At 37.6% G+C, this 144,179-nt stretch overlaps 1 protein-coding gene and 1 non-coding gene across 8 annotated transcripts; one reads left to right on the top strand and one right to left on the bottom strand.

Annotated features, from left to right (window-relative positions):
* Positions 1 to 11,232: 11,232 nt before the first annotated feature.
* Positions 11,233 to 11,335, bottom strand: LOC117203230 (U6 spliceosomal RNA). Its single transcript, XR_004485921.1, has one exon. It is a non-coding gene; the product is annotated as a U6 spliceosomal RNA (small nuclear RNA).
* A 35,349-nt stretch (positions 11,336 to 46,684) lies between these two features.
* On the top strand, positions 46,685 to 135,025 carry CHL1 (cell adhesion molecule L1 like). 7 transcript variants are annotated; one of them, XM_004274765.3, is made up of 26 exons: positions 46,685 to 46,825; positions 52,651 to 52,756; positions 55,675 to 55,862; positions 66,826 to 66,948; positions 68,011 to 68,181; positions 69,135 to 69,182; positions 70,979 to 71,099; positions 75,635 to 75,819; positions 82,672 to 82,803; positions 90,470 to 90,610; positions 90,929 to 91,040; positions 92,423 to 92,589; positions 100,660 to 100,825; positions 106,930 to 107,054; positions 110,700 to 110,801; positions 110,979 to 111,176; positions 112,674 to 112,744; positions 117,506 to 117,728; positions 118,965 to 119,080; positions 119,216 to 119,420; positions 119,660 to 119,782; positions 122,612 to 122,791; positions 126,124 to 126,285; positions 126,926 to 127,057; positions 128,706 to 128,778; positions 131,360 to 135,025. In XM_004274765.3, exons 1-26 carry the CDS (start codon positions 46,735 to 46,737, stop codon positions 131,574 to 131,576), a joined length of 3,678 nt encoding a protein of 1,225 aa, XP_004274813.1. In that variant the 5' UTR covers positions 46,685 to 46,734; the 3' UTR covers positions 131,577 to 135,025. The 7 variants fall into 7 exon arrangements, with proteins under 7 accessions (XP_004274813.1, XP_033293068.1, XP_049571513.1 ...); XM_033437177.2 differs by having other exon boundaries at positions 82,639 to 82,803; XM_049715556.1 differs by lacking the exon at positions 131,360 to 135,025 and adding an exon at positions 130,146 to 130,877 and having other exon boundaries at positions 82,639 to 82,803.
* Positions 135,026 to 144,179: the final 9,154 nt, after the last annotated feature.

Raw genomic sequence — 144,179 nt, 5'->3', positions numbered from 1 at the left:
GGCCACTGTTAAATATGATAGCCAAGGGAGGCCTCTCTGAAGGGGTAACATTGGATCAGAGTAGTAGCTGTGTGAGTATCTGGGAAGGAGCCATTCAAGTGAGGTGAACAGCAGTGGCAAAGATTTTAGGAAAGAAAGGTTGGCACATACTCTAGGAACAGTGAGGAGGTCATAGTAAATCAAGCACTTCATGGAAGTTCTGTGCATTTTTCAGTCTTTTTGGTGTTGCTGAGTGTACAATAGCTAGAATTTGCCTAGTGGCTTTTTCACGACCGAAAAGAGTTTGCCCCTCCTGTGACCACATTCAGAGTTCCTCCTCCAAGAACCTGAATCAATATGTTTTAGTTTGGCTGCTTTTTCCCCACAAGTATTTAAGCTCTTTAATTTCTTTGAGATAATTATGACTCCGAAACTTCATCACTTTCTCCTCAGGCTCCCTCATCTCCTTTAATCTCATTCAGGAGCTGGGTCCTCTCTGTACCTTCATTGTTCGGCCATTAAGCCTCATCGATACTGGTAGGAGCTAAATTCAGCATATTCACATTATTCCCTGTCGCTTCCCTCTCCCGTTGTTTTCTGTGGATGGGTGAAATTGCGTATGTTAGGAAATTATCAGATCCATGAGTTTGATGTTAGGTTTATGTTTTCTATTATAATAACATCTTTCAAAAATTTAGCTAAGTATGGATGCATCTTGATTTTAAATTATAATCTGTCTATATTTAAACTCGAGGTGGCAGGTGGCAGGATGATAATATGCATGGACGTGTCTCCTAACTGTTCTTATATACTCTTGCCCATATGGTAGTTCCTCATACTCTACATAGAGATTCTTTCTGAAATACAAAGTTAATCATACTGTCCTTCTGCTTGACATTACTTGGCGTGCCTTAAAATTAATTTCTATTATCTTGGGTAAAGACAAGCTCTTTACATGGTTTACAAAGCTTCAGTAATACAAAGCTAAGTAACTTGCAGGCTCAACTGTGAACACATCCCCCCTCTCTTCACATACTCCCATCCACTGACCTTTACCTTCCTCATTTTCTCCAGGCCCGCCCGACCATAGAGCCTTTGCACATGCTCATGTATCTGTGCCCACTACCCTCTCTTGCCTCTTTGCCCAGCTAGCTCCTGGACATCCTACCTTAGCTCAAGTCACTTGTCACTTCAGAGTCATCTTTGCTGGGTAGATGGATCTCCTCCCTCTAAAATAGCACCTCTTCCATCTCCTTCTTTGTACTTACCATATTTTCAGTTTTATATTTATTTGTGTGATTATTCAGTTAATGTCTATTTACCCCATAGGAGTGTAAGCTCCGTGGTAATTGGAACAATATATTTGCTTACCATTGTGTCTCAGGGCTTAGCCCTTGGATGGACACATGGTAGGTACTTAATATTTGTGGTGCAAAGAACCCAAAATGAGTACGAATGAATGTATGAATGAAAATAAATGAATGTCCACACCAGCTCTGCCCAATAGAACTTTCTTCAGTGATAGAAGTGTTCTGTATCTGCCTGGTCCGATGTGGTAACCTGAAGTCACATGTGGTTGTTGAGCTCTTGAAGTGTGACTGACTGAGAAATTACATTGTTAATTCTGTTTCATTTTAATTAAAATTAAATTTAAAATTAAAATTAATTAATGTAAATGTAAATAGTATACGTGGCTAATGGCTACCATTTTGGAAAGAGCAAGTCTGGACAGAGTACTGTCTCACATGGAATTTCTGATCCCTGTGAAGCCTTGTGCACACACGCATACATTTTGGGTACTATTCGTATACATCACTATTCCAATATAAATGAGTTTGCCTAGGTTAAACCATGCTCAAATTAACATTCAAAACTATTAAGCCAACTCAAGCTGTCTTTAGATAAGCAGAATAAATATACCCACTATTCAAATGAGTTAAATGAGGAAAGAACTGATTTTCAAGTTCACCAACCCACAAGCTTCTAAACCCAGATACTGGAATAGAACTTTCTGTTGAAATCATTGTTTGGTTTATTTATTTTTTTAACCCGAGTGTGAGATAGGCTGACACACATGCTACCAATAGCTCCCTTTCACTGGAAACAGCACATTATTTGGTTTTAGATTCCCCTACTGTGGTTTTCAAATTTTAAATAGGATATTTTTGGCCATTTTCAGGAGTATCTAAGCCATCTGTAACTGAAAAAAATTTTTCCTCCAGTTGGGGAAGTACAGGTATATTTTGCCTCAGTCAATGCCCAATTTTTCTGTGTTTCTTTCATTTATATGAGGATTTACCCAATTGCTAATGTGCAAGAAATACTGATATTTAATTTCTTAGGTTTTCTGTATAAAGCGCTGTGATCCTTGTAGCATCTTCATGTGTCTTTCTAGTGGACCATGTAACAGCCTCAGCATTTTATGAGAAAGAAGTACCTCCCTTTTCTGACTAAGCAACTTAGATAGTATATCCTGTCAACACAGGCTCCAGGCTGGTCTCGCTCACCACTGTATCTTCAGTGCCTAACATGGCACTGTGCACACAGTAGGTGCTGGTTGGGATTATTCTACCCATTTGCTAATAATGAAACTACCCCTTAGATTGGGGGAGGGCAGGCAGGATCAGTGATGGCCCAAGTTTACTTAGCTGTTGGCTCGTAGGGCTGGGCCAGGCTCTTGCTCACTGCATGACTCATTATGTAGTATCATACTAATATCCTAAGAATGTACTTTGCTATCTTAAAATAATTTGGTTTCTAAAATATTTATTTATTTTTGGCTGCATTGGGTCTTGGTTGCTGTGTGCGGGCTTCTTCTAGTTGCAGCGAGTGGGGGCTATTCTTCGCTGCAGAGCACGGGCTTGTCATTGCAGTGGCTTTCCTTGTTGTGGAGCATGGGCTCTAGGCACGTGGGCTTCAGTAGTTGTGGCACGCGGGCTCAGTAGTTGTGGCCTATGGACTCTAGAGCGCAGGCTCAGTAGTTGTGGCACACGGGCTTAGTTGCTCCGCGGCATGTGGGATCTTCCCGGACCAGGGCTCGAACCCGTGTCCCTTGCATTGGCAGGCGGATTCTTAACCACTGCACCACCAGGGAAGCCCTAATTTGTTTTTTAAACTTAATCTTCATTGGTCAGATTTCCATTGTCCGATTAAAAATATAAATCTATCATTGCAGAACAAAAGCAAATATCCTACTTGCTTTCCAGTTATTTGTGAGTGCTTGTAACTTCCACAATATTACATTCTTATTTCTGTTTATGTGTATTGATGGCAAGAGTGGGTCCAGGTTTGCTTCATGTCTATGATAAAAAACGTATGTTATGAATTGTTTTAATTGCCATGTATAATGACACGATTTTGTCAATTAGTGTAGTGAAATATTCAGTATTTTGCTGCAGAAAAAGCCAACAGATGGTTTGCATGGTGTCATGGACAGGGAACAGTGGACGCCTAGAGACCAGGTGTGTTGCCTTTTTTCCAGTAGTCTAATTGTTTATGTATTCATAAGACTGTTGAATGGGGAATTGAATAAACTTACTGTTTTATCATGAGAAATCTTTATTTCCTGAAATTGAAAAAAGGCCATTACTACTATTCAAAAGGATAGTTCTTAGTCTGAAAAGAACACTTGTGTAAAGATAAACTTACATAAAAGGATGCATGTGTAAAATTTAAACATTATTAGCAATGATGTAGAGATACTATTAATTGAATATATATATATGTGCCAAGCAATTTTCTAATTTTCTATAAAATGCTAAGCATTTTATACTTAATCTCATTTCACCTTTAAAGCACTATTACTCCCTTTTTATAGTTGAAAAAACTGTGAATTTGAAAGGTTAAGAAAGTAATTCAAGTTCTAAAACCTAGTAATCAGAGGAGTTAGAGTTGAAGACCTACTGGACTTCAAGGTTCAAATAAGTCACCTATTTATACCATTCTTTTAAAAATAAATTTTATGTTATAAAAGTAATCATGACAATGAATATATATTTTCCTCACCAAAATAAAATGTGAAAGGTAAAGATCATGTCTGTTTAATTCACTACTCTATTTAATGCATATAATATATATGTATAATGTATATACATTGTAGTTACTCAATAAAATATGTTGAATGAATCATCTTGTTCTGAAGGCTGGAGTCGTTAAAACATTAAGGCTGTTAGAGTCTTGCTTTGGAGACTTTGCGGGGGCGATGGTGGGCTGGGGATGCAGAAGAATTTAACCTGCTTGAAAGAAAGTTGGTGTTTTATCACGCTGGTGGTGTAGTTACAACTAACGGAATTCAGTGACTCCATTCTCTTAGTCCATGAAATTTAAATGACGATAACAAAAAGAACTTAAGTCCCAGGGAAAACGTCATGACTGGAAAGGTTGTTGAGCCCTGATCTGGAAAGGACTTTCATGGCATCATAACGTGGAGGTTAAGAGCCTGGATTCTGGTTCCATTGTAGAGTAGTCCACATATTAGCTGTAGATGTGTTTAAAATGGCTTGTCTTCTCTGCTTCCGTGTTATCTCATCTGAACGTTAGAGATAATTATAGTACGTACCTCAGAGGATTGTTTTATTACGATTCAGTGAATTACTTATAAAGTTCTTAGAACAGTGCGTGGCACATAGTATGTGTTATATAGTGTTGGTTACATATATAGTCATTCCAGGAAATCATTTATAATATGCTGAATGCTTACGGGTCTTAAAATGTGTTAAACAACTGCTTGGAAATTGAAGGATATTATTTGATAATTAAGGTATTCCCAGTCCTAGAATTAAATGGTAAGGTCCACATACTAGGATCATAAAGTCATTCTGAGGAAAGTTTGTATTTAAAAAAGTAAAATAAAGAACTAGGCATTAGTAACTAGTGCCCAGACTGTGAAACTAGAGTTTAATAGTCTCTCTTTGTATACACACATAACATTAATACACTTAATTTGCCTGTTGACAGAAGAACATAGCATTCAATCTCATGTAATTTCTCGCTCCCTACCACATTCATATTCCTATGTAACTTTTATGCTTTCAGGACCAAAAATTGCTTGCATTTCAAACTACAATCACTGTGCTTATGATTTGTTTCTCTTAAAACGTACTATGAAAATTGTGCAAAAGTCTTGTTTTTATACTAGGAATTCAAAGAAAATAAATACCTGGTTTAGGTGGCTATATTTCTAGATGCTAAATTTGCTTATTTTTCCTACTCTGTATTTGCCCATTTCCACCTATTACCTTTGACGTGACATTTGGAAATGGTGTAGGAAAGGGAATTAACTCAGAAGTCAGTAAAGTAAGCCTGCGACACATGCATTTATTATATAATGCAAGTGTTTTGCTTTGCTCTTTTAACATCTTTATTTTCTATAATGAGATTTTACATTTGCGCATGTAACACAATTGTGAAAGTTCCAGTTTGGGAATTTGTGTGTGTGTGCGCGCACGTGCGCGCATTCGTGTGCACGCTTGTGTGTGTGTTGGGAGGAAGCGTGGTTGCTTCAATACTTCCTCAACTCATGACTGAAACTCTTGTTCTAATTCAGGGAAGAAACAAAGAGCTCTTCAAAATCATCATACTGAATACTTTATTCGTCTTCTCTGTGGAAGGTGGTCCAGGAAGCAAAGTAAAATTAGGAGACTGTCCAAAACAGAGTTACTTAGCTTAACTTAATGTATTGATATTTGCCCACTGCCTTCCATGATTTTAACCTTTCTAGACATCTCTCTGGGGATGTTTTTTTCTTAGGTCTCACCAGAGACTCCACTGAAATCGTTTACTAGATGCCGAAGTTCCCCCCCCACCCCCGCCCACAATCCCCACTGTGCTTAACTGGCTACTGACCTGGGAGCTGTCATGTTTGGAAAATACCATGATGCCACGAGTTAATTTCATACCCGTCTCTTTGCATGAGATCCCAGGGGGCCTTTCTGTGTGTCACAGTACTGCAAGACATTCTCTAGTTGCTTTCAAAGCGATGACCCATGGTCAAGAGATCTTGTCGCAACATATGGCAGCACCTGTCACCAGGTTTCGTGATTGGCATAAAATTAACCTGTTTTCCCCTTTGATTTGCTGCTTTTTTTTTTTTTTTTTTTTACAGTATCTATAAAAAGGCGGGGTAGAAATTGTATTTGAAAGCAGTTTTCTGTCACTTCAAGAAGCATAATGGTAGATTTGGGATATTGGACCTAAGGAAGAGACTGTTTCCTTGCAGAGGTACACACAGAGTTGCTCAATAAAAGCGGTATTTTATGATGTTATGAATAGCAGTCTGCAAATCTCAGACAGAAAGTAATGTTTTAGTATCTGAACTCTATCAAGGATAGGAACAAAGCAAGAAATGGCATTATTTTGAGTCTTGTTGTGGAAGAAAAAAACAGGAAGCTTGGATTTGCCCTTGGCTTTTAAATGGTTTCAATCAAGTTGGGATTGCTCTGATTTCTCTGTATTTCTCATGCCCAGATCTTAGTATTTTTATGGGGACATGAATAAAATGCACCTATAGAATAACAACATTCAGAATTATGACAGGTATCTGAGAAAAATAGATTAATGATGTTTAGCCTTTAGGTACTTGGGAATTTTTCAGTTACTTTTAAGGATAAGGACAGACAAGAAAATAGCCAACCACTTACTTGGCTTTCCACTTTAGTGAAAACATTTTGGTCTAACAATTTCCTAGTGAAGGAGATACGTGGTTCCTTTTATCGCTGTACTATTTTTTTAATCTTATACATCTTTTTACATACCTTTAGCTTCTTAAAAGGTTTACTGTAATTAAGGGGGAGCTATTTTCTATAGCTGGTCTCTTCTCAATTAAGTTAAATACTTCTTAGATTCTGTGAGTTTTAATATTCAAATACAATAAATAACAAAGATGAATTTGTCATCTTTTTCCTTTTTTTCTCTCTCCAGTCTGGACTGGTTGCTCTAAGTTCTGGAGTGATCAATTTTTCCTGGCATTTCTTAAATGATTTTTATTATTCAGTGAATTCCCTTCAAAAGTATAAACGTTAGTCCTTGTATGGTTTTGGAAATTGATGGCTGCTGTTCTCAAAGGATGGTAGATGGGGATGATTGAAGGAGTAGAGCAAAGAGCTGAGTTAAAACAATAGAGAAAGAGGAAGATAGTACTAGAGACAAAGGGAGAAGAGGGCAGCAGTTGTGAAACAACCTGAAGTAGGGACTGGGGATTTAAACGCTGCTTAGACTTGATTAATAGATCCTGTAAAAATGAAATGCTGAGCCAAGGGAAAAAAATTGCACTTGCGAAGTCCCTTGAAAATGTGTTAATGCCTTTTTTTTTCCTACTGGGTTTTTTTTTCCTACTGAGTATAAAACCACTGCATAAAAATATAGTCCTTTATTTCACATTGCCCAGTGTTTTTTCTAAACTGCTGACTATGCTTATGTTGGGATAAAATCAGATTTCCACTAGACAAAAAAAGAGAGAAATAAATAAAAAAGAGGTCTATACTGGTGCTCTATGGGTCTATGGAATATCTTTGCTAAGTCTATTTTAAAATAGATTTTAAAATGTTATTGATAGACTAAGACTTAATTTCAGCAACAGTGATGACAATTTGTACTAAAAAGAATGGGAGATTTTGCAGGGTTTTTTCAAGAGACTGTTGTGTTGACATGGATGGTATATAAACCTTTTTCTAACAAAATTTGTCAAGAAAATTGAAACTCAATCTTCTTGAAAAAAGAAAATAATTTTCTTCTTAAAAGAAGAAAATAATCTGTGGCAAATCATTTTATCATTAATGTCAAACTGAAGGACCTACAAAATAAGTTAGATAAGAATTAAAATGCTGAAATATTTTCATTACTGGTAAAGCTGGTTCAGAACTCCTTCTGGTATATTTACTACATGTGAACAGGATCTGAGAAAGAGAGCCTGAATCTGTCTAAAGGCAAGCATTCAAGAATGGCACAAGAGGCGAGAGTTGGGGTGATGGAAACTGTCACCTCGACTATAATCAACTAAATGACTTCTTATGAGGGATCAGTGAAGGGTAAAGAGTTGAACTACAAGAACTTTGGTGTGTTGGTTAGCTGGGTAGTTTAATACATATTCTTCTCTCATGGGTTATAGATGGCAATCTTTTTCCTCCCTGGTTTTAGGAGTTAACTAATAGTAAGTGCCCGTCCTCCCTGTCACTCATACACACCCACATACAAACGTGTGCACACACATACGGATGTATATACACACATACACACACAATATGTAAAACTCTTGGCTAGAGAATTTTCCAATTAAGAATATCACATTCTCTAACCTAGTGGTTCTCATCTGGAGTGATTTTGCCCCTCAGGGAGTATCTGACAATGTCTGGAGAGATTGTTGATTGTCACAACTTGGGAAAGGAAAGGGTGCTACTGGTCTCTCATGGGTAGAGGTCAGTGATGCTCCTACACGTTCTACAATGTGCAGGATATCTTTCCAAAGCAAAGAATTATCTAGTCCAAAATTTCAGTAGTGTTCAGGTTGTAAAACCTTAACCGTTTTGAGTAACTTAGTCTCCTTAGCAATTGTTCAGTGCTTCAGATATTCCTTTTTAGACTTCTACTCCCCAAGAAATTGCCAAAGAGCCTGGGAATTTACATGACTCCATGGGTGCATAGAAAGGGGCTCATAGCCCAAGTGATCAGGCCCGTGCTATCTTCTGATTCCCTTCTTGCTCTCACCATCATGCCCTGCGGTTAGCATTTAATGTCTAAGTCACCCAGTCATGACCAGCACCCCAGGCTGTTGTAAATTATGAGGCTGGCAAAATTGTGATTCTGCTGGTTCTTTTGCACTACCAGGGCCCAGAAATCCTCTGGTTTTGATTCTCCACCTCAAGTTTTGTTAAGTGGTGTGTTGGAGGACAGGGGGAACAAAAAGTGCCCACCAAACTGAACATGCATCATGAGACTGAAAAATGAGGCAGGGTAATTTACTCACAGGGTGGGATTGGGCAGACACAGATCTGGAAGCATTTGCAGCTGCATTCCACACTGCCAGTGGGCCATTGGGATAATGTTATAGTTAACCTAGGGTATAGGGATAGGTGCTTGGAAACAGGACGTGAATTCGTAAGTCAAGATTTATGAATGGCTAACTATCAGTAGTTTTGTGGCTGGGGGGAATAGTCAGTACAAGTTGTCATCATAGTTTGGGGACTAACGGGACTAACAGAGCATAGAGGCCATCTGGTCCTAATGATTATTAAATGATACCTATTAACTACAAAGCCCTTTGTAACAGAAGTGATTTACTGCCCAGTACAGTCCTGGGTAGGGTCAGAGGAAGCACAGGAGAAAATGTAAGAGCGCAAGATGACTTCAGTTGTGCTAACAGCCATATGTGGTGCTAGGCCCCTCTGAATCTTAGCCATATCATCTGTCCAACTCATCACTGGAGCCTGCAATGGTTAATTTTATGTATCAAATTGGCTAAGCCACAGTTCCCAGATATTTGGTCACACATTATTCTAGGTGTTTCTGTGAAGGTATTTTTTTGGATGCGATTAACATTTAAATTGGTGAACATTAAGTAAAGCAGATTGACCTCTGTGATGTGGGTGGGCCTCATGCAATCAGTTGACCGCTTTTATAGAACAGAGTCTGACCTTGCCTGATGGCAAGAAGGAAGTCTGCCAGCAGACGGCCTGGGGGCTCAAACTGCAACTCATTCCAGAGTCTCCAGCCTCTTAGCTTACTCTGCACAAATGGGATTTAAGAAGCCCCACTATTGTGTCAGCCAGTTTCTCAAAATAAATCTCTGTATATCTGTATCTACGTCTATATGCATATATACATATCCTGTTGGTTCTGTTTCTCTGGAGAACTCATACTAATACAGGTTTACTCTATCCTGGTATAGTGTCTCTGTGGTTTTCTATTCAGCTCTTCCTGTGTCCTCCCACAAAAGCCCATGGAAACTTCTGGATCTTCAATTTCCTTGTTGATCTTCTGCCTAGTTATTTTATCCATTATTGAAAGTGAAGTATTGAAATTTCCAACTATTGTTGAATTGTCTATTTCTCCCTTCATTTCTGTCCATTTTTAATCTTGTGTATTTGGACTCTATTTTAAGGTACACTTAGTTTATAATTGTTATATCTTCTGACGGGTTGACTTACTAGCATTATAAAGAATGTCCCTCTTTGTCTTTAGTAACAATGTTTTTCTTAAAGTTTGTTTTGTCTAATGGTAGCATAGCCACCCAAGATCTGTTTCGGTTACTTTTTCTTCCTTTTACTTTCAGCCTATAAACATTTTTGAATCAGAAGTTTTTCACTTCTGAACAGCATCTGGCTGGAAAATTTTCTTTAAGCTCTGCTTTCAAATTAGAGTGTTGAATCCATTTACATTTAATGTAATTATTAATACAGTAGAATTGACATCTAGCATTTTGCTATCTTTTCTGTCAATTTTTTTGTTTTTCTACTCCTCCCTTAGTACCTTCTTTCGTGTTAAATAATTGCTAGTGTATCATTTTACTTCCCTTGTTGCTTCTTTTTCTGTATTTAAAATTTTATTTTCTTAATGGTTGCCCTGAGGATTACAATTAGTCTGACCTAAAACAATGTATCAGATTAATACTAAATAGTAGTATACAGAACTTTTGCCCCAGTATATTCCTGTTATCTCCTCTCTGCTTTGTGCTGTTACTGTCATACAAATCACATCTTTATACAATGTAAACTCATCAATACAGTTTTATAATTATTGCTTCATGTCATTATCTTTTAATCAGGAGGAAAAAAGAGCTATAAAAAATACATATAGGGCTTCCCTGGTGGCGCAGTGGTTGAGAGTCCGCCTGCCGATGCAGGGGACACGGGTTCGTGCCCCGGTCTGGGAAGATCCCACCTGCCGCGGAGCGGCTGGGCCCGTGAGCCATGGCCACAGAGCCTACGCGTCCAGAGCCTGTGCTCCGCAATGGGAGAGGCCACAACAGTGAGAGGCCTGTGTACCGCAAAAAAAAAAAAAAAAAATACATATACAGTGTCATATATTTTCCTTTACTGGTGCTTTTTATTCCCCTGTGTAAATTCAACTTAACATCTAGTGCCCTTTCATTTCAGCTTGAAGGAGTCACATTAATATTTCTTGTGGGACAGATATGGTAGCATCAAATTAAGTTTTTGTTGACCTGGGAATGTCTTAATTTCTCCTTAATTTTGAAGAATTGTCTTGAGGGACTTAGAATTTTTGGTTGATCATTAGCACTTTGAATATGTCATCCCACTGATAAATGTGGAAGACCTCGTAAGTTTACATGTCATCCTTAAAAAGGGGCCATGGTAATCTTCTCTGTATCATTTCAGTTTTGCTATATGAGCTTCCAAAGCATACACTATGGGTCCCTCCATACTATAGTGGAAATGAGGAAGACTTGGAGGAAGCTACCTCTACTCCCTATCTTTTTATAAATCCTGCCTTTGCTACTCATAACCTGATTTATGGGCCATGCTATGTAAAATGTAGGACCTCCAAGGAAATAAAATTTTTCTTTTCTATCCAGTGATCTAAGTATAATCCCCACTATTGGAGCATCTGTTTTTGAAAAGCCTCTGCTCAAAGTCTTTGCCTAGATTCCAGTTTGCTACCGAATCATATGCAGAAGCATTCCATCTACATAGTTAATACATTTCTCACTTGTCACAGTGATGCTCGTTTTTGGGAAAGAGACACATGCCTTTCATTTGAAGAAGACATTATATTTACTTCATGGGGCACCTAACTAAAAACTGGTTATCGGTTCTCACTTACGGCCAATCTGTTCACAAATATCATTAGCAATAATGCCAGAATGACCATACAGTCTCTCCCCAAACTCATGTGCATTTTTTATGCAGTCCAATATTTTATTGTTAAAAAGAACATGTTCTATGGAGATACAATAAGATGAAAGCAAGACTATAAATGTCCTGCAATTAGCAATCACTAATATGGTTTATTTTAGTCCAACACGCAGTGTTGTGACTGCTGTAGTTTGGTTTATATATGCATATATCTATCTATGAAGTACCCATGCATCCAGCCATATATCCCTCTATCTTTCCATCTAGCAAGTCAACTATCTATTAGTCAATCTGTTTGTAATCCATCTACAACATGTCTTTTTTTCTTCACAGAAATTCAATTTGATACTAGCATATGGTAGTTGCCTAATAAACATGTGTTAAGTTAAATTCTTGTGAGGAATAGAGAATAGTATAAAGCATTAGTACTCTTAAAGTTTGGGGCTGGGTACTTCTGTTTTGTAGGGTGCTACCTTACACAGTGTTGAACGCTTAGCATCAGCATCCCTGGCCTCCCAGTAGATGCCAGTATTACCCTGCCAGTTGTGATAAGGAAAAACATCTTCAGATGTTGTGAAATGTCCTTCCCCTCTGCACTCAGTTGAGAACCACTGGTATAAAAGGCATGTTTTCTTCTTTCATCATAATATTACAAGTTCTTAAAAATCAGTATTAAATGATGCCTAAAGATGGGGTATTTATCGGATGAATGTATTTCCATATGTGTTTCTCAGGTTTCCATTCTCACACATTGATTCATCCACTCACATATCATTCAACAAGCATTTATTGTATACTTTTTTTTTTTTTTTTTGGTACGCGGGCCTCTCACTGTTGTGGCCTCTCCCGTTGCGGAGCACAGGCTCCGGACGCGCAGGCTCAGCGGCCGTGGCTCACGGGCCCAGCCGCTCCGCGGCATGTGGGATCTTCCCGGACCGGGGCACGAACCTGTGTCTCCTGCATCGGCAGGCGGACTCTCAACCACTGCACCACCAGGGAAGCCCTATTGTATACTTCTTATGTGGCAAGTACTTTGCTAGGTAGTGGGAATGATTTGTGAAATATAAATCTCTGTTCTTATGCTGTTTACTGGCCTTGGTTAGAACCAGGGGGGGGAAAAAAAGAACAAACGCCTAAACAAAAGTTATCGCTGATAAGTATTCTGTTAATAATAAAGCAGGAGGTTGTGAGGGGATGACGGGTACCATTAGATAAGTGAACTAAGAAGGACTGTCTGAGGTGACATTTAATGTGAGCCCTGAGTAGTACGAGGACAGCAAAGCAAGGATGTGAATGAATTATTCAGTCATGTTGACGTATGTCTTATTCACACAAGGTTTATGTTAGGAGTGTAAAGAGGTGATCGTTTGCTGGCATATTGACTTATGTGTACATGTGAACAACACTGGAATATTTGTATGGAAATTTTTAGAAACTGTTCCAAACGAATTGAAGTCTGGCTCATTTTTAAATGACGGTGTATAATCCTACCAATGTAAAGATATGCACTCTCATAACAATGCCATGAATACTGGACCATTAAAAACACATGTGAGATATGCAGACTTTAAAACATCCTGTGACCAGAGCTGGACATTATTCAGAGAACATGACAAATATGATTTCTACCTTCCTGACATTGTATATCACTGGGGAGATGGGGGTGACCAGAGAAAATTGCTGAAAGAAAATCCTGGGGCTTCCCTGGTGGCGCAGTGGTTGAGAGTCCGCCTGCCGATGCAGGGGACGCGGGTTCGTGCCCCGGTCCGGGAAGATCCCACATGCCGCGGAGCGGCTGGGCCCGTGAGTCATGGTCGCTGAGCCTGCGCGTCCGGAGCCTGTGCTCCGCAGCGGGAGAGGCCACGGCAGTGAGAGGCCTGTGTACCGCAAAAAAAAAAAAAAAGAAAATAAAAGAAAATCCTGGCCTGATAGATTTAAAAGAAAGCAGGGAAATGATGTTTATCTTGAGAATGACTTTTCTCTCTGACTTCGTTAGACCCCAAATCATTAATCAGACATTCCTAATTTTTCTTTAAATTCGAATTGGACTGAAATACCCATTTTAAGGTAGGCATAACTGAATAAGGTGGCTGTATTTTAGATAATTATATATAGTTGTGGTAATGGAAAACTATGAACTTATGAGTATGTGGATTCATTTATAATTCCATTAGTGTAGATAATGAAATTAAGTATAAAATATCACAGAATCTATTATGTCACTCTTTGACCAATCACAATAAGATAGTCTGAACACTGGTTGTATTTCCTGTTTGAAGAGAAATCCTAGATAAATCTTTTGGGGTGTGCTCGCCTTTTGCAAGCTGGTTTATCTATTGGAAGTAAAAGGCTGTTAGCAAGCATGATTGAAATATTAATTAGAATGATGACTTCACTATCACATCTTCATCTTTTATGCTACACACTGGATCAAGTCAAAACTGGATCAAGCTGCCATTCAGGCATCTTGATGAAATGTGGAATTCTACAAAACAAAAATACAGACTACAAGGTAAGATAGTTCTTATCTGAGGAAGGTATCGTTACAGCTGTTTGATTCGGGCATTTCAGTGAAATCTGAAGTCCCTCCCACTGTTCTCCCTACAAGTGTCACTGGCATGTAAAAGTTGTGTCGCCACAGAAGCCAAAGTCTATTTTTATACTGCAATTAAGTAATTGAGTGCAAAATTCAGTACAGTCAGTGGGAACATGATTGGATGAATAAAGAAAGCCAGAGAAGATAATCATTTCAATTCTTTCCTTAATTTTGCTTTCTAGCATAGTAGTTAAAAATCACAGTCTGACAGGTCCAACTGTGCTTTGGAGTACAAACCCGACTCCTCCACAGCTGTGTACCTGCCGACAAATTATTTAGACTCTATCTTAGTTTACTCAACTGCAAAACAGAGTTTATAACACTTGCCTTCTTGACTTGTGAGGATTAAATGAAGTACTGTACATAGCATGCATATAACATAGCCAAGGTTTGATAAATAATAGCTTTATTATGAGCAGTCTATATCCTCTGGAAGTGACTTAACAACGGAAACTGTGGGATTTTTCTTTTCTTGGTTTTGTGGTCTTTACTGATTATGAACCTATGTGACTCTGCATTGGTGCTTGAGGTAGAAAGAAAAATGGTTGCAGTGAGAGGGGGCAGTGTTTCCAGACTTGTGATGAAACTTTATATAGTTTTGCTCATTATGTGTCTCTCTGGCAGTTTTTTTTTCTCCTCCCCATTTTCATAATTGAATATAATTATAATAATGAGCAACGTGTGAACAAAATTCACAATGAACGTAGTTCATAAATTTCATTACCCCCATTTTCACAATTCTGGTTCCAACATAAATATCCCAAGGGAGACCTCCTTTAAGCCCCCTAAGAGGTCCTTGCCTACCCTATTCTCAGTTACGTCACCCAGTTTGTCTCTTGCATGGCGCTTACCATGACCATTATATTCATTTGTATTTCTCTTTGCCATCATTAAAATATAAATTCTACTAAGTCAGTGATGAAGTCTGTCTTGTCTTTCACTGTGTCTCTGGATGCTAGCTCTGTGCCTGGCACTTACAGACACTCAATATGTATTAGATGCTGGAGATCTTTCCTTTTCTGTTCAAACCGTAATTGCCACTTGGTAGGCTTATATCTTGGGTTGTTTTCTCACCGTCTCTTGTATAAACTTGAACTGAGACATTAAAGACATGCGGCTTTGTAGTTATTTGTTGCTATAAAACTGTGCTTTGGGGAAGATGAGGGAGACATCTCTTTGTAATCTTAGAATCTATCCTAAAGTTTCTTCTGTAGAGGTTATAAATGCCACTCTCTGCTCTGATATAATTAATCCTTCAGGTTATATATTCAATACATGGAACTAACTGGATTTCTAAGAAACTGTTTAATTTACTTACAGCATCCTTTTTATTGTGATGTGCCTACTAAAAGAATTATTTTTGTTCTTGAAGAACATACGTATTATTTTACTGGTAACCTTTAGCTTCATTTTACTTTGATTCTGATTGAATTATCTCCTCCTCAGAATACAGGACAGAACAAAGCTAAATTAATGTGACTAAGTGAATATACTTGGTACAATTAGTATGTTTTCCACCAGAAAGTTCATCACTACTTTAAGATTTAACCTTCATTTTCCATTAGAGGGTGTTGGTTAATCTAGTACCATCTCTCCCTAACTTAAATCATATTAAATTCTTGCAAATTTTAGGTGCCAAGCATACCCAATTTACATACACACATACACAATTTATATACAAACATACACAATTTATATACACACGTTATCAGTTTACAATATAGCCATAAGGTAATTAGCAATTGGTTACTGTTTGCTGCTAATGAGGTCAAGGTTACATATCTACTGTTCCTCTGAGTCTATTTTTTGGTCCAGTTCCATTGCCACAGATTTTACCCTGACCCCTGGGCTGCTATTTCACAAATGCTGTTTGTCACCAGAGGGGGCCATGTAGGAGGATGTGATCAGTTCCCTGCCAACCCCCCGCCTCTACTGGTTAAGGCTCTCAGCATTTTCCTGACAAATGTGTGTGTGTGTGTGTGTGTGTGTGTGTGCACGCGTGCGCGCGTGTGTGTGCACACGCGTTGGGGGGGTTCCATCTTTGCATTCTCTGAGTGTCAGGCTGTGTTCACAGGGGTGGACCTTAAACTTGTTTTAAAATCAACAGGACCATGAACACCATCTTTATATGGAGAAGACAGGTTATTAAAAAGAGCTGGGGATAAGCTTTATTGTGAAACTGAGAAGCATTTTAGAATACCTACCTATCAGAATACCTATTCCATTCTTTTGAATACCTTTAATCAATAGCTCTTCCATTGGAACACAGATTAAATGACACTGAAGTGCAATGTAGGGGAAATGTGTGAACTGAAAACCTAGAATTCAAGCAAAAAATATATATATATATTTACATATGTGTATATACATATAAGCATCATTTATTTTGCTTTAATTTCACGATCTTAAAAAATATTTTTTCATTTAAAAGGGAGTTGTGGAACAAATGTTTATGTAATTACTTTGGCAATTAAAAATTCACTGCTGCAAAGTTCATTTCTTTTTACCTTAAACACATAGAAACTTGATACAATTAATATTGTGAAGGAAATTATGGACAATAAGTTACTTAATCCTTGGATTTTTGGTTTAATCTTTTATTATGGATTAAGATTTTTCTCAAACTAATTCAAAAATATGAGAGATGCTATAAAATATAATTAAAAACAATAACATTTACAGCTGATTCTCATTATTTAGGGTAGTTATATTCTATAAAGTTGCCACAAATACTGATGGAATACCGAGAACCATTGTTCCTAAGGGGAAACACAGGGTTAGGTTTCTTAGAGCTTTTGATCACAACATTTTCTATAACCGATCAATACATAGCCTTGTTGTATGTATGTTTCTGTTTTAAGATGCTTCATTATATATATTGTTTATCCATTAACATTGATCTCAGGGCCAATAGCACTGTAACTCATTCCTGAATGAAACTTACCTAATACATGTGTTTTTGCTGCAAACTCGTCACAGCCTTTTTGAACTTAGGAACGGTAAACAGCACTTGAGCACCACACTTTTAAATAGTGAGCCATTTTATATAGTGAAATCAACAACAAAAAGCATTAAAACGAGGGAATTCCCTGGTGCTCCAGTGGTTAGCACTCCGGGTCTTCACTGTCAAGGGCATGGGTTCTGTCCCTGGTCAGGGAACTAAGATCCTGCAAGCAAGCTGCGTGGTGTGGCCAAAAAAGAAAAAAGGCCTAAAAACAAGAAAAACTAAATAGACCGTGAGAAGGACACTTCTTTACAGTATGAGAACTGCAACAAAAAGGCAGAGCTACCTCCTTGTTCAAGGCAGCTGGAAACACTTGTATCAGGCCACTCAAAAATTTTTGATGCTTTGTACGTATTTGTGAATGACCACAAAAGTACTGTATTGATTTGGGGGCTACAGATAAATTTTAGTAGCTAGGTTAATTTGCAAATATAGAATCTGCGAATAATGAGGGCCACCTGCATATGCTTCTTAGGTTAGAAAAGAGAAAACTAGCTCCCCTTAGTCACTTAATGAGCCCATGGAAGACTTTGGTTTAGTGTTGCCTTCCATCTCTTCGTTCCTGATTTGCTTAATTGAGGGGCAGATTCTAATTAACCATCCCTGACTAATACAATTTAGGAAGGAGCCATGTCTTCACCCCTTTCTCCTTCCCAACCCGTGGCCTTATTCTGGGAGCATAGCAGGCATTCAATTAATGCTTAAAGGACTGCATGAACCCCTTCCCTCATTGTAAGAGGAACTTTGTGGAACTGATGTTAACATCAAATGCCAATAAGGTGAGTGTAACTGTAACCACATGCAAAAATGTTAGCTATGGTGACAATTGTAACGATTTTTAATAACATGGTAATTAGCATCTTGGTGAATTTATAAGTGATATACAGTTTAACACATTATTATAGGACATTTTTGCTATAAAGTAGGGATTGCCTGTTTAATATGTATGTTTAATATAATAATTAGTGGCTCCCTTAATGCAAGGGCAGGAGGAAAGATTGGTTAACAAAAGGTTAATTTTGCAGTTCATAAGGAGGAAGGACTTTCAAACCTATTGTCCTCTGAAAACATAAATGCAAATTTATAATAGTATCATACATATCAGCCTAACTGTTTCACTATTTTTATAAATAAATTCTACCTGCATCTTTTTATTATTGAGGTTCCTTGCAAAACATGTTGAATAAATATATAATTTTCTTCATGTTGAATTTGGTTTTATTTTTTATTTTTCTTCCTCAGAGGGAATTAAATATTCCAGCAGTGGAAAGATGGCCTAATCACTCTGGCCATCCCCTTGACTTTCTTATAACAGTGTTTAAGGGCACTGATAAAAACTTACAACATAAGTAATTGGTTTACTTAAGCAGTCAAGTATGAAATTTTTTGGAATATTGATATTTTCAATTAACCATTCTTCAAATTAGAGACTTTTTTTTTTTTTGGTGGTACGCGGGCCTCTCACTGTTGTGGCCTCTCCCGTTGCGGAGCACAGGCTCTGGACGCGCAGGCTCAGGGGCCATGGCTCACAGGCCCAGCTGCTCCGTGGCATGTGGGATCTTTCCGGACCGGGGCACGAACCCGTGTCCCCTGCATCGGCAGGTGGACTCTCAACCACTGCGCCACCAGGAAGCCCCAAATTAGAGACTTTTAAAGGACACCTTTTGATTCTTTTTTGAAATGATGACTGGCTGCCTTAGAAGTGTTAGACCTATGCCTTTTCAAAATGATTGTCAGCAAACATAATGAGCCTTGGATCAGTCCAGTAGCTTAGGTAACATATGTTTGCGGAAGGATTCTTAACATCCTGCTGACTGTGCTTGTCCTGTAGAGCCTCACAGCAGGGAAATTCTCTTGCAGTTCAGCTTATGAAACCTTTGCATGTTTGGAAATACTCCTGAGGCAGGATTTATACTTACCTTTGAATCCACGTTCTTATTTTGATAGCAGTGTTAAACAGGAGAAAGAAAGGCTCACAATGATTCATGTTGCATTTTTCATAAATGTTAAAACTATTATTTGTGTGTCACTCTTTATTGCATTTTCTGCTGTGTACAAGCTCTGGAAATGATAAAGGTGTTTCTTACGAATTCACAATCCAGCAATGCTGACTCCATATGTTAAGTCCTATAAACTTATCTAAATGACACACGCACCATTTTCATCAAAGATGCTTTAAGTCAGGACTGTAAAAGCTTGTGTTGTTACTGCAAACAGGGAAAATGTTGCTTGAATGAGTCCTAATCTTTTAGGCACTGACTTTGTGATATGTGCACATATCTAATGACAAAATTTTGCTTGCCTCTACCGTATACTTATTTATTGCTATTTTACTTACGGAAATAAAGAGTCATCTTTTTAAGTCATTCATTCAGTACATCCTTTTAAAGTAATTCTTTTCTAAGTATAAAATTTTTATATTAGAAACGTTGTCTACAGCACTAGAGTAGAAATTAATACAGCCAACATAATTAGTAAGTTTGATTCACCATGCCCCAGGAGATAAATATTGTTGGGAGGAACATTGATATTCTTGCATAAATAAAGTACCAATGCTTTTTAATGATTTTTATCAACCTGACTTATGGTTTATGGGAAGACCCAATAAATGTTTATTGATTGTTTGGATGTAAGTATATAGATACAGCATAATGCTTTAGGTTAGTTTATAAGACATTATCTTTCCTTTAAATAATGAACTGTTGATGCATTATTAAAATTTAGAAATGCTGAGGTAGAAATGTAAATGGAAACTTTTTAGCTGGAAAAGAAATAGATTGAATATCTAAACTAGCTGGATCTTTCCCAGTTTTCCTGGAAGAAAAAGCAAATGTAAAATAAACAGAAGCCAATAATATGGAATATTTGTTGAGAAATCAAAAGTCAGGCAGGATATGTTCTAATGTTTGAGATACTGGCTATTCCTCTTCATCTTTCACCTCTGTGCTCCTCTCAAAGTTTCCAAATGATTATTCTCAGCCCCTCTAACTTGAAGATATCATTGAATTCATGTTTGTGTGTTACATTGTGCTTTGTAACATGGATACGAGGAAAGGCTGTACGAGATTTTTAACAATAAATGTTAGAATCAGGAGGTTATTTTTGAGTCCACTGACCTAAGTAGAAAAAGAGGGAATTCCTTGGTGGTCCAGTGGACTCTGTGCTTCCAGTGCAGGGGGCACAGGTTTGATCCCTGGCCTGGGAACTAAGATCCTGCAAGCCATGCAGTACGGCCAAAAAACTAAAATTAATAATAAAAAAGAAATTATCAGAACTCACATTACCCATGTAATATTATTTAGCTACATATGCTTAGAAAAGCAAAGTAGGATTGTAGTTTGTGAGCGTTACTCTAAAAATAATGACCAAAACCAAATTATACCAAGATTCTTCATGATATATTAGGCATCTAAGAGAAACCCGTCCATTTTCTTTCTTTTTTTTCACGTTACTATTGTTACTGTATTTTGAAAGGTAGCCATTCATTAAATCCTTAAAAATAATTCTTATTTTAAAAAATTTTCAATTTATTGAAACTTTAAAGAAAACCCAGTTGACCCATTTCTCTATATTCTCCATATTTATATCTATGAGCTTGTTGTTTTTAAGATTCCACATATAAGAGAGATCATACAGTCATTATCTTTCTGTCTGAATTATTTTATTTAGGATTATGCTGTTGAGGTCCATCTATGTCGTCATGGAAGGCAAGATTTCATTCTTTTTTGTGGCTGAATAATACTCCATTGTGTGTATATACACACTTCTTTATCCATTCATCCATTGATAGACGTTTAGGTTGTTTCCATATCTTGGCTATTGTAAATAATGCTGCAGTGAACATGGGGAGGGTGCAGATTTTTTTTTCTGAATATGAAATTAATATATTAATAACAGTACACCAAGTAGGAACTAATAATTAAATCAACATAGTTAATAAATTCAATTCACCACATCGCAGGACAGAACACATTTTGACCTTTAGAAGTGAAGCTGACCAGAATTCACCTTTCAAACTACTCACCGTGACAATGCATGACAATATATGTCTAAATGGTAGGGAGTCAATGTCATTGATTTATTCTTTTTTATTTATTTAATAGACATTTATGGGATACTTACTCTGTGCCAGACACTGTAATGCTGTTCTAAGATATTTTAGATCGCTTATTGTAATCCTACTTACTAAAATGATAATTTATAGATAGATGAAATTTTGACTCTTTTTTTTTTTCCTTCCTTCCTTTTTAACTTCACAATTCAACTGAGTAAATTTTAAAGATCTAATTGGCTTTAATGAAAGACTCATGAATCAGGCAGCATCCCATCTAGTGAGTAGAGAGGAGCTCCATGCTACAGAAAGGGAAAGGATTTTAAAGGCGAGACAAGGAAGTCATAAACAAAAAAGATGATTTCAGGCTCAGGCAACCTACCTATAGGGGAAGCAGTCTGTGTGGCAGATTTTGTCACCTTCCTTTGGGGGTTGGAGATGGTCCTATGACAGATTACCTCACTGATGCTAACCAGAAAGTTCTTGATTGACGAGTTAGGACTACATTTTTGGGGGAGGTCTCACCTTCAGTTAGGTTAGGTATTAAGCTCTAGTTAGGTAGCGTGGCCTAGCATAAGTGACTCCATGTTGGGCCTGTGTTTGTTTGTTTTTAACACTTTCTTTTTTGGGTGTTATAGCCATAAATATGATTCCACCAAGTCATTTCTGTTTGTAAGCACACTTTTCCTTCTAATCCGCATCCCAACAGTTTGGAGATCCCAAGGGTTTAGAGAGAGAGCTGGATTTCACATTTCTTGAGAGGGCCCATAAGAGTGATAAGGAGCTAAAGGTCCATACAGAATCACCGTCCTTCCATGAATGGTTATCATTTCAAAGAAGCTAGGGAAGAAGTCAAAGAGCACACAGTGTTTGATTGCAAGAGTTATTAGTGCCCCAGAGCCACAAAAGGAACAGCTGCTTGAACATTACTTGCCTTTTGACTAATGGGCAAAAGCACTGCATGGGACTTACATGTGTAAGTCTTAAAACAAAAATAATACCACCAACAAAAAGTATATTAAAAAGTAGCATTAAATCATGAGAAGAGAGGGGTCATGGATGCAGAATTATCACGTTTTGTTCTTTGAAAGTGTGTGAGGGGGGAAATGATTTTTCCCTCTAGTTTCTTGGCTGAGAACCCCCTGTAATAAAAAAAAAAAAAAAAAGAGAGAGAAAAATCAACATGTGGGAAAAGAAACAGAAGTTTAATAATGTATATATCTCCTGTATATATAGAAGATATGCAGGAAAACTGAGTAACTCTCCAAAATGGCCCAAGTGATAACCTTAAACCGTCTTCAGCAAAGATAAAAGGAAGATATTTAGAGGTAGGAGAGGAAGCCAGTTAAGTGAGTTTATGAGGAAAAAGCACAGTGAACAAGGGTAAGTTTATCGTGTCCATTTAAGTCATTGCTTTCTCCATGAATAGGAGTTTCTAGAGTTTTACAGTCATTCTTCTCTTCCTGGTACAGAGAGGGAGACACCCTAGAAATGAGAAGATTACCTTCATAAATGGAAATAGTGTAACTATCTCTCACAGAAGAGTAACTTCTACTCAGTTTTTAGAACTTATCCTGTGTTTGCTGTTTCTTAAAATAATCAGCCTAAAATGATCCGTATGCCAAAGAGGCATATTTGGGCCTGGTAAGTTCTGTTCCCCTTAAAAAGGAAGGCTTTTTTCTGTTCTGAATCATCCATCTCTACCAGAGTCCTTAAAAACATAAAGGAAAATGTTAGCCCTATTCTAAGAGAATGAAAAAATCAGTTCTCTACCTCTAGGTAATGCAGTTGAATTTGGAAGTATTATCAAGTGAAACGCAATTTGCTAAGCACATGAAAAGGGCCCATGAAGCAAAGCAATGACGGTGGCTTTTCTTTTGCACTTCCTTTACTATTTGCTCTTTACCGAATGGCAGACTGCTTGTCTAGTGAAGAGGTATGCTCTGTTCCCTTGTTCCAGGCTTAGGTGACCATAAGTAGATTTGTACAATCATCTGCCAACTCTTAACTCTCCCTCATTTGGTTTGAGTTTAGAAGATGGACCCATAGCACGCCTCCTACCTGGGGGAGGATGGGAGTTGGAATCACTGCACAAGTCTCTCTAAAGAAACACTCGTCTAATTTTCATCAGCTCACCATCTTTTTACGTCTTTGATGTGGTGAGGAGGTTAGGACCCTTCTTGGTGAATGCTATGATTTATCCATCATATTCTTTGGAAGGTATTTCTTGAGTGTCTTGGTGTCTCAGCTGAAATTTCTATTTTAGCAGCCCCTTATACACTGAATTCCTTACTTGATAAATGTTTTGGTTTTTCTCCAAACTGAAAACTACACCTGCCTGTCATCGAGTTCAGATCTGTACTCCAATATATAGATTTTTATATTTTTACAGATACATTGCAAGTGATGAAAACTGAGCTCACATTAGTTAATGTCAAATATGGAATTTATTATTTCATTTAAGAAAACTGTGTGAAAATATGGATGGATCTGGCCTTACAGATACTGATACAAGGACTCAGATGCTTTCACCTCTCATATCTGTCTCTCCTTCTATCTGTGTGTACGTTTCACTTTCTCTTTAAATTGACTTATCCATGAATTTAGAACCATGGTCACTGGCAGTTTTTGATCCATGCTTTCATAAATTCATGACCACAGGGGAAAAGAGGCTTTGGGAATTCTCAGGGTATCGTTTTCATTACTCACACTTGGGCCACACATTCATATATCACAGTGACCTGGAGAAGTCAGGGGCTGTGGATGCCCCACCTTAGACCATGAGGCCACACCTGGGACAGAATGCGTGGGAAGTTATTTAAAAAAAAAAGGTAGGATTATAGACACATAATAGCTGTTCATCATATCATGACAAAAGCACTGTAAGGGGGGAAATATAGACTTAAATCAGAGCAGAATAGTTAAAGCAACGTACATATGATTTTTTTTTAGGTTTGTTGAAATATATACGCATATAATGACAGCACTTAAAGTGCATAGTGAAGTCGGGGGGACAGGGTGAACGATAGCAAGTGTGGAGAGGAGAATATGTGCATTGGGAAGAACAGAAAGAGGTGTTGGAATTCTGAAGTTAGTGAGAGGGGCATAGATGGGAGAGGTACCAAGCAAAAGGATTAGAACAGAGACATGGTTAGAGGATGGGGCGATAAATATGAGGGCGAGAGCCAAAGATAATGAGAGAAAAGGACCAGAGATTAACACAGGGAAGACAAGAGATCAAAAAAGTGTCCTTTGTTGTAAGAAAATTAAAGTGATATTATTGTTATCTTCATCATCATCTTTGCATTTGCTCTTCGTTGGCAAGTAGAACATTTTGGCATTATTAGGAGGCATATTATACTTCGGGGATTGTGGGTGACATTGATTTCATACTTACAAAATGCCTTTCAATATGGTGTGAACAAGTGTAATAATAACAATTCTTAAGTAGAGCTATTTTTAATCAATGGGAGATAGAACATCATATATTTTAAAATCCTACAATACTTCAGACACTGAAGAGAGAACAAAACTGTATCCAGTCGTGCCTGAATGCTGTGCATTATAGCAGTACCCCTTCTGATAGAATGCTTGAAATATCATTTGGCTGTTACTTCTCCCTGGGTTTGCTTTGTATCCCATGGAGATGATCTGACCTTAAGCTTTTGTTAGCTTCAAAGAGAGCTCCATTCTTGCCTCATCTCTGTGGGACTGAAGAAACAGACCCTCGGTTAACAACAGGAGACCAAATTGATTTTAATATTGTGATTTCTTTACTCTGATGCAGAAAATGTCTCGGCCATCTCAGTGGGCTAGTGATTATAGAGCTGAATTAGACTTCAAAATACAAACTAACTCTGTAGGTCTGTTATAGCTCTAAGGTCCAGAGGTAGCATGTATTAGGTGGCCCACTTGATAATCATCTGTGATTATGTTAATGGACTCCTAAGTGGACTTGTTACTTCCATCGGAGGGTATACAACCGAACTTCTGCACTGTTTTCAGTGGTTATGAGTCCCAGGAAGAAACAGTGTATCAGCCTGTGAATGTTGGTTGGATATATCCAATGAGATCTCCCTCAGAATTTCCGCCCGGTATGCTAAATAGGCATAAAAATGTGTTCTTCTAGGAAATATCTATTGGAGGTTGAGATAATATAGTGGGTTGAATTGTTAAAAACAGAATCCTGTGAATCACAGATCTGACCCAAATATATCTTGACTAATAATTTTTTTTAACATTTGTATATATTTACTTCTTGAAAGAGAAAACAGCAGCTTTATTGAGATATAATTCACATACCATGCAATTTACTCTTTGAAGTGTACAATTACGTGGTTTTTAATACGTTTGCAGAGTTGTGCAACTATCAACACTAATTGCAGAACATTTTCAGCTCCACAAAAAGAAACTTTGTACTTGTTAGCATCACTCCCTATCCCCCTCCCCATTCCCCACCCCGGGCAACCATTAATCTACTTCCTGTCTCTGTGGATTAAAATATTCTGGACATATCATATAAGTGGAATTGTACAGTAACCACACAATATATGGACTTTTGTGTTCCACTGTTTTCAATTAGCATGACTTTTTCAAGACTTATCCACATTGTAGCATGTTTCAGGACTTCTTTCTTTTGACTAGTAATTTTAAGGGTACAGGTAAGGTGAAGCCCTGTGTAAAACTGGGCCCCTTGCATGCTCTCATGCAGCAAGAAAGGACGTGGGAACTTCACTGGAGGTTGGGGGCTTCTTCCTGCTTCTTGTGCCTTGTGATTACCTGAGGGAGAAGTACCTGACTTCCGGTGAAATTCCCACGTCCTTTCTTGCTGCCTCAGAGCATGCATGCTGCCCAGTTTCACACAGGAGGTCTCTAAGTGATGTGTGTCATTCTCATTACTTGTACAAAGGAGTATTTTGATCATAAAAATCTCCATTTTATGTTCAGATAATAACACCACTTTTTTCAATAGACTATGCCCCACTAACCTTAACATCCCGGGTCGTTTACCATAGGCAGTGTTAGACAGTCAACATTTCACAGATAAGGACTCTCTCACTAGTCAGTGCCATTGACTTATTTGCAAGGAAGTCTGTCATTATCTCCATTAGCTGGAGATTGGACTGGGCCACCTCATTTATTTCTGAGAGGTGTTCTCTTGGTAAAGGGAGGTATTGAATGGCGGACCTGCTGTTTAACCATATTCTTCCTAAATTTTTTCCTCAGTGATGTGGTTACAGAGATGAATGAAACAGCCCCTGCTCTCAAATATTTTTACAATCTAATGAGGGGAACACAAAACTAACATCACAGATAAGGAATCTAAAACCCCAAACATGGTATGTGGCACAGAACAAGTCTTTCAACAGATAGCGATTTTTTTAAAGTAGTATGAACAGTGCAATGGTGAAGTGCTATAACATGGTTAAATACTGTGAGAAGGATAAGGTTTTTAGTGGATAATGCAATTGGTACATGTTTCAAGTTTACTCATTCTGCTGACATTTATTGAATAATTTCCCATGTGCCAGACACTATAGGAGGATAGATGAGACAGAATTCCTGCTTCCCATGAGCTTTCGGTCTTGGAGGGAACATAGCCAGGTAAATAAATAACACATTGTGGCATTACACTAAGTGAAGTAAGTCAAAGACAAATACTGTTCTTACTTGATTGTGTATATTCTCACTTATCTTTAGAACCTAAAGAAGTTGAACTCACAGAAATGGAGAGTAGAAGGGGGGCTGAGGTGTGGGTGCTATGGGGAGATGTTGGTCAAAGGGTACAAACTTACAGTTGAAAGGTGAATAAGCTCTGGGGATCTAATGTAAAACAGGGTGATTATAATTAGCAATACTGTATTATATACATGCAAGTTAAGAGACTAGATCTTAAATGTTAACACCCCACAAAAAATGGGTAATTATGTGAGGTGATGGAAGTGTTTTTAAAAAAAACACATTATGATAAGGGTGCTTTGAAAAATTTATCAGTTATCTTTCAGAAGAGCAGCACAGTTGATCTCCAGAAATGCAGAATCAAGGTACAAGTTAAATCTTGAGAGATGAATCAGCACTTGCTGGGGTAAAGCAGGAAGATAAAATGCTTTCAGCGGGTTGGGGGAGGAGAAGGGGAGTGAGATGGGCAAAGTATAAGGGAACGCAGTGGGCCCAAGGAATTGTAAATATTTACCATTGGTTCCATTTTGGGTGATAAGGAGAGAAAATGGTAAGTAGATTAGGCCAGGTGATAAATAATGTCGATAGGAATAAATTATAATAAAAATTTCCAATATTGCTACCAATTTTTGAGAACTTGCTATGTTCCAGGTAAAATACTAGGTAGAAATGTTGCAGTGCTGAATGCTCATAGCATATTTGGAGGACATAGTATCTTGATTTTATAAATGACAGTCTAGTCCAACAGCTAATTAGAAGTGTGTTGGTGAAAACCCATTCTCTTTCAATGAGTTTACACATGGTGAGAGAATGGGTTTATATGTTACGCTCCCATAGGCTTGGAGGTTGCACATTGTACTAACCTGATTGGGAAGCAGTGAAACTACATCAGCAATGATGGGTGGCTTCAGGACGACAATTAGTCCCCATCTATAGTTTGCATCTGTGTGCCTCTGCGAACAGCCATGGTAACACAGAAACCTACAAATAGTGAGCTTGCTTGGAAATACGACATTTAAAAAAAAGTCCACTTCCCTTTGCCTTCCATCCAGGTCGCAGCACCTGGTCCCACTTTAACACAAAATGCTTAAGCTCATCTACCTAGAAGATTTCAGTAGGGGAATGACAGGATCACTACTGGGTTTCAGAAAAACAAACTGGTCAAGAATTTGAAGGGAAAAAGTGGGAAACTTAGAGAACATGGAATTAGAGAAAATTGTTAGAAGCCTGCCATAACGGACAGCAATAAGGTAGTAAGAGTAAGAGTTGCCTCTCTAGAGAGGCAACCATAGATCAACTGACAGAAACGAAAACTAATAAGATTTGTTTAGGACACTGAGGGGACTCAAGCTTTTAACTCTGATCGTGGCAGGCTTGGTGGGGGGTGACGGTGCTGAGATATAAACTGCCATGAGAGGAAAATAAATGCACCTCTGGATTTGCTGAGTTTGAGGAATCTAAAGGTTGAGGTTTGGGTCTTTCAGGTGGAGATAGATTATAGGCAGGCAGGAATTTGATCTGAAGCAGAGTCCCTGGGGGAGAAGACATGGATTTCAGTGACGTGGTTCAGTTGTCTTCGCGGGAGTGAAGGGGAAAGCACATTCAATGAGAAAGACTGAATGATTCTTGCTCTCGTGAGTTTATAGTCTAGTGAGAGATAAATATCATCAGATATCATGCTGGTGAATGTGTACTTACAAATTTGTATACATGTTCTGATGGGAAAAGTCTTGCTTCTAGGGGGGGAAAAACCCCAGTGTAACTGAAGCCTGTGATAGTGAAAGGTCTTCTAAGTAAGTAAAGGCGGGTTGGGAAATGAAAGATAAAGAGTTGTCTCTGCAAAAGGTGATGGAAGTGAAGAGTGATCCAGACTGAGGTAGAGGCTTGTGGCAAGAGATAGTTTGGAGTGTTTGGGAAGTTAGGAGCTAAAGAGAGAGCAGTGAGGGATGTGTGCAGGATCTAGACCATTCTGAACCTGTGGAACTGTTGCAGGAAGGCGGGGGACCCCTTCCAGGGCCCAAGAGTGTGCTCTTGTCTAACACTCAGAATGAATAGTCGAAAGAGACACACGTGCTGACAAAACAAAAGACTTTATTGGGAAGCGGCTCCCCGGCGGAGAGCAGCAGGGTAAGGCAAGCCAGGAGAATTGCTCTGTCACGTGGCTTGCAGTCTCAGGTTTTACGGTAATGGGATTAGTTTCCTGGTTGTCTCTCGCCAGTCATCTTGCTTGGCCCGTATTTGTTCTGTCTCAGCGTCCTTCTTGGTGGTGTGTGCATCTCTCAGCCAAGACGGATTCCAGCGAGAGGGTTTCTGGGAGGTGGCAGGATATGTTGTCTCCTGTATCCTCCTTTTGGCCCCTCCTGAACTCTCCCGCTTAGTTTTCGGTGGCAGCACCTTGTTCCTCATTGGGACCTCTTGTTGCAAGACAACTCATGCAATTTGTTACCATCGTGCCTGGCCAAGGCAGGTGGTTTCCGCCAACCGTTTCCTGAGAGAACAAGGTAAGACTTTTATATGTCTCCTAAGAGTGAGATACCAAATTAGGTTTTCCTATCTAAACAATTGTTAACCTTCATCTTCTTTACCTGGATAATACAGCCCAGGTAGGGAGTGCTGTGGAACCAGAGCAAAATAGAAGGAAATCATCATCTCCCCAGAGGGTCTGCATTAGGAGAGGGGGGAGTCTCATGAAGCTTTCGCCACAGCTTTTTCTGCGTGCACGAACAGGCATGGCCGGCTTAGTCCACAGACCACGTTTTTGTGTCACCTAGTGCTTCAGATGGCAAATGACACATGTCTGGAGAAACTAGATTGTTCCAGCTATACATCGCCCCCCCAAAAAATAAGGAGAATGCAAAAGAACACTTTTTGCTGCTTCAGAGAATTGATTGCCAGCCTCTAGTGGCAACTGTAACCCAAGAAATAAGCAAAAGTGACTTGTCAGAGTCAGCAGTTATCTTCTGAGTACCATTATCCTCTGTTGAATGATTCAATACATAATGGAGGTGATTTCTGGTTGCTCAGAGAATGGATTTCTTTGCAATTGCCTAGCTCTTTGCAGAGACTCAGCATTGTCTAGTTAAAAGTGTAAGGAGCAAAATGCAGAAATCATGCTGTGAAAATCACTTGTAAAAAGATACATCATTGCCATACAGTAGTTACCCTTGTTGTGTGATTACTATATGGAAATTGCCTCCTTGCCTGGGATCTTCTTGCACAGAGAAGTCCCGCTTCGGGTGGTTGGATGGCAGCTTTATCAATTACTCTCTGATAAATTACACGGTAGTTATACCTGATCATGGATAAATGTTACTTCCTTTTTGACTCTTTTAGATCTGTTGAATTCAGGTTGTGTGACAAACCACAACATTAATGAAAGAAGCATACTTCTAGCATATCATTTATTAAGGTTAATGGTATGTTAGTAGCAAAGGATGATAGTTTGAGATCTCTCATTCAAGGGAAAGATCTCTAACAAGGAAGATATTATCATGGCTAAAAGTCACTTTTAGTTCACATCAAGTTTCATCAAAACATTTAGGAGACACCTTCTTTGTCACTGTCATCTGAGAGTGACTCAGGATATTCCAATCGTTGACTGAAAAAAAATGCACAATGTAAGAGTTGTGAGTTAAATTTTATTGGGGGCAAAATGAGGACCATAGCCCAGGAGACAGCATTTCAGATATCTCTGAGAAACTGCTTCAAAGAGGAGGGGAGATCAGTGCATACGTGATTTTGGTGAAGAGGGGATACATGCAGTCAAGCACACATTTTTGCAGAAGGTTATTGCTAGTCACGAGGAGCAGATGTCGACGTTTATGATTTTAGTACCTTTCTAGATAAGAGAGGATGAAGAATTGGGCTCATAAAATCGTCTACCGAAAATATCTAACTATCCAAAGTCCTGTTCTGCCAGTTTTTCCCAGAGCACCGAATGCCTCGTTCCTGATCTCCACCCTGCAGTCACAAGGAAGCTTGTGATTTAATCCTTGTAGAGGCAGATGGCAAGTGCCAATTTTTAGTTGGCACAATGCATATAGTATTGTCTTTGGAGTCACAAAATGTAATACTAAAGAAAATTTTCTATAGTAGACAGAATGTTCTTTGTACTTAGAAATATCCAACGAATGAATTAATGTTGGGAATGTTGATGAACTTAAAAACTTTCATAATACTGGCAGCAACGTATGTCCTCATTATAATTTATAGCTGGAGAAGTTTAAAATGTTGGCTTTTCCTTCAGTCATTCTTTTTCTAAACTGAAATGAGAAGAAATGACTTTCCCAGGAAGAGCCCCATGGTCTTCAGTTGTTTAGTTCTATAAATATCACTCTATAATTTTGTTGACTTAAAGAAAGACACACAACATAAGGGTTGTGGATTTAAGTTTTATTCAGGGACCTTACTGGTGACTGTAACCTGGGAGGCAGCCACTCACTTAGCTGTGAGAAAGCTGCTCTGAAGCAGTAGAAGAGAAGTCTGTCTGTCTGTCTGTCTGTCTGTCTGTCTCTCTCTCTCTATCTATATATCTATATATATACACGTGTGTATATATACATACACACATGTATATGTATGTATGTATGTATTTTTTTGGCTAGGAAATAAATGCAGTCAAGAATACATCTTGGTAAATGACTACTGCTAATCACAAAGAACAGATATCTCAAGTTAATGATTTTAGTGCCTTTCTATTTATGGGGAGATGCAAGAATCTGGGGTCATTAAAATTCTTCCTGAGAGATGCATCTAACTATCTAAGGGCCTGTATATCCAAAGCACAGAGGGCCCCACCCTGTTTTTCATCCTGAATTTCTTTCAGGTGACACAGTGTGTGGGCAAAGACAGTGGGTTATGACTTAACCCTTGTGGAACTGAGTGGTAGACCAACATTCTTTTGTTCTTCTTTGTTCACAGCTTGCCTTTTTCACTTAACAGAATATCCTAGATATATGATAGCATTTATGTAACAACAGATAAATTATATCCTTATAGTATATATGTTCCCATAGAAAAATGTCTGGAAGTGGTCATACCTTAATTGTTGGCTGGGTGGGGTGGAGGGAGAAGGGAGGTATGTAATCTTTTAATCTAATTATTATGATTAAATATTAATCTAATTGTTATTTTAATATTATATATTAATATGTTATTTTCTGTTAGAATTTCACAGGGTTATGTTTTTGTTATAAAATAGGTAAACAACAAAAAATGTAAAATGGTATGTGATAATACCAAGTACAATTTTAAAAGTATTATTAGTGTTAGAATCAAAAGGCATAAGATTGTTTCATATTGTTAACATATGTATTAAGAAAGCTGTATAACTCTACCACAGAAAGTTGTATCTAACTGGTTACTGCACAAATAAAACAAGGTAATCAGTTCAGAACAACATATAAGGTGATATTGCTTTCTTGTTCTTATTCATGGAAAGTGAGTCCAAGATATAAAGGGTTTAGAGATCTAGGTCATGGGCCCAGGATTCTGCATTAATTCTTCTCATAAAAGTACAAAGAATGATGAATGAACTTTGTTAGCTCTAATGCCATCATTGCTTTGTGACCACCTAGAGGGGTGGGATAAGGAGGGTGGGAGGGAGACGCAAGAGGGAAGAGATATGGGGATATATGTATATGTATAGCTGATTCACTTTGTGATAAAGCAGAAACTATCACACCATTGGAAAGCAATTATACTCCAATAAAGATGTTAAAAAATTAAAATAAAATAAAATAGCTAACTTTTGGGTGAAGGAAACAAAAGAGTAATGATGAGCCAAAGGAAATTATAACCTATTTATAAATTTCTCTTAAGTACTTAGAAATCATCCTTTGAATTTTATGACTTGAATTGAATAGGATTGCTTTTTAGGACTTGTTTGGGCACAAGCTTAAAATTTCTAGCATAACTAGGCATTCACACATCTATCAGACTATTTGCAAAAAAAATACACCTTTTTATAAATATAAATAAAGAAATCCCATTTTGACAACCCATAGACTGTGATAATGCATAAATATTATTTCTTTAATATGCCCCAGATCTCATTAATCATAGTTGATTTGCTTCACTATATTCCACCTAAAAGTTTTGAATTGACAAGAGGGATATTTTTATGAACTACAAATTTAGAGAGAAAATAAGTCGAAAGTTTTAGTATTACTATATGGCCGTTAGCATTTTTAACCAATAAATTGCCTCAGATGCTTTTGCCTCAGAAAATGGGAAAAGAAATGGGACAAAACAGAAAAAATGAAAAAATTAACAAGTGCTTGTGAGATAGTATAGACAGAAAATCAGAAGGAAGATACCCCAAATCATGGACCTGTTACCTTCATCATCCAGCCTTGTCCTCCCTGAAAGACCTAGTAGTGACCTGTTCCTGTGCTTAATAGTCACTAGAAGTTGTTAACAGTGATGACCCTCCCAGTCACTATAAGATTCTTAAGTGCCTTTCGAAGATTAGAGAAAAATAAGACCACACTCAAGTACCAATTGTTGGAATTTATTCCTTAAAGAGTTTGAAATAGAATAAGGTTAAGGGCAATGGTGTATAACTTCTTCAGACTTATAAGTATCTTTGTTGAAAGTGCCTCCTTATAGAAAGTTTACAGCATATAATAATTTCTTGATGTTAGCATCTTGACCTAATCCAATTCATTTTTTTCATCATTAGTTTTTTTTTCTAGATACTGATAGTTTCCAGGACTTAGAGGAAGAAGAGGGTTTTTGTCCTTTCTCGTAACCTGGCTATCGGGTGCTATGGGGCAAGGACTGTCTTAGGCTGAAGTTTCCCAGGAGAATAAATACTGGGTTGGCCAAAAAGTTTGTTACAGAAAAACCCAAATGAACTTTTTGGCCAACCCAATATTTATTAACCATCAAAGAAATACACGTGCTCATACCTATGTGTGCTCACACACGTGCACACTACACTCACTTATACCCTCTGCTCTCTCAGCTCAGTGCAGTCCTGGCCATTAAACCTTTGAGGCATTGTGATAGAACTCTGCAAGAAAGCTTCTGTAGAGGCAGCTGAGTTGCTGTTCTAGCTGCTGGATTCAGCTACCCTTCAAGTTGGAGAGTGAGGAAAACACTCTGAATGCAGGAATGAGTAGGATCCTTAGCCTGGAGTGCAGTGAAATTGTCTGTAGTAGGGCTTGCTTGATTTTTGTATCCCATTTATGCAACGGCGCTTGTTGTCGGGACAAACGTTTCTAGCAAGGCCACCTGTATCTTGAACACCACTTGTTTTACTATAGAACATTCTTCTAACATCTTTCCTGGTGATTAACAAGCCATCTGATATTTTAGAAAACAAAGACAGCTGAAGTACTTGTAGTAGCCAATTCTGCTACATTTGATTAGAAATTAAGAGTTATGATTAAAACCTTTCAAATATTATCTAAACTCACTATGGGATAGATTAAAATTACATCCTATCTATGCAGCTCTAACATAGTTTATGTTGAAGTATTCTATAGTAAATTTTAGAAAGTAAAATATTTCACTTCTGTTGGCAATGGTCAGAACCACTAAAAGCTATGAATATAGTTGGCCTCAAGTTGACACTGATAAAATTGATATTCATTGGAAGTTCTATTTCTGCTAGCTGTTATTATTGGAACAAGCCTAGCAATGTTTAGATCAATGTTTTACATACACAAATCCATATTTACTGTAATAAGTAATTCAGAAAATTTAATTTCTGAGTTGTCTTTGGGTAAACAAGAAAAAAGTGTAGAGTTTTATCAACATTGTACATGTTTATGCAGAATATATTTTGTGAACATGTGTATGAAATTCATTTATTCAGAAAGGTTTATTGAGTGTCTCCTACATTTTATTTTTTGAAGTTATTTATTTATATTTTATTTTTGGCTGCATTGGGTCTTCGTTGTTGCATGCGGGCTTTCTCTAGTTGCTGCAAGCAGGGGCTATTCTTCCTTGCAGTGCGCGGGCTTCTTATTGCAGTGGCTTCTCTTGTTGCAGAGCACAGGCTCTAGGTGCACGGGCTTCAGTAGTTGTGGCACGTGGGGTTAGTAGTTGTGGCTCACGGGCTCTAGAGCACAGGCTCAGTAGTTGTGGTGCGTGGGCTTAGTTGCTCCGCGGCATGTGGGATCTTCCTGGACCAGGACTCGAACCCGTGTCCCCTGCATTGGCAGGCGGATTCTTAACCACTGCACCATCTGGGGAGTCCCTCTCCTACATTTTAGACATGCAAAATAAGGGCAGATAGCATCTGGTGCCTGCCTCGAGGAATGTACAATCTCTTACAAATCCGTGCACGAAGCAGGTGCAAAAACAACTTGAGAACCGTTTTTTAGTTTTATAAGTAGACTGTGCACATGAAAAGCATTTGACTAATACAGAAAAGTGAAAAACCATATTAAAACCATCCAAAACTTAGGGATATTTTTTAATCAGTTTTCTTTTTTAAAAATTGTAATAATTTGTTGTAATCAAATATTATATCTATATAATTTATCCTTTTAAAAAATTATAAAATTCTTGCTTATGGTTGGTTTTTAGCATTGATTTCCAGACTCAATGAAACCTATTTTCACATATGTTTATGTCATTGGTCTTAAATGATAAGGAAGAGAGTTTTTAACTTACCTGGGGGTAGACCATTTCCTTTTTGAAAATGTCTTTATTGATACCGAGCAAAGTTGAAATATATAAGGAGTAAATAAAGAGGCAATAAATAGAGGGGATAGTAGTTAATGAAAGGAGAAAAGTAGGGGAGGATAAAAATTTTAAAAATTGAGCTTTGATCTAATTGACAGCTGGATATCAATAGTTTATTTGTTAAAAGCTCTTAGCAATCTTCCGGAATTTTAGGTATTGTGAAGTGGGGCTAGAAGTGAGATAGAAAAAGGAAATGGAGTTGTAAGGATGCTTTCTTTAATTTATGAACTTATATCCTGAGTTGATCTTTGATTATAGTTCAGAAATCTGTTGTAATTTCTTTATGTATTTCGATTCTCTTATTTTAGAAAAGTGATTTTTGTTTTTAGATGAGACTATAATCCACAAATGTTTTCACTCAAATTAGAAGTGATGGACTCTTCTTGGTTGAGATAATTTTAGAGTGATATAAAGTTGTAGATTATCTAGTTGGAGATAATTTTTTCTCTGAAGGAAATGCTCTATTAGTGTATTTTAGCCAATTTTTCTAGGCGATATTATTCAAGACCTGATGGAATTATTCAGTAACAAACTTTCCATAGTAGCTTTCCAAATATTTCTTACTTATTTTGATGTGTTTTCTTCTAGTTTTATTCTGATAGTCAGTAAATGTCTTGAAATCTTGAAGATTATTTCTAAATGGCTGTAGATGTAATAGTTAAGAATAATGGTTCTAGAAACATAATCCACTGGTTTTAACTTCAACTCAACATTTTAGTTGTAAGACTTGGGCATTCTGTATTTCAGTTTCTTTATATATAAAATAAGATGTCATTGTAATATCTACATCATGCAGATATGAGAATTAAACGTAAAAGGAATTATGACATAAAAACTGCTCAGTAAAGTTTAAAGGCTGATAGCTATTATTGATCTCATCATTAACAGTTATTCTGATGATGACTCATGAAGCAGTTTCTTCCATGTGTGGATTTTGATGAAAATTTCACAAACACACACACAAATACACAAACAGATTTTCATAGTCAAATAAGTTTGTGAAACCCTGAATTTAGCAAAATAAGGTTCTCAGCCTTTATATGCTAATATGCACTGAAAATTTTCACAGGTGCATATAATAGAGCATATAGCATATCCCTAATTTACTGAGCACACAACCTTCTTTTCACCAAGCACACTAAACACAAGTATAGCTTGGGGTGGAGGGGGAGCTTTTCAGCTAAGGCAGTTGTTCATTGGGCAGGACTTCATGGAACAATGCAGGTCATTTAGGATCCATGGTTCCTGCACAGAAAATGCTAACAGCACTCCCCAGTCATTGTGACAACCAAAACTGCCCCCCTCTACGCACACACACATAATCCAGGTGCCACCCACATTTGGATCCAGTAGGCTAGAGGAACACAAACTGGTTTTGCTTTCTTGTGAACTGGCCATCTGGAATCCTCTAGGAAGGAAGCTAATGTAATGCCTTGTGTCCCTAGAACTCCTTAAAAAGTTTGAAAAGTGGTTACATGAATTTATACATACGTAAAAATTCACTGAGCTGTACACCTGAGTTCTGTGTCTTTTAGTACATCTGTATTATTCCTCAGTTTTTAAAAAACTGACTATGTGATCATCACTGATACATGAGTTTTGTGAGAAATGACTCAGAACATGACTTACATGTGGAAGCGTAATTTCTCCGTCCCTATAGTCAAGTGACCTTGAAATACGGTGGTATTGTTTTTCTCCATGTTGAAAGAATTTGAATTAGATATCACTTCAGAATACTGCCTGGTAAGAATTGTGGATCTGTAGGTAACTAAAGGGGAAAACAAAAAAATATTATAGTCAGTTATATTCCTGTCAGAGCTCAAGCACAGTATTTTGCTATTTAATTAAACAATTGGTATTATTAATGGTGTTAGTTTATTCAACATAATTATTAATGCTGACATTTTTCCAATAACATCAATTTGCTTATAATAAAAATCTACATTTCTCTGATCTTCTGTAGGGAGGATGAATTACCACTCGAAGCAATTCTTTTGTCTTGTCACTTCAGTGACATGAAACAGAATTTGAATGGATCTGGCCATAATGTACAATATTTCCTTTGTTTTCAGAGCGAAATGCCATTAGCAGTTATTTCAGGATTAACATGTTTCTGCCACTTGTAAATTGATTTATGGTATTAGCCAAGCATGTCAGTGAAAAAAAAGCCTTTTCATTTTCTTTGTGTTTATCCTTTCCCAGTTTCAAGGTGTTGAGTGATTCAGATCACACTTTAGTCTTACCAAAGTACGCTGGACTTCCTCCCCATAAGACCTAATTCTTGAATCAGGGGAATAGTTTGCCATAGCTTGACAAGCACGTAAAAAGGAGTTTCATAAAGGGACACTTGAGGTCACAGGGAAGTGAGGGTGACATCCACCCCATCATGAAAACGTCAGATAGCCTTATATAAGACGCTTGCTGTTGCAGCTCACTGATTCTGAAGCCCTTATTGTGTGAAAAGAAAATAAAAGTTAAATAATTCTGTGTTGTGGCACTGTCCCAGACTATTACACAAATCCAATGAGTTATTTTTAAAACCACAATTTGGACACCAGTGTCCTAATACATCCCTTCCTGCTGACTATAATAAAGGTTGCTGATCTATTTCAAGCTTCCCGAGTAGAAAAATGTTTAATGATTTAGTGTGCCGAAGTTAATTCTGATCTCTAGAAATCACAGTGGCTACAACAACTCAATGCTGTGTCTTAGTGAAAAGGAATGTCAGCACAGCACTTTTTGGGACCGTTTACCTTCTATGCCTTCTTTAGAAATGGCACGTGGACTGCCGCTGACACGGCTGCTTTGTGTAACTGCTGCAGCAGAAATGAGGCTTTTAGAAACAGTGATCATAAGAGCTGGGGTTTTTTCCCTTTGGAATTGCTTTATAATAGTCTCTGTTTAGAAATTTGACCTGCACATGTTTGTGAATAATTATTGACAGAAAATGCCAAGAATGTGAAAAATACCACCAAGATAAATTTTACTATCCTGAACTAGCTGGCTTCCTAAGCTGCTTTTGATTCATTCACCTCACTGGTCAGATTGTATTCCTTTTAAAATGAGGTAGACATGTCTTTATTTTGAAATTCAAGTATATGAATTTGTGTTACATTATTTCCTTCAAGTAAAAAGAAAAGTGTTTATAATTCAACAGGACCTTGGAGAACAATAGTATCAAATGTTTTGAGTAAACATGACACCATTACTGTTAAGTGTAAAAAAAACAAGTGGTTATTAGGGAACGATTATTATTCAGAATATATTAACGATAGCCTGAGACCTTTCATTTTAAAATACTTGTGTTTCTCTTTGATTTAGAAAGGTAGCATATAATAGTCCAAGGTGACGATGTAATCTTCACTTCTTTTATTCCTTTTTGCCTTTCTTATACTTCATTAATGGAATTTAAAACAGACTCCAACAGAAACAATGCGAAGTCAGTGAGGTAAGACTGAAAGCATGAAAGAAATATCAAAAGACATCAAATATATACTAACAGCTACCCAGATTAAAATAATTACTATATATATTGGGCTTATATTTTCTTTTGTTGGACATTCCAAACCCATAAAACAATAAGGAACAGACATTGTGTTACATTATTTATTTGTTGTGCAGGATGTGTGGAACAGATACACTTATGTTAAAGGGACCCAAATTCTTCTGAATCTAGTTCAAACAAAAGAGGTCTGGTTAGCATGGTAGCCTTAAAGGAATCTTTCTGCCTATGATTTTGTTTTTGTTAAAGAAGTATGCCAGTGGAAGTTCTCATGACTTTGTTTTGCCTAAAATAATCTCCTTATTGCTGTTGGAATATTTTAGGCTAATCTCTGATATCCACAAACTGAATAAACATTTAAAAATATCTCTATTATGGAAATATTAAAATATACCCCCAAATAGAATAGTGTAAGGAACTTCCATGTATATCTATTGCATAGCTTCAACAATTATCAATATTGTGTCAATTTTTTTTATTCTATGTGCACTATATCAGTTAGCTCTTTCTGCATTGCAAACCATGCTAAAACAGATTGATTTCATACAAGAACCATTTATTATTGTTCCTAGGTCTGTCTGTTTGGGTGTGTGGAGGAGGAAATAATATATTTTTCCTTCTACTCTCTTGGCTGGGTCTCTGTAACAAAAGACAGATGAACAGAAAACATGCAACTTTATGTCATGTAAGTTTTATGTGATATGGGAGCCCTCATAAGGAAGTGAAGGAAGACCTGAAGAGGTGGTTACACCTGAGTATTTTTCATGCTAGGTTTGGGAAAGAACGAAAAGTCGTGGGGAAATACGGTAGAACAAAAGGGATCTGAGCTAAGTATAGTAAACTGCAAGAAAGTTGGCAAGGTCTGTTTATTTAGATTCTTGACAGCATCCCTCCATCTTTGGAGATAAGGATGCTTCTTTTCCTCTCTGTATAGGGAGAGCAACTCTTACATGAGGGTTTTATGAATTTGCTTCAGGGGAAGGTCAAAGAGTCTTCCCATTCCTAAAATTCCTTCAGCTTAAAATATTCAGTATGCCAAAGTATCACGTTTTGGGGTAGTGTGTCCTGAAACCTGTCAAGCAGTTCTGCTGATCTTAGCCAGTCTGGGCTGATAGTGGTCAGGCTGGCTCTTGCATATGTGGCCAACTGATGTATCTGGGGCTGGTTCGTCTAGGATGGCTGTCCTTTTACACTGGTGGCTGGTTGGCTGTTGGCCAGGATTTCAGAGGGTGATGGGTGATGTCGTGCATCTTTCAGCAGGCTAGTGCAGTCTACACTGAGCAGTTCCAAAAGAGAGAATAAAAACACGCAATGCCCTAGCTCAGAGCTCACTCGATTGGTCAAAGGCTGGCCAGATTTAAGAAGTCAGGAAGTACCTGTAAAGTCATCTTGCAATGCATGTGGATGCAGGAGAATTGAAGACTTTTTGTTTTCAATCTATCACAGTCAAAAAAAAAAAAATTATAACAGTTCCCCCACACTTTTAAAAAGTCTTTTTTTAGAGTGTTTTAAATCAATTAATATCATTTCACCATTGAATACTTCAGTGAAAAGTGTTTTATTTTTTGGTCATTACAGTTTTATTAAATAGAAGCCATACAAGTTATCTATACTCTTTGAATCAGAATATTATTACTAGAGGCTATATCCCGAGTACCACTAACAACAAAGTGACCATCGCTATCACTAGTAGTAAATTTCATTTTTTCTCCTATCACGTATGCTAAACATTTATTGCCTCACTTAACACTCATAAGTGTGTTTACAGGGCAGCAACTCATATTCATTTATAGAGGTGAATGAAAAAGGTTAAGTGAACTGCCCAAGGCCACATAATTAGTGAGCAGTCGCTTTGAGGTCATGATAAACTGACTCCGTTTTCCATGTTCTTATTTACTACATACCACGCTCTTCTGTGGCTGGTCAGCAGGCCACAGTCTCTTGACATTTACTTGTGGAGGCCAGGTGGAATGAAAAGGCTAAGCCAACTCTCTTCCATTTCTTAAAGCAGAAAATGAATTTAAGGGAGTCAGTTGTTTCTAGATTTACCAGAGTGGAGCTATTTTAAGAACATGAGAAGGATCTATGAGGTCACTTTCTAATGTTGTTGATGTGTGTATGTTAGAGGCTGTTGTTTTGGAGAAACGAAGAGCTTCATTTCCTTATTGCTGTATTGGAAGTGTCTCATGTGGTATGCATGCCTGTCCATGTTTCAGTTGCTGTCTCGAAACCAATGTGTTCTTAATCATTGTGACTCTAGTCATCCTGGAGAAGCTGAAGCAATCAGGAAGAGTCAGATGTTAATGACAAGAAGACATCTATGTCCGTTTGAGTGAGATGTCAGGGATGATTTTCTTCTTTCCGAGGATGAGCTAGCATAGTAAGAAGATGTAACCCAATTGGTCCAGATTCATGAAAATTCATTGATTCTTTTTTGGATCTGAGTTAATGTCATTCAGACATCCGTTTTATGTGACTGTGCCTCAAAAATAGTTTAGTACATTTTTTTCTTGTCTAAGTGTCAGCTCCATCCTGAGTTCCAATAGTAGCTTTTATCTTGAGGTCTGGTGTGAGGCATTAAATTCATATTCTTGGATGAAAGACAAGTGAGAACATAATTTTATTGCTACCATAATTTTATTGCTATCTTACTGTTGTAAAACATAATTACTAAATAGTATGTCCTTTATGCATTCTGACAATGAGATTATGACTGACTTTTCCTTTTCAATAGGAAAGCTATTTGGGGCTGTCATCATCATCACATAATGGAGTCTTGCTTGTAGGGGGTCACATTTTAACTTCCAATGACTTTTCTATAACAGCCTCTTAACATAGAAGTCTCAGGTAAATTGAAGCTACTCCCTGCAGGAGATAAAGTCAGATATCAAACTAACCATTATCCATATTCTGGAAACTGCTGGTGTCATCAGTGTTTGTTATGGCGCTTAATTTATAGGCTTATTTTAAGCCAAGGCTTCAATGTGACATACTTTTATGGGAGAGAATTTCTTGCATCAAGACCATGTAGTTAAAAATCATTAAAATTACGAAAGTCATATCATCACTATTGAACAATTCATATCTATAAGCTATTTAATATGGCAATTAGAGACTGTTGAGCTCACTAGCCCAAATCAGTAGGTTAATTGAAATTAAGCCTGTTCTCACATATTTGATTGTCTGGTATTTTCTCTATTTCTGGGTAGGATGATATATTAATCTGGACATATGGTCTCCTAATAGCATTTGAAAGCCTTATTCCTTACGGATAGAGGACAGCTCATTAAACAAATACATGAAATGCCCTTAAATCAGCATTGAATATTAAGGGAACAGAGTATTAAATAATAGATAGCAGGTAAAGAGTGATATATAACTATAAACAATGAATTTAGATTACTATTACCAGAGTGTTTCAGAAGAGAGAAGGAAAGGGAAAATTCAAAGCCCACAGCATTAATATTTCCTTCTGACTTTTCATCTTAGAAATAGCTAAATGGTTCAGTATCCCCCAAGTTTATACAAATACGCAGAACTGAGTTTTTGTCCTTAGGCAATGTTCTGCTTTTTATAATGAAAGCAATTTTTTTTCACATTTTGTTTTGTTGACTGGAATAATTCTTTCACCAGGAAAATAGGTGTCATTTAACATAATGACACATTTGAAAATACTTTTAATTACCAATGTAAGTTATTTGTTATTTTAGGAATTATTCTGAACCACACAAGGGTAGGTTTTTTGGGTTTTTTTTTTTTTGCGGTACGCGGGCCTCTCACTGTTGTGGCCTCTCCCGTTGCGGAGCACAGACTCCGGACGCGCACGCTCAGCGGCCATGGCTCACGGGCCCAGCCGCTCCGCGGCATGAGGTATCTTCCCGGACCGGGACACAAACCCGTGTCCCCTGCATCGGCAGGCGGACTATCAACCACTGTGCCACCAGGGAAGCCCAAGGGTAGGTTTTTGTTTTTGTTTTTTCCAATTCCCATTTTACAAATGGGTCAATTGATGTCAGACAAAGTAGAGTAATGACATTACTCTAATTTAAGAACAAACATTCACAACGTTTTGTGGGGTGGATGGCAGTATTTTCCTTAGTGCTCAATGTAACTTTTCTTAAAATATAAATGAGATTATTGTCTCTTCAGACTCTCAAAATTTTCAAACAGCTAAACAGCAGCATTAGTTACTATTGTAAATTTTACCTACTTGCATAAGTATATGAGAAGTACCGGTCCATAATATCTTGAGGTACAACTTGAGGTGAAATAAAAAACTCAAAATATTTGGAGTTAAATTTAATGTCTTATCTGACTGTATGGAATTAATTTTTCTACTAGTTGTAAGTGAATAAATTATTTTTATGGAAAAATTTATGTACCTGAAAAAACTAATTATCACATTTTGAAGCCAATTCATTTTTATGAATACACTATATTATTTGCAAATTTCCTCTCCCATTTAGTACGTTGTCTTTTCATTTTGTCAGTGGTTTCCTTTGCTGTGCAAAAGTTTGCAAGTTTACTTAGGTCCCATTTGTTTAATTTTGCTTTTATCTCCTTTGCTAAAGGAGACAGGTGCAAAAGAATATTGCTACAATTTTTGTCAAAAATTGTTCTGCCTGTGTTTTCCTTTAAGAATTGTATAGTGTCTGGTCTTACATTTAAGTCTTTAATCCATTTTGAGGGTTTGTTTTTTTTTCTTGTATATGGTGTTAGAGAATGTTCTAATTTCATTCTTTTACATGTAGCTGTCCAGTTTTCCCAGTACCACTTATTGAAGAGACTGTCTTTTCTCCATTGTATATTCTTGCCTCCTTTGTTGTAGATTACTTGACCATAAGGATGTGGGTTTATTTCTGGGCTTTCTATCCTATTTCAATGATCTATGTATCTGTTTTTGTTCGAGTACCATACTGTTTTGATTACTGTGGCTTTGTAGTATACTCTGAAGTCAGGGAGTGTGATTCCTCCAGCTCTGTTCTTCTTTCTCAAGATCGTTTCAGCTATTCGAGGTCTTTTGTGTTTCCATACAAATTTTAAAATCATTTGTTCTAGTTCTGTGAAAAGTGCCCTTGGCATTTTGAGAGGGATTGCATTGAATCTGTAGATTGCCTTATGTACTATGGTCATTTTAACAGTATTAATTCTCCCAATTCAAGAACACAGTATATCTTTCCATCTGCTTGTATCATCTTCAGTTTCTTTCATCAGTGTCTTAGGTTTCTGAGTAAGGTCTTTTACCTCCTCAGCTGGGTTTATTCCTAGGTATTTTATTCTTTTCAATGCTATGGTAAATGGGGTTGTTTCCTTAATTTCTCATTTTGTTACTTCATTGTTAATGTATAGAAATGTGACAGATTTCTTATATTAATTTTGTATCCTGCAACTCTACTGAATTCAGTGCTGAGCTCTCAGTTTTTGGTGGTGTCTTTAGGATTTCCTATGTATATTATCATGTCATCTGCAAACAGAGACAGTTTTACTTCTTCTTTTCCAATTTGGATTTCTTTTATTTCTTTTTCTTCTCTTATGGCTGTGGCTACAGCTTCTAAAACTATGTTTAATAAAAGTGGTGAGGGTGGATATCCTTGTCTTGTACATGATCTTAGAGGAAATGCTTTCAGCTTTTTACCACTGAGTATGATTTTAGCTTTGGGATGGTCATATATGGCCTTTATTATGTTGAGGTATGTTCCCTCTATGCCCAGTTTCTGGAGAGTTTTACATCCAACACATATAAACAGCTCATACAACTCAACATTAAAAAAAACCCAAACAACCCAATTAAAAAATGGGCAGAACAACTGAATAGATACTTTTCCAAAGAGGAACTGCAGATGTTCAGCAGGCACATGAAAAGATGCTCAACATAGTTAATCGTCAGGGAAATGCAAATCAAAACCACAATGGGATATCACCTCACACCTGTCAGGATGGCTATCACCAAAAAGAGCACAAATAAGAGAGGATGTGGAGAAAAGGGAACGCTCATATACTGTTAGTGGGAATGTAAATTGCTGCAGCCACTGTGGAAAACAGTGTGAAGGTTTCTCAAAAAACTAAAAATAGAACTACCATAGGACCCAGCTTTCCACTCCTGGGTATACATCCAAAAAAACCCCAAAAGACACAATGCACCCCAACTTTCATTGCAGCATCATTTACAATTGCCAGGGTATGGAAGCAACCTAAGTATCCATCAACAGATGAATGGATAAAGAAGATGTGGTATTGTATATACAATGGAATATTTCTCAGCCATAAAAAAAAAATGACATTATGCCATTTGCAGTAGTATGGATGGACTAGTACGGCATTATGCTAAGTGAAATAAGTCAGACAGAGAATGACAAATACTGTATGATATCACTGATATGTGGAATCTAAAACATATAACAAACTAGTGCATAAAGCAAAAAAGAAGCAAATGCACAGATACAGAGGACGAAGTAATGGTTATCACTGGGGCAAGGGTAATCCTAGGGATAGGGGAATAAAAGGGTTATTAAGGGATTACATGAAATCGTGTGTGAAACTTTTAAAAATTGTAAATTACTCTAGAGCTTAAAGAATCTTTGATTTGATTGAAAAACAATACATTATAAACAACGTTTGGATGTCTATTATCATAATGTTTCAGAAGAAAAGGAAAATCATAAGAGAAAGTAAGGGAAAATTGATATTTTAATCCTTACTCTATTTATGTCAACATTGGAATGAATAGACATTCTGCCGAAGTGGAAAGTAACTGATGCTCTTATCTTCTGCTTGAATAAAGCCTAGATTTGGAAATTTTAGTTGACATGGCCAGTCCTTATCCATTTGTTTTTCCTTTATCCCTTCCCTGTATATTGCTATTCACCATCTGTTAGTGTGATAATTTTGAACATGAAAAGGTATTTTGCCAGGAAAATTAAAAGTTAAATTTGTGATACTTAATGAATGACTTAGATGGGGTTGAATGCTTGATATAAAGAATTGATTGAAAGAGTCACCTTTTGAATGAAATGACCTAAATGAGGTTATTCTCATAGCCACCGACATTCATTAGAGTATACTAGAGTACCTTCCAAGTACAAATTCCTCTGACCAAAAAAATACGATTTATTGGTTTACCATATAGCATTTATCAACTGTCTTTTATTTTAAATACAAAGAGGAAAAACTAAGATTTGTGTGGAGTTATTTGAGAACACTTTCATAAGGAGGAAATTATTACCAACAGAAAAATGTATTCAATTGCTGTTATGTTGACCTTTTACAGTACATGAACTTAGAATCCCTACAGTACATGAATTTGTTAGTCTTTTGTTTGTTTGTTTCCAGGTTAACCACGTTCTTCTCAGCTTTCAACCAAAAGTAAGAAGAGACATTAGGATTTTCATTCTTTCTGGGTTGCTTCCTTCCTGAAGAACAATGGGGATGCTGTTAAGTGGAAGAGGATTAATCACATCTCTAATTTTCTTCTTGTTAAAATTCTCAACAGCTGTTGATATACCACTTTCAGGTAAAGTGACAACATTCAATACCTACTTATAAAAGTCAATATTTGCATTTTGATTTTTAAGTAGAATAATTATATGTTAAGGATGTGATTTTTCTACCATATTTCTACAGATTTTACAGCAATCTATCATCAGAATTCATGTTCTCCTTTTAAATTTTTCAGAAGACTTACATTTGGCCGCTTGCTATAATTAATTATTTTGCAGCTTTTAGCCTCTTAGACAAACTTGGCACATAACAAGAAATATAACCTATAGATCAGGTGCTATTTCACCGCGTAAGACAATCTGCAATATTAGCAACAGCTATTACTTTTATGTATCAGATTAGTTTATTTTAGGGAGAAGTGTGACTCCAGAAGTTACTGGCATTCAACTAATCAGGACAAAAAAGGAACTGATTAAACTTTGTATTGTTTTCAAAATGATTATATATTTAAGAGTGGTACACTATTGATACTATGTATAAAATAGATTACTAGGGCTTCCCTGGTGGCGCAGTGGTTGAGAGTCCACCTGCCGATGCAGGGGACACGGGTTCGTGCCCCGGTCCGGGAAGATCCCACATGCCGCAGAGAGGCTAGGCCCGTGAGCCATGGCCGCTGAGCCTGCGCGTCCGGAGCCTGTGCTCCGCAATGGGAGAGGCCACAGCAGTGAGAGGCCCGCGTACCGCAAAAAAAAAAAAAAAAAAAAAAGATAACTAGTGAGAACCTACTATATAGCACAGGGAACTCTACTCAGTGCTCTGAGGTGACCTAAATGGGAAGGAAATCCAAAAAAGAGGGGATATTTGTATACGTATAGCTGATTCACTTTGCTGTACAGTAGAAACTAACACAACATTGTAAAGCAACTATACTCCAATAAAAATTTTTTTTAATTATATATTTAAGAATGAAAACAATTAGAACAATATTAAAAAGCCGTTTTCATAGTACACAACTAAAAGTGTAAAATGATACCACCTCTGCAAATTTAGAGCATTCTCTAGGGTGAATTCATATCAAAATGTTAGTTGTGATATATCTTAACATATATTGGTAAAATGGATGTAACTCTATCATAAATCAGTTTCAACAAGTTATAGTAATTAGTTCAGAAAACAGTACACGTGCAAACACAATTTATGTAATAGTGTATCAACTAATGTACAGGTTTGGGGAATTTTTCGTTTATAAGCACATAGGATTTTAAAAAAGACCATTGAGAGATTACTTAGGTATTTTTATCCATACAGTTGAAGAATTAATCCCTATTATTTCTTCCATACCTAATTAGGGGAGCTATAATGTAAGAGATAAGAATGTTTATTAGAACCTTAGCATTGGAAATGATCTGTGTAGATCATCTAAATTTCAAAGGACTAGTCTTGACCTCAGAAAGTTGAATAACTATTGGAGAGGTGCTAACGCAACTGAAACTTTTCTTCAGAAGTACTTGAACAGTCTGAGTGTGACTAGAAAAGGAAATAATTCTCTGAGTATATAATATGTTCTAAAACCATTTTCTAAGGGCTGCTTTAAATACTTGATGTAGCAGTTTCACATGACACACTTTGGGTGGCCCTGCATTTGTATTTCATCCCCAAGGTAAGAATCTTTTCTCTACTGCCCTCAAGTCTCTGTGTCAATATTCACCCTTTTAAGGAATTTCACTTACACGTTCTCAGATTTAAACTTTTGCTTTAGTCAAGGTGAAATCTGTTAGCCTACACACCACATATATTGGCCTATTTGTACAAACACTGGTCAAGAGCCTGAAATAATTCATCTTAAGTACATTCTTTGGGTTTTGAGTATGCAGTGCCAAATTAAGAGCACAGTTCTTGGCAATCCTTGTGGAAAAAGGGGTTAATAATTTTACATTTTCTTCCCAGTAGCACCAAAGATGCACTGGGATTCCTGATTCAGATTCTTGACCATAGAATATACATTCTGACCATAGCATGTACATTTTCCCTCCATCTTTTCTCATTTAGTTCACCAGTGGTGATTGGAAATTTTGTATTAGTACATAAGACACATTTTTATTCTGGTTGTCTCAGTTACTTATGCCTTTTCACACTCTAATGTCGTTAGACAACAATTGTTATAAAATATTAATGACATGTTTTCAGAACATCTGAATACTACCCATTTATTTCAGTACTCTAGAGCTCTCACTAGCAAATGCAAGTAAGGCAGGTATTCAATTTGAATGTCAATGAGTCTGGTGTCTCTGTAATTGGCCTAATTATGGAGGAAAGGATTTATAATGTAGAATACATATTCTTATAAACACCCAAAGGTTATTAGCTCCACTCCCTGAATAATTAGTTATGGCTGAGACTTTACAACCTTAGCAAATTTAAGAAAGAATAATGTTCTAATAAACAAGTTGTTCACAAGTTATTAGCTGATATCTTAGGGACTGTTGCTATTGTGCATCATCCCTCACCATTTATAACTGTAATAACATTTAAATAGTATGTGAATTTGCAGTAAGTTCAAGATCTGCTCTACTGAGAAAGAGTGGTAATCAGAAACAAGGTAAATGTCAATGAAGATATGAATGTTTTTTGCATGTTTTTAAAATGTTTCTGAATATGAAGCCTGCACTTGCATTGTCACTTAACTAGTAAAATTTTACTAGGCAAAAGTAAAGTTTAAAATGGGAAATGGCTGTTGAGTTATTATTCTAGGCTGGCTGTCAGTGCTCAAAATGTGATTCATGGACCCCTCAGGGTCACGGAGATTTGTTCAGGCAGTCCATGCAATCACATGTTTCATAATAATACTAAAGTGTCATTTTTCCTTTTCCATCCTGTTGACATTTGCACTGATGTCACAAAAGCAGTGGTGCTAAAACTGCAGTTGCCCAGCACACATCAAGGCATTGACACCGAACTCATGGGTTTCCTCAGGACCGTATACTCACACCAAAACAACAAAACATCTAAAAAACATAAAGCAAAGTTTTGCTTAAGATTGTCCTTGTTGAAACAGTTAAACATTATTGATTTTTAAAAATCTTCATCCTTGAGTACATTCGTCTTAATATTCTGTGGGATGAACTGTGAAATATACATAAAATAATTCTGCTGTGTAACAAAGTACTATGACAGTCTCTGTTCCTTGATTGTGTCATTATTTGAGTGTGAAGCCAAATACCATTTTTACTTCAAAGTACAACTGACAGACAAACTTTGATTACTTTCATGGATATTTTCCCCAAAACGAACCAAGTGAGCCTGTCACTTCAAGAGAAACAACTGATAATATATGTTGTCAATGATCAAATTTGGCTGTTGAAGGGAAAATGAGAATTGTGGAAAACTTGTATCCTACACTGTGAGATTGACAGCTTCCCCACATTTAAGGCTTTTCTTAGATCAGTGATGATATTAACAAATGTGAATTTTTTAAATTGTATAGTGATGTGTGTCAGTATTTGGAAGATCTGCATAACTCAGTGAACCAATATTTTTTCCCAGATGAATATTGTATGATGTTACAAAATCATGCACGAATTAAAAAGCACCCATGGATAAAACACTTTAATGACAGAATATGAAAATTTATCCATATGGTTTCAGATTCCATATTGCAGTAAACCTTTAAGAAACTGCCACTTGGTGAGTTTTGGTGTACTATCCAAAAACAATGCCCACAATAATCAGAAAGGACTATAAAATATGTCACCCTTTTTCAAGTACATATCTGTATAAGGTTGAATTTTCCTCATTTATTTCAACAAAAAACTTACAGCAACATGTGGAATACAGAAGTAGATATGAGAATCCAGCTGCCATCTATTAAAATATTAAAGATTTGCAATAATGTAAAACAAGGCCACTTTTCTCATTATACTTAGTATTTTTGATAAAATATTTATTTTAACAAATGATAGTATTAAATGAATTAGTAAATATTTAGAAGATTTCTCAGTTTTCATTTCTAACATGGTAAATATTATTAAATGTACGTTTACAAAAGCACTTTGGGATTTCCTATAATTTTTAAGAATGTCAAGGCATTCAGTGACCAAAAAATCTATTTACCTGGCTTGAATCTCTAATTTTACAAATGAGAAAACAGAGTGGTTCAGGGCCTGGCTCAATGTCACAGGGTTTAGGGCCTATTTGTAACTCCACTGTGGAATATTACCCATGTGAATCACACTCAGGGCCTTTCTGCAAATTGCTTTTCTCAAAGTATGTTTGCCAGAATCAGATTCCTGCTACTGAACCATTTATATTTCCTTGTGAATTCAATCCTGTCCCCTGACAGAGGTTGTTAGAACTGTACTAAAATTATAATGTCTTAATTTGAAAACTGTTGAGTGTTCCATGACAGTAGATCTTAACATATATCATGATCTGTGTCCTGTTTTAAAACTTAATCCAAGTTTGTATCTTCAACGTTAATACATTTATTTTATAACCATAATTCTCGGCAATGCCATCCAGCTGCTTGAATTGGTGAGAGACAAAGTCACCCCATACTTTGTAAATTTGTCTGGAAGGTACTTAACTTGTCAAACACTAAAAATGTTTATCACAATGAGGGAATATTTGAATATGTGGAATCCTTTTAAAAGAAACCATCATTTATTAGCTATTATTTTTATCCTAATGATTATTAGTGTTAAATTCTATAAGGGGGAAAAGTACCCTCAAGCTTCCAAGTAGGAAAAAGATATTAAAAAATGTGTGTAAATGGGAAGTTACAAATAAACAAGCTCAGGGAAAAATATAACAAAAGCAATAAATGGAAATAAAAATAGAAGGGTTTTGGGTTTTTTTTGCTAATTATTAATGAACTATCTTATTGTTTTAAAATGCTATTCTTGAGACTTCCCTGGTGGCACAGTGGTTAAGAATCCACCTGCCTATGCAGGGGACACAGGTTTGAGCCCTGGTCCGGGGAGATCCTACATGCCGCGAAGCAACTAAGCCCGTGAGCCACAACTACTGAGCCTGCGCTCTAGAGCCCGCAAACCACAACTGCTGAGCCCACGTGCCACAACTACTGAAGCCTGTGCCCCTAGAGCCTATGCTCCGCAACAAGACAAGCCACCGCAATGAGAAGCCCACGCACCACGACAACGAATAGCCCCTGCTCACCGTAACTAGAGAAAGCCCGCACGCAGCAACGAAGACCCAATGCAGCCAAAAATAAATAAATAAATAAATTTATAAAATGCTATTGTTCGTTGGCGGCAAGGATGTGGGAAACCAATGTACTCATGTTTGTGGTAATTAGCCCCTTGTGAAATATTAACATTTATCCATAGTCATTACCATTTGTGTCCATGCCTGGAAATTTATCATGTCACTAATTCAATAAAGGAAAAATCTGTATGCTTGAGGCTGTCTATTGAATGAAAAAGATCTAATGTCCAATAATAAAATTATTAAATAAATTATCAAATACCAATGGAAGAAATCGTACAGAAGTAGTAAATCAACTATAATGTCTTACAAAACTATAAATAAAAAACAGAATTGTCAATGACCGAACCAAGTAAAACTGTATAAACACATCAACATAGATGAAATGCCAATAATTTAAACAAAGATGTTTTAAAGTTGTTACACTGTTACGTTATTCTGGCACTAAATAAGTTATATGGCAACATGAATTGATGGCAGTGAAGTATATTCCGTACAGCTAAATACATTTTGCAAAGAGGAAGTGAGGTTTGTTCGATAATTTTCATTCTTTTATAATCCTTGTACTTACCAATATAGAAAGTGTGTTTATTTCAAAGTATTTCTGTTGTAGCTAAACTAACTTCACCCAATTATTGGAGAGCATGTTATTTAAATACATATTTTAATATTTAGTTCAACAGGTTCCAACAATCATAAAACAGTCAAAAGTACAAGTTGCCTTTCCTTTTGATGAGTATTTTCAAATTGAATGTGAAGCTAAGGGAAATCCAGAACCAACGTGAGTATTTCCTTCAAACTAAATAATTGTTTAAATGTATACAATCCTTTATGTTAATTTTTACTCTAATCAGTATAAGCTTATTGGACTATAAGTCTACATATGATTGAAAGTAAAGATTTCCAAATGAATGATAGTCATGTCTATAAAAATAAAGTTTGGTTATTTTACATATGTTCTTTTGCCAGTTAAAATTACTTTTATCATAAAATGTCTTATGTTAAATACTTAGCATAGACTTTGGCATTGTGGAAATATTAAACAATTCTTTACCTTATGAGTGAACAAGATAGCTAGAAAACAGAAGATACTTTATTCTGATGAGTGAAAGGTAGCATTTATTAAGCCAAAGTTAATATATTTATAAATGATATTCTATACATAGTTATTATTGCATGTCTTTTAATGTAACCATATTGTATTCAGTGAATAGGTTGTTACTTGATATATTTTAAGTTGTCATAGAAATGTCGACTCATCCTAGATGGCAGCATACAAATGACATGGGATATTACTATCTAGAAACAATTATTACTGTAGGTAATTGTAATCACTGATGAAGTTTTTTCTAAGTACCTCCCAGCTTGGAGAGAAAGAAATGTGCATGTATTGAGATTAAGGAGGGAAAAGATGTGGGGAGAATTCAAGATTTTAAAGTTCTACGAACGTATGGATACCAAGGGGGGAAGGGGGGGGAGGTGGGATGAATTGGGAGATTGGGATTGACATATATCCACTATTGATACTATGTATAAAATAGATAACTTATGAGAACCTACTGTGTAGCACAGGGAACTCTACTCAGTGCTCTATGGTGACCTAAATGAGAAGGAAATCCAAAAAAGAGGGGATATATGTATACGTATAGCTGATTCACTTAGCTGTACAGTAGAAACTAATACAACATTGTAAAGCAACTATACTCCAATAAAAGTTAAAAAAAAAAAAAAGATTTTAAAGTTCTAAATGATTCTGGGAAGCAAACCTACATACCTTTATTGATTTACCTGATCAGGATTATTTAAAATTGTAATGTGAATAACATTTTTATTGCCTGATAATTGGATATTTTAAAAATTATTAGTGAATCATTAACATGTTAAATTGTCGTCATTCACTGGCAAAAAAACAAGATTTTACAAATACGAATTAAGCAGTCAATCATTATTCTTTTTTCAAGGTGTAATTAAATGCCTATACAAAACAGAAAATATTAGAAAACAAGAAAGAAATAATCCCATCACAATAGTAAAAGGAGCTAATCCAGCAATTTCAATAGTAACAGCAATATCAACAAAACGTAATATGAACTGTTTAGCATGTACATTGCAGAGTAGGATAAAAGAAAACTTGAATGAATGGAAAGATATAACATGTCACCAATTGGAAATGCTTAATTTTGAATACGTGGAGTTATCCTAGTCAATGTATTGGAATTTTAAAGAACAGATTCTATGTGTTCTTTTGTAAGTAAAGGCAGTAAAAACATATAGAGAGAAAAGAAGTAAAAGTTGTTGTCAGGAGAGAGGCATGCTCCGAAGAAAAATATGTGTCTCGTGAAATTTTGTTATTCTTTTTGAAAGAATGTTAGATTATGTAAGACTGTGTTGTCCTGAAGCAAATCTAAATTTGCATGGGTAATTCATATATAAAATACTAAATAAAATCTAATTGGGAAGTCATTATATATCTGTTGGATTGATAAAGATTTAAAAAAAGGCTTTTTACAGCCTTGTCCATAGAAGTGACTCTGTTACATATGGGGGTAGGAATTTGTGTATGTTTTTTCTGGAATACAATTCTGCAATGTTTATCAAAAGTGATAAAATATTTCTTATGTTATTGGTTTATCAGTTTCATTTTTAAGGAATTAACCTAATGAAATATTTGGATAAGTACCCCCAAAAATAAATATGTAGGGTTTTTTGTAACAAAATTGTTCATAAAAGGGAAAAATGGAAATGGTTAAGTAAGTTAAATAGTAACTGTAAGATAGGAGATAATGTAATAAAATCTGTCTTTAGTAACATTGTAATAATTGGAAAAACTCACATGGAAAAATTATACATCCATTGTGGTCTCAAATATGTTACAGCTATGTCCAAAAATATTGATCATATATGACCAAATTTAATAGCACTTGCTTGTGTGTTTTTGAATTTTGAGTGAGCTCTTCACACGCACACGAACACACACACACACAGACACATATTGTATATTTATATTTTTTAGTCTCCAAATATTGCAGTCTCTAAAATACTAGTAAAGATTCTGCATTATCTTTCTAATTGGAAAAGTTTTAAAATATAACTTTAAAAAGAACAGAAGAAAACCTATTTTCACCTTTTTTTCCTGTCAGTTGTCACAGCTTTTTCATGGCTTGTTTCTCAGTCAATTCTGGCTGCTGTAATAAAAATATCACAGATTGAGTGGCTTAAACAATAAACATATTTCTTACAGGTCTGGAGGTGAGAATACCAAGATCAAGTCACTGGCAGATATAGTGTGTGGTGATGACCTGCTTCCTGGTCACAGACAGCGGTCTTTCCCCTGTAACCTCACATGATGGAAGGGAGCAAGAAAGCTCTCTGGGGGTCTCTCTTATAAGGATGCCAGTCCCATTTGTGAGGATTCCACCCTCATGACCTAATCACCTCTCCAAGGCCCTGCCTTCAAATACTATTACAATGGGAATTAGGCTTCAACATACGAATTTTAGGGGGACATAAACCTTCAGTCTATAGGAGTTTGTAACATTTCTCAGATTCTTCAGAGACCCTTTTTTGTATTATATTCAATTAAATATGTAAATATATACTTTTTTTACTATAAAATATCTGTTTCCTCATTTCTGTACATTTGTTTATAAGTAAGAAATACGATTTTTCAGGATTACTAGTTTTAGTTTTATCTTACAGATTTTCGTGGAGTAAGGATGACAAGCCTTTTGATCTCTCTGACCCTCGGATAATTGTATCCAACAACTCGGGAACATTCAGGATCCCGAATGAGGGGCACATATCTCACTTTCAAGGGAAATACCGCTGCTTTGCTTCTAATAAACTGGGAATTGCTATGTCAGAAGAAATGGAATTTATAGTTCCAAGTAAGTATTACAGTAGAGATTTCATTTAATGTTTTAATGAAGTTTAGCAGGCGTTATACTGGGCTGCAGTGAAATAACAGAGTATTCCTTTAATCAGCTTATATAGGCCTTATATTTTATTTATAAGGGAAATTGTCTTCCAGATCTTGATACTTAGAAGTGGATGACCTTGAAAACAACATAATTTTGCTGTGTTTCAGTAATAATATATGTAACATGGGAAAACAATAGTATTTGTTTTGCCTCATAGGATAAAGTTAAATATATTAGTTAGATTTGGCTAAATTATACTGCAGTCACAAGTAATCCCGAAGCCCTCCTGTTAACCCAAGGTTATTCCTTGATGATGCAGTTTGCTGTGGGTCAGGCAGCTCTTCAGGGCAGCTGTTCTCCTTGCAGCCACTGAGCGATCCAAGCCTATGGAGATACCTATCATCCTGTGTCAGCACCATGTGAAACTTGTGCCATCTAGGTCAAAGAGTGGAGGACAGAGAACGTTGCTTCCAACAACAAGTTACACAGGCAGCTTCTACTCACAGTTTGTTAGGTGGGGGCAGAGCAAATGGCATGGGCCCACTTAAGTTCAATATTGTGGGTGCCCCGTAGGAGAGGAGAACCAGTGATTAGTATATTGTAGTAATATTTTCCATAAATCATGATCATGGAAAACTGCAAGCTCCTTTACTCTTAAGAATGTTATTTATCAATAACTATCCCAAAGAGTAAGCAACTTCTTCATTATCAGATCTGACCTCTGCAGCATGGGATCTCTGATGACTGACTTCCAAGTTTGGTCATTTATTTTCCCAGATTTTAAGGTATCCAACACTACGTGATTCTAACCAAAGGGTTTACAGAAAAAAATCTTAGGTATGAAACTGTCAAGAGTTGCTATTTGGAAATTTCTTCTTGCAGAGTTCTAGACACTGAAGAGACTCAAAGTCGTAGACCTTCCAGGATATGGACAGTTTATGCTGGAGGAGCAGAATGTACACAAGCCTTGGAAAAACAAATAATGAAAAACGTCTGTGCGTTATCCTCAAAGTTGGGACAGGGAACTGGGTTTAAATTTCTTTAAGTTTTCTGTATTTTTCTAGAGGAGAGAATATAGCTCAAATTTAGACTCTGACAGGTAAAATATGCATCTTAAAATTTATAGAATAATTACATTAAATGCACAGAGCAAATGTGAATGATTATCAAACTATGTGGTGTGAGGAAGAACAAGGCAAGAAAGGAGAGAAAAAGAAAAAACTATAGAAATAAATCTCAATATATCACTCATTAAAGGTGAAAGTAGATAGACTAAATGCTCCAAAATGTTTTAAAAGCTATAAGCTATTTACCATTTAACACATCTAAATCACAAGAAAATAGAACTGTTGAAATTGAAAGGATGGAAAACATGTCCCATCTTTTGAAAACATAAATAGATATCTTGAATAAATATCTTGACTAGGTAAATACTATTCAAAAGAAAAGTAGGTATTGGGTATATTAATATCAGTCAAAATAGACTTTATTTTATAAAGGCTTCCTGGAGATTAATGTACTAGACATATATAATACGAAAATGTTTGAAGCAGGAAAAGGAAATACAAGGGGAAAGAGAAATATCTACCATAGTAATGAGAGATGCTAACATATCTGTTTCATTATTTGGTAGCTCAAGCAGAGGAAACATTAGAAAACCCATAGAAGGTTTAAAGAACCCATTTACGAGCTCTAGCTAATGAACATGTATCGAACATTATACCTAAAGCTGCAGAATGTTTTTCAATATTTGATGGTATATTAGCTAGGAAGTAACTATGACCAAAATACAATGGAGAAATCAGTATTAAAAAGAAAATTAGAAAAAGTCTTATATCTTTCAAAATTAAAACATGTCTAACTCAAAGGCCAAATAAGAAATGGCAAAGGAAAATAGAATGTATTTTGAAGTGATGATAGTAGAAATTATGCTTAACAAAACAGACTTGAGGCAGCTAAAGTATTATGAGGAGAGAGATTTTTTTCATCTTCAAAATACTTTAGAAAAGAAGAAGGGATGGAAATTAATAATCTTAGCTCCTTCATTTTCATCTTAAAATTGTTACCTAATAAGTTATCTTTAGATAACAGGTTAAACTTCAAAAGAGAGCGAAGGGGAACAATAGTATAGAAGCAGAAAATAAATCCAAGAAGGAGGTATTAAAAGTACACATATTTATTGGAAAACATTTTTAAAAGATATAGATGTGGAAAAAATACCATTTTCACTGATCTGAAGACTCAGTAAAGTTAAAAGTTTAATTCTTCATGACTTGATGTATAGAATAATCAAAGTCAAAACTCTCTAGTTTGGTTTTTGTTTGTCTGTTTGTGAAACGTGACCAGTTTGATTTCCAAATGTATTTGAGGAACACTGCAAGGTTTGGTAGAAACTTGGAGAATGTTAGGAGGTTTTGGTTTTATCAGATAACAAGACTCAATGTAAAACTCAATGTAAAATGTACTGAAGCCTATGGTTTTGCACAGCGTTAGACAAATGGGCCAGTGGAACAGCATGGAGGACCCATAAACCAGCCCTCACATATGTGAAAGTAGTGTGAAAGAGCTGGCATGGGCTTTCTTTCTTCCTTTCTTTCCTCCCTTCCCTTCCCTTCCCTCCCCTTCCCTTTCTTTCTTTCTTTCTTTTCTTTTTCTCTTCCTTCCTTCCTTCCTTCCTTCCTTCCTTCCTTCCTTCCTTCCTTCCTTCCTTCCTTCCTTCCTTCCTTCCCTCCTTCCTTCCTTCCCTCCCTCCCTCCTTCCCTCCCTCCCTCCTTCCCTCCCTCCCTCCCTCCCTCCCTCCCCCCCTCCCTCCCTCCCCCTAAATGGTATGGAACAACTGATTATCCACATAGAGACACACTTATTTCAAGTCCTAGGTCACATCATATAAAAAATACATCCCAAGTGGATTAAAGGCTTAACTTTGCAAGGAAAAATAATTTTTTAACTTAGAAAGTGATTCGGACAAAGTGACATTTATGACATCAGGGTAGAGAAAGATTACTTAAACAAGACAAATTAAATCTCCATTAAGGATAATTTGATTACATTTGATTTTTAGATTCCCTTTTCATCAAAAGACTCTAGGAAGAAAGTGAAAGGTAAGCCACAACCCAGAAAAAAAAATCATGGCCAATGAATATAACTAAAGATAATACTAATGTATTTATAAATAATTTTACCATCCTCTAAGAAAAAAACAAAAAATGAAGTGGTAAAAGACATGAACTTGCACCTCAGACTGGTATGACCAATAAAAATATGAAAATGCTTTTAATATCATTAGTAATCAGAAATAGATTTACTGTAACTCAAATAATAAAAGCATTTGATCCCACAAAATTGGGAAATATAACAAAGTCTGAGAGTAACAATTTTAGGTGGGAATGTGCAGCTACCAAAACACGTATCCACCACTGATGAGAATAGTTTACTGCTTGGACTGTGGAGAATATTTGTCACTCCTCCTTAATTAAAGAAGTTCTCACCTATGACCCAGAAATTCCATTTCTTTGTTCACGTGCACATGCCCCTTACCCACGTGCACCAGCAATAGTTGTGGTAGCATTGTTTGTATTTTTTAAATATACTGGAAAAAACTTAAGCTCTTTCGTGATAGAATGAAATAATTGTGGTATATTCATACAAGAATTACTACTCAGCAGTGAAAATTGATGAACCTTAAGAATATGCTAAACAATAAAAGTAAATCTTAGAAAAAAAAGGGTGATTTTATTTAAGGTCGGTCAGTATATGTAAAAATTAATAGCATATTGTTCAGGAGTATCATTTCATGTGGTAAAATTATAATGCAAAGCAAGAAAATGATGAAAACAAAATTTAGGACGGTAGTTACCTCTGATGGAATGGGGAAGGGGTAGGATCTGCACCAAACAGAAAGATAATGGTGATTTTATGTTTTTCTTAGGATGGGTGGTAGGTAGAGTGTTGTATTTCTGTTTTTTTATTCTTTACATTTATTTTATAAATGACCCTTTAATATATATAAAATTAATAAGTATGTAGCATACTGATTTGTCTTAATTAGATATTCTCGATTATTAAGTGTGATATTATAGAATAATAATGGACAGAGCAGTGGCATACAGTGTTGAAAATTGGCCTCTGGAGTTTGGGTTTGAAATGATAGTAGGAAATGTTCATGAATTCTGGGTCAGAAAACTGGTTGAGAATCATAAAATCATATAACTATAACTATACAGCTATACTTACAGTCTATATTATATAACTATACTATAGTCTATAACATAGAACTGTAACTATACAATATATATCTAATTGACTGAAATAAGATGGGAGAGAGGGAGGGAAAGGGAGATGTTAAAAATCTGTTGTAGAAGACAAGGCATGAGGGTGATCCCTAACCTGAATTCTAGTGGTTGCTATGGAAACACAAAGGAAAAAGGCAGTTGCTAGACCTATTGCAGAGAAGGAAATGGCACACTTTAGTATAAGATTCTACAACGAGGATTTAAAAAAAATGTTTTCTCTCATTATCTAAGCAGACCAAGTGAAAACATGAACAATGTAAGGATAATTCTGGCCAGAATCTGCTAGTATTGTAGTTAAGAGATGAAGAGTTGAATCTGAGCTATGTAGTGGGTAATTGCTCCATCTTTTCTGCTGCTACAGAAAAGAGCAAAATAAATTAGGTTTCTTATGCATCATTTCCAGCCCCTCCTGAAATTACTTCATCATCTAACAGCTTTCTGTAATCATTTACATGTTGAATAGGACTGCCACCCCAATTCTTAGGAGTTTATAAATCAGAGACCATTTAAAGCTTCCTACGACCTTTATCAATTGATTCTTCTCTTAAGCTGTAAAGAATTGATTCTTCTTTTATATTAAACTTTGTAATTTGAGGTTTAGAGTTTGTATCTCTCAGTTCTTAAACTTTTCTTTAGACCAACCTTAAAGGCTTGATCCACCTAAGTTTGAACACAAGTACAGTAGCTAAAAATCTGATTATTACTCCCTACAAACAGACCTTTATACACAATGTTTACTTTTCTGCTTTTAACAAAATTGCAGTTGAGTTTGCTGAAAAAAGAAAGAGTAAAAGAAAACCAACCAACCAAACACAACGTGCTATTTTCGAACATGGGGAAAATCATTTAACTAAATGGATTTTCCAAGATATGGCATGGAGAGTTAGTGAATTATTCAACAGATCTTTATTAAGCTCCCTTCATGTGGCAGACACTCTTCTAGTAATTTGAGATATAGCAGTGAACAAAACAAAGCCTGTACCAAGAAACTTAAATCCTGTGGGTGTGGTGAGTGGGTCTGGGGAGAACGTGAGCTGTTTTCTTGCCTTCATTATGACAGACGTCAGTGGAGTTAAAAGGATGCTATAAATAATTGTTTTGGCTGTTCAGTACTATCCATCCTTCAGGGCACAGATCAGCCTTCTCCACTTAGCATTCTCAGTCCGTCTTAGCCTATACTAATTTTCCTTACCTTGGATTCTTCAAATAATTTTTGAAGTATTATTTAACATCATAAATTTTATGTGTTTAGGTACACAATCGGGGATTTTTTTCATAAAAAAATTTTAGTATAACTATCATTAAAAGCCTGTATTAGAACATTTCCATCATCCCCAAAAGATTCCTTGTGCCCATTTGTAGGTGTTCTCTCTCCCCAGCCCCAGGCAATCACCAGTCTGACTCTTGCCTCTATAAATGTTTTTTCTGAACACGTCTTGTAAATGGAATCATACAATATATGATCTTCTGCATCTAGCTTCTTCCACTTAGCCTGTTCTTTGTGATGTGTTCATGTTGTAGGATAAATGAGTAGCGTGTTCATTTTTATGGCTGAATAATATTCCATGATACAGGTATACCACATTTTGTTTATCCATTCACCAGTTGATAGCCATTTGGATTGTTTCTAACTTTTGACTATTACAAGAAGAAACGTTAGCAATAATTAGTAGTGTTAGGAATATCCATGTGTAAATTCGATGGAATTTTAAAAGCATTATTTACTGTTCGGGGGACTGTTTTGAGTGTTACATGATTAATCAGGTTGCTTAGAAGTGAGAAAGGTAGCATCCTGTCTTATTCTTCCTCCTCGACATTGTCTTGATGCTGCATGAATGCATATTATCGGTGATTGACTTATTAGTTCATAGACTAAAGAATAAGAGAATGAATAAAAGTAATAATGCAATATCTACACACTATTAAAGTAATGTAAGAAATGGCAGGCTTAGGGATGAAATCATCTGTATACTGTTTTAATGGAAACCGACTTGAATTTTTAATGTGCTGGGTTTCTACATTTGTACAGCTTCCTCAGATTCCTCAGGTCAATTTCCTTAAGACATATCTTGGCTATTTACTGCTCTGATTTGGGAGGGCTAGCAAAAGCAGGGGTCCAGTAGCATATGTTAACTTCTTCTACTAATATATGCAAACCAACCAAAGAAGATCAATTTGTTCAGTTGAGAGTGCAACTTAGAGTTTTAAAGGTTTAATTAAGGCCCAGGATTTTGCTCTCATCCGTCAGAGTATGTGAATGACTAGAATGAAATGGGCTGAATTGGTTGTCCTTCCTTACTGTGAATTCATAGACTGAAAGGCAATGTTATTTCTCTGTACTTCTAAGTGGGTTAATGGGGTACACCACAGGAAATGGGAATCAATTAAATCTCTTTGCAGACAGAGACTGGTGTTAAGGGTGATACAGCATGTGAGCTCAGTAGCACGCATTCATGATAACGGTGCCAGACTGTAAGCAATTTGCCGAGCACATTCAAGGGAAATGAAATGCACTCAGAAGCTCTCCAGGCCAGTCCTGTAAACAGTGAGAAGTCAAAATAGATAAAGTTCTTTGGCATAGGAAGGGCAGTACAGAATAATTCATTAAACAAGTCATAGGTTCTCCATGAAATATATAGTGTTTCTTCCCTCTGGCCCCCTCCCTAGTTTCTTTAATAAAGTTAATTCCAAATAGTTGCATAAAATTGCAGAAGTTGTTATGATACAGGCTACACGAAAAACCAGAAACAGCAGCAAAGGAAAGCTCTTTGTCTCTTTGCCCATCTCATCTCTGTACAATGTGGCTGGGTGTACCATGCAAAGTGAAAACATTTGAATAAGAGCCAACATATACTGAGTGATTTTTAAGTGCCTGGCACTATGTTAATTGATTTATATGAAATTGTTTATTTAAACTTTGACGCAAATCAATGTATTGGGTGTCATGACAGTTTCCATTTTATGAGTGAGGAAACTGAAGCACATTAAGTAACAGGTTCAGGTCACATAGTAAGTGATGAAGCCAGGATTCAGCCCTAGGCAGCTGGCTCCAGAGCAGTGTATAACGCGATGCTACACAGTGTTGCCTATGCTTTGATCATTCTGTTGACACATCTTCTAGATGAGTTAGAAAGCGTTATACTTCTTTGTTGAACATACCTTGGCAGTGATTATCAGACTCACAGAGAGGTAGAGAATATAGTGAGATTTGATTTTATTCTTTGGGTGCCAGAGAAAGATAATCTGTAGTTTACATAACTTGATGGTGGTTCAGTCACCAGTATCTTTTCATTGAAGTGATTAGTTAGAAAGATTTGTATTTAATTAAATTACTCTGATGCCATTTCATTACAGTTCTTTACCGTTAAGTGTGTTGGAATGGTGGGACTCTACAGATTGCTCTTAAGAAATTTCTAACCTAGTGAGACTTTTGAGGACCCCAGAGAGATGAGTTGGAAGGATTCTAGGATGCCAGAGAAAAGTAAAAGGGGGCACAGAAGGGTAAAGATATTGGTCTGAAGCTACATAGCCATTAGTTTTAGTGTCTGGGCTAGAGTCTAGTTTATCCTGTAGGCTATCCTATAGATAAAAAATACTTTTTTCAGAAGTCTTCTGTATTTCAAGTACAGAGATGTTATTTTTTTCAGTATATTAAGTTGAAAGAATTAAGATGATGAGTTTCAAAACCAATTGTCAGCACCTCAAGTTGTAGAGCCCCTAGAGATTTTGTATTTGCAGGTTTGCCATGCGTTGATAGCTCCGATAAGAAGACTAGCATGCAGCTACTTTGTCTCTAGGAAAGGTTTTTCATGCTAGATGGGTTTTCAGGAAATTGTACCCTTGGAGTTGTTACTAGAAATCTGTCTGCTACACTGAATAATAAATGTGGAAAGTTACTGGAGAACAGTAAAGAGATGAGTGCTATGATTTGCTTGATTTTCTGATGCAGGTAGACTGATAGGGACAAAATGTTTATAGCTTCATCTAGACTTGATTATTATGGGATTTCCAAACATTTTTAAAGCCCTACTTAGGTAGATGCTGATGTCAAAGTTGGTTCTGATCCCTTTGCAAAGAGACCATTCCATGGTCAAGTCCAGTCTTACTGAAACACAAATTATTTTGTTTTTGGTGATGATGGAGCACTTATTTGAAATGTTTTGGTAAGCTAAAGCAGGGTAGTTGGCTCACGCAAAAGAAAAACAATTGTTTACAATTCATTTTTTAAAGTATTGCATCTGTCCAGACTCAACAATGCTAATGTTTATACCAGAGAAACACAATTAGCAAAAGTCATTGGTTGGAGTTATTTTTAAATAGACTCATTTCTTTATTTGAATTAACTTCATGCCTGCTGTTAAGTTGGAGTAATTAAATTTCACATTTATCTGTGGATGTTAACATGTTCACTTTTTAGCTTTGCATCAGGCTCGCTAAATAGTTTCAGAGTCAAAGAGTAAGACATAAGAAAACCTGACAAATTTATGTCCTTTACAGTGTTTATTCTTAGACCTTAAATTATTAAATATATAAATATTCTTCCTTGTTTCCAGGTATTAATTTCATCTTTGGTTAAAGCTGTTCCAAAGATTTATGGTGTGTGTGTGATAAAGGTTTTGTAGACTTCTAAATTTTATTTTATTTTATTATTGATGCCTTGGAAGCCAGTTGAATAACGTAGTTACATTTTTGTAATTAGAATTTTATAATGTAGATTTAATTAATGCAAGATGATAGTGCTTCACTGGTGATACTCTCTGTTTGAATTATTAAATTTTTACTGAAGAGGAGGCTTTCCAGTTAGGGCTTTGTGCAACTTCATTAGCTACTTTACAATAGATACCACCCAGAAAACTGTATATTCATATTTGGCACTGTAAAGTTTGCTGGTTATAGAACAGGATTACGTGCTCCTTCCAGTTCCTAATCTATGTTTCCCTTCCTCTTTTGCTGCTCGTATCTGTATATAAACAGATTCAGTAACTGCCATGCAACACAGCTAACTTCAATACCAGCAAACACCGGGCTTCAGTTATAGCAAGGTTCAGTAAAAGGTGATTTGAATTTGGAGCTTAGGGTACATACTAGTTTTGTAAGTTACTCTACTTTACTTGCATAAGGTATACTTTCTGCAAAATGACTTGCATAACATTTGTCCGTCAAAGCTAAGTCTTTACCAAATAGGTGGTATTGATACTTTATCTACAAGGTAAAGGTAGGGAACGTACTCAGCATTCTTTCCCATTTTTTGATGGAAATTTCATGCTACCTAGAGCAAAAGGATGATTCCAATATAGTTACCATCTCAAATGTATTTCCAGACTCACCAGGAGAAATCTGTTACAATGAGTTGACCATGAGGGAATCCACTGAGGACTGTCACATGACTGATGCCTGCCTTTTGAACTGGCAAAGGCAGTGTAATAACCACACTGCCCCCTGCAGTGTTAAGCCTTGAAAGGTCCTTGAATTTAGACAAAAAGCAATTCACTGTAACCAGCTAGTGCATCGATAGGAAATGTCAGCAAATTCCCTCAATCACTAAAGAGTTAGGTTAGGGGGTGAGGCTCAAGGGAACAAATATACAGGAACTGCACGAAGCTTCTCAAGAAGAAATTTTACAATGAATGAGTATATCTTTAGACTCCCAAGAATAATGATAATCTTTTGTGAACCATAATTTAAGAATGAAATACAGAGACGGAAAACCTGCTAATAAATTCCATCAGGTCAGGAAGGTTATAAGTACCTTCTTAAGGTCCTTCTCGTCCATCAGAGTCTGAGTAATTCTATAACACAAATTCCCATAACAAAGTGGAAAGGTACAAATAATGTTGAGGAAGAATATATCTTGAATATTCCTAAAACTATTTTATAAATCACTTCATAAGAACATCAAGCACTGGTGTCAGATTTCAACTTCTACCCAGTTGTGACTTATAGTCCCAATGCATTGATTTTTAGGAAATTGATTCCAGCATGGGAAAGAAACAATATGCTGAAATACTGCAAACTCTCCTTTCCTACATCAATTCCATTTCACTTAATATTTCATTTACTGAGAGTGATTTCAATGTGAATGACTCTGTCTGCCACATATAGTGATCATGTTTGGCTTTTCATTGCATTCATACTGTTTTCCCCACGTGGGCTTTGAATTGTTTATTTAGTTTGATTATGCTCTGAATGGAATATTTGCCAATCACATTCAAGGGCTTTACAATAAAGCAAAAGACAGAAAATAAGTATCTCCCTAAAAATAAGTCACAGGGTTTGGAGAAAAAAGATTCCTTATCTATCAAAACTTAAAACGAGCAACTCCTGTGACTCACAGCTTACATCTCTGCACAGAGAAATAGGCACAAGCATACTGTTGCCTTATTGATGTCAGAGCAAAAACGTTTGTTGTCTACAGTTACAGATGCAGAAATATTTTTAAGGTTGTATAAGGATGCACCACATATTTTTAACAGTATTTTCCTCTGCAGGAGAGATACGAGAACCAAGATTTGGGGTGTTGAATTTATTAAAAATGCTCTAATTTTTAAAAAGAACGCTTTAAGATATTACTTGTAACGTTAAAACATTACTTGTAACATAAATTTTAAATAATGTCTTTAAATGATTTTTTATACCAGATGTTCCAAAATTCCCAAAAGAAAAAATTGACCCTCTTGAAGTGGAGGAGGGTGATCCAATTGTCCTCCCGTGCAACCCTCCCAAAGGCCTCCCACCTTTACACATTTATTGGATGAATATTGGTAAGTAATGTTCTGTTGTATCCATAAGGGGACATTTTAATTTCATGCATCATGTAAACTAACATACTGATAACTAACATAAAGATAAAAAATTAATATATGGTTGTCAATGTGAAATCAAGTAGATTTTAAAAACTATTTCTATCTGTTGTCTTCTCTAAGTTCTAAATACACATGAAAGCACTAGAAAACCACTAAATATGTTTCTTGATTTTGTCATATCTGGAAAGAGTAGAGGATTTATTTTATTAATGTGATAAAGTATGTCTATGAAGGAAATACTTTTGGTATTCCAAACAATTTACTTACCTTTGGGATATTATCCATGTCAAAACTGAGGATGGCTTGTATCTGTGTTGCTAGCTTTAAATTTCTCTTTTAATAATGTTGTACCCACTTCGTACAGTGACACACATAGAAATTAGTATTAACTTTTGTGTTTAATTTGTCAAAAACTTTTACCAATTCTTGAGTTGGAATTCCAGTTTCTTGTAAAGCCTACTTCTGGCATGTGCCTTAGCAGCACTCTGTAAATGTTTTCCCATTGTGTCCCACAGAGAAAAATAATAATCGTACAGCATTTGAAAGAAAGCAAAAGAAGCTACTCTTGGCTGCAGCCCAAGTTGCAGATTCCGTTCATCTTACAACTTTCCAGGCTGCATCCATGGAAGAGAGATTAATATCTCAGACACACTTTTGTGGAAATTTGTTTTAAAGATATATGATCCTAATAAAATAAGAGTAATAATTAGGCCATTATCTGAATTGGACCAGTTTTCAGATAAGCCAGTGCAGACCCATAAAGCACAGGTAGAGTCCTGGATGGTCAGGGGAGGTAGAATGCCCAGACTGATAAGTGCACTCCCAAGGGTTTTGTTATTTTTTGTATTTTACTTCTTACTCACTAATTGCTTTTATAGTAAGACCAGACTTGAGAGGAATAGGAAGAGCCGACATGAAAAATAAAATAAAATTAATATAAAGGAAAGGATAATGAAAAAAGGAGATGAGACATGATAAAGGACAGTTGCCCCTTTTAATGACAAGATATTTCTTTTCCAGAATTAGAACACATCGAACAAGATGAAAGAGTATACATGAGCCAAAAGGGAGATCTGTACTTCGCAAATGTGGAAGAAAAAGACAGTCGGAATGATTACTGTTGCTTTGCTGCATTCCCAAGATTAAGGACTATTGTGCAGAAAATGCCTATGAAACTAACAGTTAACAGTTGTAAGTCCAAATAATTTCTCGTGCCAGCATGAATGGGGGATACAAATGTGTCTATAATTTTATTCTGGTTGAAGCCAGTTAGAGCTGGGTTGATATTTTCCACCAGTGTTTAGTTCAACTCTAGAGATGTCATCTCAATGAAAGAGACATCTGCAGCTGTACATTGACGGTAGCTCTGTCTCCTGCATCCAGAAAATCAAATCTCAATTCACAGTACAAATGTATTTCACTTGACGTCTGGAAGGTCTAGTCATTTCCCCTGGGCGAAATACACGAGGAAATTCCAGGGACTTTCTAAGCAAGTCTCAGGCTCTGGATCTCTGTGATTTTGGATAAACCGGCAGGCTGACAATGTGGAAGAAAAGAACAGAGTCAGAAATAAAAAGAAGCAGTATTACGATTTTTATCACATCAAGCTTTTTTGTCCTTCCCAAATTGGCAAACTTATTTGAATTGCTCCTCTTTCCTAGTTAATTCTGCAGATGCCAGTCTGGGTTCCTACATTTGAAAACAGTCCTTATTAGTGGGAGAAAGAACCATAGATTCAAAGGGCAGAGATAATCTCCAGCAGTTCACTGACTGAGTAATTGGCTCTGGTGGAGTCAAAAGTTGGCATGACCATTCCATTGTCTAATTTGGTTCATAATTTTTTCATCATTGTGTGTAGATTCACTATGCCAGGGCTTCACTATAGCATCCTTTTGGCAACCTCAGTTCTCTTTAATGGAGCTATAATTTGTATCTTTTCCACCTGGATTTCATCTGTAGTAGTTCAAGATTAAGCTCATTATAAATGTTTTTCAACTATATCCCCAAAGGTGCTTTTCTAGTGAAGCATGGTTATATCTCATTTTGTAATTTTTCTAAGAGAAAACTATGGCTTTTCATTCTGTTTTGATATCTGCATCTACCATTATGTTTGTGAGTTTTTTTCTTCCATTTTTTTATTTCAGTAAAGCATGCTAATGACTCGAGTTCATCCACAGAAATTGGTTCCAAGGGTAAGTTGATGACGTGCAGAATGTTGACATTTATTTTCACCTACGGTAGCTCATTGTCATCTTAGAATTTGAATTTTTCCTTTAATACCGTCGTGAGTTTATTAAAATACTAATATTCTTAGTAAGGAAAACTCCTTAGCATAGAGGGTTCTATTTCCTCCCATCCCCATTAAATATATGTAAAAAGGAGTGATATTTATAAATGCATAACTATATAAATACACCTATATACTTATAGATGATATAATTAACATAAGTAAATACACATATATAACACATTTTTAATGGAGTAATTATTATAGGTCTCCCAAAATGTCTCTCCTGGTTGATCAGCAGTTTGGTTCAGAGCTGTTACATGAAGAAAAGGAAAAAGGACTGGTCGAGTGTAACAGACATAGGGAAAGCGTTGGGTGTAAGAAAGTTAGGTGGTTATTTACCGTGCAAGACCTCTTGGAGTACTTAATACACAACTGTCCATTGTGACTCACTGAGAAAGAATATAGGTTGCAGCATTTTCCAAACTCATTTGTCTATGAAAAGGTTTTTATTTTTTTGTGTTTCCCATAGAGCACTTACCACAGTCGTGTTCTATGGAAGATAGCTGAGTAAACCTGAATTATATAGTAGGCTGTTTTTTTGTAAAGAAAAGAATCATTTGTTTGAATGTGACAAATATTCCTTTTAAAATTGGCACCAGCATTGAACCCTCCATGCTTAGATATCTAATATACCGGTAACATCGGCAGGGCTGGATAAGGGCTCCTCTTGGTACACCCTCAGTTTGAAAATGGACTGACGAGGTATATATGGCCAACATCATTTCCTTTGAGGTCAATAAAACAAACATGTATTGTCATATCTTTCCAGCAGTCAGTAAAAATCATTGCACATACTACATGTGCAAAATTATTTTTCAAGAAATAAACACTTGGAAGGAAGCTATAGCAGGCTACACAGAGCTGCCAGTAATTTTCATTCTTCTACTCTGACAACAGCACGTCACCTGTTTACTCTTTGCATATCGCGTCAAATTACATTGATATTGGATGTGAAACATAATTTGTGTGAACACTTGGAAATGAAATCAAAGTTTGCATTGAAAATGGAAGTTTCCTCATTTTCCATTGTATTTGAAAGTATTCTTAGGAAAATAAGAAATGGAACATTTCCTTACCCAGTTACTGAGAATGCTTCTGAGTCTTTCCTACAACAGTGTTTGTCTTTGAGGGCCTGAGACTGCAAGTAGAGTCACCTAAAGAGGTTGATAAATGCCTGATGTGCACCACAGGCTTCCTGAATCAGAATTTCTGGGTGCAGGGCCCAGGAAGCTTGTCAAATATTTAGGCACATTTAAATTCAAGAAAAATACACATGGCCATCAAACATGAACATGTATGATTAAAATGTAGAATATAAAACCATTGACTGTCAATTAACTTAAGGGCTTTCATCAAGAAACTAATTATCTTGAACAGTGTTTGAACTTCTGAATTTGAAGATGTGGATTAAATCATAACCTTCATAAAACTTGATGCAACACTTACTTAATGCATCTGAAGGGCAACCCATGCTTCGTGGTATGAGTGGAATCTATTTAAATTGGAGTATATTAAAATGTGTGAAAAACATGTGAAGTAAATGTGTGAAAATAAATTAAAATGTGTGTGTAAATATACATACACACACATAGGTCCATATGGTTAAATATTTTTTAAGAAAGATTGAGTGCCAAAGGAGTTTACTTTTCTTAGTTTGAAAAAAAAAAAAATCTGAGCCTTTTCTGTTCTGCTTTGTAGCGAATTCAATCAAGCAGAGGAAACCCAGACTACTGTTGCCTTCTCCGGAGAATGGCAGTGAGTCGTCCGTTACCATCCTCAAAGGGGACACCCTACTGCTCGAGTGTTTTGCTGAAGGCCTGTGAGTAACTTGACCCCGTTCCTGATTTTTTCCGTTCTGTTCTGTAAAGAATAAGGTAGCAGTGAAGGGTGTGCCTGCATGCATCTTTAAAAATGATTTCTTTAAAAAAAAAAATTCCTGTTACTACATCCCTGGAGAAAGTAATCTGCACTTCACTCTACAGATTTCAGGCTGTGACTGAGATTGATTTATAATTAGATCTGTCTGTCAGTTGGTGAAAGTGTGAATGGAGGTGTCAGTGACAGCATTCTCCTTGGCCCAGTCAGCAGTGGGATGCCATCCTTAGAGTATGAGGTTGATAGGAGTCCGCCCATCACTATTAGTGCAAGGTTTGTGTCTCTCAGCTGTATTTGTCCTGCCCCTGCTTGTTAATGTCTTTTCAGGTTCCACGGAGCCCTATTTATCTATTATTTCACCCACCTGTCCTTTGCACACAAGCAGGTCCAGATCATGCAATTTAAGAGAGTTTTACATCAGAACTCATGAACCACACTTTTTTCACGACTGAAGAAATAACACTTTTCCAAATCCTCCAAGTAAAGGCTAAGGAGTCTTCGCTTGGTCACCTCTTGAAATTGTGACTTTATTGAGTAACTACCGTAAGTCAACGTAAACAGGGACCATCTTAGTTAATACTTGGTCATACAAGGTCACCTTTTTCCTATCATCATCCTTCTATGCTTACCACCACATACCCATCCCTGCCATTGGGAATACCATGAGAAAATACATTCCACCTTCCTAGCACCCAAGTTTACAAAATCATTTCGTAAACTAAGGGCTTTGCATAGCTGGGCATCTAGTTCATGGACTAGAGTTTGAAGTTCATACTCATTCATAATCCAGTGTATATTCTGAATGGGTGGTTTTAAATTGGATTATGAAGAAAAGGAGCAGATTTTAATGGTTTTACAACCCCTAAGCTTTGTAAATTTCTCTTTCCATCCAGCAGAAATATTCAGGTTGCTTATCTGTCTTAAATTGCCAAAGTGTATGATCGTAAATTAATTAGACGTGCAGGGACATGGCCTCTGTTCGGGAATTTCGTCTCTGTATTATGTGAGGAGATGAAAGACTCAGGTTCAGTTTGAATCATGTTGGTAACTGCCTACTCTTTTGTTCTTATTCATATGCGTTTATAGTGGTAGAAATTAAATTCTTTCAGGGTTCATCACTATTCTTGGTTGACTCTTTGGGCAGGGAGAATATGTCAGTAATCCTTTTTTCCTATTTCTCACAAATGCTATAACTTACCTCTTGAGTGTGCCGGCAACTACATGGATTGTCTTCAATATAATAGAAAGGCTCTCACGTGCTTTTTGGAAAATGCAATGTCATGAAGCAGTATAGAAGAAGAAAGTGAACGTCAATGTGTTGTCTTTGGGAACTTGAGGATGCCTGATGCCTTGTCAGAAGAGTTTCACCTGAAGTGGTTTCTTCTTACTCATCGTGGGTTTGGGTTGGGAATCCTGGCTGATCTGGTTGCCTTTCAGGTGAAGGTGATACATTGTAAAACTTTTAGAGTACCTGAAAAATTTTCTCCTTAGAAGTTTTAAACTGCCGTAACAAATATAATTATAACGAGGACATTGTCCTCTTTATTATGTGTCAGACGGTACGTTTTGCCCTTTACATACATTAGCTCATTTTTTTTAACATCTTTATTGGAGTATAATTGCTTTACATTGTTGTGTTAGTTTCTGCTGTATAACAAAGTGAATCAGCTATACGTATACTTATATCTTATATCCCCTCCCTCTTGCGTCTCCCTCCCACCCTCCCTATCCCACCCCTCTAGGCATTGGCATATGTACATTAGCTCATTTTATCCTCACTGTTTCTCATGACAGTTATTCCCATTTGCAGCTTAGGCAAATGTAGGCCAGAGAGTTGAATTCACCTCTCTACACTTAGTATGAAGTGGAGGCTGGGATTCGATCCTATTTGTCTCCTAAACTCTCTCTAAATTTAACTTCTTTGGCATATTTCAAGCAAATGCACTGTTTTGTTCAGTTAAAGCCAGGGTGAACAAAGGATGGCATTACCCCTGAATCTAAAGAAGTGGGTTATAGTAGATGTTTCAGAAAATGGCTATTAATAATGAAAATATTGATACTATTAAGTAAAATGGGAAGGCTTTCACAGGGAAAGGTTGAAGGGTTCAGATTCTACAGATTCTGTAAGGTGGAAACTGAGAATAGTTAAAATGATGTTGTGAATTTCATTCAGAAAAGAAAAGCATTCCCTCCCCAGAAGTGCAGACAGTGCGTCCCTCAGTGGAAAAGACCATATTCATGGGCCAGTGCACACTCAGTCACACCCTGTGAAAGCTTCAGTAGGATTAAAGGCAAATTCCCTCTGCTGACTGTTGGGCTCAAATTTTCTCTCTTTTCTCTGTTTTGTAAATTCACGAGTTTAAGCTACGTACGATTCTTTTGCAAACAAAGGAAATATAAGAATTAAAGTTGGCTGGGCAAAGACCTGAACAAAAGCTTGAGATGATGACATGGTGTATATTTATGTATAAAAATGGATGAAGCAATATATTTTCCTTCAAAAATTTATTGTTCTAGTGCTGTTAGTAAATGCTTATTAAATTTAAAAAAAAAAAATTAGCAAGGATATCGCTGGATGTTCTTGCAATGGTATAGATGTGTCCTTAGATGAATTATGTCTCATAGTCCTATGATACTTACAGATAATCATTTTATCCTGTTCCTTCAAAGAATAGGTATTAGAGGATCAGACTGGTTTCCAAGGCCTAACCAAAAAAAAAAAAAAGATTTTACAGCAGGTGAGATGCTTGTACTATTAAAGCATGGACTCACGAAAAACTCCTGATTTGGAGCAACTGAGGTCCAGAGCACCCTGTAATTTGGCAGATTGCCATTTTGACAGATGGCGTGCAAAGCAAGCAGTTAGGAGGCGTGGGTTATGCATCCTGTTGGGTGGTGTGCTCGGGAAGCCACCGGCTAACATACTCTCACAACTGCCTGTCTGAGCATCCTTACTGTTTCCTGCAGAAGTGTGCCATGGACTGTAAGCCTGGTAAAATAAAAGGTAGTGGTTCCAGATCTGTAAGGCTGGTAAGTACTTGAGCCTCGAGGGAAGGGGAAGAGACTAGATGTGTGTAAAAGACCTTCATCTTTACCTCTCATATTTTTTGCATAATAACTGAATTAGTTTAACCACCGCCTAACAATACAATTTAAGGTAATTGACACAGACAATATGAATTGTTCAATTATTAACTAGTAACTAAGTTCCCTACAAGCCTATATTCCAAGAATACGTGGTTAGAAAGGAAAAAAAAAAGAGTTGGAAAAGCACAAATAAAATAGAACACATTGATCAAAAGAACAAGTTTAGTCAGGCAAATTCAAGTTCTAATGTGTCATTTATTACCCCAGTGACTTTAAACAAATTAACTTCTTGAACTTGAGAATCCTCACTGGTAAAATGATGATAATAATGACCACATTTAGAACATACTCAATAACTTTCAGGTATTAATGATAAAAAGAAATATAGTGGGAAGGAAAAAAAATCATCAATAAAAGCAACAAAAGTGTCTTCCACTCAGTCATATAGCCCAAGTGAAGAGGAGAAAAAAAAAAAATCCATCAGTTAAAATCAGGCATCAGTGTTTTCCACATCATTTTTAAATCACAAAAGTCTAGAGGGTCCCACTTCTCCCAATTGTCTGGTTTTCATGAGATGGGATTTTTCTGTTTTAAACGCAGCTGGCTTGATTCCTCCTTCTTGTTTTCTACCCAAATAAGGTGGAAAAATGTTACTGTGTTTGTGTGTGACAACTTATCAGTCTGGTTATTGATTTCTTCTTTTATCACGTGTTTGTTTTGATTGGGTGATCTAATCTTTCTAAGCAAGGGAGATTTGGTTCATTCCTCTATTGGTGTATTCCCCATCAGGGTGGAAAGCTACCTGGGTGGCCAGGTCTGTGCTGCAGAGCCCACCTTGCCCTATAATGAGCTATTCCTTGTTCCAGACAGCACGTTGGGCCCCTGCATCTGAGTCTTATTGTCCAATATCAGCTTCATAAGGATTAAAGGGGGTACCACAGTTTCCCGCTGCTCGCTGTTGGGCCTTACTTCATCGTGTTTTTCAAACTCTTCTAGGGAAGAGGGCCGTTATTTCTGGCCCTTTCAAACCACCCACAGGGAGATAGCACACTTGAAAAATACCTTGTAATATTTCTACAGGTCCAGTAATCTGTCATTCATCTAACCGTATCTATTCAGCACTTACATGGAGTTAGCCCTCTCAGTAGAGGAAATAGAGGCTTTCTGAGGAAGCAGCTTAGTGAAGGAGCTTGCAATGAAAGAGACTTGATCCAACCCTGATGTTCACCATGGATGGTGGTGGGCAGGTCTGTGCACTGGGAAGCCTGATGTTTTTCAGTGGAACTCTGAGTGCAGACCTGAAAGCACCACAGTGAGGGATGTGTCCTGTGGATTTCTTTACTTTTTATGTTTCACTTAAAATAAATTTATCATTTATGTATTGTTTCACAGACCAACTCCACAGGTTGATTGGAACAAAATAGGAGGTGATTTACCAAAGGGAAGAGAAACAAAAGAAAATTATGGCAAAACTTTGAAGATAGAGAATGTCTCCTATCGAGACAAAGGAAACTATCGCTGCACAGCCAACAATTTCTTGGGATCAGCCATTCATGATTTTCATGTTATAGTAGAAGGTACGTTTCCCACGTTGATTTATTTTTCTTCTATTTAAAAAAAAAAAGGAATCCATATGTAGTCGACCTCTAATGCATATATGTTAAAACAGGTAAGCTGTTTCAACTTTTAATTCTAGAGAAAGCAATGGAATATATTACACTTCAATTAATCAGGTTTGTCATTTACCCCACAAAACCACATAGAAGGGACAAATGACAAGAAAAGATCTCTGGTTAGGGACTGAACACAGATGACTTCCATTATTTATTTGAATAGTCACTAAACCTAATCTCCTATATCACCATATTATGAGAAGAAAAATTTATTTTAATATACATGTGACACTGCATAATATGAAATCTTAAGTAAGCCTTACCATGGGAGAACGTATGATGATGGGCCTGGAAAAGACCTTGGACTTTCCCAGTCCTGTCATTAACGTCCTGTGTCCTTGAGCAATTTACTTCACCTTTCTGAACCTCCATTTCTTCACCAATGAATTGAGGGAGTCAGACAAATTATTGTCTTAGTTCTTTCTTATTTTGGGGTCCATATCTTGGGTTCAGATGATGTTTAATATGTTACTAATGGGGAAAGAAACATAGACAGTATGGTGTAAGTGTTATTTCTCTGTCAAAAGGTCCAGAAAAACACGTTATATTCAAGTCATCTTTCTGTAAACAAGCCTTTTGAGCAATAGAAGTTGGGCTCTTGTTCGTTGTACTCATAGAAATAAGTAGGTGATGATGTCACCATTTAAAAAGATGGTAAGCCACAATATGTAGACAGCAGGGTTCTGCCTGCTGGGCAGATATAAAGGTTGCCTAGTCATCCTGTGAATTGGATTGATGCAGACTATTTTCTGTGCTTCTGATCACATTGAGGTTTCTGTGTATGGTTTGGTTGACTGTATTGATCAAATTAATGGGATGATGACTGCATTTGTACTTATTTAGTGCTGTGTAGGCTTAACTATTGAAAGGAATGGTCTCCTTCAGGTTTCCATTTAGTGAACTGGTGCTCTAAGGCTTCCATTTTTATTCCAATAAAGTTCACCTCTTAAAGCTTCATTTTGCACAAGGAATGCCTAAGTAAAGGCCCACAGTTAGTGGGAAAAAAAATACTCAGACACAAATTATATTCACGAGTAAATGTTAAGATAACTTGTAATCATGCTGCTGTTTGGAAGAGCAGCGTATTTCCAAGACCTCTCTCAACGTGTGTGATTGGTTAAGTTAGGAAGAATGAAGAACCAAAGATGAGAATATCGTTTCCCTTAGTTCCACACAAGCAAAACCTGTATAGGAGAAAGCCTAGTATTATGGATAAATAGCAACATTTGCCGACAGTGACATATTCCTCTGACATTAAATTATTCACTAAGAAATTCAGAGAGGAAGAGTTTGAGAGATTTTTTTTTTCTCTAATTTTAGTCATCGTTTGATGCCTCTACATAATATGGCTATACCATGCAACAGGGGTGTGTTTCTGTAACTCCTGACCCCGCCCCCGCCCCCGCCCCCGCCAGCTCATACCCAGGAACCAGACAGGTCTCACTGTTAGCTGCTCTTACTCCGAATTGCTGACTATTAGAAATCCTTCCAGATGGCTGGAACATTGCTACGGTAGCTGAATATTTTAACAATCTGGCCATGGTTTTCTTGACTAGAAGACTGAAGCTTTCAAAAGAACTGCAAAGGTTGCAAAAGGAAAAAATAGATCAAGGATGTAAAATTAATTACACAATTTAAAAGGTTGACTATAGGACTCCAAAGGAATATAGGTTTCCCGAACAAATTGTCCTCACTATTCATAAAATAGCTATTAGCACTATTGAGATGTAAATAATGTTTTTATGAGGAACATTTAATCCTTTATCCTTAATGAGAAACTACTAAATGAGCCCTCAGTTGTATGTTTTAGGAGTTTTTCTTCACCCATGCGAGTGAAAAGCAAACTGAGCTCAAGAAGTCTTTTTTCTGTTAAGTGTGAAAGCAGTAAATATATCCTTCATTAATCATATGGACAGATGAGTTCACTTTCATTCAATTTTCTTCTGCCTTGCTGCACCTTCTTCTTTCCCTTTCTTTGTCTCTTGCTTGGAAACTCAAATTAAATAACAAGGATTAGCCATATAGGAAAAGAGCAATGTTATTGTGAACTTTGAAAATCTAGCCCATTCTGAAAACACTCATTGTGCTTAAGTAAAAGCATGTATTTTACTGTATTCTCTATATCTGTGATACTTCTTCTTTATTACTAAACACAATCAAACTCTGTAATTTAGGTTACAACATTCTAAATAGGAAAACAAACTGCACTTTCAAATCCTATAATATGTATAAGCAACAACAGCCGGGATGTCTTGCTGAGGCACATCTATCCTTTCTAGGAATCCATGGTCTAAATATAATATTACACAATCAATGAAAAGAGATCTATTAAAATGGCATCTAAAACTTTCCAAATCCAGAAATCAAAATATGACCACAGTCGCATTTCCACTGATTAAATAAAGTCACGGTACAAAAGTTTACAGCACAAACATTGTTATCATGTAAGGCTTTTGAAACTTAGTAAGTATAATAGGAAAGTATTTATACATAATTATATACCCATAATTTTACTGCATTTTAAAAAGATGTTATGAACTCAAATGCAGTTCAGTCACTGATCTATTTAAGAAAGCCTCATTTTCAAATAAATTTATTTCCAGAAAGCTGCAATGAAACTCAAGTTTGCTGAACCTAATAATTTTTGATTTGTTAGGATATAGATATTTTATAGAAATCTGTTATAAGAAAATAACCTGTGTTGTATGTTTCATAGGTACCAAATTTCCTATTTTATTTTGCTTTCCGTCTAGTGAAAAACATCTCTAATTAGCTTGCTTATCACATTCTACATGTTCAGACATTTGCATCTCAGTTTTGAGCAGTGTGAGAGAAATTTATCATCTTATTTTTTAATTTACAATTATGACTAAATGAGTAAAGTTTCAACATAAGTTGCTTTCATCAGTTACCATAGCTAACATTTTTTTTGTTTTGTTAGTTAGGTTTTTTTTTTTTTGCGTTACGTGGGCCTCTCACTGTTGTGACCTCTCCCATTGCGGAACACAGGCTCCGGACGCGCAGGCTCAGCAGCCATGGCGCACGGGCCCAGCCGCTCGGCGGCATGTGGGATCTTCCCGGACCGGGGCACGAACCCGTGTCCCCTGCCTCGGCAGGCGGACTTTCAACCACTGCGCCACCAGGGAAGCCCTCATCAGTTACCATAGATTTTAGGATAATAGATAAAAGACTGGGGTTCAGTGATGTTGTTTTCTCTCAGAGTTTTCCATTTTAATCATTCTTCTCTCTTGAGCCCTTTTTTCATCCTTTCAAATAGATCTTACCTGTCAGGAATAGGGTTGCATGTTCCAACCTCTGGAAAAATCTGTTCTCTGTCCCTGCATGCCCTTAGCTTCACTTCAGCCACCAGACATTTCCTATCCTGTACCCGTGTCCTCAGGCTCACCATGCGTCCTATTGTCAACAAAGTAGCAACGAGGTAAATATGTTCAATCAAGGTATGAAATCATGAGATTGTGAATGACCAGAAGTCAGTGATTCCCTCCTGTCCAAGGCCCCTTCCTTTTTCTCTATGCCTTTTTCACTGGAGTCTTTGGGGATCAGTCATTTCAGTTCAACTGAAAATTACCCCACGAGCATCTGTTCTCATTGTGCCAGTGTCGGGGAGAAAGAAATTTTCCTCTTTCCTTCTATTTTGTTGTGGCTCATCTAAGAATCAAATTGACATGAGACAGATTAACAGGAGAAAATAAAACAAAGGTGTAATAATATGTATACATGGGAGAGAGCCAGAAAAACTGACTAACTCACCCAAATGGCCCAAGCCTCATCTTAAATACCGTCTTCAGCTAAAGACAAAAGAGGATGTTTGGGACTTCAGAGGGGGACAGGACAGCATCTCCAAGGAAGACTGGAGATGGTAGAGCAAATGTGTGGTACGCAGATGTTTGCTGGGCCACAGAGTGGACTCTAATCTCTAGGCCCTGCAGAGCTCCCCCTACCACAACTGGCCCATGTTCTTGGCAGGTATTTCTGTAGTAGCTGTCTTCCAGAAACAGGCCTTCTATCTAAACTATCTTAGGTGGTTAGCGGGGAGGTCAGAGTCTCTTCCTGAGTCTTTTGGGCCTTGATTATTTTCAGCTCAAAGTAATCTGCATGCCAAAGAAATATTTTGGGGTGGCAGATTTTGTTCCCCTGTACAAAGCAGAGGAGTCATCAGAAAGAGAACAATTCTGCCCTGGTTCTTCAGAGATCACGCATCTGGTGATCTAGTCTAGGTGCTCTCACTACGGATCCCAATTGTGAGATTCTCAGTCTGGGCTGGAATTGAGAGCAGTGGCGTGACAGGCCCAAGAAGAAGATGCTCTGAAGAAGACAGGCTTGAAGTCCCTTTCACATTGCATGGCCAATTCTACCTTTGCTCAGGAACAGATTAATTCTTCAGAAGAAACAGGGATGAGAAGCATAAAAACAAATTTCCAAACATTTATAAACAAAGCTTATGAGAAGGGGTTCAGGTACAGTTTAACGATGATTTCTAGTGGATACGCAAAACCTCTTGAGTCAGTTGATAGCTGTTGCGGAAGTGTGGATTTCGAAGCACAGAGTGAAAGTTGGTAAAGCTATTTAGCCTTGGTTGCTACCTGTGATCCAAATTAGTGAAATAGTAATGAGTTAGAAATAACACCACGTTTACTTCGGAGTCTCGGTGCTGATCATCCAGTAGGTCTGCAGGTCCATGGAATGGCAAGAACAGAAAGTGGGGCTTCTTTTCCTGGTGATCCTGGGCAAGTTAGATGACTTCTCCAAAGCTCAGTACTCCATCTGTAAGGTGAAATGGTTGGATAAGATGGTCATTTAAGGGCTTCCCTGGTGGCGCAGTGGTTGACAGTCCGCCTGCCGATGCAGGGGACACGGGTGCGTGCCCCAGTCCGGGAAGATCCCACATGCCACGGAGCGGCTGGGCCCGTGAGCCATGGCCGCTGAGCCTGCGCGTCCGGAGCCTGTGCTCCGCAACGGGAGAGGCCACAACAGTGAGAGGCCCGCGTACCGAAGGATTAATGAAATTTGTAGGATGAGAATAGAAATGGAAATCTTGATTTTATTATTCATAAAGATTTAGGGAAAGGTCATAATTACATGCTATCCTTTATTATTTTTATTGAAATATTTTTATTGAAATATAATTGACATATTACATCATTTGTTTCAGGTATACAACGTAATGATTTGATATTTGTATGTATTGCAAAATGATCAGCACAATAAGTGTCATTTTCATCCATTACCACATAGTTACAATTTTTTTCTTGTGATGAGAACTTTTAAGATCTAATCTCTTAGCAACTTTCACATAAACAGTACAGTATTATTTATCCGTTATAGTCACCATGCTATATATTATATCCCCATGATCTCCTGTATTTTTACATGTTCTGAAAGCAATAGTCTTAGTTTTCTACTGTGAATAGGAAAAATTTCATGTTTTTTCTCTAACTCAAATGTTTAATTTCACTGTGGTTATATGAAAAGACCAAAAGAAAGTAACACTCACATAAAAAATGCAGACAAACACACAAAAGCTAAAACCCTTCACCTCGGAGGGTCATGTGCAGTTTATAATTTGGACTACTGCATTTTAAACTTAATGACTAAATATTTACAAATTGTAGATTATGAAGACACACATATAACTTGGAATTTAACAAATCCACACCCTGTTGAATAATTACAAAGCCATGTCTCTTGTTCGGACTTAAACTTGCTAGGATATTTGTATATTTTTGTTTTCCCTGGTGAATTTATAGACTTTTTTTCCCCACATAATCCCTCTTTTCCTTAAAAAATTGTTTGAATGACATTTTTCATTTTATACATATATGTATTTTAAAGACTTTCCTTTTTGACTAAAAATGGAAATCCAGAAATGTCTTGGGGGAAAATAAGCAACACTTGATGGGAATTACTACCTACCGGTATTTTTCTCTGAAATCAAATTATCCAAACCATCCATGCTCTAATATGAATCTTTTCTTCACTCCTGACATAGTAATATACTTAAGGTGACAAAACATGACAGTAATGTTTGCACTAAAGAATGTCTCCTTCTATACTGAAACACACCACGTAGAATTATAAGATTGGAGCGTTAGGGCATAGAAAGATACAAGTGTATGATTTAAATCTATCTTTTCCTCCATTGTTTTGAAGGCAAAAAGGTAAATATTGGTTTTAGGATTCCTTCTCCCACCCCCTTGCGAAAAAAAAAAAATTCTAGGAAGTAATGTCTCCCAAATTCTTAAGATAGATAATTACATATGGACAGATAAATGCTATAGAGTCGTTAATTACGAAATATTTTAAATAACGGCTGAACATTTTAATTTCATTAAAAATTTTCAAAATATATTTTTTGAATATCAGCCATTTTAGATGCCTTGCACTCAATAAACTTCACATGTTTACCCCTCCTTCATTTTCTATAATGAGATAGATACTCGTTGTAGCTAAATACAGTGACTGTAGGGAACTACTTTTAGTGTGTTGATTTTACTACACATGCTAAGATTCCAGATTGCAACACACACACGCATAAAAGCACATAACCACACACAAACCTTATTCCAGGCAAAAACAATGCCCATCTTGCCTTAGAGAACATTTATGAAAAACAGCGAGTGTGAAACACTTTGTTGTGTCTGCCATCTGCTGGTGCATACTAGAAATACAGCCCTTAACATTTTTGGACCTTCTATGATATAGAAAATGTTGATGAGCTCTTCAGTTTATCTCCAGAGCCCCCTCGCTGGACAAAGAAACCTCAGAGTGGCGTGTATAGCACTGGGAGCAGTGGTATCCTGTTGTGTGAGTCTGAAGGAGAACCTGAGCCTGCAATCAAGTGGAGAGTCAATGGTTTCCCAATTGAGAGTAAGTGAAAACACCAACTGTGGGGCACTGCTGAAGGCAGTGGTTTGCTGGGACACAGTGTTTAGACACCCTCGTTATGGCTAAAGTGGAGTTGGTAAGTGGCTGGACTGACAAGACAGATCTAACCAGGGAATCCAAAATTGCATCTTTCAAAGCAATTTGATTTATGCTGAGATTTATGGAAAAGCCGTAAATAATATTTGTTGGGCTATTATGTTAATTATATAAAAATAAGGTTTAAAAAATAAGACAACTGAGTGATATAGAGGATGCATCCAAGGAGGAAGGTTCCTCTCCCTGAGAAGAAACAGCTACAGGGACCTGGTGGTTGAGAGCACAGGCTGGAATTTAGGACTTCCCTTGGATCCAGGCAACAGGGACTCCTCACTGGGTTCTGCTCTTTACAAGGACCTGCTATGGCATGCCTATCTCCGTGATTTGAGAAGTCCGCAGGGCCAAAGTGACATGCAAAGCCTGAACCTGGCTCACTGCAGGTTCTCGACCAAGCTTCAGTAACCCAAGACCAGAAAAATCCCCTGCGCAGTCAGCTCTGAGCCCTTCCCAGATGGGCTGGGTGTGGAAAAGAAGGGATGGACCAGAGCTGAATGCCTAATCTCCCTACTCCACTGTGTTGCAGCATAGAGCTCCAAGAAGTCCCAAATCCTCAATTTGAACCTAGAGCCCTGGTCTTTTTTTTTTTTTAAGATTTTTTTGATGTGGACCATTTTTACAGTCTTTATTGAATTTGTTCCAGTATTGCTTCTGTTTTCTGTTTTGGTTTTTTGGCCGCGAGGCATGTGGGATCTTAGCTTCCTGACCAGGGATGTACCTGCATCCCCTGAACTGGAGGGTGAAGTCTTAACCACTTGACCGCCAGGGAAGTCCTGTCCCTGGTCATTTTGAATGTCTTTGTTAAAGTAGGATAATAGAACAGATCTTATTGGTCAATTGATCAGCTTGATTTAGAGCATTTATAATATGGAGACATATGTGTGTTGATTCTATTAGTTCCTTTGCCCTAGACCCACTCGTATCAGGATAGGCATCCTGGTGACGTATAGACCTGGAGTCCCAACTAGGCTGTGCACCTAAGCTTGGGGAGATTCACTAAACAGCTCAAGATCACACAGCTGGGAATCTCCTGAAGCTTAGGTTTTCAACTGCAAAATGGAACTAATGGTAGTTGGTTGTAATTGAAAGAGACCAATGGAGTCTACCAAGTAGGATATTACTTATCTGTAGAACATTGTGAAAGTTTATAAACCCTGGATCCAGAGGGTCTTTGTTTGCATTCCGGCTGTACCATTTACTAGCTGTGTGATTTGGTGTATTACTGACCCTCTTAAAACCTGTTTCCCCATCAGTAAAATGGGGATGAAAATAGCACCAACCATTGGGGATTTTTATGTAGATTAAATGACACACACAGAGAATGTTTAGCACAGTGACTGCCATGCAAACAACACTTCCAAAGTATTGTTTTCACATAGCAAATACTCAGGAAGCCTTAGTGCTCATTGTTATTTTTGAGAAACGCATCTGTTTCATTTTTCTTCGTATGACAATAGGTACAGTGTCAATGACAAGCAGATGCTAACTGAACATATTCGATGATGAGATTGAAAATTAAAATGATAGTTATTTTAAAATATCTATTACTCACATAAGCTTATGACTTAATCTAGAAATTGTCAAATAACAGTATGACCATATCTACTTTCTCAGCAGATAACACAAAATCACTTTCAATTCTGTCTTGTTATAGCTTTCAGAAGAAAGAATGTGCCTACTTATTTAAAATACAAATACTTTGGCAAAACAATGAACAGTTCTGAAAATTTTTTTCTTTTCTTTTTTTGATTGATACATAATGAACATGCATTATATTAGATTCAGGTGTACAACATAATTGTTTGTCATTTGTGTATATTGCAAAAATGATCACCTCGGTAAGTCTAGTTAATGTCTGTCACCTTACAGAGTTACTGAATTTTTCTGCTTGTGATGAGAACTTTTAAGATCTACTGTATTAGCAACTTTCAAATATGCAATACAGTATTAATAACTATTACTGCCAGGCTGTACATTATATCTCCATGACATTCGTTTTATAACTGGAAGTTTATACCTTTTTACCCGCTTCATCCATTTGGCCCATCCTCTGGCAGCCACTAACTGTTCTCTGTATCTATGAGCTTGTTTTGTTTTGTTTTCTATATTTCACATATAAGTGAGATCATACAGTATTTGTCTTTTTCTGTCTGACTTATGTCACTTACAATAATGCTCTCAAGGTTGATCCAGGCTGTTACAAATGACAGGATTTTTTCATTTTTATGGCTGAATAATACTCCATTGTGTGCATATGTGTGTGATATATATATATATATACATATATATATATGTATCTCACATTTTCTACTTTTGTTTGCTTTTGTGAATCTGTCTTGTTTTTATTTATTTATTTTTTAACTTTTCATTGTATATTGGAGTATAACCGATGAACAATGTTGTGATAGTTTCAGGTGCACAGCAAAGGGCCTCAGCCATACATATACAGGTATCCATTCTCCCCCAGACTCCCCTCCCATCCAGGCTGCCGCATAACGTTGAGCAGAGTTCCCTGTGCTCTACAGTGGGTCCTTGTTGGTTATCCATGTTAAATACAGCAGTTATCTCACATTTTCTTTATTCATTCATCTGTTGATGACACTTCAGCCCTCATTATTAGTTTCCTCAATTTGAGACATTTTTCCTCATCTCTTTAGAGAACAGAATAAGAAATGAAAAATAAGACTTCAGGTAAATCAGAAATGAAAACAACTTTTGTTTATAAAGAATGTTAAGGGTGCTAAAACAAAAAATGCAGATTTTCTGGAACATAGAATCATAAAATTTTATATTTGAATAGCACTTGGCTGTTTACGAAGAACTTTCACGTACTGCTTTGTCCCCACATGAGCCTTTTAAAGGGAGTACGATTATTCATATTTAACAGATTGATTATTTCATTCAGTAATATTTATTGAATGCCTTCTTTGTGCCAGGCACTGGCCTTGTTGCTTGGGAGATAGCAGTGAATAAAACGGACAGTCCCTGCTCTCATGAGTCGGACATTCTAGTAGGGAGAGATAAGCAATAGAAGAATAAACACATCAATGTGGTAAAGTGAAAACTAGCTGGGGAAGGGGTGGGTGTAAGAGAAGTCCAGGACCTAGAGCTGCTCTCCGATTTTAGGATAACACTAGTAAGATCCTTGTGGTTATTTACCTTTGAGTAGAGATCTGAAAGAGGAGAGTGATGCAGCTATGCGACTACCTATGAAAGAGCTTTCAGGGTGGAGAGGTCAGTGAGTGTAAAGACCTGAGGTATGTTTGGAGTGTTGAGGAAAAGCAGGGACTGCGGTATGGCTGAAGCCGAGTGAGTGAGGAGGGGGCAGTGCTGGGAGAGATTAGTCCGGAGGTGCAGGGACCACATCATATGTAAAGGGGGAGGTCCAAAAGGGCGCTTGGAATATTATTGTGAGTAAGGTGAGCAGCTCTTGGACGATTCAGAGCAGAAGAGTGACAGGATCTAATTTATTAACAAAGAATGTTTCTGGCCTCTGAATGGAGAAGCAATTGTATGACTCCAATTAGGAGCTGCCTAAAAGATACTGGGCCCTTGGGCTAGATTGGTAGTAGTAACAGGTAGGTTATGGATTTATATACAAAATAGAGCCAACACGTTTGTTGATGGGTGAGCACATCAAGGCTGAAGACAAACTAATGCAAGATAGCACAGCTGAGTAATGGCAGACCTAGAACCAAAGCCACATTTCTGGAACCCATGTTCCGTGTTCTTTCCACAGCTCTCCTTGCTTCCCTGCCAACAGGTCATAACCATTTATAATTGGGATGTTTGATGACAGTGGATCACTAAAGGGTTTGAAATCTCTTTAAGCTTATATTTTTAGCAATTACATATCCTTTATATAGAATATTTGAAAATTAAATCAAAATGATTACTATTATTGATTACAAGCCTAACCTTTTTCAAATACTTTGCATCCAATATTTCTGAGCCTCCTAGTGGGCCCTGCAAAGGAGATATTTTTATTCTTCAGGTTGTAGATGTGGCAAATGAGACTCAGAGATTACATTACTTACTTGATGGAGGACACAACCCAAGTGAATTTAGAGCCATAAATGGAACTGAAATGATTAATTCCGGAGCTGAAGTTTCTCTCCCTATATTGCATGTTTGCCCTTTGAGCTGACCAAAGACAACTTATGTCAGGACTAGTGGTTTTTGTTTGATAAAGAATTTTAGAATTTTTCTAGAATTCTGGAAGCTCCTGGAAGTCTGTATGCCACAATACTCTGCAGTTTCCATACCTATCCCAGAAGGCATCCTGGAGCAATGTTTAATTACTTGTCACCCAAACAGGAGGCCATAGTCTCATTTCTTCTTTTTGTAATGCTATGCAGACTCAGTTTACCATGGGGCAAATGGTATAAGAACTGAACAGCATGATGGGGTTTACTCTGAAATTTGTTAAATTCGAAGTAGGGTGTGAGAGTACAGGATGAGATCAAAGACACAATTCTTTTTAACGTTAAAAAACTTGTAAGAGCTACTCATCTTGATACTTCTTAAGAGATGCATTGTCCTACGGTGTTGTATCAAATTTCTATTGTTGCCATAACAAGTTACCACAAATTCAGTGGCTTAAGACAGTGCACATTTATTGTTTTACAATTCTGTAGGTTGGAAGGCCAATGCAAGTCTCCCTGGGCTTAGATCAAGGTGTCAGCGGTGCTGTGCTTCTTTCTGGAGGCTCTAGGAGAGAAACCCGTGCCTTGTTTTCTCCAGCTCCTAGAGGCTGCCCACATTCCTTGGTTCACGGCTCCCTTCCTCCAACTTCAAAACAGCAACGTTGCGTTTCTCCGACCATCCTTGCGTAGTCACATCTCTCTTTGGCTGGCCATAGCCAGGAAACGTTCTCTGGTTATAAGGAGCCTTATAATTCCTTTGGGCCCCCTTGGATAATCCAGGATAATCATCCAATCTCAAGGTCCTTGACCTTAATCACATCTGCAAAGTCCCTTCTGCCCCATAAGGTAAAATGTTCACACGTTGTAGAGATTAGACTGTGGCCATCTTTCAGGGGCTATTTTTCGGCCATGGGTAAAATGCCACCCAACAAAAATGTTTCAGTCATTCCAAGAGATATTTACTGACTGCCTCCTCTGTGATAGCTGCTCTTTAGGCACTAGGAACATAGTGCACAAGACATAGACAAGGTCTTGCCCCCATGGAGCTCACAGTTAAGTGTAAAGATGTATTTATTTCTCACTCCCAGAGGGAAAAATGATGTATAAGAATTAAAAAAAAAAAAAAAAAGGTTCTGAAGAACCTAGGGGCAGGACATGAATAAAATAGAGAACAGACTTGAGGACACGGTGAGGGGGAAGGGTAAGCTGGGACGAAGTGAGAAAGTGGCATGGACATATATACACTACCTAATGTAAAATAGCTAGCTAGTGGGAAGCAGCTGCATAGCACAGGGAGATCAGCTCGGTGCTTTGTGACCACCTAGAGGGGTGGGATAGGGAAGGTGGGAGGGAGGGAGATGCAAGAGGGGAGGGGATATGGTGATATATGTATACATATAGCTGATTCGCTTTGTTATACAGCAGTAGCTAACACACCATCGTAAAGCAATTATACTCCGATAAAGATGTTAAAAAAATCTTCTATTTTATTATGTAATATTCAATGTTTTCTATGACCTAAAACTTAGCATCGTCACTTTTTCTTTTTTTTTTTTTTTTTGGTTGCATTGGGTCTTCATTGTTGCCCGCGGGCTTTCTCTAGTTGCAGCACGCAGGGGCTACTCTTCATTGCAGTGCGTGGGCTTCTCATTGCGGTGGCTTCTCTTGTTGCATAGCGTGGGCTCTAGGCGTGTGGGCTTCAGTAGTTGTGGCGCACGGGCTTAGTTGGTCTGTGGCATGTGGGATCTTCCTGGGCCAGGGATCAAACTCCTGTCCCCTGCATTGGCAGGTGGATTCTTAACGACTGCACCACCAGGGAAGCCCATAAATGAAAAATTTTAACATTTGTGCCCCTTATTCAACATTCCTAGCTAATATGTTTCTCTTCCCACTTCTTGTTTGTAGTTTCAGAGCAGGCCACGTGCTTTGACACATGGCCAAATGCTGTGGGAATGGGGCTTCCCTGGTGGCGCAGTGGATAAGAATCCGCCTGCCAATGCAGGGGACATGGGTTCGAGCCCTGCTCTGGGAAGATCCGCACATGCTGCGGGGCAACTAAGCCCGTGTGCCACAACTACTGAGCACGTGTGTCACAACTACTGAAACCCGTGCACCTAGAGCCCATGCTCCACGACAAAGAGAAGCCACCACACTGAGAAGCCCTCACACCACAACAAATAAATAAATAAATAAAATTTTTTTTTTAAATGCTGTGGGTTGTGGTATTGACTGAAATACAGTCCCCCCGACCTGCTCACTGGCCATACTGGCGCTGATCTTGCAGGTTCTGAGCAGAGTTAATGAGATAACACATGTGCTGTATCCAACAGAGTTCACTGGCCCTTAATTAAAGCACCATAGGGACTTCCCTAGTGGTGCAGTGGTTAAGAACCCGCCTGCCAATTCAGGGGACAGGGTTCGAGCCCTGGTCCAGAAAGATCCCACAGGCAATGAAGCAACTAAGCCTGTGCGCCACAACTACTGAGCCTGTGCTCTAGAGCCTGTGAACCACAACTACTGAGCCCTTGTGCCACAAATACTGAACCCCGTGCGCCTAGAGCCCGTGCTCTGCAACAGGAGAAACCACCACAATGAGAAGCCTGTGCAGCGCAACAAAGAGTAGCTCCTGCATGCCGCAACTAGAGAAAGCCCGAGTGCAGCAACGACGACCCAACTCAGCCAAGATAAATAAATGAATAAATAAATTTAAAAAAATATAAAGTACCATAAATATTAGATTTTCTCACTTGCAAAAGATATTTCCAGAATTACACATGGATAAGCAGTGGGGTAAGATTTATTGCTGAAAAGGTAGAAAACCTGGTCTGTGCTCTCAAGAAGCGTTTAGTCCTCCTGGGAAAATGAAATATATGAGCTATTTATCTGAAGTGGTTAAATAGCAAAGCAGGGCAATTGAAATGAATGGTGTAGATGGGAAAATTGCCGAAGGGCAGAGAAGTGAAACAGGAAAAACATGTCAAGGGGGAAGATAGCAGTCAATATTGGTGGACTGGGGGGATCCAGCTGTGTTGATCATGTGGTTTACGCTGGGCAGTATCAGGACTTCAATGACAAGAGTAAGTGAGATTCAGTTCATAGTGGGACTTGAGTGCTAAACAGAAAATGTGGAATCTTTGTTGTGGATGTGGGTATGGAGAGGCAGACAGCTAGAGATCAACACATATTTTGGCAAAAAATACTTACTTGAAGGACGATTGAAATTGCAGAAGGGTCTGGAAAGAAAAAATCATGGTTGACGTTAAGAAATTCTAAAGAATTGGCTTCAGTGAACTCTTATTCACCCTAAACTGGTCTTAAAATATAAATACTGTGTGACACGTTTAATGAATAGTGTATAAATATTTTAGGTTCTATTTTTTATCACACTGACAGTCTTTAATCTCTTGTAGGAAATCCATTTTCTGGTGATGTCATCTCGCCCAGGGAAATCAGTTTTACCAATGTGCAACCGAATCACACTGCTGTGTACCAGTGTGAAGCCTCGAACGTCCATGGCACTATCCTTGCCAATGCCAACATCGATGTTGTAGGTAAGCACACTTGGGAGCAGACTGTTTGTCTGCTCTTCTCTACAGGAGAATGTTCACGGTCATACTCACAAGTAGATTGAATTCTTGGCACATAAAACGTTGGGAAAAATCAAAGTACCTTTCACCTTACATTTGAGCATGAGACCTCGTACTAAAAGTTATACTTCCAAAAATGTATTGCATTGGGAGACTTTCCAGTTCAAGAATATGAACTGTGATATTCAACTGTTTTCCCTTATTAATATGGCTGGGGTATAGAAAAAAATTTGCTTGTATTATATGAACATTTAAAACTGCATTTATATTGTTTTCCAATAGATGTCCGTCCATTGATACAAACTGCAGATGAAGAAAATTATGCCACGGTGGTGGGGTACAGTGCTTTCTTACACTGTGAGTTCTTTGCTTCACCCGAGGCAATTGTGTCCTGGTAAGCTGTTACACGGTTTTCTTAAGAGAATGTCAGTTGTAGATTGTGCCTTGTTTCTTCATCCATCACTTGACAAGCTGCACTGTGTCAAGTTATTACATGTAGCGAGCGCCTCTGAGAACTAAGGTAGCAAACTTACTTACCTACCTTTCCTGGCACTGTTGACTAGATTTGTAGCATTCTCTCACATGGGGAAATATGGAGAGCCATTTTTGCTCACAAAGGAAAGCAAAAAATTGAAGTGATTGCTAAGACAATTTTATAGGTAGTTTAGGTCTCCGTTACGGATATATCTAAGGTCATACATTACTGTTGTCGTTTTGGGTGTTATCTAATTGTTAAGTCTGCATTTCATTGCACGTGCCTATGTTTAAAACTTTGTCAACATGTGTTTTGAATTGAATTTCGATATATTAGTTGGTATAGTAACTTCAAACACACCATTGTATGAATCTACCATATTTGTTCCTTCACTAGAAAAACTTGGTTAAACTAGTCTTACATAATTTTCCCCAGGGCTCTGCAGGGCTGAGATTAGAATGAGGAGAGCAAGGCAAGGTCATCCAAGTATAGGGTCAGATTCTATCTTTATTTAAAATTTGGATATTTTGTTCATTGCGGACTCTTTTGCATTATTTTTGATTTTTAGAAATACCTCATTAAAATATTTCTCTTGATTATACTGAGATTTTTGTTTTGGCAACCCTTAAATTTTCTCTCTGAAGCAAGCGCCTCACTTGCCTTACCCTAGTGCCCGCCCTGTAAAATCTCGTGTGAACAGCAGCGAGACTTTGTCCTTTGCATCTTTTCTCTCCGGTAGCCTCTTACTGTGAAACGCATAGGGAGAATCAAGTTGTGGCAGCAAATGCTTAGAAAATGGATGAATGTAGGAGAAAATGACTCTGGGTGATGAGGGTCAATGTTATCCATGTCCACAGGACAGGAAAGACTTCCTGGCTTATAATATTTCTGAGTGACCAACGTTCCTCTAGGACAGAAGGAGGTTCAGAATGTTCATTATCTCGTTCAATTACCAGCTTTCCCATTTAGTACCCTGAAGCAATGACTAACTAGAGGGTTCACCATCAATAAGGCAGAAAGTATTTATTAAACTCTGAGGACAGATGTAAAGTGGTACTGAGCACTGTTGTAAATACAGCAGAAGCATAGAGCTCAGACACAGATTTCCTCCAGTCACAGTCTATTTGGGCAGGTAAGATGTATACCTATCGCCTATTGTGGAAAAATTGTGAACTCTAATGGAACATTTCATAAGGTCTGCTAAGCTCCTGAAGAAGGGATAAGACTGAATGACATCAGCCGCCAGTTTGCCAAAGAGTATAGGATTCTATCAAACCCACATTGATTTATACTTTCTATAGGCAGAAGGTGGAAGAAGCAAAACCCCTTGAAGGCGGACGGTATCATTTCCATGAGAATGGCACGTTACAGATCAGCGAGACCACAGAAGAAGATGCTGGGTCCTACTCTTGTTGGGTAGAAAACGCTAAAGGAAAAACAGCAGTCACAGCCAATTTGGATATTAGAAGTAATTTTATTTTGTTTTTACTTTGCATGAATTGTCACATGGCTTCAGTTTTTCATTTTCCCAAGTGACACAATATGATTTAAGTTCGGGCATCTGTTAAATTTATTTAGACTGTTTCAAAACTCCTAGATTGGGTTCATCTAAACGACCCTCACAAGAATTATGGGATATGTCGATGATGTGTCCATGGCTTTATACAATTGTAAGAGGGAACTAGGTGTTCTTGGTGAGGGATGACCAGCAATATTTGAAAGTCCTCTATTTTGGTGTATTCCTGTAACTCTATTTTATTTCAATAACCAGCTCAATGTAATGTCACCAGTATTCAACTCTTTGAACTAAAAATTTCACAAATAAACTCATAAAGGATCAGTTTCGTAAAGACTCCGGCATGACAAAGTGAGCAGAGTTTTGTCCTCTTTTTGAGTCATAAACAGCTCTGTATATTTTCTCTTGTTCAAGCAGCCTGTTTCATTTGTAATTGTTCCCCATAGTTAAGTATGTGCCAAGATATGTCAGTGTCCCAAAGAGGGGCATCTCAGCACCTAGATTCAGGCTTACTGAAACCCAGATCCACAGGCATCAGCAGTATTTTGATTTTAAAATTGCTCAGAGAACCCTTTTCAGGGAAACACAAAGAATAGAAAGATTCTATAGTAAATGGAGGGAGGGTTTGTGTTTCCTGTGACAGGTTACTGTCATGGCCTGCTACTACCTCTGCTTAGATAACAGGTACGTATTTGTTTAATCATCTGTTTTCACTGCTACCTTAACATTTGTCTCTCTCTCTGCACACACACGCACACCCTTCTTTCCTTCTTTTATTCTTCCATCGTATTTTTTTCTATATCCTAAGTTACCCAACATGCCAGCCCCATGGACTATATTTTTAAGGCACACTAATATTCATTGATGCTTACTTATAGTGGATGTCTCTCTGCATTTTCAAGTGGTATGTGCAATTTTTAAAATGCTCTTATAACATTAATGAAGATGATTCTTTTTATACTTTGTGAAACCAACCTAGATCAAAGATAAGCAACTCCGCCAGGTGAAAGATAAGGAGAGTGAAGTCTGGAATCCAAATGAACCTTCACATTCCTATTGCCCAACACAGTGCTTGGCCCAAAGTGGACCTCAAAACTGCTAGTGGCCAGAGAGAAGGCCACGTTCATAAACTTTTGGTCTGTTCTCATGTCCATTGTATATGTAAGGGTTATATAGGAATCGTATCCATGAGAATTAAGGGCATCCTTTTCACATATGAAAAAGGAATGTCAGGAATGGAATTGAATAAGAGGCTATGCAGCATGAGCTTTGGTGTCTTCCAGCCTTGAGTGCAAATCACAGCTCAGTCCCTTACTAGTTAGAAAATATTAGTGTCCTTACTTAATTTCATTTTAGCCTTAAGTTATCTTCTCGGTAAGGTAGAGATATTAATATTCATAGAATTGTTGTAAAATGTCACAATGAATGTAACTTCTTCACAGAGTCTAGTTAAATGAAATAAGTGCTTATTAAATGGTATCTATTAGTATCAATGGATTCCTTTAAATTTAGAATTAGGATGTTTAGTAATTCACTTGAAATTTATTCAATTTGATAACCTCGTCAGATTTCATGCTTGGAATATCAAAAACTCAATTTTACTAACACCTCAATTTTTTTTTTTTTTTTTTTTTTTTTTTTACCAGTCTTTACTTATTTATTCTCAAAGGAAGTTACACTAATACATGTAAGGTAGATATATATATCTCTATATGTATATATGTACACATATCTATATATAGATATGTATATGTATCTTCCCAAGTGATATTGACTGTATAACATTTGATGTTAATCAACTAACTCTTTAAGAATTAATCAAAACGCTCAATTTCCTCACATATAAAAGCATATCAGTGTTTACTAACCATGAGCTTAAGGCTCAATACTTAATTACATTATAATTAATGAAATAATCTTTTATTATAAAGAAGAAATAGTTTGGTATAGTCTGGGAACATAAAGGCTAATTTTCATATTAAATACTTTATATATATACATACCTTTGTGTGTGTATATAAATATGCACACCATACATATACATGTATATATAATTGTGGTAAGAACATTTAACATGAGAGCTGCTCTCAACACATTTTTTTTTTTTTTTTTTTTTTTTTTTATCATTTAAAGCTTGTGTTTCCTTATTTATTTTCATTTTGGATGATCTGTCCATTGGTGAAAGTGGGGTGTTAAAGTCCCCTACTATGAATGTGTTACTGTCGATTTCCCCTTTTATGGTTGTCAGTATTTGCCTTATGTATTGAGGTGCACCTATGTTGGGTGTATAAATATTTACAATTGTTATATCTTCCTCTTGGATCGATCCCTTGATCATTATGTAGTGTCCTTCTTTGTCTCTTCTAATAGTCTTTGTTTTAAAGTCTATTTTGTCTGATATGAGAATTGCTACTCCAGCTTTCTTTTGGTTTCCATTTGCATGAAATACCTTTTTCCATCCCCTTACTTTCAGTCTGTATGTGTCTCTAGGTCTGAGGTGGGTCTCTTGTAGACAGCAAATATATGGGTCTTGTTTTTGTATCCATTCAGCCAATCTGTGTCTTTTGGTGGGAGCATTTAGTCCATTTACATTTAAGGTAATTATCGATATGTGTGTTCCCATTCCCATTTTCTTAATTGTTTTGGGTTTGTTATTGTAGGTCTTTTCCTTCTTTTGTGTTTCTTGCCTAGAGAAGTTCCTTTAGCAGTTGTTGTAGAGCTGGTTTGGTGGTGCTGAACTCTCTCAGCTTTTGCTTGTCTGTAAAGGTTTTAATTTCTCCATCAAATCTGAATGAGATCCTTGCTGGGTAGAGTAATCTTGGTTGCAGGTTTTTCTCCTTCAACACTTTCAATATGTCCTGCCACTCCCTTCTGGCTTGCAGAGTTTCTGCTGAAAGATCAGCTGTTAACCTTATGGGGATTCCTTTGTGTGTTATTTGTTGTTTTTCCCTTGCTGCTTTTAATATGTTTTCTTTGTATTTAATTTTTGACAGTTTGATTAATATGTGTCTTGGCGTATTTCTCCTTGGATTTATCCTGTATGGGACTCTCTGTGCTTCCTGGACTTGATTAACTATTTCCTTTCCCATATTAGGGAAGTTTTCAACTATAATCTCTTCAAATATTTTCTCAGTCCCTTTCTTTTTCTCTTCTTCTTCTGGAACCCCTATAATTCGAATGTTGGTACGTTTAATGTTGTCCCAGAGGTCTCTGAGACTGTCCTCAGTTCTTTTCATTCTTTTTTCTTTATTCTGCTCTGCAGTAGTTATTTCCACTATTTTATCTTCCAGGTCACTTATCCGTTCTTCTGCCTCAGTTATTCTGCTATTGATCCCATCTAGAGTACTTTTAATTTCATTTATTGTGTTGTTCATCGTTGCTTGTTTCATCTTTGGTTCTTCTAGGTCCTTGTTAACTGATTCTTGCATTTTGTCCATTCTATTGTCCATTCTATCTCCAAGATTTCGGATCAACTTTACTATCATTATTCTGAATTCTTTTTCAGGTAGACTGCCTATTTCCTCTTCATTTGTTAGGTCTGATGGGTTTTTATCTCGCTCCTTCATCTGCGGTGTGTTTTTCTGTCTTTTCATTTTGCTTATCTTACTGTGTTTGGGGTCTCCTTTTTTGCAGGCTGAAGGTTCGTAGTTCCTGTTGTTTTTTGTGTCTGTCCCCAGTGGCTAAGGTTGGTTCAGTGGGTTGTGTAGGCTTCCTGGTGGAGGGTACTAGTGCCTGTGTTCTGGTGGATGAGGCTAGATCTTGTCTTTCTGGTGGGCAGGTCCACGTCTGGTGGTGTGTTTTGGGGTGTCTGTAGACTTATTATGATTTTGGGCAGCCTCTCTGCTAATGGGTGGGGTTGTGTTCCTGTCTTGCTAGTTGTTTGGCATAGGGTGTCCAGCACTGTAGCTTGCTGGTCGTTGAGTGAAGCTGGGTGCTGGCGTTGAGATGGAGATCTCTCGGAGATTTTTGCTGTTTGATATTATGTGCAGCTGGGAGGTCTCTTGTGGACCAGTGTCCTGAAGTTGGCTCTCCCACCTCAGAGGCACAGCACTGACTCCTGGCTGCAGCACCAAGCGCCTTTCATCCACAGGGCTCCTTAATTTGGGATGATTCGTTGTCTATTCAGGTATTCCACAGATGCAGGGTATATCAAGTTGATTGTGGAGCTTTAATCCGCTGCTTCTGAGGCTGCTGGGAGAGATTTCCCTTTCTCTTCTTTGTTCTCACAGTTCCCAGGGGCTCAGCTTTGGATTTAGCCCCGCCTGTGCGTGTAGGTCGCCGGAGGGCGTCTGTTCTTTGCTCAGACAGGACGGGGTTAAAGGAGCCGCTGATTCGGAGGCTCTGGCTCACTCAGGCCCGGGGGTAGGGAGGGGCACGGAGTGTGGGGTGGGCCTGCGGCGGCAGAGGCCGGCGAGACGTTGCAGCCCGAGGCGCGCCCGTGCGTTACCCCGGGGGAGCCGTCCCCGGATCCCGGGACCCCGGCAGCGGCGGGCTGCACAGGCTCCCCGGAGGGGCGCGCGGCCAGTGACCCGTGTTCGCACACAGGCCTCCCGGTGGCGGCAGCAGCGGCCCCAGCGTCCCATGTCTGTCTCTGGGCTCCGCACTTTTAGCCGCGGCTCGCGCCCGTCCCTGGAGCTCCCCCAAGCAGCGCTCCCAATCCCCTCTCCTCGTGCACCAGGAAACAAAGAGGGACATAAAAGTCTCCCGCCTCCTCGGCAGTTCCAGACCTCCCCCCGGACCCTCTCCCGGCCAGCCGCGGCGCACCAACGCCCCGCAGGCTGTGTCCACGCCGCCAACCTCAGTCCTCTCCCGGCGCTCCGACAAAAGCCGGAGCCTCAGCTCCCAGTCCCGCCCCCCCCGGCGGGCGAGCAGACAAGCCTCTCGGCTGGCGAGTTCCGGTCGGCCCGAACTTCTGCGCTGGAATCTGTCCGCTTTGCCCTCCGCACCCCTGTTGCTGTGGTCTCCTCCGCGGCTCCCAAGCTCCCCCACTCCGCCTCCCGAAGTCTCCACCCGCGAAGGGGCTTCCTAGTGTGTGGACACTTTTCCTCCTTCACAGCTCTCTCCCGCTGGTGCAGGACCCGTCCCTGTCCTTTTGTCTCTGTTTAGTTTTTTCTTTTGCCCTACCCAGGTACGTGGGGGGTTTCTTGCCTTTTGGGAGGTCTGAGGTCTTCTGCCAGCGTTCAGTAGATGCTCTGTAGGAGTTGTTCCACGCGTAGATGTATTTCTGGTGTATCTGTGGGGAGGAACGTGATCTCCGCGTCTTACTCTTCCGCCATCTTCCCGGAAGTCTAACACCTCAATTTTTAATCAGTTTCTTGACTAACATATAGATAGCAAATATTAGAACATGATTGTGGAGTTGGAGGTCAGCTCATGAGATTTAGCTTCTGAGAGGATTACCAAGTGCCACATTGGGGTAAAGTATATCTGCCTTTAATATGGTCCTTAAGAGTAAGGATTATATGTTTTGAAACAATTATAAAGAAACAGACATTTTCCAAGACAGCCACGGTACCAACGTTTGAGCTTTATATTGTTTTGTTTTGTTTTCTAACCTCTTTATTGGAGTATAATTGCTTTACAATGTTGTGTTAGTTTCTGCTGTATAACAAAGTGAATCAGCTACATGTATACATATATCCCCATATCCCTTCCCTCTTGCATCTCCCTCCCATCCCTCTAGGTGGTCACAAAGCACCAAGCTCATCTCCCTGTGCTTTGCACCTGCTTCCCACTAGCTATCTATTTTACATTTGGTAGTGTATATATGGCAGTGCTAGTCTCTCACTTTGTCCCAGATTACCCTTCCCCCTCCCCGTGTCCTCAGGTCCCTTCTCTACGTCTGCATCTTTATTCCTGTCCTGCCCCTACGTTCATGAGATCCATTTTTTTTCTTTCAATTCTGTATATATGGGTTAGCATACAGTATTTGTCTTTCTCTTTCTGACTTACTTCACTCTGTATGACCATCCCTAGGTCCGTCCACCCCACTACAAATAACTCAATTTTGTTTCTTTTTATGGCTAAGTAATATTCCATTGTATATATGTGCCACATCTTCTTTATCCATTCATCTGTCGATGGACACATAGGTTGCTTCCATGTCTTGACTATTGTAAATAGAGCTGCAATGAAGATTGTGGTACATGAATCTTATTGAATTATGGTTTCTGCAGTGTATATGCCTAGTAGTGAGATTGCTGGGTCGTATGGTAGTTCTATTTTTAGCTTTTTGAGTAACCTCCATACTGTCCTACATAGTGGCTGTATCAATTTAGATTCCCACCAACAGTGCAAGAGGGTTCCCTTTTCTCCACACCCTCTCCAGCATTTACTGTTTGTAGATTCTTTGATGATGGCCATTCTGAGTGGTGTGAGGTGATACCTCATTGTAGTTTTGATTTGCATTTCCCTAATGATTAGTGATGTTGAGCATCCTTTCATGTGTTTGTTGACAATCTGTATATCTTCTTTGGAGAACTGTCTATTTAGGTCTTCTGCCCATTTTTGGATTGGGTTGTTTGGTTTTTTGATATTGAGCTGCATGAGCTGCTTGTATATTTTGGAGATTAATCCTTTGTATGTTGCTTCATTGGCAAATATTTTCTCCCATTCTGAGGGTTCTCTTTTCGTCTTGTTTATGGTTTTCTTTGCTGTGCAAGAGCTTTTAAATTTCATTAGGTCCCATTTGTTTATTTTTGTTTTTATTTCCATTTCTCTCGGAGGTGGGTCATAACGGATTTTGCTGTGATTTATGTCATGGAGTGTTCTGCCTATGTTTTCCTCTAAGAGTTTCATAGTGTCTGGCCTTACATTTAGGTCTTTAATACATTTTGAGTTTATTTTGTGTTTGGTGTTGGGAAGTGTTCTAGTTTCATTCTTTTACATGTAGCTGTCCAGTTTTCCCAGCACCATTTATTGAAGAGGCTGTCTTTTCTCCGTTGTATATTCTTGCCTCCTTTGTCAAAAATAAGGTGACCATGTGTGCGTAGGTTTATCTCTGGGCTTTCTATCCTGTTGCATTGATCTATATTTCTGTTTTTGTGCTAGTACCATATGGTCTTGATTACTGTAGCTTTGTAGTATAGTTTGAAGTTGGAGAGCTTGATTCCTCCAGCTCCATTTTTCTTTCTCAAGATTGCTTTGGCTATTCGGGGTCTTTTGTGTTTCCATACAAATTGTAAAATTTTTTGTTCTAGTTCTGTGAAAAATGCCATTGGTAGTTTGATAGGGATTGCATTGAATCTGTAGATTGCTTTGGGTAGTATAGTCATTTTCACAATGTTGATTCTTCCAATCCAAGAACGTGGTATATCTCTCCATCTGTTTGTATCGTCTTTAATTTCTTTCATCAATGTCTTATAGTTTTCTGCATACAAGTCTTTTGTCTCCTTAGGTATGTTTATTCCTAGGTATTTTATTTTTATTCCTAGGTATTTTATTCATATTATTGATATTACTAATTTACTTTCCAAATATGACTCACTGTAACTCATTCAACAAATACGTATTGAGTACCTACTGTACGCAGGCTCCCTTCTGGGCTCTGGAGTTACTTGAATGAAACAAAACAAGCAAAGCCTCCACGTTCATGGTGCTTATGTTCGCGTTCCACACTTTCATGTTGTTAGTTCATCTATGCATGGGCTTCACCATTTAACCTCAGATTTGAGTTAATAATAAACAAGGTAATAGAAAATTAATTGATTTCCTCTTTATGGTATTTTGATCACATGTCCAGAAGCACCAGACAATTTATATTATTTTCAATATCCCGAGGCATTTGCTTGCTTAGACTCTTGGGAAATTGCTATTAATATAATACTTCTACCCAGGTGCCCTGGATTGGAAGGAATGAAAATAGTAATGACATATGATGTTAGGAAATAACAGTGTGACAAACATTGCATGAGGATTTGACTATCAGTGTTGACCAATTTGGTTGATTAAATTGCAGGCACTTGAGAGCAAAGTAAGCTGTGTTCTATAGCTCTAACTAGTATCTTTATTTTGTAAAAACAGATGCTACAAAACTTAGAGTTTCTCCTAAGAATCCTCGTGTCCCCAGATCACACACACTTGAATTACATTGTGAGAGCAAATGTGACTCACATTTGAAATACAGTTTAAAATTATCCTGGAGTAAAGATGGAGAAGCCTTTGAAATTAATGGCACAGAGGATGGCAGGTATGTAAACTATTTTTTTTAATCTTTATTGGAGTATAATTGCTTTACAGTGTTGTGTTAGTTTCTGCTGTACAACAAAGTGAATCAGCTAAATGTATACATTTATCCCCATATCCCCTCCCTCTTGAGCCTACCTCCAACCCCCAATCCCCCCCCTCTAGGTCATTACAAAACCTTGAGTTGATCTCCCTGTGCTATGCAGCAGCTTCCCACTAGATACCTATTTTACATTTGGTACTATATATATGTCATTGCTACTCTCTCACTTCGTCCCAGCTTCCCCTTCTCCCCCTGTGTCCTCAAGTCCGTTCTTTATGACTTCATCTTTACTCCTGCCCTACCGCTAAGTTCATCAGTACCATTTTTTTAGACTCCGTATATATGCCTTAGCATACGGTATTTGTTTTTCTCTTTCTGACTTACTTCACTCTGTGTGACAGACTCTAGGTCCATCCACCTCACTTCAAATAACTCAATTTAGTTGCTTTTTACGGCTGAGTAATATTCCATTGTATATATGTGCCACATCTTCTTTATCCATTCATCTGTCGATGGACACGTAGGCTGCTTCCATGTCCTGGCTATTGTATATAGTGCCACAGTGAACATTGTGGTACATGTCTCTTTTTGAATTATGGTTTTCTCAGGGTATATGCCCAGTAGTGGGATTGCTGGGTCATATGGTAGTTCTACTTTTAGTTTTTTAAGGAACCTCCATACTGTTCTCCATAGTGGCTGTATCAGTTTACATTCCCACCAACAGTGCAAGAGGGTTCCCTTTTCTCCACACCCTCTCCAGCATTTATTGTTTGTAGATTCTTTGATGATGGCCATTCTGACCGATGTGAGGTGATACCTCATTGTGGTTTTGATTTGCATTTCTCTAATGATTAGTGATGTTGAGCATCCTTTCATGTGTTTGTTGGAAATTGGTATGTCTTTAAAGAAAATTACAGGCCAGTATCACTGATGAACATAGATGCAAAACTCCTCAACAAAATACTAGCAAACAGAATCCAACAACACATTAAAAGGATCATACACCATGATCAGGTGGGGTTTATCCCAGGAATGCAAGGATTCTTCAATATACACAAAGCAATCAATGTGATACACCATATTAACAAATTGAAGGATAAATACCATATGATAATCTCAATAGATGCAGAAAAATAATTTAACGAAACACAACACCTATTTATGGTAAACTATTATAGTATCTCATAATATTTGCTTGGGATTAAACCTTGCATTTGAAAGAAAAATAGTTGTAAAAGTATACACACTGAATTAAAATATAAAAACTGCTTATGACATTTCGGTCTTTAAGGCAGTATTTAAAAGGTCAAACAGTGTACTTGTTTCACTTCCACACGTTTCTCTCCTCATTTTTGCGACCGATTTTTCATGTAACGTGTACCATCCTGTGAGTGCAGGCAACAGAAACAGCTCCTGTTATTTGAGGAATATTTATTGCATGGGCTTGGGTGCTCACAAAACCGTTGGAAAGAGTGGAGGAGATAGGTCTGTGGGTGCTGCTTACTAAGCTTTTGGGTTCTCGGTGATGTGGCATTGCAGCTGCAATTCACATGTCTGGAAATTGCTGCTGTCTTCACTGCCCCCCCTCACCCCACTGGTTCTCCTGGTGAGTCCAGCACTGCCAGCTCTTATATCTGCCAGAGTCACTGTCAGCTCACAAGGCCCCAGAGGAGCTGGTGCCCATTTCTCTTCTACCTCCCAATCTCATAGGAATTTATCTCATGGGTAGAAGCTAAATCATATCTCAGATCCTTCCCATTGGTAATTATTGACAAGTATATTTTTGAGCCTTCCAGCTTCTTTGTAAAGGATATGTAAAAGTGTAGAAGAGAGAATGTAGAGTAAGTGTGACTAGACGCTGACTAGCACTATATTTAAACACTGTTAAGTGTATCAAAGGAAGAGAAAACAGTCAATATTTCATGAATGTGTGTGCTGTCTTTTGGAAGCAGAGGACATTCCCCTTCCTTTTGCATTGTTGCTGAGTTAGGGGTTAAAACTTGACCATCCTTGTTCCAAATCTCACCCGCCATCTTGTTATTCATCATTCTGAAAAACTAAATCTGAAGATCTTTAGACAGGACTTGCATTCCTTAGGCGAGATGGTGGCAGTGTCATCATTAAGAGCATGGCCACTGGAACCCAGGGGCTTGGGATTGAATCCCAACTTTGTCACTTATTGGGTCTGTGACCTTAGACCAGCTGCCTAACTTTTCTGTGCCTTAGTTTTATATTCTATAACATAGTTTAGTTCAAAAAAATGGTTTAAGGTCACTTCATCATAGGGTTATTAGGAGTTAACACCAAGCACTTAGAATATACTCAGTACTCAGTCCAGTTTAGCTGTGATGATTCATTCTCCTCATTTCTCTGGTAGTCTTGTCTCATTTCTCTTACCTGCTTGGTTTTTTTTGGTATTTGTGGGTGTGTGTGCCGCTTCTATATAAAGGCATTGATTGGTTTCACCCTGGGTACTTAATTTATTCCATCTCATCCCTCCTCTGTATTTTATGTTTGTGGAAAGGCAGCATATGTACTGCAACCAGTTGTAAGTGACACAAAAGGAGAATAATTGTTGCTACCTAACAGGCTACACGTTGCAACAGAGATCTTCAGCCTTTGGTTAGGTGTGAGTTGATTTGTCAACTGCTCAGATCCCCCCCCAGATTCTGTTTTGTCAACCGTGTAGTTATTTGGGGTCTTCCGTATAACCTCTGGGTTACAGCCAAGAAGGGAATCTGACTCATGCCTGGTTGGTAATGTGACGTGCATATTTAGGCCCTGAATCCAGACTCTCCAACCAGCCTCTTTGTGTGACTCAGTTTTATAGCTTCTGCAGGACGCTGGGGCTGAACCCAATTGAGCCTCTGGCTCTCTGAGTCACCTAAGTAATGCAGACATTCTTCTAGTTTTCCTTAAGACAGAAGTGATATTTGGGGTGGGCTGGGCTGGGAAGGACTGTTGCAGGCTGGTCTTGACTAGAGCCAGGAGCAGACATGGAATTGTAGCAGGGAGTTGAGATCACAGGTATCTGCTAAACTTCTGTAGAACCACTAGTAAGCTCCCATTTCTCACCTTCTGCCGGGACACCTTCTCCTTATCACTAGGCTGGGAACCAGAAGCTTTTACCTAGAAAGTGCTTAAATTTCTGACCCAAAGGCACATAGAGGAAAATGAGAAGTAAAATACCTTCTCTCCCCTTTTGTCCCCTGTTAGGTACAGGGGTGTGATAAGTATTGGAAACTGCTACCCTGGACCATTATACGTGCTGGGTGCCTCATGTTATAATAGTTAGTGCCTCCCATACATGCTTTCCCTCTGTTGTGCTCACAGTAAACCTATTAGGAAGGCTGAAATGACCTCAAGGAATTGTCTGTGGATTTCTAACCTGCAGGTGGCTCTAGACAATACAATATTGTTATGAAAAATGAAATGGAGTGTGGATATGCTATCAAACCACTTTTAAAATTTAGACTGTCCTCAACAAATGTAACGGGGACTGTTCATGACCATAGACAGAGTGAACGACCCAGTCCTGAAGGAGGAGGGATGGCAGAGGGATATGGGATGTGTCCACATGTCCATGAATAGGAGGTGAGAGGGAAAAGGTGTCAAAAGCACAAGTGCGAGGGCTTTATCTTGGCATCAAGGAAGGGCTTCTTTTTCCCCTCAGAAATGGCAGCAGATGAATGGGGTAGGACTCAGCGTGGGGGATAAGGATGCAGAGGTTATAAGGCATTAGATTAGGCAGAGATTATAAGGATAGAGAAGGGTCTCTTCCTAAGAAAAGAGGAACTAAGGTAATTTGTTCAAGCAGAAAGGCAGGAGGAATGGGAGTTGGGGGCATTAAGAAATGTGATTAGTTACAAGCTAACAATGAATTAAATCAATTTGATTAATATTATTAGTAACACTCTTTGAGCACATAGTAAGCCAGGCTGTATACACAAATCACTTTATGTGTTTTCCCTCATTTACTTCTCCTGATAAGAAAGAAAATACTGTTATCCCCATTTCTTAAATAAGGTGAATTAGGCTCCAAGTTTTGTGCAAGATTATACAAGTCATAGTTGGTGAAACCGAGCCTCAAACACAGGTCTCCAAAGAAAGCAACATTTTTAATATTGCCTGGAGCGAAATTTGTTACAAGATGGAATGGAGCAAGAAAACACTGGAGGTTAACATGGTTTGGGGACTAGCGATCTGGATATTTCAGATGAAGGGGATGAGAGGTTGTAGAATGAAGGCAAAGGGAGGTAGTTAAGCAGGTAAAAACGGGGAAAGACTGAGAGGAACAGAGATGAAGAAGAAGCCAGGGAACAGGTTCTATGCAGAGTAGAAACCATTTTTAAAATGTATAATGTGCTTAACAAGGATTTCTTCAAGCAGAATACAGTTGACCTATGATAGAAACATAGTGTAAGACAGAAATAAAGAGTGTGGTCTTAGGCACTGAGAATTTGGAGCTGTTTGTTACTTCAGCACAGCAGAGTGTATCCTTGCTAACACAAATAGTTGTCAGATTTTGATGTGAGCCAGAATTACCTAGGTATCATGTTCAAATGCAGTGGCCCTTGTTCTATTCCCAAAAGTTCTGATTTGGAAACTGGACTGAGCCCAACAAAGGAAATTTTTAATAACCTCCCTGGGTACATCATACCTCCCAGATTTCAAGGACCAGGGGGTCATTCTACCTTCATTAAAATGAGGTACATTTGTGAGTTTTAAAAGACAGTGCGTTACAGAAAAGTTGCCCTTAAGTTGCCCTTTCTTTCTGGCGTGAAGCAGTCCCACACCGGGGTACAAATCTTGGCAAGAAGATTGTAGGCTAGATTTCAGCTCCCCTGGGCCCTCGTGGATGTGCAGGGCACAAACAGCCCTCTTGAAGAGGTTATTAAATTGTATTTCTTCATCTAAGAAGGTAAACTTTGCAAACTTGTCAGTGTATGTAATATTCTGATATTTGTACCAAATGGACACATAACTAACATGAACTGAGAAACTATGTCAAAGCTTTATCATTAGAATTATAGTGAGATTCTTGCCTAGCAATACCAAGTAGTATTGATTAGCAAATCATTCAGTGATTGGTGGAGGGGCCGACTTTGTCTATAATCAAAGGGCAGAACCATGTTTGACTTTACTACAGTTTTAATTGGTTTTCTATAACTCGAACTTTTCAGCAGCCTATATGAGTTTTATGTTAAGAAACCAAATTACTTAAGATTTTTCCTCCCTCCCCACAAGGAAGACATTGTTTATTTCAATTAAATAGCTCACTGCTGTGAATATATCTCAGATTTAATGGAACTTTATTTTTTTAAAAAATCCTTGAATAGTTATGCTAACAATACATAAGCATAGGGTAAAGGTGTAATTCATTTTTTAAAAATTCATATAGTAAACTCAATTACAAATTGGCAAAAAGAGAACAAATAATAAAAAGCCAAATGATTTGCAAAAAGAAGCACTAGTCTGCCATCTACTGTTCAGATAAGTCACAGAGTTCACTTTTTATCCCATCTTAAAGTGCATTCAGTGTGGGAGGTGGAAGGATGGAGAAAAGAGAAAGGTGTCAAAAATAGAGATTGCCAGACTTCATCTCAGATATTGTGGTTCTGCAGAACTGGGGTGTGATTCAGGAATCTGCCTTTGTAAGAAGCACCCAAGTTGATCCTATGTAGGTGGTTCCCTAAACATACCTTAAGAATGACTCAAATTTATCTTAGCTATTGTGAGGTATGGTACACTCTTCAGACACACCAGGCAAGACGGTTCCATCACTGACCCATGAATCACAGATGGTTGGATTTGGTAATTTAAAAACCAACCAACCAACCAACCTGATCCCTTTCATGGCTTGTAGACATTTGTGTGTGCTTGAATAATACTTCCAGTTTTCAAGTATGGCATTCTCTAATAAAATTTACGTTATGGGACAAGTTTTTTTTTTTTAATTCTTCCTTAAATTGCTTTCTATGGGGAATATTTAGTTTTGAAAGGATTACTTTTCTATTGTTTCTGTTTGTTTCATCCTCATCATAGACTCACTTTTTTCCTGGTAGGATAATTATTGATGGAGCTAATTTGACTATATCTAATGTCACCGTAGAAGACCAAGGTGTATACTCGTGTTCAGCTCACACTGCTCTAGATAGCACAGCTGCTATGACTCAAGTAACTGTCCTTGGTAAGTGCACTAACGAATAAAGAAATCTTTGTTCAGTTCTTTTCCATTACCGATTAAATTCCACTGTTCTTAGGCAATTAAACCAATGATTATTTAAGCCCGTACACATTTATTGTTAGTTTGAAATTTTCAATTAAAGAGTGACCCTACTTTCGAATGCTTTCGCCTCTTCTGATTCTAAAGAAGTTAATTGACGCTTAACTTCTTTTCTATACTTGGGTAATGTTGCCAGAAGCGGTGGGAGGTAGGTGATGCTATCAGCAGAAAGAAAACTGAAGCATGCTTGAGTTCCCAGGACCCTTGAGCTACACTTTCCTAGTGCACAGAGAAATGTGGCTAAGGAATGGAGACGGGCTAGCATGGAGGGGTCAGGGTAGGGGCCCAGTGGTGATTAAACACTGGCCCTGCCCTAAACCAGTGGCCTAGACCGAGCTCAGCTCCCAGGGTCCCAGGAACAGGGGGAGGGAGGGACTTCAAGGGTTCTTCTGCAAAGAAAGGCCTCTGATTTTTTTAAATAATAATGCTGATTAGAAAACAATGTGCCCAACTCACTGGTGTAATCAATGCAATTACCCCTGCAGTTACCCATGTTGCTAGCTCTTAGACCATCTGTTGGATAGCTCTCCTAGTTTCCCTTCCAGATTCACCGTCCACCAGCTCTCTGAATCTGGAAACCTGACCTGTGTGGACACCAACAAGCCACCTACCCTCAAGCTTTCATTCGGTTCAGCCACCGGGGAGCCCTGGCAGCAGAGGCGGTTGGGGGAGAGTGTGTTTTTTCTGGATAATCCCTCCCTGCAGGCTGGCTGTGTGTGTCCCTCTGCCAAAGTCACTGATTCTCTCAGAGGCTTTGTCCACACAGCTCTCTCTGATGGGATTCCAGTAACTGCCCTGCCCACCCCTCACCCCCCACCCTGGATATCCTGCTCACATCTTTTGAAAGAGTCTTGATTAGAATCTCTTTGAAGTACCCTAACTTGTGTGAACTGTTTACTCTCTGCTGTGCTGGGACCCTGACTGATAAAGACATTTTTACAGTTTTCTCTCATAGTTCTGTTTCAGTGGGCACCATTTAGTTTTCCTTGAGTTTGCTGATAGTTCTTAGAAGAGGTTTGATTTGGCCTAAACACCTTTACCATATGTCTAGATTAATCCTGATTATTAACAGGTATCTGTATCTTTAGCGCTTTGGTGGCTGGGATTCACAGGTAGGTTGCCTACCATGGGTACAGGCTGAGAGGAAAGAATTCAGTCTCTTTTGAGGTAGGCTGGTGAAAAATGAGTAAATAGGCAGGTTCTCTCCTAGTGAAGCAAATGGCCACTATATTTTAAGTGAGATAAATGACCACCATCTTTCAAGCGAAGCAAATGGCCACCATGTTGGGTTTTCAAAAAAAAAAAAAAAAAATGTAGCTCCCAGGTGGTAGGTGGTATGGACTTGGTTCAAAAGAATGAAACCTTTAGGTGATACGTTTCAGCTACCTCAGGGGCAGAAAGGTTCAATCCTTAGTAATCATTCCAGTAGTAATTCTCCAGACAACATAGTTGAACCTAAGGTAAACTGGAGTCTATCCCAGGCATGACAGTTTTAAGTGTAAATGTCAGGATCCATGGCCTTTGCCCCCAAGTATTTTGAGCAATGGCAAGGGGACTGGGGTCCCTACCACTTGGTACATGCCATCTAAATTTTCTTGTGAAATTTAATACATCTGTCTTGTAATGAGGCTGCCATCTTCTAGAACTGTTCAATTTTGATCATTTTAAATAAATAGTGGCTAGGATTACATGTACTATTTACTTATGAGGTAATTACCAAATGTTTTCAGAATGAAAAGAATAAAAAATAATCTATGAGATAGGCTGCATTTTCTTAACCACTTCTTGGCATTTACATTCTAATTTTCAGGCCAGCCTCTGATTTTAAGAAGTATAGCCTCATAACTGACAGTAACAAATGACAAATCCACGTATAATTTCTCAAAGACTCTTTTTCCTGGAAAATAGTCTTTTAAAGTATATGCTTGACCCATTTTAAACAGAAGTTACTTTCAGAAGCCTTGCCAGAAACATCCTTTAAGAGCATCATTCATTTAGGTCTCAATTGCAGTCCATCAATCGTAGCTCCATGGGATTCTCGGAAAGAGCGGATTTTAATGTCAGACACAACAGGCTGCACTGGTTGGTTCAGAAAATGTCAGAAATGAGTGGCCTTAGTAAGTGCTGAAGAGGAGCCTAAGTTCTCCGAGCTCAGAGATCCTCAGGCCTGTTAAGGAAATAAATTCTTATTTAAGGCTCTACAGTGTGGACGCAGTCACTGACCACATTTTTAAAAGAAACACATTCTCCTCTGAATTGAAAACAATTTTTTTGTCAGTATAAACTTCCAACAATTGTCAAATACTCAGCAGGAGCAACGGATGTTGCTTCCCACTTGGAGAAAGAAGAGCCCATAAGAAGGCCCCATTAGATGCTACTTTCATTGTCTCCTCTGAGAAAAGATGAATGTCCTTGAATACATGGGAGAATTGAAACCAAAGTTTGGAAGTTAGGATCATTAGGGATCACTTTTTTTTTACTGTTCCTTTTATTTTTAAAGTACCAGAAATTTCCAAGTACTTTAGCACTTAAAATTTGTCATCGCCTACTCAATTTTCTAGTCTCTGTCACAACATTCAGTGCCATATCTTCCTCTTCCAGTATAAACGCCCTTCCTATTCTTCTGAACTCCAGGCCAACAGAGTATAAAAGTTGCTATAAGATACTGATAACTCACTGTTACAAATTAAAATAAAAATCCAAACCATGTAGAAAAGAAAGCCTGAGTTCATGTTCTCTTATTTTCCTGTAGTCATAGGGCCTAAATTTATTGCTCTAATATGATAATTAGATGCATGGTTGAAGTGATAATATATTTTTCACTTAATTATTTAGTCACAAAACATTTATGTGCAAGGCATTGTGGGTGGTGAAAAAATTAATAAAATATGGTTCCTACTCTGGAAGATCCGTTTAGTCGCATACAGGAGATGAACCAGGCATATAAAGAAGCATATGAGCTGGAAGATACTGGTCTCCTTGATCAAGTTCATGTTTCTCAAAATTCATTGTTCATGATATCTACCAGGACATTTGTTTAGAAATGCAGACTCCTGGGCCCAGCTCTTTCAGTAAGCCAGAGAAATAGGTCCCAGAAATCTTCATCATTAATAACTACTCCTAAAAAAAAAATTCTGATGCCGATGGTCAAAGATGGCCCCTTGAGAACTGGGAATCACCACAGAGTGAGGTAAATACAGTAGGGCAGGAATGTACAGATGTGAAGGAAGCTGCATTTGTTTTTTTTGTTTTTTTTAACATCTTTATTGGAGTATAATTGCTTTACAATGGTGTGTTAGTTTCTGCTTTATAACAAAGCAAATCAGCTATACATATACATATATCCCCATATCTCCTCTCTCTTGCATCTCCCTCCCACCCTTCCTTCCGTTTGAAATAGAACCAGAAGGATTGATGAGATTTGGCAGTTCAGAGTGGAGACAGGGGCCCCGAGGGGAAGGGGGCTTGCAATGTGCCTGAGTGAGGAAGTGGGATCGACAAAGGCAATAATCTGCCTTCTCCTCACCGTCATTTTTCATTATTAATCAGATGTTCCGGATCCGCCAGAAAACCTTCACTTGTCTGAAAGACAGAACAGAAGTGTTCGGCTGACATGGGAGGCTGGAGATGATCACAACAGCAATATTAGCGGTAGGGAAGACTTGGGATAACTGTAGTTTCCAGAGTTAATATTAAAGCCATTAATACCACCAAGGGTGGGTTATCCTTAGAACATCCTTTAAAATGTTTAATATTGTATATACATCTTAGTATAACTTAAACATTCTCAATCCATTCTAATGTGTTTTTCTATGTTCCTACTGCCAGAGTATATTATAGAATTTGAAGGAAACAGAGAGGAACCTGGAAGGTGGGAAGAATTGACTAGAGTCCAAGGAGAGGAAACAACAGTCATGTTATCTTTGGCTCCGTATGTGAGATACCAGTTCAGGGTCATAGCCGTGAATGAAGTAGGGAGAAGCCAGCCTAGCCAGCCATCAGACCATCATGAAACACCCCCAGCAGGTATGTAAGTTCACACCTCAACTTCCTAACAAGTTTTAGTCTGTCGCATCTTTGAACAAATGCGGTGGGGGAGGGAAAGGAGAGCTTGAATAGTTCTGTAAACTTAACAGCACACAATTTAAAGTACATCAGTCTCAAAAGTCGTATGTAAATGTTTGATAGATAGCAGGATATTACAAGGAGGAACATGAACAAGCATTACTCTGAGTAACTTCTGATAGCTAAGTATTGTGTTAAAATCAGGTACCATAAAGTAAGTTCTAAATCGAAGTTCAGTATATAGGGAGAAAGTCAACTTTCTCTCTTTATTTTTCTCCTCATTTCAACTTCCTGAAATAAAACATTTGACATGTTATAGGCAGCTTGTTAAATTTTCATTGCATCTGGTGTCATTAATTTTATCCATTTAGTGTATTTTTGTATCTCAATAGCTAAACGAATATCTAATACCTATCTAAATTCCCAAGATGCTTTTTAAAAAAATTCTCAAGAATGAGCATGCTGTAGTAGTGTATACAGAATTCAAACTATAATATTGTAAGAATGAGACTTACATAATGTTATAAACCAAAAAGATAATGACAGCGCTGACATTTGTATTATTGAATTGGGATTGGTTATCAATGTGGTCATAGCCTGGTTATTTTTCCTCTGGCTGAAATATATATGCTAGGATAGAATTCCCTTTTAGGATTGAGAACAATCAAGGGGAGATAATAACTGAATCAGGTACTTGTATGATTTTAGTATAAGTTCATCTTGGCACTAAACTCCATCCTTAGCCCTTTTTTATAAAATGGATCCATCTGAATATATTTCATGGGCACGTTAACTGCTGTTTCCTATTTGATGCCCCTAAAACTTGGCTGTTGATATTAATACGTGATCTTTAATTTTATTCACTTAGAGGCAAATATTCACAGCAAAATTTCTAACAATAATTCTAATAGAAAAAGTAAAGCAGATTTAAAACTAAAAATGTATATTTAAATAGTGGGTTTAGATTTTTAAAAGCAGGTTTAAAATTTAAAGAGCAGGGTTAAAATGAAGACAGGTAAAGAAAACCTTCCACTCTCCATTGAATAATAACTATATCACTCCATGAACACGATTTTACTCCCTGAAGTAAAATATATATTTCAAAGCTGCCTTATGTGAGGTGACAGATGTGCTAACTAACATTATTGTGGTGATCATTTCACAATATACACATATAAATATTATATATATGTGATATATATACATTCTAAAATCATTGTGTTGTACACCTTAACATAGTGTTAACTTACACAATGTTATGTGCCAATTATATCTCAGTACAGCTGGGGAAAAAAAGAAAACTGCCGTAAGTCTTTTTTCAAACTGGGCCAGATAGAAATAAACAAATATAATCAAAGTTTTTAAAAATCTGTTTTTTGTGGGAGGAGGGATGATATGATGATTTATCTATGGACCATACAGTGGGAAAAAGTAATTTTAATACTTGTAATCTTTCAGCTCCAGACAAGAATCCACAAAACATAAGGGTTCAAGCTTCTCAACCCAAGGAAATGATTATCAAATGGGAGGTGAGAATTCTTTCTGTGTTATTTATTACCTTTGTGTGTTTTTCCTTTTTTTAGGTCCACATGCTAAGTATGATGATAGAATAATATCTTTTAAGAACAAAGGGCTAAGATTTGTATATTTTATAAAAATATTTTATTTGTATATTTTAAAGATCATCACGATTAGAATGTTGTGAAATAGAGTTTAACAGTGGTAGATAATTTAAGAAAGGTTACACAGGTTGATTTCGTTATAATCCATCCCCCAAAGTTTACAATTCCTAATATTTTTATTACCAATATTCTAAATCATCTCCCATTCAAAGAAATACTGAAAGTCTTTCGGTAAATTTTGGTACATAGGCTAATAAAGATTATTCATATCAAAAGGATGACTCGCAAGGAATAGTCACCACTTACTAAGCACTATTAGGCATTTTGCATACTCATTTCAAATTCTGAGAACAGTGTTGTCAAGAGAGCATCATTAATACTCTGTTCTAGATACAGAAACTGAGGTCCAGGCTGATAGATAGACTGGCCCATCACCACACAACTAGAAATTAACAGAGCTAGGATTTCAACATGAATATCTTCGGATTTCAAACCCTACTCATTTTCTCTTTATATACATCTCTGTTAAAAGTTATTAAAATAGACTTTCCTCCTTGAATTTGGCATAAAATCTTATATCTGCTCAGATGACTTTAATTTTTTTGAATGTCATTTCTAAATTTCTTCTGTAACAGTGGAAAGCTGTTTTCCCCTTCTATTTGACATGTTTGATGAACAAGTATTTTAACTTACTTGAAAGTAGATTCCCATCCAAAGATTCTGATTAATAATAGTTTTCCGACATTGAATTCATTGAATTTTACAAACATTTTTGAATGTATGCTGGAATATATTAATTTATTTCCACACCTCATTTCAGATGTGATTTTCTGAATAATTTTAGAATGTACAAAGTTTGATTTCCTTTTTTCTTCATCATATATTGGTCTTATATGACAACATTGCCCATACCTGCAAAATATGTAGTCAATAATTTTATGTCAAAACTAACCCTTTATTCCCATTTCAGTGAAATTAAGTTTTACACATTTGAAACAAAAATTGGTAATATACAGAAGCTAAATATATTCAAGAATATTATTATTTTCTTGAATATGTGGCCATAAATAGCTGCTACCACATTGTCCTGATGATTATTTAATTTAGAATTTGAAATTATGTTAGTATCTTATTCTTTTAGAGTATCACTTCTTCTTTTAAATTCCATGGAAATTTCTGTAAGAGAGATGATATAACTGATTGATTAGATGACAGTAATAGTGTATCATTACCAGGTCAGATCCTCAAAGAAGTATACCATTTTCCACTAACATTAGCTCCTTAATCCTCACCACTCCTCTGGGAGGGCTACAGTAGCTCCATGGTATCAGCATTACATTCTGTCCAGAGAAGCTGGGACTGTCAGTTTAGTGACCTTATCCAGATGCCATGCCCTGAGTCAGTAATGAAAAGGGGGCAGGAATCTGCAGTCCTTCTTACTGATGATCTTATTCATAAATCACTCTTCTCCCTCGCCCCAAAGATATATAAGACTGATTACTAATGCTCTCTTCTTGGAAGAATGGGATTATACCATGCAAGTGTTTACAATTTGTCTTTGAAGAGTAAATGACATGTAATTTAGTAATTAATTGACCAGAGGAAGAAAGTACTCAGATTTGGAACTATGTTGACAATTATATTCATAATATATTCCATGTGTTTCATATCATTTTGAAATGTCAGAGATCTAACAACTATAAGCACAACCAGTGAAGTTTAAGTACATTTACTCATCAGTTACTGTTTTGCATCGATTATCGTGTAAAAAGGAGTTAAATGCCAGATAATTCCCCAAGTTGACAAGCGCACACTGTGAACGTATTACCAGATCCCATCCAAAGACTGACTCACAAAATAATTCCTGTCTACAAGATAATGACCAGAGAGAACCAATTTGTTTTAAAAAAAAAAAAAAAAAACTTTCACAAAAGGGTTCAATAGGAACAGACTAGTTGTCCCTAATTTTTGTTTGTTTTATGTTTTCTTTTTAGCATTAAATATGAATAAAAGTAATGTATTATGAGGTCCTGGGTTTATTTATGGCAATTAAAAAAAAGTCTTTGTTCTCCTGGAATGTATAATCTAGTTGGAGAGACAGACGATAAGCAAATACATGAGAAATAAAACAATACCATTTTGAAAAGTTCAGTGGAGAAAAATAATATACAGACTTTTGTATGTAGCTTGTTAAAGAATATGCATTTACTCATTGAATGGGTGAACCTTATATTACAGTCAAAAATGAATTTCAGTTTATTTTATTTAGCTCATGTTCTATTATATATGAATTATCTTTATAAATGTGTCACATTAAATATTAAGGATACAAAATTTTTTTTAATGTATTAAATTTGAACTTACGGATAGAACTAGTCTTTTTAGTTAGCATTATCTTCTAAGATTCACTTCTCTTATATTAGGTAGGTCATGACTCACTCACATGTTTTAAGTGTTAAAAAATGATAATATCCTATCCCTCAAAACAGAAAAAGAGCTCACTGCACCCTGATTGGTTAAATAATTATACCATGATGAGTTTTGCTTGACTTTTCCCTTTGTTCTTAGATGTAACTGTATTTATGTTAAATTTGAACTTCTATAAAATAGCAAATTTCTAATCTCAAAGACTCCAGAAAACAGATGAACAAAAACAAAACAAACAAACAAAAACCCAATTCACTAATGTTCGGGAAATAGGAACTGCTTCAGTTACCTGATTATATGATCAAAACCAAGTTGTTTCACTCCTAAAGGACCTAGGATTTATTATTTCTACTGCAAGTATAATAAGAAAGTCCACCACCTTTAAAATGAATTTAGGCAGTACAGAAAATCCGTCCAGTTTCTAGATGAGTCATTATAACCTTTGCTTTGTTCATAGATCTCTTTGAAAATACGATAGAAGTATAGTTTTGCTCTAGAAAGTTACACATAGAAAGTTTTCCTAACAGTTTCATGGCTTTTCAGATCCTTTGAAGGGCACTCATGGACCCCATCTAGAGATGCCTAGCCATCAAGTTAAGAACCTCTTTTATAGAGATTCCTTCCTTCCCAGCAGCTTCATGAGCAGAGGGGAGGCTGGTGGTCTTTCCCCACCACTCACCTCCCTGGCTCTGTATTGCTCCTCTGGTCTGTTATCTTTAGTGGGGGCCTATCTGAGAATTTGCTGAGGTTTTGTTGTCCACTGTCTGAAAGCCAAATACAAAGTATTCCTGCAGTTTCTTTGGTGCCTAGGCACCAAGGAGGCTGGCGATGTAGGTAAGATTTTTCTTAAAAGTGTTGCCTCTGGTGGCACAGTTAGTTTTAAGTTTTTCCAGAGAGCTTTATCAAATGTAATTATCTTTCTTGAAGCAAAACATGTGTAAATTGAATCATAGTATTTGTACACATTTATTGTCAGTTGGGACTGAAGGAAATTGTAATTGCAGATTGTAGTATGGAACTAAAAGCTTGTGGCCTGATTTATCTGGGCAATGCTAAAGCCTCCAGTGAATTTATATCTATATGAGAGTAGAAAATATCTTGGGGCAAAACTTGGAAAGCAAAACATAAACAATGACTATGAAAATCTCAGAAAGTTTTTGTTTTGATATTTTTTCCTCCTAGCTAATTTAAGTATTCGCCCTGGAATAAGCATAGACTTGAAATTATTTTGCTGATTTAGTGTATACTTTCAACTTAATTCCATCCAATCCGTCTAACAAGTATTTTAGTAAAGTAGACTGAGTCCAGAAGCATTGTAAATTCTGTAAGAACACTATATATGATATTATTGAATCACTTGCATATACAGACAAAACTACTATTTATATAAGTGACCCTTATAAATCTATGACTAAAATCACATTTTTAATGTATTCTGTGTAACTGATTCACTTAAATGAACATTCCCATTTTTATGATATTAAACAGATGGTTTAAATCACATTGATGTTTTTTGAATTAAAGTACTGTTCGATTAAAAACTGGAGTGGAAATAACCAATTCCTATATGAGAAATTCCTCCATTATATATTTCTATACAGCAAAATAAAGTGGAGGCTGGGAAGCGCTTTCTCGTAAAAGAAATAGAAAGAGAATGGGCAAGGAGCTGGGGAAATATTTTATTGTAGAGAGGAGTACATCTTCTGGGTACTAATGTATAAAAATGCATATTATCCAAAAATATTTACTTGCTGTCTCTCTTCTCTTGGAAGGAAGATGGAGGAGGATGGAGGGAGTCAGGTAGAAAGAGTTCTGACTGAAAAGCCATGGAAAAAATCCCATTTACATCCCTGGAATTCATGGCCATGTCCTTTTTATTTCTGCAACTTCTCTGCGAGTGAAAAAAACACCAAAACAGAATATAGAACCAAGTGTAAACAAAAGCTAAAACCCTCTGTGGAATCTCTTAGTAAATTCTTTCATATGTGAACTGTTAGGCATAATCCAGGCATCTAAATTGTGAGAGTCTCTACTTGGGGAGGTAAGGGAGTAACTTTCAAGGTTAAATTTACAGAATGACAACATTTTTCACAAGTATTTCCAAACCAAAGAGGGGGACTGAAGATCTCCCAAGAAATGATACCTTTATTGCAGCGATTCTTGGGCCACTTAGGGTGGCTTCTGTGTCTCTGACTCAGCATATCTGTGATCACACGGGATGAGTGTGGCCTTCTGTTTTAGCCTCTGAAACCCATGGAGCAGAATGGACCTGGACTGGAGTACAGAGTGACCTGGAAACCACAGGGAGCCCCGGTGGAGTGGGAGGAAGAAACAGTCACAAACCACACCCTGCGGGTGATGACGTCTGCTGTCTATGCTCCATATGATGTCCAGGTCCAAGCCATCAATCACCTGGGCTCTGGCCCTGAGCCTCAGTCAGTGATTCTGTATTCTGGAGAAGACTGTAAGTGGTGCACCTGAAACCCCAAGTACTTAATAATAGTTTCTCTCAAGTATATTACACTCTGTCGATGAATATTTTTGAGCGACTACTGCATGCAAAGTGGATGTACTAGCTGTAGGAGATAAAAAGACATATAACACACGGTTTCTACTCCAGGGTTGACCGCAGGAGAGTTGATCAGTCAGTATAGGGTGGTAAGGAAGAATGTTGAAAGGTTTAATTTTATTCAGTTTCCCAAAAAAGCTATTTCTATCATGAAAATCAAAGACTTGGAATCAGTAGTGCCCACAGTTAAGCAGCATAACTGTCATAAGGTTTCCAATCACATCTACCCTTACTTGTCAAGGACTTCCTAAGAGCTGTCTGCTGTCGCCCCCTGGCCTCAGAGCTGGAGCCTTCCTAACGAAGATGAGGTGCACACCCAGATTTGCATATGGAATCTCACGTGCGCACACACACACACACACACACAGTTTTGAGGTACTGGTGATATGATCTTATTAAATATTTATACCATAATAACAGCTGCAAATAAATTATTGGAAAAAGGAAAGACTGCATTCCAAATCTGTACACGGTAGGAGTTATTCTCATTGTTCTTGAAGTATCCAAAGTAATATTTCGATCCAAGAATAGAAGAAGGTCTAGTTCACCTGCTACCTAAATTCTCACTACACAGGACTTCTCACTGTGAACTAATATATTAGTCTTGGCTGTGGTGGGTTTGGTTTGTTCGCGTGTAGTTAGCTCCCCTGTAGAATGGGGATAATAATACCACTTTATAGGGTGGTTCTAACAATGATGTGAACCAATCCAGTATAGGCCCTCGGCACAGTGTCTGACACACAGAATATGCTCAATTAATGTCAGCTCTTCTTATGAATATTAGATTCATCGAACTCCCAAGTAATTTTAGTTATATTATTAGTTTAGCTCACATGTTTCCAGAGGCAGATGCCCATAGAAAATTTTACTGGCCAGTGTTTCGTTACATTGCCCGCACTGTATCCATCTGGAGGGGGCTTTTCTCAGTGTGGTCCAGGCTCTCCTCTTCTCTAGAAACCTATTTGGACCCTGAAACTCTTCTGTAATGAGAAACTCTTGGTTCCATTTGCAATTGACTTGAGACAAGTGTTTTCCTCAGATTAGAAAACATGAAAGATCACCTTTTGGAAATGATCTTAATGATCGTGCTTGGAGATTACTGAAAGCTAATCCTTCTTATGTGCTTAACAGATCCTGATACAGCTCCAGTGATCCATGGGGTGGATGTGATAAACAGCACATTAGTTAAAGTTACTTGGTCAACAATTCCAAAGGAAAGAGTACATGGACATCTGAAAGGATATCAGGTTTTTATCATAGATTTTCTTCTTCTCACTGTGGAATTAATAGATTTCCTGTAAATAAGAACTGATTCCAGAAGAAGCCAAAAGAGAATGTGTCACCACGGCTGATGTGTTAAAGCGTTCCTATTTTCATTGCAGGTAAATTGGTGGAAAACAAAAAGTCTGTTGGATGGAAGAACATATCGTAAAGAAGTAAACATTATGAGATTTTCAGGACAAAGAAACTATGGAATGGTTCCTTCCCTAGATGCCTTTAGTGAATTTCACTTAACAGTCTTAGCCTATAATTCCAAAGGAGCTGGTCCAGAGAGTGAGCCTTATATATTTCAAACACCAGAAGGAGGTGAGAGAATAACGATGTAGAATAACGATGTACTTAATAAATTTAATATCCAATTTTTAAATACATAACAATTTAAAATAAATAACCAAGTAAATATCCCAATGGCCAAGACATTTCCTCCCTTATTAGTTAATCTGTACTTACGTCATATGAGTTAGCTTCTCAATTTAATAAACTGTAATTTTTTAAAAGAAATTTAGCAATGTATGAGTGTCTGTTGTTGACCTTGTGTTTTCCAGTACCTGAAAAGCCAACTTTTCTCAAGGTCATCAAAGTTGATAAAGACACTGCCACTTTATCCTGGGGACTACCTAAGAAATTAAATGGAAACTTAACTGGCTATCTATTACAGTACCAGATAAGTAAGTACATATTTGAACTGGATTTGCCTAGTAATGTTTCATTTTTCCTGGTTGCGTACTTGGTTTACCATGCTGAGAATCCAATTCATGGTTTGTAAGCTGGCATACTTCCTTTACAGCACAGGGGTTTGTAAACCGGCTGGCAGACCAAATCCAGCCTGCTGCCTGTTTGTATAAAGAACGCTTTATTGCAACACGGCCATGTCCACTCACTTAAATTTGTCTATAGCTGCTTTCTCACTAAAGTGGCAAAGCTGAGTAGTTGCCACAAAGATTGCATAGCCCACAAAGGCTAAAATATTTACAATCTAGTCCTTTTCGGAAAGGTTTGCCAATTCCTGTTTTAGAAGAAAAGCAGTATGTTAATAGGTACAGAAAACATGCATTTAATACGTATATATAAGAGGCTTTGAGCATTAGGAAATACGCAAAGAAAAACTTAATGATGTAGTGGAGATTCAAAGTGCACTAACTTCCACACTACACTGCCTGTTCTGTCTCTGGTGCATGTTTCCAATCTCAACCCTGCATCTATTTGTATTTGAGAATCCTCTATTGGTAGCCCAGTGGTACAGTCATGTAATTTTGAGAGAAACAAGAAGCTGTCTTTGGACCATTACCCTAGGCTCTCCCCCTATGCTGCTGTGCCGTTAGGTTAAAAAAAATCAAACAAACATGTTTAGATGAAATCAGCTCATTTTAATCATAACGCCTCCCATCTTCAATAGTTTTCAAATCTAGGCATCATCGCAAAATGGAAATTAGGGGACTGAGCTCATGGAAAAAATTTAAACTTTGAAGACATGAATTCCTAAACAAAAACACCAGGACTATAGAAACCCAGTCTACACTGCTTGCAAAAGTCAACTTGATCATAGCCCTGAACTGCCATCAGTCAGTTCAAGGCTTGCAGCAATTCAGGTCAGGTACCAGCTTTAGCTTCTGATGGCCTATTCTGTTTTAGGTACCTATGATTAAATGGATACAGCCATAACCCTAATAGAGGCAGCATTTTAGTGTCTTTGAGTGTTTGGTATATAGCAGGATCAGTAAGTACTAAGAATTCTCCCTGCATTTTTTTTTCATTAAAAGAGGAAATCTATGAGGTATGTACCATCACTACTTTATGGACAAGAAGCATATAGAGCTCACTTACAGAGAGTTGTGCAGTAAAATAAGTGTTACACAAGGATTCAGACCCAGCTCAGTCATTCTAGATGCTGAACTGTAAAGCCTACACTATTCCATGAACTGGATTTCAAACATGTAGAAAGCACTGAAGAAATATTTGAAGACTTTCCAAATGTCACTTTGCTTGATAAAGGTATGCCTTATCTTTATCCTCATAATGAAGAAACTCAACATTAAATTCTAACCTTCATGCTGATCTGTATATAATATATAAATTTATTTTTAAAACAAGTTCTTAGTATATATAGAGAAAAGGCTGAAATAGTAACAATTGCAGTGGTTACTGTACTACTTGATATGTGGATTTTTTAATAAAATGATATTATACACTTATTCTGCTATTAATATTAAGTGATTGAAATATTTTTAGGTGGCTTATATATTTTTGTGGCTCTTATATGTTCTAAATAGTTGTCGAGTGTGTATATGAGAGCTCTCTCTGTACTTTCTGTGGTAGTTTTTCAATTGATTGGTGGTATTTTACAGGAATGCTCTCCAATAATCTACAAACGGTGATTATTTTACTTTCTTCTTTCCTGTGTTTGGATTATTAGTTTCTTTTTCATTTCCATTCATATCGTTGCATTATATAGACCAATGGAGGCATTTTTATGTTAAAGTGTAAATGTATTTTTTTATGGTCTCTTGGACTGAGAGTCAAGAGTGTTTATTCTAGTTGTTTTCTTACCACTAATGGCTGCACAGTTTTGGAAATACCATTTCATCTCTTGTATTATTCTTACGGCAATCTTACAGTACTTTGTGCCCTTGCACAACTATCATGATCTTGCTATGTGGCAGATTCTTTGAAAGGCACTATCTAAATCATCTCTTTCCATATATCACTTTACATAGTGCTTAGTATACAGTAGATATTTAAAAATATGTAATTTATCAGTTTCTTGAGTCTACATATGTGAATACTTATTTGGTGCCACGTATTAAACCAGAAACTATAGAAGACTCATGTAGATTATTGTTCAAATTATCACACCAGAGGGAGATTAAAAAATACTTAAGGGTTCAATGAAAATATAATAATGGGGGAAAGTTCATCATTTTAAATAGATGTGGTAAAGCTGGAGTGATTTTCCAGTATGGCATAGTGATTAAGAACATGGGCTCTGGGGCTTCCCTGGTGGCGCAGTGGTTGAGAGTCTGCCTGCCGATGCAGGGGACACGGGTTCGTACCCCGGTCCAGGAAGATCCCACATGCCGCGGAGCGGCTGGGCCTGTGAGCCATGGCCGCTGAGCCTGCGCGTCCGGAGCCTGTGCTCCGCAACGGGAGAGGCCACAACAGTGAGAGGCCTGCGTACCGCAAAAAAAAAAAAAAAAAAAAAAAAGAACATGGGCTCTGGAGTTAAAAGGCTGTAGTTTGGATTCAAATCCCAGTTTGCCAGTTAGTGGCTCTAGGTCTAGGCAAGGTGTTTATTGTTGCTAGACCTTAATTTTCTCATGTATAATACATCATAATAATTACACCTACCTCAGAGAATTAAGTAAGTTGATAGCTCTGAATAATTAAGATAATATCTTGCAGACCACAAGCATACATAGAAGCAAAAATAAGAGACAACATAACTTGAATGGTTAAGGCTGTGAAATTTGAGTCGTTGATATGCCTGTTTATTTCTTTAGTAAATGACACCTATGAGATTGGAGAACTAAATGATATCAACATTACAACTCCATCAAAGCCCAGCTGGCGTCTCTCAAACCTCAATGCAACTACCAAGTACAAATTCTACTTGAGGGCTTGCACTTCAAAGGGCTGTGGAAAACCCATCACTGAGGAAAGCTCCACGTTAGGAGAAGGGAGTAAGTACAGGAGGTTTATGCGTGCTATGTTTTAAACTGCTCTGAAAGGGCTGCATCATGCTCGTCACTGTAAATTAGAAATGATTGTGATCTCAGTCTGTCTGACCTTCTGTTTTCCACTGACGTAGAGAATTTATCTTGTTTCTAAAGTTCACATTGCCTCAATGTATGAACTTCTACACATCAGTAATCAAACTATAGCCTTAGTGTATAGAAGGTCAGGAACTATAATTTTGCTTAATTAAAATAGGGGGATATAAGGTCAAAAAGTTACTCGTAAGATTAGTAGAGGGATAGTTTTCTTGTGGAAATGTTTCCACACGGGAAAATATTTGCCTCTTGCACTGGTAGACATTTTGCAACGCTGATCTGCAACGCTGATCAGCAACGCTGATCAGCAACGCTGATCTAAGACATTTCACCTCCATGTCATGACTCATATATACATTGATTCATTTATCAATTTTAGTTTACTCTCTACTAGTTGATGCCAAGTAACTAGCTTGAAAATGGCTCATAAATCTCTGGTTTCACTTGTACAATTCTCCTAATGCAATTGCACTTTTTTTTTTTTTCCCAACTCAGGCCATTTCCCTTCCCAAATTATTTCTCCAATTATGATTTTAGCGGTATTTTTACTAAGCTTTCTATGTTATCAACAGGGCATCAGGAGAGAAAATAAGAAGGTAGACCAAGAAAGGGAAATGGATTGGAGGAATGGATATACACACTAATAAGTTTAAAAAGAGGGCCTTGTGTAGAGTTCAAGTCCATCAGATTTAGAGGGATATCTGAGGCAGGCAAAAGGAAATGGGAGATGGTAGGAAGGGAAATGGTAGGAAGGGAAATACAGATAAGTCATTTATGTGTTCTGGATGCTTTCCCAATTTTTAGACTATGGAAAAAGAAAATAATGAAGAAAATTGAATTGTCTATCATTTATAAAAGATACATATGGAAATGTATTGAAGTTTGTGAATCAGTATAAAATCAATGGGTTTGTGTGAATGGTTATGCTGTGACCTTTATAGTCAGTTTGTTTCTTCCTCTCATTTTGTTCCTACTGTAGCTAAATAATGAAGAGCTTATGTTTTCCTCAGACTCCCTAAATACTCCAAACTCCCTTTTATGGGGAAAAAATATATATGTATATATTCAAAATGGTTTCTCCCCCAAAACCCACAAGTTATTCCCAAGGATGGATTAGACACCACGTGAAATGAAGAACTCATTTACTTACTCCTAAGAGGTAGATTTAAAGATGGTGATTGAAAACTTTCTAGTAACTAAAAGGTTCTTCTTTCTCAAGAGTTCAAACGGATATCAAGTGTTCAACACAAAGAAAGTAAGTCAGAATAGTGGTAATGTAAACATGCAACTTTTGTATTTTCTAAATCAGAATTTAGGGCATGGAGAGGGTGGTTGTTTTTTAGGACCAAGACCGTAGTATGTGTCAGAAATGCTAATCCCATTCCTGCCAATTTGAAGCATGTAAGAAAAGAAATTCACAAAATTGCCTTACAATAGCTAGGCATTCTAGTATCTATGGAAATATTTGGAGAATTTGGGCTTGGTTGTGTTTATGTTTGACAAACTCTTCAGAGGGTAGAAAATGCTGTTTATGTGGTTTTATAAATGACGCTACATCTTTTCTGCAAATTAAAGATACAACTAATGTGCTTGAGTGTTTTACAGCAGATTTCTTCACTCATATATTGTAATTTGAAAATGTTTCTTACTAGTATGTTTGTGCTCTTTTTCAGGATCCTGCATTTTCAGCTACTGTCCCCTTCCCTAGTTGACACTGATTTTTCTTCTATAGGCCTATCTTGCCATATTTACAGGAAAGAAACTGTAATCTCCTTCTGCCACTCAATTTCAGCATGATCTTTGAGAAAAAGAGAGAAAAAATAATATACATATATATATACTTCTATTGAGGAAATCCATCTTGCTATCACTAAATTCTCTAAAAATGATAACTTCTGTGCAAATTGGAATTATTTCTGTGTATCTTTGTTCTCTTTGCATAGATGGCACATTTTAAGGTCATCTGGCATTAAATCAGAGAATGGGATTTGATACACAAGCATTTTTTTCCCCCATCATTTTCTGGTTGTCACTCTGAGTTTCAGGTGGCTCACATTCCATAATCTAACTGGGGGAAAAATGGAGTTAATCAGAAATATTCTTTTTTGTGTCATTACTGGTTTGAATAAAACCCTTGCTTTGCTCTATTTTTCAAAAGCTTGCTCTACTTAATATAACACTAAATTTCTGTTTTTCAAGGGCAAAATTAATTGTGTTTTGTTTCAATGATGCTCAATCTTGAAGGCTTTCTTCAGCTAATATAACTGGTCTTATTTTTCCCATGGTGCCATTTTTTAACGCTCCTTGTGTTATCAGTAACTATTTAATCAATTTTTACTCTGTGGTGAAAAGTTGTAACTAAATTTTAACGTGTGACACATTCTCACTTAAAACAGTGTAATGACTCCTAATATTCTCAACATGGAATATATTTCATTTTCAAATAACTTGTTAACATTTCTTGGTTTACATTTATTTAATTGAGTTAATTCTTAGCAAAAGTATGGATCAAAAGGAAAAATATTTTAGGTATTTTGTTATAGTATTAGACATTAAATGTATATTTTAATGACACTTGAGTCATATTTTTATCTGCTACTGATATTCTACAATTAATATATTGACATATTCACGTTTCTCTTGAAACGTGTAAATTTCTCACTTTGAAAATCTCAATGCATTTCATTTAAATGTACCTGTAAACCTGTACTTTTATGTAGCTTAAGTTCCTACAATTTTCAAATATTTAATATATGAGCATACTGTGATGCTATTCCACCAATATTTATGAAGGCAACCAAAGCAAAAAGAAGTAATAATACAGAGTTAAGACTTTAATGCCATATGCTTTCACTTATAAGCCAAAATTGCCATATTCCGTCCCTGCTAGATTTGTGAAAGTCCAAATTGCAACGGATGACATTGTATAGTTTTTTGAAGTCCGTGTTTGGTTTTAAACCATTCATATGACCAGGTGGATTTATAGTATCACTTCATTAATAAGTAAGTGCATCGTCTTAAAAGGACATGAATTCAGTTCCTTTCATTTACTCCATATCAGCATATTAAAAAAGAAAATCTTGAAACGTTGCTTTTCTTGATCTTCTGATAATTCAGAAACTGAGGAAAAAAATGCTACAAAGCGCTCTCTTATTCATCTCAAATAACAATACTTTTTTACTTTTCATGTCCTACTTTTCAGTGATGACAATTCGTATGATTTAACTGTGTACGTTTCTTAGGTAAACGTGTCGGGAAGATATCAGAAGGAGTAAATCTTACTCAAAAGATTCACCCAGTAGAGACATTTGAGCCGGGAGCTGAACATATAGTTCGCCTATTGACTAAGAATTGGGTTGATAACAATAGCATTTTTGAAGATGTAATTGAGACAAGAGGGAGAGGTGAGAAATGAGACTCTGTTTGGAGCCATCTTAGACAATACATCTGTGTTCTGTAGATTATTTAATGTTACATACTTCCTATATTAAAGATAAAAATACGAAGTATGTTAGCTATAACAACAGTAGTTTCCATTTGTTTTGGCATAGCATTTTAAAATTGTCAAAACAAAAAATGTTTCATCAAGGTCCGAGTTATCCCTTATTGTTTTTACCAGAGTAGTTGCCTAAAAATGTCTGCTGCTAATTAACGTGTGTTAATAACAGAAACCCAAAAGTAAACCACAACCAAAACCCCAGCATCTCCATAGCAACCTGCATGTAACCGAGGCAGCTTGTGCTTTTGCTTGCTTGCTATTGCTGCTGTATTTAACTGCATCTGTCTCTACTGTCTGTCTTTGGTTTTCATCCACAGAATCAAACGCAATTTGAGAGGGCCCTTTCTAAAAAATGATTAAATGATTTATCAGTATTCTCCCAATGAAATGTCCTTCGAATCACATTCCCTCTAGGGTCGTTCCAAGGAAAAAATAAAATTGATGCTATTTTGTACGTTTAAAAATGGTGTTTAATTTTCCCCAGAAGGACATAATTCCAAAGACCGTTTTTAGCGCTCAACGTGTGACTTCTCTTTGTACAACAGAATATGCTGGTTTATATGATGACATCTCCACGCAAGGCTGGTTTATTGGATTGATGTGTGCGATTGCTCTTCTCACCCTAATGTTGTTGACTGTTTGCTTTGTGAAGAGGAACAAAGGTGGAAAGTACTCAGGTAAAGTTGTTTCTTAATATGACTTTGAATTTTATTAAATTGTCTTTAATTTCTCGGGGGCTGTCTTCAGAGACATCTTTAATTTTTTTAATTACACATTTAAGTCAAATTGATGTTAGAACATTAGGTGTACAGTATACTGAGAGGGGGAAAAATTCCTATATTAACTAACCGAAGGGAATACGTGGGGTCTAGAATATTATCTCTGGTTGGTTGCTTTCTTGTTTCTAGTATATAAAATAGGCTCTAGGGAGACATATAATACTTCCAAGCTTCTATTTTCTATCTGTAAAGTATCACAGATGTTGGTAAGACCTGTTACTAAGTCACACACATATTTTTTAATGTCTAAAGAAGGACCCATTTATAGTACGCCTCTCTACACATTCATGACCCAGAGATGTTTTGCATTAGTCCATTCTAATAGTACTGGCTCTGCTAGTCAACTGTGTTAAACTTAACCAGTGCTGGGAACGCACTTCTTATTACCATGACATATATCGGATACACTGCCTCTTGAATTAATTAATTATTAATATCTGGCTTGGCTTTAATTTCATTCAATTTCCAAATTTCGTTTGTCTTTTTCAGATATACATGTTCTGTTGTTACTATTATTATTTTTGCTTAGCATTCATGATGCTTTTACATAGGGGGAAAGATTTAGATCCCAGTGCTATTCGTTTGTTGATGTTCAGATCTGTGTGAAATTTTTTACTGGCTTACGATTCATCCAGCAAAATATTTTGGGGAGCCCATGATGTATACTGCACAATCAAACAAGAGAATAATTTCTAAATTGTCAAGTTACACAGAATTTATGCCATTATACATGTTTTTTCTTGTTTAGACTGAATTTGTTAGGAATTAGATTTTTAATGAGTCATGAACGCTCTAGGTAATTAACTGGAAACTTTAAAGAGAGAGAGCATTTCCTTTTGAGTGTCCCAACGAACTGTCATTTGTGAAATGTTGCCCTATCCCAATTCTGAAGAAGCTTCTTCAAATCGTGCCCAGAAAAGAAAAACAAGTCAGCATTTCATTTTCAGGACAACTAAGAGACACTCCCAGGTCTCGGCAAGTAGTAGTAAAAGGTGCCACGAAGAAGGGTTTTAGTTTGAGTTTTCCTGGTAAAGTGAAGCAAGAGCCTCCTGGGCCTGTCTCCCACGATGCAGAATAAATCTAATTTATTCTGTGTCATTATAGGCTTGAATATTCTGCTTACTGAGGCAGTTTGGAGTAAGAGAGAGAGAACCACCAAATGATTGACTTTTTCTTAATTCCCCTTCGTTTGTAATGACATAGATCTGCTATCAGCCAATGACATCTTCAAAAAGGTTAGGCTAGTAAAATGTATATACAGTAATTTGGTCTTCATTAAGAGACCATAACCAAGTTAGGGACTCTTCCAGTACAACGTGTTGCCCACATAACACTACATTACGTGTGTGCATATCTGCAGCAGCCTGCAACTCTGATGGCAAATGAAGACAAGCCAGAGAATCCTTCTTCTGTTTTTATTTGAACGCAGAGATAACTCTGATGGGTGATAGGTACAACCACAACAAACCTGACTTTCACTGTCAACAGCACTGTTCAATATGTCTTTAAAAATTACTTGTATTACTCCCCTCCCCCTTTTTTTCAGTAAAAGAAAAGGAAGATCTGCATCCAGACCCAGAAGTTCAGTCAGTGAAAGACGAAACCTTTGGTGAATACAGGTAAACATTACGTTCCATTGAAAAATGTAGCAGAGCACATATTCATCATCAGCTTACAAATAGAAAAAAAGTGTTTCTTCTTAACGATTACAGGACTATATTTTAATACTCCTATAAAGAATAGTTTGTTAGAAAAGAAAACAAAGGGCCTTAAGTGGCCCAATCAAATTTCTCTGTGCTGCGGTGGGGATGTAACCGCTATCTAGGTAGCGTGTGTGCTAGGACACTTTTCTTGAAAGGTGTTATGCAGAGGACACTACTGTTACTTAGATTGAGTAGCTATAGATGGAGTAGCCAAAACAGCTTGTAGTCTCTCCTCGCCGTGGCCATTGTGAACCCAGGTTGTATGGAGTTTACACCCATAAACTTGTATCCTGTGCACCTACGGTGTGTACCTAAAAGGTGATTGAGTCACAGAGCATGTCCTCAAGATGAACCTAGTCTTCAGAGGAAAAAAGTATCAATGCAAATAAATAACTGTAATTAATGAACGAGAATAAGAGAGCGGAAAAGGGAGCAACCATTTCTGCCTAAGAGAAGTTGTGGGAAGGGTCCATTCCAAAGGAGGAAAGGATGAAAAAGACTGCGTTACTCTTAACTACCAGAGCAAACTTATGAAGGTATAAAAGTGTGTCACACGTAGGAGAAATTGCAAGAAATCTGGAATGAGGTAGGTACCTCTTCTTTTCTTACCTGTTCTTTTCTAGGATGCCACTGTTTTCAGTCAGGTCCTCTGTATACTGCAGCCAAAGGAGCTGTTACATTTTCCAGGCGTATATGGCCGTTGGCACACAAGACCAGCGTCCATATCAAATAATGGACTTGCTTGGCTCTGAGTGGCCTCACCCTGGATCATTACTAGAATCAGGGATGTGGAGTATTCTGATTAGCCATCCTGCATTAACTGATGTACATCTGAGCCTCATTCTAGGCTCTACTTTGCACTATACTTATTCTTCTTCCTTCCATCTGAGGTAGTTTCCACGGAGAAGGAGCATTAAAGGCTGAAGGGAGAGAGAGAAAAAGAAAACTTGGAATTATACAAATTTAGGAAATTGTGACTCAAATCCCACAAGGCAGGGATCACTGAGAGCCTATGGCAACTGTTGAAAATACTTTTGAAAGATAGATATTACTGGTTCGATTTTATGATTTTATGAGGAAAAAACGAAGACATGCCTTATTTAAAACCCATTCCCTCATATTTTGCTGCTGCTGTAAAAAGACGGGTACAGTCATCCCCTGCAAGCTTTCACCTGGCATCCTGTTAGTTAATACAGTTTCCATCATCTTTCCCCAAAACTACATGTTTACCTGGAAAATTAGGCAAGGAGACAGTTACATAACGTGAATTCTCGTCTTTCCAGCTTCTGGTAAGAGTTGCTCGCTATTTGTGGCCTGGTCCTTAAGGTAATGCCACATTTTGTCTTTTTGTTTTCTTCGTATTTGCTTTTATAACTGTAGCAGCCCAGTTCGGGAGCCAGTCACTATATGAGTCAGGACAGTCTGGGTCACGCTGCTGTTGAAAACAACGCCATATATTTTTCTTTCTCAAGTTGCGTGTGCAACACAGATGGCTCGAGCCATCTTGGTCACTTGGGAGCACCGGCTGGTGAGCGAGCACTGAGGGGTCAGCACAGCAGAGGAAATGGAACATGGCAAACGGAGTACTGGCTGGAAAGTGACATATGTCACCTCTGCTCACTTTGGCCAAAGCAAGTCCCATGGCAATGCCTAACTCAGAGGGCAGTGAAGTATCATCCTGCCACGCTTCCAGCAGGCTGAGATATGGACCTATTGGATGACCAGCACCAGGGACTACCACATTCAAGTGCTAATAGCACAGCAATTATATTTTTCTCCCAAATTTTCCTTTTTTAGAATTTTATAAAATCTTCTAATTTGGTGTACAGCTTTCTAGTGTGACGGAAGTTGATATTAAAAAAAACCCCATCATCTAGAAATTAAGAAAACTATATCATTTTATAGACCTTGTACTAACTCAGACTTGCTTTTGTTGAATAGAATGCAAAGCATAAATGAATGTAGGATACTTGTAGTATTTCTGTTCTAAAAATGCCAGCTTTTTTTTTTTTTTTCTCATTTAACAAACCTGAGTTTAGAAACTCAAGAAAGTTCTTTGGTTACAAGAAACAGAATTTGATTGATTAACCTAAACAAGAGAGACATTTCTGGAGGGATTTGGAAGAACATGCAGGATCAAAGGTAAAGAAAGAAGACTGAGACTTGAGTTCGAGACGAGGGTTCCAGAAGTTCATGAAAGGGAAGGAAATAACATTTGTTCTCCATGTAATCAACAGATTGGATATCTGCATGTCTCAGTTTTAAAGGGAAGCAGGAGGGTCGTGAGTTTCTCAGTTACTCAGAACGACACAAATTTGGTAATGACGATTTAAACATTTCTTTGTGAAAGGGGTCATTCAGGATTTACCTGTCTCGTCTTCAGTGCTAATATGAATATCCAGAAAATTTAAAAACCTGTTAGCACTTGTGCATGAGTCTTGCTTTACGTGAATACCTCACATTAGATTTTGTCGAATTCTTCTTTTTTATTTGCTAGTGACAGCGATGAAAAACCTCTCAAAGGAAGCCTTCGCTCCCTTAACAGGGATATGCAGGCCACAGAAAGTGCCGACAGCTTAGTCGATTATGGAGAAGGTGACCACGGTCTATTCAGTGAGGATGGGTCATTTATTGGCGCCTATGCTGGATCGAAGGAGAAAGGATCGGTGGAAAGCAATGGAAGTTCTACAGCACCATTTCCACTCCGAGCGTAAACGCAGAGCATAGAAACCCATCAGCGGTGCACACCAACATTCCATATGTATCTGCTTCAAGGGAGCAAGAACTTTTCCTCTAGGAAGAGAAACATTGTGGCAAAAGACTATCCAGAATTCGAACTTCCTGCAGTTGTTTTGAGAACAATAGCACTGCCTTGAAAAAGTAAAATACCTAGCACTACACGCCTGTGTTTTTTTTTTTTTTTCAGGTGCTCAAAATGTAGAACACAAAAGAAATCCTGTATTTAGATTCACCTCACCTGAATCCAAAGTATCCATCCAGTGAACTCCATATTTGCCTGGTTTTACTCTTCACTGTGTTTGCAGAGATGTTGCTACCTTGTGGGTTTTCTGTGTATGCACATGTGTATTCCGTCTCGGAGAACTGTCTTAGTGACTTCGCTTCCTGACAGGTTAAAAGATGGTAAGCAAACTGGTTATTTAAAATGTAAAGAGAATGAATGTCTTACTTAAACAGTTCGTGGAATATATACAGTCTAAATTTATTATTTAAAATTTGAGTAGTAGAAGTCTTAGGTGAACGATCAACTAGTATTTATTGAGCGCCTAACTCTTTGCCCAGAGACGGTCATGCTTAAACAGAATTCTACCTTTTTCAGTTTCAACGTGAATTTGTAATTTCTGTCACTCATCACATCTACAAAAAACATCTTTGTTTTTTGTGTTTTTCTGTTGGACTCAATTCAGCTGCAAAAGAAGCAGTGGTCAGGTTATCTTATGAAAGAACAGGCAGGAGGTGTCCGTGATGCTGTGGTCTAATAATTGGTATCTATTTAATAGCTCCATTTCTAAACTGACTGCCTGTACCTTTTCTCTATGTTTGTATAATGTTATGTTCCATATATTTCATGAATGCATTGTAAATATGATGTTAATATTTACACAATTTAAAATAGAGATTGTTTTATTTTGGAGTGAGAAAAAGAACATTAACAGGCATGTCTGTGCAGCTGGGGGATATAGTAATGCACCATGTTTCATCATTCCAAAGCTCCAACCAATCACATGAGGTTCCCAAACTGAAGACTTTGTACAAAGCATTTGGATTCTGTTCTTATGTGCTTTTTCCCACCATCTCAAAATAAAATATCATCATATAAATATTGAGGGGAATGTTTCAAAGTAAATTTTTGTTGTTGAGTGTGCTCCTACCCCAGCCCCCCAAAAGGAAAACTGTTTACAGTAGAAATTCCTATACATAGGTTTTGCCTGTATCACACTTTAAACATCTTGGGGTGGGGGGATAGTTTTCTATGTTCGCCTTCTGTCCAAGCCAGTACAAAGTCAGGGAATTTATTTCCTGGCACGTGAGCTACTAGTCCTTCTAAAATTATACATGGAAACGGTTTAGAAATACTATGAAGGACAGTGCATGCATGTCTGTCAGTAAAATTCAGTGTGGAGCTTCTCATTTTATGGAAAACATTTTTAACCTTACCTCAACATTCTTCAGTGTATTTCTTAATTATGTTTAAGTGAAATGGACTCACAGATTTTATTTTTTGAACTGTACCCATCGGTGTATATTGTTAAACCCTTGACTTTGATGTATGTAGCCCGCTCTTTCTTGTGCACTAAAATGAGGGAGTGTGTATAATGGTCAATGCAATAATCCACATGGAATATCTAATGATCGTTTTAAACCTTGTCTGTCCTCCAAAAGGGATAGGCGGCAAAAGAAGGTCTTATTTAAAACAATTCTTTGTGGGCTCAGGACTTGACCACACCCCTGAAGTAAGAATTCCCAAAGGGGGAAGGCACTACTGTGGAGCCTCACCCTCACTCTGAGGGTGCACGCACCCACCCATCCGGCCCCTTGAGCTTCATCCCCATCTAATTTTAAGGCACAACTTTTCTCAAGGAAGAATCATCATGTTTTGACTTACCTGGGAGGAATTTCGGGTACTCAGCTATCAATGAGGCCAAGGTTAGGACTTCTGAGTTTAGTCCCACTAGTATTCCACTTGTTCTTCTTTGTCATCAGCTAAACAAGGTTTTAACGGAATCCTGCAGGATGGACATAATCTCAGAAGTGCATTAGGATTAGATTTATTATCAATTTAATTACCTTTAAGTTAGAAGGAAACACAAATCATGAAATGTTTGCTTTTCCTAGATCGTAGAGTTCTCCGTTAACTGCGTGAGTAAGAAGGATGTTCCTGCTCATATTTTCTGAACGGCCAAAACTTAGGGACTTGAAAAATGAGATTGCTTTCACACTGCCTTTTGCTATCACTCTCTATTACCTTTTCTCAATAGCATGTGGTTTCTACCGGGAAGCTTCACAGAAGGAATAGGTCCATGACTAACTTTCTCTAGTCTCCTGGCAATAGGATTTCAATGTAATAGGTTGTATATAATCTCAAGGCCTGTTGGTGGGGATCAGTTCCTAGACAGCTGTCCAAGGGCTGGGAAAATCCAAGTTCTCTTCCTGGTTCCAGCACTGATTTTGTACATAAACCGTAGGCAAGTTGCTTCAAACTCTCTGAAGTGCTAATGATTCTCTGTTACCTTCTCTCCATCACAGGGTGTTCTTTTTTATGAAGAAAGATTTGAACATGATAAAAGCTAAGATGCCTTCTAACTTCATAAACCTATAATCTAATGATATGTCGAAAATCACCCCCCACATACCAACTCAACTTTTTTCCTGTGAACACATAAATATATTTTTATAGAAAACCAAATCTGCAGGAACGCACTCTACTGTTCCATGAGCAGTATGATTTGCACATGCCATCAAAAATTATTAATCCGAAGATAATTAAGCAGGGTCTTTGCTATACAAAAGGGTTTTTCACGAATTTTGCAGGTGTATTTATAAGAAAATGTGAATTTGGGGGATTTATTCTGTTGGTGTAAAGGCATCTGATATTTTAGATGTATCCATGTTTATAAAAGTGTAAAGCACAATGAAATTATGCTGGAATTCTCAAATAATATTTTTCCTACTTTATATTCATGGAAGAGATGAGCTCAAGAGAGAACAAAAATGAAAAATGTTGGTGTGATTTTCTAAGCGTTTAAAGCATAATTGCCAATTGAAACCCTAAAAATGTTTACATGTCATTAAGATATGAGTCTTGTAACAATTTTACATTGATTATAAAGGGATTGGGTTTGTAATCTGTGGTCGTATCTATCCCAGTGTGCCCATAGTGAAATAAGTAGGGTTGAGCCAAAGCTTTCTTTATATCTTAAATTGTTTGATTACAACCCCAAACAGGTAAAAGGTATGTAGAAACTGGTTTCCCTGATTTTCTGTTGGCTTAGGTTAATATTCATAGTAGAACTTGCTTAAAATGTGTTTGTATTGTAGGTGGTGTCTGTATTACACTTATGGATATGTTTGGTTTAAAAAATATTTTCAGTATACAAGAAATTCAACTTTCCAAATAAACATTCGCCTTCATGTACTCTAAAAACGTTTGTATGCTTTTCTACCCAGATACGAACAATCAGAATTTACATATCAACCTTAACTTCAGTTGCCTCTGATCCTGGGATATCTATAAATGAAGTATAAATTAGTAGAGCGTAAATGAGGGATGAATAAAGGATTTTGATCTGAATGACTATATTTACAAATAGACCATCTAACATCATGCACGTCTACAAACAAATATGCCAATAAACTCTCTGTTTATGATAATGTAAAATTAAGATGAATGTATATTCATCTGATTGCTTTTAGAACACTGTAGAAGTTTTGCTTTGCAAGAAAACATCCAATATGCTATACTTTCAAATAAGGATGGGGCACAGCCTGTGGCTCAGCAGACAATCTGTGGACAACTGTGAGTTTAAAAGTGTTTTAATTGTACTAAGCAGTTTACATACAGTATATATTTTTTATTCCCTCACTCCTCTTAGGAATGCTTTAGAAAGGTGAGGTTGAGTTTAAAGCTGACTTATTGATCATGTTTAGAAACTGCTTGGTTTTAAGATAATGTGGTCAGAACATATAATGGGGGAAAACAAGCCAAACTATATCTAGAAAACAGCTCACTGTATGCAACCTAAAAAGCGGTAACATTTACTACATTGCAATTCTCCAGGAAGAAAATAGGACATCCAAACTTACCGGATCCTGAAGTTCTTGCTAGACTCAATTCCAAGTCTGTTTCCCACTCTATTGTCTCCCTGAAGTGTCACATCCATCCAAGGCTTTGATTGTCACATGCAGGCCAGTGACTTCAAGGTATTTTTATCCCAGAATTCTTCTTATATCTGAAGTTTTGATGTCTGCTCTCTGATGACTGGGGGAGAAGTGTTTCAAAAGCGAAGGCCAATTGCCCCCTTCCAAAGCTGTTCAGCTCCCATCCACCTCCCCCCGCCCCCCCACCCCGCAACTGTACAGTTCAGTGATTTCAAGCAACAGCGTCCATCTAAGTACTCAAGTCACAAACCTAGGCATCATCCTTCATACCCAGCTTTCTCCTTTTCCCTACACTCAACCGACACTAAATTCTCTTGAGATTATTGCCTGTGTTTCTCCTGGATCAGCCCCCTGCTCTGCCCTGTGAACACATTAGCTGGACCACTTTCATCCCTATTCTGATCCCCCAAAATGACTTTCCAGTGCCCTTAAGAGAGGGACAAAAATCTTTAATTGTTCTTCAATACCCAGCATGGTCAGACTCCTCCTAAGCTCCCATCATATACCATTCTTCCCTTCCTCCCTCCAATCCTGTTACAGTGATTGTATCAAATGCCTCTTATGCCCTGCTTCAGATACTCTGGGTGCTGTCTGCCTTGTAGCAGCCGCTGCTGGAGTGAGCGGCTCTGCATGGACTACAGCTGACTAAAACCAGGTGGAGGTTAAGGGCGGGGTGGTGGGGTGCTCATGACGAAACTCTGCCGGCAGGCTTTTTCCCTTCCTACTATGGCATGAGATGCCACGGAACCCTGCTCATGGAGGAAGTAACACCCCATGGAGAAAAGGTTTACACAGTAAGACAGGGAAACTGGTGGATAGATTCCAACCTTTTCTCTTTTCCCATGTCCCCTCCCACCTCCCTTTTACAAGATGGTCCCATGGATTACAGCAGTCGTTTGCATTTAACAGTGACCAGTGGAATAGTGCATCCTCTATTAATAGTTTCTCACTTTTTCCCTGCCTCATTCTCCCTTTCCCTTAATGCCTAATACTAATTTATGAGGACTCTACTCCCTAATAAATTAGTAGCCCATATCCTGACTGCTGCAGGCTCTGCTGTTAAGGAATTCAGGCTAACACCCATATTTTATCAGCTCCAAGTATCTGGTCAATTTCTTCCTGTCATGAGCCCCTTACAGTTATTTCTTCTTCACAAGATCACTGATCTGTTTTAAAGTTTAATGTCATTTCTTAAGAAAGACCTTCCAAGACTTCCATAACTAGGTCAAATCACGCTATTTTAGCGTATCACAACATTACTTACCTCTCATTTTTTGCACTAATCCCTGTTGCGGTTTTATAGTATGCCTATTTAATTACCATGTCTATTTCTCTGATTAGTTTAGCAGTTCTATAAGGGTAGGGGGCTGCATCTTCGTTTTTACTGGAAACATCAACTGTCTAGTATAGTGTATGACATCTGATGGACATTTGTTAAATATCTGTTAAATAAATGACAGTCACAAGGAGATATCCCAGCTAATGAGTGCACTTGAGAAAAATGCGAGTCCACAAACATGAAAGAATCTCCATTAGCACCGCTAAACTGTTCTTTCCCCGGGTTTTCTATCTTCAAAAATGACCCCAGTATCCACCGAATGACTCAGGCCAAAAGCCTGAAAGTCACTCCTGGATCCGCTCTTTCTCTCACTGTTTCACATCACCTCCTATCAGTTCTAACTCCAAAATACATTTTAAACCCTTTCATAGTTCTTCACCACTATTACTACCATCCTAAACCAAGCAAAAGACATCTTTTTCCTAGGGCTGGTTTTCTTGCTTCATTTTTGTCCTCCTCTGCAATCCGTGAACAATCCCAGGGAGCTTTACAAAGTATAAATCAGATTATATTAATGGTTTCTCAGTGAACTTAGCCAAAATTCCAAATTCCTAACCACATGACCATACGAGCTATCTTAGTGACCTGCCTACCATACTGACTATATCTCATACTCTCTTTCTGTAGAGAGCTATGCTTTGGCCACTCTGACCTCTGTGTTTCTAGAGCCCAGGAAAACTCATTTCTACCTAATGACATTTGCAATTGCTGTTTTTCTGTCTGAAATGTTCTCCCAAATCTTATATAAACTGGCTCATAGGCCATTTAAAGGTCACTTCTTCACACAAGATGTTTCTGACTATCAACTCTACAATAGTCACGGGCTGCTACTTTATTCCTTTTTCTCTCTTCAAAGCAGTCATTACTGTATTAATTTATATCCTTATGTCATTTTTTTTCGTCCCTGCTCCTACTACAATGTAAGCTCCGTGAGAAAAGCAACTTTGCCTATCTTGTTCCCTGCTCTGACACCCAGAATAGGCCCCAGCCTGTAATAGATCTCAAAAAGATAATTGTTGGGTAAATGAATGAGCTAAACACCAAATGGGAAACAACAAATCACAGTAAGGGAAAAACCAAATTAGTCTGCTTATTAAAACCTACTGAGCTAAGGAGAGATCAAACAAGATGGCAGAGTAGTAAGACCCTCCCAAGGGCACATCAAAATCACAAATATTCGCAGAATTGCCCTTGATGCAAGACTAGAACCTACCAGAAAAGACTTTCTACTAAAGTACAAACCTCAAGACAGGTACGAGGGGTAGACTGGTGATATACTCAAGTCCCATATCCCTGAGTGGGCGATCCACAAACTGGAGAATAATTACATTGCACAGGTTCTCCCAAAGGAGTGAATGATTTGAACCCCATGTCAGGCTTCCCAGCCTAAGGGTCCTGGACCAGGAAGCAAAGCTTCCGGAGCATTTTGCTTTGAAGCCCAGTGGGGCTTGCTTCTGGAAAAACGAGAGGGCTGGGGGAATAGAGACTTCATTCTTAAAGGGGGCGCACAAATTCTCCTGAACTCCAGAACCCAGGGCAGAAGCAGTAAGTGGATAGGAGCCTGGATCAGACCTACCTGGTGATCCTGGAGAGTCTCAGGGAGAGATGCGGCTCACCTTGGCGACAGAGACCCTGTGGGAACCGTTCTTGGGAGCTCCTCCTACCATGTGGATACTGGTGTTGGCAAGCACCATCGTGGAATCCTTGCTGTAGCATTTTAGCCCCAGGATCCAGCCCTACCTTGGCCCAATAGCCTATAGGCCACCAGTGCTGGGATACATCAGGCCAAGCAAGTAACTGGGCAGGAACACAGCCCCACCCATAAGCAGACAGGCTGCCTTCAGACACACTGAGCTGCCTCTGGACACCCAAGAACCCAGGAATCAGCTCCACCCACCAGGGGGCAGGCACCAGCCCCAGAACCCCTGGGCCCTCACCCTGCCCTCCAGGAAGGCTGCTTTAGCCTCTGGACCGGCTTCAACCACCAGGGGGCAGACAGCAGACATAAGAAAACCACAGTCCTGTAGCAAGTGGCACAGCATGCCCACCAGCAGGCCAGACCCTGCCCTGGGACCAGCTGGGCCCTGACCCTCACTACTACTGGGCCAGCACAAGCTTTGAGACACCCCAGGCCCCATACCAACTGTGTCAGGAACTGACCCCCCTCCCAGCAATTAGACACCAGCTCTGGGACCCCTGCGCCCTGCAACCAGACTCCAGGACCAGCTCTGCCCACTAGTAGGCCAGTGCTAACCCCAGGACTTGGCTTCACATACCGTTGGGCTGGCAACTGCACCAGAGTCTTCTGGAACCTGACTCTGTCCACCACGAGTGAGCCAGCACTAGCCTTGGGGCTCCTTGGGGTTCTGCAGTCAGCTACCTTGGACCATCTGAAAACACAGGACCACCTAAATACATAAGGCAAATATTAATGGGCATAAAGGGAAAAACACCAGTAACACAGTAATGGTAGAGAATTTTTAACATCTCACTTCTATCAATAGATAGATCATCCAGACAGAAAATCAATAAGAAAACACTGGCCTTAAATGACTCATTATATCAAGTGGACTTAATAGATACATATAGGACATTCCATCCAAAAGCAGCAGAATACACATTCTTTTCCAGTGAACATGGAATATTCTCAAGGACAGATCACATGCTAGGCCACAAAACAAGCCTCTCTAAACTTAAGAACACTGAAATCATAGCAAGCCTCTTTTCCAGCCACAACACTATGAGACTCGAAATCAACTACAAGGAAGAAAACTGCAAAAAACACAGACATGGAGGCTAAACAACCAACGGACCACTGAAGAAATCACAGAGGAAATTTAAAAGAAACCTGAAGACAAATGAAAACACAACAACCCAAAATCTTACACAAAAGCAGTTCTAAGACGGAACTTCATACCAATGCAAGCTTATCTGAAAAACAAGAAAAATTTCAAATACACACCATAACCTTACACCTAAAGGAACTAGAGCAAGGGGAACAAACAAAACCCAAAGTTAGTAGAAGACACCATAAAGATCAGAGCAAAATTAATGGAATAGAGACAGAAAACAACAATGACAGAAAAGATCAATGAAACTAAGAGCTGGTTCTTTAAAAAGATAAACAAAATTGATAAATCTGGGACTTCCCTGGTGGCGCAGTGGTTAAGAATACGCCTGCCAATGCAGGGGACACTGGTTTGAGCCCTGGTACAGGAATATCCCACATGCCGTGAAGCAACTAAGCCTGTGCGCCACAACTACTGAGCCTGCTCTCTAAAGCCCGCGCGCCACGACTACTGAGCCCGTGTGCCACAACTACTGAAGCCTGTGCACCTAGAGCCCGTGCTCCGCAACAAGAGAAGCCACTGCAATGAGAAGCCTGCGCACCACAACGAAGAGTAGCCCCCGCTCACCGCAACTAGCGAAAGCCCGCATGCAGCAACGAAGACACAATGCAGCCAATCAATCAATCAAGGAAACCTGTAAAAAAAAAAATTGATAAATCTTTAGCCAGACTCATCACACACACAAAAAAAGAGAAGGCCCAAATCAATAAAGTCAGAAATGGAAAAGAAATCACAACTGACACCACAGAAATACAAAAGATAATAAGAGACTACTACAAACAACTATATGCCAATAAAATAGATGACCTAGAAGAAATGGACAAATTCCTTGAAAGGTAAAATCTCCCAAGACTAAACCAGGAAGAGATGGAAAATATGAACAGATCAATTACCAGTACAGAAACTGAATCAGTAATTTAAAAGCTCCCAACAAACAAAAGTCCAGGACCAGGTGGCTTCACAGGTGAATTCTACCAAAGACATAGAGAAGACCTAACACCTATCCTCAAACTATTCCAGAAAGTTGCAGAGGAAGGAACACTTACAAATTCATTCTATGAGGCTACCGTCATCCTAATACCAAAACCAGACAAAAGTATAACACACAAAAATTATAGGCCAATATCAATGATGAACATAGATGCAAAAATTCTCAACAAAACATTAGCAAACTGAATCCAACACATTAAAAGGATCATACAGCATGATCGAATGGGGTTTATCCCAGGGCTGCAAGGATTTTTCCATATGTACAAATCAAGTGATGAGATACACCATGTTAACAAAATGAAAAATAAAAAACCATATGATCATCTCAATAGATGCAGAAAAGCTTTTGATAAAATTGACCATCCATTGATGATAAAAACTCTCCAGAAGGCGGGCATACAGGGAACACATCTGAGCATAATAAAGGCCACATATGACAAACTCACATCTAACATCATACTCAACAGTGAAAAGCTGAAAGCATTTCCTCTAACATCAGGAACAAGACAAGGATGTCCTTTCTCACCAGTTTTATTCAACACAGTACTGGAAGTTCTAGCCACAGAAATCAGACAGGAAAAATAAATAAAAGGAATCCAAAGTGAAAAGGAAGAAGTAAAACTGTCACTGTTTGCAGATGACATGATGCTGCACATATAAAATCCTAAAGATACCACCAGAGAACTACTAGAGATCCTAAGTGATTTTGGTACAGTTGCAGGATACAAAATTAATATACAGAAGTCTGTTGTATTTCTATACAGTAACAATGAAATATCAGAAAGAGAAATTAAGGAAACAATCTCATTTAACATCACATCCAATAGAATAAAATACCTAGGAATAAACCTACCTAAGTAGGCAAAAGAACTGTACTCCAAAAACTGTAAGACACTGATTAAAGAAACTGAAGATGACACAAGAGATGGAAAGATATACCATGTTTATAGATTGGAAGAATTAATACTGTTAAAATGATACCACCCAAGGCATTTTACAGATTCAAAGCAATCCCTATCAAAATAACAGTGGCAGTTTTCACAGAGCTAGAACAAATCATTTTAAAATGTGTATGGACACACAAAAGACTCTGAATAGAAAACAATACCAGGAAAGAACAGAGCTGGAACAATCACACCCCCTGACTTCAGAGTATACTACACAAAGTTGACACAAAAACAGACACACAGATCAATGGAATAGGATAGAGGGCCCAGTACTAAACCCACACACTTATAGTCAATTATCTATGACAAAGGAGGCAAGAATATACAATGGAGAAAAGACAGTCTTTTCAATACGTAGTGCTGAGAAAACTAGACAACTACACGTAAAAAATTAAACTAGAATATTTGGATCACACCGTATACAAAAATAAACTCAAAATGGATTAAAGACCTAAAGTACGACTGGAAATCATAGAGCACCTAGAGGAAAACATAGGCAGAACGCTCTTAAACATAAATCTCAGCGATCTTTCTCTGGATCTGTCTCCTAAAGCACAGGAAATAAAAGCTAAAAGAAACAAATGGGACCCAATTAAACTTAAAAGCTTTTGCACAGAAAAGGAAACCACTGACAAAATGAGAAGACACCTACCAAGTAGAGAAAAGATTTCCTAATTATATCATCAATAAGGGGTTAATATCCAAAATATGTAAACAGGTCATACAGGTCAAGATAAAAGAAAAAAAAACAATTAAAAAATGGGCAGAAGAACTAAATGGACATTCTTCCAAAGAGGAAATACTCTGGACAACAGGCATATGAAAAGATGTTTAACATCGCTAATCGTCAGGGAGATGCAAATCTAAACCACCTCAAACCTGTCAGAATGGCTATCATCAAAAAGAACACAAATAATAAATATTGGAGAGGATGTGGAGAAAACCCTAACTCTTCTTGGGAATGTAAATTGGTGCAACCACTGTGAAAAACAGTATGGAGTTTTCTCAAAGAAAACAAAAGTAGAACTACCATATGACCCAGCAATTCCACTCCTGGGTACATAGCTGAGAAAAACAAAAACACTAAATCGAAAGGATACATACAATGTTTGTAGCTGCATTATTTAAAACTGCTAAGATAGGGAAGCAACCTAAGTGTTCACCAAGAAATGAATGGATAAAGAAGATGTGGTATACATATACAATGGAATACTACTCAGCCAAAAAAAACAACCATAAAACCACACAAGAAAAAACAAGAACAAAATTTTGCCATTTGCAGCAACATGGATGGACTTGGAGGGCATTATGCTAAGTGAAATGAGTCAGGGAGAGAAAGACAAATCCTGTATGATATTACCTATATGTGGAATCTATAAAATAAAACAAATTAGTAAATATACCAAAAAAGAAGCAGACTCACAGATATAGAAAACATACTAGTGGTTACCTTGTGGAAAGGGAAGTGAGGAGGGGCAAGATAGGAGTAGGGGATTCAGAGGTACAAACTATTAGGTACAAAATAAATAAGCTTCGAGGATACAGTATACAACACAGGGAATATAACCAATGTTTTATAATAACTATAAATGGTGTTTAACCTTTAAACATCGTCAACAACTATGTTGTGCACCTGTAACTTACCTAAGTATACTTCAAAAACAACTATACTTCAAAAACAACCTGTTGACCTGAATTTTGCATTTTATAAGTATTCATATATTTAGACTATATTACACTTATTTTGGTGATCATTTCAAAATATATATAAAGATCAAGTCAGATGTTGTATATATGAAAATAATATAATGTCATATGTCAATTATATCTCAGTTTTAAAAAAGAATATACAGGGGCCTCAGTAAAAATACAAAACTACATACAGCAGGCCTGATCACGGAAAAACAATTTTTTTTCAAAGCTGATGCCAAGCCCTGTCTTCTGCTTTCAGGAGAAGTTGTTTTTAATGTTTTGTAAAACAACTATGTAACTCAGTAATTAAATCAGTTAAAGCACTTATGAGATTCAATACACATTTTTTGGGGGGGGGAGGTAAATTTCAGCAAGTTATATACAAAGAAGTTAACTGTAGCACAATGTATATTAGAATGATTTTGATAACTAAATATTTATAATTTATGTTTATGATTTCACAGGGCAAATACTTCTATGATAATACATTTCATCATAGAGTATAAAAATTTACTATGTTTTACAATTAATTTTTAAAATACCAACACATGCCTCTTTGATGAAGTTAAAGAGTAGAAGTATCTTATAATTTTGCTATTTTAA

The sequence above is a fragment of the Orcinus orca genome, chromosome 10, assembly GCF_937001465.1.
Source record: "Orcinus orca chromosome 10, mOrcOrc1.1, whole genome shotgun sequence".
In the NCBI taxonomy this organism is placed as follows: Eukaryota; Metazoa; Chordata; class Mammalia; order Artiodactyla; family Delphinidae; genus Orcinus; species Orcinus orca.
Note: the sequence above shows the minus strand (reverse complement) of the source record. Positions and strands in the feature narration are given on the sequence as shown.

Bases quoted from the DNA above. Each gene is read 5' to 3' on its own strand.
- CHL1 (XM_033437177.2), top strand. From the start codon at position 46,735: ATGGGGATGCTGTTAAGTGGAAGAGGATTAATCACATCTCTAATTTTC. The intron at 100,826-106,929 runs GTATGTAAACTA...TTTTCCTGGTAG, and splicing joins AATGGCACAGAGGATGGCAG to GATAATTATTGATGGAGCTA. The intron at 127,058-128,705 runs GTAAAGTTGTTT...CCTTTTTTTCAG, and splicing joins CAAAGGTGGAAAGTACTCAG to TAAAAGAAAAGGAAGATCTG.